The sequence below is a fragment of the Hibiscus syriacus genome, unplaced genomic scaffold, assembly GCF_006381635.1.
Source record: "Hibiscus syriacus cultivar Baekdansim isolate YM2019G1 unplaced genomic scaffold, ASM638163v2 tig00110318_pilon, whole genome shotgun sequence".
Classification (NCBI taxonomy): Eukaryota; Viridiplantae; Streptophyta; class Magnoliopsida; order Malvales; family Malvaceae; genus Hibiscus; species Hibiscus syriacus.
In genome coordinates, this window is record NW_024062677.1 from 716,493 (window position 1) to 860,671 (window position 144,179).

Below are 144,179 nucleotides of genomic sequence, written 5' to 3' on the forward strand. Positions count from 1 at the left end.
AATTTAGTGACCAAATTGGATAAATTGAAAGGTTTAATGAATTGGTTGAAATGTTTGGTGTAGGATCAATTAGCAAAAAATGGGGAATTAAAGGGGCAAATGAGTCTTTTGACATGGAAAATAATTAAATCTTATTTGATGATATTTATAACCACGTGGAAGCTAGGGAGAAAGACCAAAGTTTCCAGATTCCTCTTCTTCTTCATTCTTGTTCTTCCCCGTGAGACCAAGCTAAAGGTGATTTTTCTTGTTGAGCAAATTCTTGATGAATTTAAGGTTGCTTATTGATCATTAGATGATAACTAAGCTTAAGGAAAACTTAGATTATCTTAAAACAATAAGATGAGGAATACATGAAAGATTAAAGAAAGGAAGTAAAAATGAAATCTTGGAATAGAGTTCATAATAAGAATTTGAAGTAAGATTTGACTTGTTATCAAGCTAATTAAGGAATATGAAGTGTTGGAATTAAAATTGGAAAATGTTGGAATTTGAGTGAGATTCTTAAATTCCATATGGAAAATTGGATTTCTAAGATTTAGAAGTATTGAATGGATAATAATTAGTTTAAGTAAGTGTATGCAAGTTAGGGATATAAAAGGAGGTGAAATATAAAGTGTTGAGAGGTTTATAAAGAGATTTTTCGTGTTAAAATAACATTTTGGGCTATGTGCATCGATGCACATTCAATGTGCACTGATGCATCAAGGATAAATCCCAGAAATTGTTCAAGGTGTATCGATGAACCTGAAGTGCATCGATGCACTCTTTTAAAATACAAACATAGAATGCCATCAGTGCATCGATGCACAAGTAGTGCATCGATGCACCCCCTTAAATGTAAACATCGAATAGGATTTATGCATCGATGCAGGGTGTGGTGCATCGATGCATACCTTCATTAAAAGATGAAAATGGCTTTTCTTTTAGCCCAAGAAATGATAGTTTAGAATATATTAATTAGTATATTGATTTGTAGCAATTAATTACTATGTAGATACATAGCCTAAACAAGTTCTAGAACAATTGCCTAGTAAGATCGATCGAGAAAAAACAAGGAAATATAGGTGAGTGCATATGCATAATATGATTATAACAATATATATTTAGTTCTAGACTTGTGAGAAGTCTAGATTCAATACATTGATGCATGATTCATTTCATATTGTGAAGCATGATATGAATTCATACTATGTACATTGTGTAGCATGTTTTAAATGAATATGTATGCAAAGTCATATGAGCCATGTGATGAAGGTAAGGAAATGATATGTCTATGTGGTATACTACGTGAATTGAGAAAATCCCATGTTATGTAGATGAGAACTATAAGTATAGTTGGCATGCCAAGAGTAGAGGGTCTACGCGGTCCTTCGGGACATATATGTATTCTTTGGAACATGTGTGAGGTATTTTAAGACACATACTTGATCCTTGGCATATGTATATGATTCTTAAGGAATTATCTACGTGGTCCTTAGGGACAATCTTATATGGCACTTCGGTGCAATTCTACGTGGCACTTCAGTGCATTTATACGAGCTGTGGTGACAACATAGTGCACAACCTCACAGTACTTACATACCTTAGGTTCTCAGTATGGTATCATGGCCAATAATCTTATTAATATGAATTCATGAATGTTAATACATTATGCTTACTGGTAAAGAACATGGTGATATAAACTGCATGGTTAAGCATTTGATTTCATCTCATTCCATTTCATTATGGCATTCCATTACAGTTCTTTGTTGTTATTATTATTATATTGCCTCACTAAGTCGGTGACTTAGCATGTGAGTGTTTCACACATAGGATTCAAGAAAGTAGACGAGACATGTTAAGCAGTTGGACAACATTACTCCTGCAACTGTCAGATCAGAGGCAACTTGATCAGTAGGTCCTTTTGTTATGTAAATGAATGTTGGCATGTAATCAAAGGGTCAAGTCGTGTATGCTCTGAGTATTTTGATAAACTTGTATCAACAAATGTATATTATTGTATTTTAATAATATAAGTTCAAATATTTTTATCGTTTTTTATATTGTTTTGTATAGTCAATGTGACATCCTGGACTCGTATCCGGGTCGGATATGGGTTGAGGGCATTACATTTAATCCTTCCCCACGCGTAATCAACTCTCGAACCCTTTTCAAAATGAGTTTCTGGTTAAACATGGATCACTTTTTATCTTTTAAAATTATTTTTCTTAAAATTATTTTAAAAGATATTTTAACATATTCGACATACCTAACCCAAAGATCGATGGCGACTCCAATTTTTTTTATTTATGCATTTATTTTAAAACCCACCTTTGCCAAATTTAAGTTGGATCGCTCTCGCTATAAGCGCCAAAAAGCTAAAGAACCATTCTGACAGGTTGATGACTCTACTGGAGAAATTAGAGAGTCAGGTCGTAATCGATTATACGTCATATTTTTAGTTGAAAATGGAAAATACAAATGATATTTAAATTTTGACCCTTATGTTTTGTTTGTATCACATTTTTTATTAGTCGTACTAATGTGATTGGTTAAAATTTCTGAGTTTTTTAGTTTGATTGTTATTGGATCGAGGCAAAGGATTGTGAGTTTCCCCTCACGCACGCTATAACCATTTGATATTTAGAGCCTTCTAACTGTGCTCTGTCTCATTAGGTAGGGGTGAATGCTACGCTTACGTGAGAAAAATTATTTTTCTCCACATGGGATTTAGCAAGTAACCTTGAGGTACATATGCCTCATTTTTACAAGTGAAACATTAAATTTTCTCGCATGGACATGGGGAATCCGTTTAAGCCTATAATGGGTGAGGATCGAGGGTCTGGCAGGCTCAAGGGGGTACCAACAAAGGATAATTTGAGGACCCTGTTAGTAGTACCAAATTTATATCTATTTTATACTTAATCTCTGTTCGTGGTTCTTCACAAAGGGGAAACTCATTCTAACCTTTACCTCGAATCTATTTATTTATTTTGCAAGAAGCATGGGAACTAGAAAAGTATGCGGTTAGGTTTTATATTTCCATACAAAGCCTGTGAACTAGAAAAATGTGATTAGGATTTAGTTGCCAAATAAAAGCATGAGGGTAAGTATCACGTGGGTGTATTACATATAGGTAAGGTTTGTGATCTATTTTCTTGATTATTCGATTATTTATTGTATATACTAACACAATTTTATTTTTGTTTATGTTTTTTATTATTCCATTGCATGATCATTCATCAAGAAAGGTGTTGGTTCACGAAGTGGTCATCAGAATAGAAGGTGGTCATAAAATGGACAAGAGTTTTCATAACAAGGAAATAAAGAATACAGAAGTGAGGTCATGGTCTGAAGGAACTTAGAGGAAGAAGGGGGATAATCTGACTAAAGACTACATATCAGTGCTACAAGAGGTCGCTCCAGTCAGTCTGAAGCAAAATGATATGCAAGGGCTACGTGAAAATCTGGGAGAGTTGGAAATTTGATACAAGACATGCATTCTGGAAAAACTATGGTGACATAGCTCTTTTTTTGTATGTGAAAGTAAATGAACCCTTGATTAAAGATCTGATCTAGTTTTGGAATCCAACATATAGTTGTTTCACTTTCAATAAGGAAGACATGACTCTCACGTTGGAAGAGTACACCTCCCTGTTTCATTTCAAATGATACACTTGGATAGAATCCACTCAAAGGCGATAAGAGTGCAACCCTTCAAAAGCTAGCTCGCAAAAATTACCAGAATGGGGGAGAAATGGGTAGCTGATCGAATCCAAAAGAAAGGAGAGTCTGACTATTTTCCTTAGCCATGCCTTAAAGAACTGATTGTCAAACACAGTGATATTGAGAAGAAAATAGAAATGTTTGCTTTGGGAATTTACGGCTTAGTGATTTTCCCAAAAGTTCTTTGCCATGTAGAATCCGTTGTGTTGATTTATTTGAGCATTTGGAAAGGAAAGTTAATCTTGTTCCTGCAGTCTTAGCGAAGACATTCAGGTCGCTTAACAGTTGCAAAAGATCATAGAGTAGTCGTTTCACTGGGTGTGTCCAGTTGCTTACTGTATGGATATGTAGCCACTTCTGGAATATTGATCGAGAATACAGTTGTCAATTCTCACATGCCTATTCACCTTTGAAAGATTTCCTCACCAAAGAATGGTCTGAGCATCTCATAAGAAAAGATTGGGTTTCACTTTTCAGGAATTTACAAGATCACGATATAGAGTGGCGTGTCCCCTGGTTAGCCTTTGTCAATATATTGTGCAAATGTGGGAATTCTGATTGGGTAACTCTATTAGGGTTATGGGGTAGAGTATGTTATGTTCCACTAATGGTGTTAAGGGAATATGGGGCACGCCAATTCGTCTAGCCACCTCAGGCCTAATTAAGTCCAAATTTGTGTACCACAGAGATCACTACAAGAAAATCGCTCGTTTAATATTAGATGCATGTAAGTTAACCTTTCAAACCGATGTGGCAGCAGTCGAGGTCATGTTAACACCAGATTATGTGGCTCGGAGAGTTGTAAGGAAGAATGACATCATTCCCTTAGCTGACCGTGATCGAGTTATTCCTTTAGAAAAGTAGTTCAAATATGTGCGTCTGAGTTGGAAATACTAAGGAATGAATGTGAAGACAAAATTTACAGGAAGAAAAAGAGTGTGAAGGTCTTAGGCAATAGAATTTTATGTTAGACCTCGATATTGGGTTTTATAGTAAACAATTTAAGCTCATGTGAAAGAGGAAAGATGAGGTTGAGGCTAATTTGGCAGACTTAAAAGAAAAATTACCTAAATATGAAACGGGTATGGGAAATTGCTAGACTAGGAAAATCTTTAGAGCAGTGGAAGTTGGAACTCAAGGCTAAAAAGGATCGTCGAGTTAAGGATGTCAGAGATGAAAGAGAATGCCGAGTTAGAGAACTAGAGGAAGAGAAGAAGAAAAGATATTAAGAGCTTGAGATAGAGAAGAAGTCCTGGGCTCATGCATTGAGTGGTGAAAGAAAATAAGCTAAAGAACTGAGACAAATGCACACCCTGAGCAAGAAGCGAGAAGAGGAACTCACTTTTGAAGTGCAAGGGTTGCAAGCTAATATTGAGAAGCTCAAAGTTGACAATCAGAGCAGATTAAGTGAGATAGATGAGGAGAAACGAAGAGTATAACAATTAGAAGTTGAGAAAAATAATATGTTTAAAGGGTTCAGAATGGAGGTGAATATTATGCTAAGTGAACTTGAGATTAGAGGACGAAGAATAGATGAGCTTGAAGCTAAAAAGAGACGAAGCAGTGAAGAGTTGAAATTAGAAAGACAACATCGAGATCATGTGCTCCAAGGCAAGCAAGATGAAGTTTTCCTTTGGATACAACGATGTGGGACAAAGAACGAGAAAAAAGAGGTTCTCAATCAAGAGATGTAAGAGATTGAAGCAAGGCATAAGGAAAAGTTTTTTCAGGATCAGGCTAAGAATGAAGAGTATAATTCTTACATTATGCAGCTCAAAAATTCCTTATTACAGAGAATGGTCAGCGCGAGCCGATAGAACTAAAGGTTAGCCTCGAAGAGAATACCACTTTGCGAAGAAAGGTTCATGATTTAGAGGATGCCTTGTGAAGTTGTAAAGTACATAGCACTACTATTGAACGCACTATTCGAAGCACCAGGCGACAGTGGCAGAACGCGAGTGATCACTTTGAGGAGTGAAAAACAAATGTGAATCATGTAATCATTAAAACTACGAGTCAATTAAGTTGTGTTGCAAGAAAGTTAGGAGAGATGGATATCCAAGCAAGAGCCATTCAGAGCTATACAAATCCAACATCAGATTTGGGAAAAAAGATCACTTGGCTTGTCAATAAGATAATGTAATTGAATACTAGAGCTAGGCCTTTTCTGTAATGGATTCATCTTATAATGATGATGTTTTTGTCCTAAATGAAAGTTGTTCTAAGACTGATCACGTTTTATGAATCAATGCCTTTCTACATACATTTGCACTTTATTTACCGTTCAAGTTTTTGTGTTCTGCATTTTATTTGCACTCTTAAAGTTATTTGTTTAGCATTTTACTTCCATATAATTTATATTCATCATCAAAACATCAAAATTAACTATAAAGAGTACATTACAAAATACTGGAAACTTCTAAGCACCCGTATAATACCCAAAAAAAGGTAATGGATGAGAGAATCACCCAAATCGAAAAGACTTAACTTAAAATACAAGAGACTTCAAGAAAGCTCAAGAGGATATGTGCGAACAAATGTTGAAATCCTATAACGATCTGATGGAGAAACTTGCAAGCATGTTACAAGGAAGAAGTATAGGTCGAGAAGATACCTCAACTGTCAGTGCTACTACTAAAGAACCTTTGAAGCCCCAGGTTTCACACCATGAGAAAATTGTGGAAAAATCCAACTATTGGTGTTACCACTGAAGAACCCCTATACCACCAGGCTTTACACCACCTTATGTTAAAGCATAACAAGGAACAGTTGCACAACCAGAAACAGTGCACATAAATTTACTTGGCACTTCCATAAACCAACAACAAGCTGAAGATGTCCCATATTTTGACCAGGAAGACATGGAAAGATCCAAGTAATCAATTTGAAGAAAAATGGAAATAATTAGAAGAAGAAATTAGGGCTATGAAGGAGGACACTAGCATGTATGGAATTGATACTAAAGAATTGAGTTTGGTTCCTGATTTGGTGTTACCACCCAAGTTTAAAGTTCCAGAGTTTGAAAAATCCGACGGCGCAAGATGCCCCTCTACTCACATCACTATGTTATGTAAAACAATGACTGGCTATGTAGGAGATGATCGAATGTTGATGCATTGCTTCCAAGAGAGCTTAGCAGGTTCCTTCATTCAATGGTGCAACCAATTGAGCAAGGTTCATATCAAGTCATGGAATGATTTGGCAAAAGCTTTTCTTGAACAATACAAGCATGTGAAAGATGTGAGGCCCAATTGTTATACTGCAGAGCATAGAAAAGAGATCTAATGAGATATTCAGACACTATGTTCAGAGATGGAGAGATGTGACTGTACAAGTGCATATGTCCCTTGAAGAAGAAAAACAATAATACTCTTCGTAAACACTTTAAGAGCTCCTTTCATTACCCACCTCATAGGGAATTCTTAAGAGTTTTGCTGATATTGTCACGCTGATGAGATGATTGAGATGAAAATTAAGAGTAAAAGACTCGATGGAGGCAAATCTAGCAAGAAACCATCAATGAGAAAAAAGAAGAATGAGGTCAACAATATGAGAAAATACGAATATAATAACATCACTGTGTCTCGACCTCAGCCACGAGATCTACACAAAACCCTACCAGGCAAAGGGTAAGGAGCTGAGGCATGAGAAAGAGAGAAGCCCCAGTTCGACCTGATTCCTATGTCCTAAAATGAGTTGTTCCATATATTATATGACAGACATGTAGTGTCACCCTATCATGTACCACCTCTACAACCTCCCTACCCCAAGTGGTACGATGCCAACCGTTCGATGTGAGTATCATGTAGGGGTTCATGGATATTTTATTGAAAACTGCACTGCATTCAAGAAAATCATCCAGAGCCTGAGAACAAAGAACGTCATCAACTTTGGTGACAGTTAGCAGCCAAATGTAGCCCAAAACCCACTGCCTAACCACGTAGGTACATGGATCAGTGCAGTCACTGAGGGAAAGGGAAAGAAAAATACAACGAAATTAACGAGGTAAAAATCACCTATGTATTAGATTTGGGGTCAAATGATCGAGGCAAACCTATTGATGCCCAATCTATCAGTTGAACAACTCAACCATGGAGATGTATGCCATTGCCACAACTGCGAAGGACACACTATACAACATTGTCCTGACTTCCAAGCTCTAGTACAAAAGATGATGGATGACAAAGAGTTGTAGTTCTTCAAAGAAACCGCAAAAGAAGAAGAAACAAAAATATGTGCTTCTAAGGGTTCATCTAGAGGTGTTTACAAAGCTAAATGTCCTCTAATCATCATACCAAGAACTCACATAGCAGAGAAAATATATCCGAAAGTGGTTATCACACCCCATCCCCATTCCCGTATAAAAACAACAAGCAGATACCATAGAAGTATGACTGTAAGATGGATGAGATGGTGAAAGAAAATGAAGAAGTAGACGAAGTTGTACATTTCAGTAGAAGTGAAAAATGTTACTCTTTCAATCAACCTAAAGAACCTGAGAAGAATACTACCGTTGATAAATGAAATAAGGTTGACATGTATTTAAGAGAAGATAAACCTATCATCAACGAGCCAGTGACTGAGAGTGAAGCTGTGGAATTCCTAAAATTTCTTAAACACAACAAATACAATATTGTTGAGCAGTTGCACAAGTTTCCCACCCGTACCTCGGTCTTGGCACTTCTATTGTGCTCCGATGCACATCGACACGCCTTACTGAAAGTTATAAACTAGACTTTTGTGCCGAAGGATTTACCCGTAAACAAGCTGGATAAGTTGGTTGAAAATATACAGGCTGACAACTTCCTCTCTTTTTTCGAGGATGAGATCCCCTCTGGGATGATCGGTAGCCATAAAGCCCTACACATCATTGTTAGGTGCAAATGACATATTCTGTCGAGTTTTAGTTGATAATGGTTCTTCTTTAAACATAGTGACATAGGTGACCTTGAAGAAACTGCCAGTTGACAGTACACTCATGAGAAACTGATAGAGCATTGTCCGAGCTTTTAATGGAACCAAAAGAGAGGTGCTAGGAAAGATCGACATTCCTTTAACTATTGGTCCATCTACGTATGAGGTGGAGATCCTTGTGATGGATATCGTACCCACTTACAACTGATTACTGGGGAGGCCTTGGATTTACCATGTAGGGGCAGTTCCATCCACACTGTACCAAAAGTTAAAATTTGTAATCGAGGGGAAGCTGATATGTGTTAATGCTGATAAATGTATCATCGCTTCTGTCTCCACCACTGCTCTGTATGTTGAAGTGGATGAGAAAGTTATTGAGTGCTCTTTTAGATCATTGGAGTTTGTTAATGTCACATTCGTGGCCGAAGGCAAGAAGATACCCAAGCCTAGACTGTCAAATTGCACTAGAATAGAGCTCAAGCTGGCCTTAGGGAGAGGAGCAAAGGCCAGAAGAGAGTTAGGAAGTCACTTACAGGGACCGGTTAATCCATTTTTCCCCACCACTAAGAGAGATCGCTTTAGCTTGGGATATCAGCTGACTCTAAGGGAGAAACTGAGAGGAATCAAGAAGAACCAAGAAATGAGGAAAGCAAGGCTAGCTGGAGAAGATCTCAGCTGGATGCAAATGACTTTCCCACCGTTGCGTAATACTTTTGTGTCTAGAGGACATATGTTCCAAGGAAGTCATCGAGACAAGGAGTTGATTGTTAAGAATGCCTTGAGAGAGTTGGGCATCAATGTCATATTGAACGATGAATATGAAAAAGTGAGAGCTATGAGCATCTACCCCGCAGTACCGGGCTTTATGTTGAATAATTGGACTGCAAAGGAATTACCTGTAGTTTTCAAGTCTTTTTTAGAGTAATACGCGTGAACTTTCCCTATTGGTTATGCCCTGGGGCAATAGGTGACTTATGTAAAGGGTTAAGCTATATGTTTTTTCTTACTTTTAATGAAAGATGCATTCATATTAATTCAAAAATGGAAAACATTCTCCCATGCATTTTTTCATTCTTTGTTATATGTATGTATTATTCTTTCTATTTATCTTGATATGGATAAGATTCTTATGTATGACTATATGTATATATACTCTTGTTCGCTATTATTTCATGACCTTATATATCAATAACATGAATGCTGATGACACTGACCCAAAAATTGATTTCGAGCTGCCTATATGTCAAAGGGAAGTCGAGGATTGTGATGATGGTGAGGGATGTGATTTACTTTCTGAGTTGCTAAAAATGGTGAAAAGAGAGGATAAGAAGATTCTGCCTCATGATGAACTTACTGAGATCTTGAACTTGGGGTCAAATGAGGATAAGAAAGAAGTAAAGATTGACACTACTCTATCTGCTAAAGGGCTACAGAATTTGATTGAATTACTTCAAGAATACAAAGACATACTTTCTTGGTCATATGAAGACATGTCATGTTTGGATACATATTTAGTGGTACACAGATTGCCAATAAAGCCTGAATGTAAGCTTGTGTTGTCGGAACGGTCCTCGTAACTTTTTTAAGGCTTTTTTGGGGATCGATCTAACTTAATTTTGGAAAATATTGGGTTTTGAAATAAATACATAAATAGACCAATTTGGAGTCACCATCGACCTTTGGATTAGGTAGGTCGAATACCTAAAAATACCTTATAAAATAATTTTAAGAAAAACAATTTTAAAAGATAAAAAATAATATCATTTTGACTAGAGATTCATTTTGAAAATGGTTTGGGTGTAGATTTCGTGTGGGGAGGAATTAACACCCCACAACGTCTGAAATCGGTACCTAAATTATTATACGTCATCTAAATATTGAAATTGGAAAATTCGAATAACATTAAATTATGATCCTTTCTAAGAAAAATAAAGGGGTATTATATTGCATGAACAATTCTCTAAAGTACCTCCTTGTCAGTTAAGGGGGCATTTCCATGGATTCCCCATACAAAAGAATATTGCCCAAATACATATATTAATTATATAAAAAACAAATCCATTCAAATATATAAAAGGTTTTATTTTATTCGAATAATTCTTGGAAACACACTCCTTGTCAGTTAAGACATGTTTCTATAAATTCCTCGAGTAAAATAATATTTAAAAATATTATTTAGCAAGAAATTAACAAATATGTAAATGATGAATCAAAATAATAAAAACAATAACTCTAGGGATTAAACTATACAATCAACAAAAAATAAAGACAACCATTGCAAAGGAAAAAATAATAATAAATATTAAAATTTGAGGACTAAAATGTAAACCAAGAAAAAGTTATGGCCATAAACAAAAATATCACACAAGAAAGGTATTGGAATCTTAATTTGGTCATCTTCAATATCTAGGATTAAAATAAAAATCATTAAAATCTAAGGACTAAATAAGATATTTACCCAAAACACGTGTAAACATGGATAATGTCTAAAATAAAAATGGATTAAAGCTTGAGATCCAAATTAAAATAAATGAATCTTCAATTCAATGACCAAATTAAAATTTTAAAATTATAGCATCATATTCATAAATAAAATAACAACATAAATAATTAATCACTAAAAGGAAATAAAATAGAAATTAGCATGCAAAAATCGAAAATAAAAAATAAAGAAATGATATATGTGACCAACTAAAAAAAGTCCTAAAATAGAAGGGCTTATAGGTGATTAACCCATGAAATAGTGACTTAAATGTAAAAACAAGCTAAAGGTACAAGGACCTTAGCGTGATTTACCCCCAAATAATACATTAAATCCACCAGTGACCAAAACGCAAAAACGAGGCAAACATTAGGGGACTTAGAGCGATTTAACCCTAAAACTAGTGTTTAAAATATAAAAATGTGCTAAATGTTTAGGGGAATGAGAGAGATTTTTCCAAAATTAAAATATATCCTAATATTTATCAAAAAATCTAAACCTTATTTTCCCTGCTCATTTCTTCTTTCTTTTCCTCACTCTCTACATTCGGCGCCGCTCAAATCACACAGTCCAGCAATGGTAGCCACTAATTTGGTGGCCTTCACGCTCCGACCAGCGACCCTAGTGATCGAGGAAGGTCAAGCAAGGGCCTAAGAGACCGAAAGCTTATTCCTAATCTTTTTATTTTTCTCGACCAAGAACACCCACCCCCACAAACACCACGAGTCGGCCACAAGCACTTCCCGACCACCATTATTGGTGGTCAGACTACCAATACGAACCCCTATAACCCTCAAATTTTACCTCATTCAACTCTAAACTAAAAACGATACCTATTTCGATGAAAAACAAACACTTGGGCTAAGTTAAAAGTTTTCTTCTCTTTTTTGTTTGTTTTATTATTATTTAATTAACATGCTGTCGAGAAAAAAATATAATAATATGCAAAGCTAAAAAATACACGAAAAAATGAAGTATAACCTTAGTTGTGTTTTTATTTCCAATCATTTGTGTATATTGTTGCTCGATCGGGGCTCCTTCTTACATACTGTTATGGGTTTTTATAACCCTAGTTTACATGTAAAAATAACAAATTTATATTCTTTTGTTTTGTGATGATGGGATGAATCGAGACGTGGGTCATTGGTGGCCACAGGTGGAGCTGTTGGCGATGTGGAACATTTGGGACTACGGGTGTCGCAACTTAGCTAGAACGAGAAAGGGCAGTTGACTCCTACTGGAAGTTGTTGGAAGCCACAAGTAGAGGGATAGTTGGTGAGAAAGTTGTTGAAACGTGGAGCAAGGGAGTCCACGACTTGGTTGGACAGTTGGTGTGAGCGAAGAACCAACTGTCGTTGCTGGAAGCTGCTGGAACGTGGAGCTGCTGGCGGATGCTAATTGGATCAGGGAATCAGCTGGAGTGAGGTAAAAATGGTGATTATATGTGCAACAAAAGATGAGAAGGATGAGACCCGAGATACTGCTAAAAGTTAAAGATGAAGTGAATAACCAATTCGATGTCGAGTTTCTTAAAGTTGCCAACTACCCTGAGTGGGTGGCAAATATTGTCCAGTACCAAAGAATGATGGGAAAGTCCGTATGTGTATTGACTACAGAGATCTCAATAGAGCCGTTCCGAAGGATAATTTTCCTTTGCCACACATAGACACCTTGGTGGATAACACTGCTGGAAATTCCTTGTTCTCATTCATGGATGGTTTCTCCGGCTACAATCAAATTAAAATGCACCCTAAAGATATGGAGAAAACAACATTTTTCACTATGTGGGGACGTTTTGATGTAAAGTGATGTTGTTTGGGCTGAAGAACGCAGGAGCGACATATTAAAGGGTCATGGTAACGTTGCTTCACAACATGATGCATAAAGAAATAGAAGTTTTTATCAATGATATGATTATCAAAGCTAAGACAGAGGAAGAACACGTCGAGAATTTAAGAAAGCTTTTCCGAATGCTAAGGAAATACTAGCTGAAACTTAACCCAAGTAAGTGTACCTTTAGGGTGACATCTAGAAAACTCTTGGGGTTTATAGTGAGCAAAAAAGGAATTGAAATATATCCAGATAAAGTCAAATCCATTCAAGATTTACCACCCCTACGAACGCCAAAAGAGGTTTGAGGATTCTCGGAGACTAAATTATTTAGCTCTATTTATCTAGTAGTTGACTGAGAAATGTGATCCCATTTTCTGTCTTTTCTTCAAGAATAACTCAGGGGCATGGAGTGATGATTTCCAAGAAGCTTTTGAAGAAGTTAAGCTATTTTTGACAAGTACCCCAATCTTAGTACCACCTATCTCGTGCAAACCCTTAATTTTTTACTTGTCAGTTTGTGAAAACTCAATGGAGTGTGTATTAGGACAACATGACCAAACTGAGAAGAAAGAGAGGTTATTTACTATCTCAGTAAGAAGTTCACAGAATCCGAGGCCAGATACTCGCCAATCGAAAAATTGTGTTGTGCTTTAGTATAGGCTACCCGAAGGCTCAGGCAGTATATGTTATATCACACCACTTGGCTTATATCCAAACTAAATCCTTTGAAGTATCTGATGGGTGTACCTACACTATCTGTAAGATTAGCTTGTTAGCAGATCCTATTGTCAGAGTTTGATATCCAGTATGTACGCCAGAAAACGATTAAAGGGAGCGACATAGTAGAATTTATTGCAAGTAGGGCTTCTGAAGAATATGAGCTGCTGAGATTTGATTTCTCAGACGAATATCTAATGGATATTTTAGTGGAAAAGTAGTTACGTCCACCAGTAAACATTAGAAGATGAACTTTGATGGTGCTTCAAATTCCTTGGGGCATGGAATTGGGGCAATCTTAGTTTCACCAAATGAAGAGCATTATCCTTTCACCAGTCGGCTCAATTTTGATTGGTCAAACAACATGGCTGAGTATGAGGCTTGTGTTATGGGTCTTAGATCTTTCGTTGAATGTAAGGTAAAAATGATCAAGGTATATGGGGATTGTAACATCCTAAAACTAGAGCAAGTGACTAAAATGGAAGTTTTGAAAATTTGAAGTCTAATTTCGAAAGATATGAAAGTTTAGACTTAATAAGGAATATTTTGAGGACTATTTGGTAAATATATAATAAGTAAGGGTAAATTGGTCTTTGCAAAGAAAGATTTTTATTATCTCTTTATAAAAGAGACAAGATTTTTATTATCTCTTTATAAAAGAAATAACCACGTGTAAATGGGAAAAAAATTCTGGAGATATGGGGTTTAGTTTCTTCTTCTTTCCGTGTCTTCATGTATAAGGTGAGTTGTATTTAATTTGCTTGTTTCTTCAATCTTATGGTTTCTTTTGATTCTTCAGTGATAAGAAAGTGTAAGGGAAGAGTTATGGTGACCTAAAACTCCAAAATGAACAAGTTATAAGAGATTTAGAAAAAGGAATTCTTAAGTGAATTATTGAAATAGGAGTTAACAGAATTTGAAGTTAAATTTGACTTGTCAAAGGGTTAATTAAGAAGTTAGAGGTGATAGAATTGAATTAAGAACACATGGAAAATTTGATAAAATTCTTTGATTCAAGTATTGTGGTGAATTATGAGGGATAGTTAAGTGTTATAGTATTATAAGAAGGTTTAAATATGTATAGATGAGTTTTAAGGCATAAGGAGGGGTTAATAAGTAGAATTTGAGGTCAAAGTAAGAATTTTTCAGGCTCAAATGGAATTTCTGGGTTGTGTGCATCGATGTACTCTCAAATAAATGAACATCGAATGCAATTAGTTCATCGATGCATAAGGAGTGCATCGATGCACCCCCTTAAAAGGAAAACATCGAAGGTGATTTGTGTATCGATGCATGAGTAGTGCATCGATGCACATGTTAAGGGATGCATCGATACACTGTAGATTGTATCGATGCACTTCAATAGGAAATGGAATAAATCTTTCTTTTGGTTTAAGAAATGATAGATTAGAATACATCAATTGGATACTGATATGGATCCGTGTATGATTATGTAGATACCGAACTCGAAGAAGTTCCGGAATGATCATCAAATTAAGATTCGATCGAAATAAATGAAATCATAAAAGTGGATTGGAACTTAGTGAGGCCAAAGTGAGTGCATCTTATTGCATAGGATTATATGTAAATTGACTTGCGACAAGTCTATTCCGATAATATAGTACATGAAGTATGTGATTAATATGAAATATATGTATGCTTGATAGTATGATTGTATATGTGCTATGTGAATATAGGGTTATGGAATAAAGTATGTAATAATAAATGTTATTTGAGTTACTTAACAATAAGTCATAAGATTATATGCATAGGTAACATAAGTTATAAGATAAGAAAATATGTGTTTACATGTGTTTGCGGATATATATATATGAATAAGATATGATATATGCTTATGTAAAACCATGCAAAATGATATGAGAAGTGAACTACATGATTATATGATCATATGAGAATAAGATAAAGAGCCCTGTGATATATGACATTAGATATATGAAAGAGAAAGTATATGTGACAAGTGAAAGTGAATCATATGATTATATGAAGATGGGAAATGATATAAAGATATTGCCTATGTTATGTGTTATGAGATCTAGAGATATAGTTGGCATGCCAAGAGTCGAGGGTTTACGCAGTCCTTCGGGACACAATGGTCTTTCAGGACGTAATGGTCCTTCGGGACATTTCATAGTGGTCCTTCGGGACAAATTTCATAGCCCATAGTGGGACTCCATACGAGCTGTGGTGACAACATAGTGCACAACCTCAATAGACTTACATATCTATAGTTTTCAAAAGTGTACATGGGCTAAACAAGGATATAACAATAAATATATTACATGTGATGTATATGCTTTTGTGAGATGAATTGTATCATATGATTTAAATGATGATATGTGTATTGCATGGTTAAATGAGTCATGTTGGTTAAAATGTTAAGTACGAAATGATATGATTACAAGATATAAATAATAATTATATTGATAGTAAAGTAAGGTTAATGATGGAAAGAATGAATGATGTGTACATTTGATTACATGAAATGCTATATTGTTTTGTGTGATAGCATGATATGATATGTTCATGCATGATTAAGTAGTTAGAGTTACTTTTATGTGTTTAATGTCTCACTAAGTCATAGACTTAGTGTGTGAGTGTTTCACACGTAGGTTCCGGATAGTAATAAGAGAAGTTTAGAGGAGCAAGACATGCCAGATTCTCCTTTCCATAATTCAGATCAGAAATATGTTTAAATTATATATATTTTGTCATATGAAATATAGTTGGCATGTAAGATAAAATATTTGTACTGGATACGCTCTGACCAATTTGTAAAACCATACGTTTTATACAATAGAAATTATTTTGATTTTATTGGAAATGTCTAACTGAATTTCATTAGATTTTGTCAAAGTAAACGTTTTGAACGGGCAATGTGACACCTCAGACTCGTATTCGGGTCGGGTACGCGTTGGGGGTGTTACAGGGATTCAGCTCTGGTAATCTACAAACTCAGAGGAGAATGAGAGACAAAAGATACCAAGCTTGTAGAATATATAAATTTTTCATGGAACTTATCAAAGATTTTGAAGAAGTAACCTTCAATTACCTCCCCAGAGAAGAGAATCAAATTACAGATGTCTTGGCCACTTTGGCAGCAACATTCAAGGTAGACAAGCACTCGAATATGATGCCTATCTAAATGCAGGCTTATGAGTATCCAACCCATTACTTTAACATTGAAGAAGAAGATGGAAACCTCTGGTATTATGATATCTTACAATACATCAGATATCAGAGTTATCCCGAATAGGCGACCGAGAATGACAAGAGAACTATTAGAAGAATGGCATCAGGGTATGTGCTCGATGGTGAGATCCTATACAAGAAAAGCCCGGATCATGTCCTATTGAGGTGCGTGGACACCAAAGAAGCTAAAACAATTCTTGAAGAAGTGCATGAAGGAGTATGTGGTACCCATGCTAATGGACATGCAATGGCTAGACAAATTATGAGATATGTGTATTATTGGTCAACCATGGAAACTGACCAATTCAATTATGCCAAAAAATGTCACAAGTGTCAGATTTATGGAGACAGGCCCCTCCTTATCTGTTGCACGTGATGACAACTCCGTGACTATTCTCTATGTGGGGCATGGAAGGTATTGGACAAATTTCACCCAAGGCTTCAAATGGTTATCTCTTCATTTTGGTAGCAATAGACTACTTTACCAAATGGGTTGAAGTGGCTTCTTATGCAAACGTCATTCAGTCAAGAGTCTATAAATTCTTAAAAAAGGAAATCATCTGTCAATGTGGCTTACCAGAGAGGATTATATTCGACAATGCATTAAATCTAAACAGTAAGATTATGGACTCAGTCTGTGAGCACTTCAAAATAAAGCATTATAATTCCACCATTTATCGTTTGAAGATGAATGGGGCAGTAGAGACAGCTAATAAGAACATCAAGAGGCTTATAGAGAAGATGACTGAGACTTATAAGGACTGACATGAGAAATTGCCATTTGCTCTGTTAGCTTATCAAACTTCAGTGCAGACGTAGACTGGGGCAACTCCGTTTTCTTTAGCCTATAAGATGTAAGTTGTCCTACCTATTGAGGTAGAAATTCCATCACTTCGAGCTAAATGAGACAGAATGGGTACATCCAAATATGACTAATTAAATTTGATTGAAGAAAAGAGATTGAAAGCTATTTGTCATGGTCAGATGTACCAAAAGCGCATGATACGAGTACACGATAAGAAAATTCACCTCCGAGAGTTCCACGAATAAGATCTGGTGCTCAGAAGGATCGTACCTATTCAAAAAGACTTTTGAGGAAAATGGATGACAAATTGGGAAGTACCTTATGTTGTGAAGAAAGCCTTTTTCTGGAGGAGCCATGGTCTTTAATAAGATAGATGGGTCGGAATTACCCAACCCAATGAACTCTGATGCGGTTAAAAGATATTTTACCTGAGGAAAAAAGGGAAGAAGAGAAAAATAGAAAAGAAAAAAGAGAAAAAAATGAATAAAAGGAGGGTTCAAGATGAAAATCTGAAAAGGTCGTCTTGAAACTAAAGGAGGTCTCAAGTTAAAAACCAACAAAGGGTGGCTTGAGTGTCATTCAAATTCAAGATTCGTGCCTGGTGGAGGTCATAGATTCATTGTAAAGATTAAAAGGTATCTGGGTTGGGTAACAACATCAAGTGATGATCAGTGTTAAGACTTAAGATTAAAGAGTCTAGATTATAGCAACCAGGAAATAAATTGAGTGCATATAAGATTCAATATTGGTTGATGGCATCCAACATTGTGAAATTTAATAGTCTAGAAGGAACTTCACACCCTTACGCATTATCACGACTCTCGAGATCTGTTTAACAGAAGCTACACTTGAGTCACTCTGTGGCGTGCCAGTTCAAAAGCATTTGTACTATTGGTATTTGAGGATGCATACTTCATTTTCTTTTACTTTTTTCCAATTAAAAGTTTTCTATGTAGTTACTCAAAAACTCTTTACATTTATATAAATAAAAAGAGGTATTTTCTTGTTAATTCTCCTTTTGCAAGCATCTTACTTTCAAAATTAAAAAAATGTAGTTTAACTTGAAGTAAATGAGATCATTGCGTATTATTGTGCAAAAGGTTCTGGAAAAAAGAAAGTGTTCTGAAGCTAAAAATGGTTTTCACCTGTAAGCTTACATGATGGCGTGATACAAGAAACTAAAACCTTGGAGTACATAGAAAGTTTCAGCCATTTGAGGATGACTCAAAATATTTGTCATTAATCGAGTAGTTGGTCATGGGTACTAGCGGGTTTCAAAAAGGAAGAAAACAAAGATCATGTCTAACCAAAGAATATGGGATCAAGATCATCAGCTGGGGTGAATCGGTCGTGTTTCTGTGCCCAAGATGAAACCGAGTCACAAGACGGATAACGAGAGAGGGTTCTCATTCGAAAAAGAAAATACACTAAAATTGCGTCATTGTACACATTTTAGGCATAAATAGGATCATGACATTCATAAATGCATGATGAAAATTGTAATTAAGTATCTACATGTTTCCCAAAAGAAAGCCGAAGGTTGAAGATATTGAAACTTCAAGATAGGAGTAACCAATTCAAAATCTCGAAAAGATGGATGTTCAAATGACACTCGAATCAAGGCAGATTCTCATATTTGATGGCTGCAAGAGAAATTTATTTTCAAAGATTCTCTAAGATTCTTCTTCTTTCAGATTTGGTCTTCCTGAAGAGCAGCGAAGCAAATCAAGTTTGATTCAATCTTCCCTGAAGAACAGCGAAGTAGATCAAATTTTTTCTTGAGTCTGATCTCCCCTAAAGAGTAGCGGGGCAGATTCTTCTTTTTTTCAGATTTGGTCTTCCTGAAAAGCAACGAAGCAAATCAAGTTCGATTAATCTTCCCTGAAGAGCATCGAAGTGGATCAAAATTTTTCTTGAGCCCGATCTCCCCTAAAGAGTAGCGGAGCAAATTCTTATTCTTTAAGATTTGGTCTTCCTGAAGAGTAGCGAAGCAAATCAAGTTTGATTCAATATTCCTTGAAGAGCAGCGAAGTGGATCAAAATTGTTCTCGAGTCAGGTCTCTCCTATAGAGTAGCAGAGCATATTCTTATTCTTTCAGATTTGGTCTTCCTGAAGAGCAGCGAAGCAAATCAAGTTTGATTCAATCTTCCTTGAAGAGCAGCGAAGTAGATCAAAATTTTTCTCGAGTCTGATCTCCCGTAAAGAGTATCGGAGCAGATTATTCTTCTCTCAGATTTGGTCTACATGAGTAGTAACGAAGCAAATTAAGTTCGATTCAATCTTCCCTGAAGAACAATGAAGTGGATCAAAACTTTTCTTGAGTCTGATCTCCCCTAAAGAGTAGCGGAGCAGATTCTTCTTCTTTTAGATTTGGTCTTCCTGAAGAGCAGCGAAGCAAATTAAGTTCGATTCAATCTTCCCTGAAGAGTAGCAAAGTGGATCAAAATTTTTCTCGAGTCTGATCTCCTCTAAAGAGTAGCGGAGCAGAGTCTTCTTCTTTTAGATTTGGTCTTCCTGAATAGCAGCGAAACAAATCAACCTCAATTTAATTTCCCTATAGAACAGTGGAATGAGTCAATGTTTCTTGATCTGATCTACCCTGGATAAACAGTGGAGCAGATCTCTCATCAGATTTCAAAGCATGAACTCGACTCGACGAAAACTCTCTGTGTCTTCGTCTTTGTCCTATCCTTGTTAATACAAGAATGAGCCAAGAGGAGCAACTGTAGACAGTCGTTTTTATCCAAATCGAAATATTATAATTAATTTTTATTTTTATTTTTAGTTTCATTTTACTTTTACTTTTATTTATTTTTTTATTTTTATTTTTATTTTTATTTTATTTACATTGCAGGCCAATTACACAAGCCTGATTACAAAGGGTCATATGACATAAACCCGAAGTCCAAATGACCCATTGGCCCAGCAGAATTCGGCCCAAAACTCTAGCCCAACATAAAGATAATTAGGATTTGTTGAAACCCTAATTACTCACTGTTATCGCAGTCAATCCACTTCTCCCACCATCGTCACTGTTCCGACCGCTCGATCCCGTCATCCGACAACTACCATTCAACCATCCGGAAATCATCATCTTACATCAACATCAACAAAAAAATCAATCAAAAATCAGAAAACCCATTAGAAAATTCAAAAATATCTAAAAAAATCGGGGTAAATTAATATAGATGTAGGGGAAATCATTCCCCTCAGTTCTAGCTTCGGCCAAACACGTCAAGCATAAAACCAAAGACCAAAAGAGAGAAAGGGCATTCGGTTTTAAAAAATAGAGAGAGAAAGCTAGAAAAAAAGAACAAAAAAAATAGAGAAAAAAGAAAGAAAAAAAAGAAAAGCCTCACAATCGGAATCAACCCTCCTTGCCTCGCCGGAGTCGTAAGATTTTCAAGTGAAAAGAAATGTAGCTTTCCTTTTCTCCTTCGGGTTTGGGTTATTTGAAGGGGTTTTGGGTTTGGTTTATGTAGATGTGAGTTGTGGGGTTTTAGTTTAAAGCATTTAGGAGCCACCAGCTTCTAGTCGGGGCTAGTAGAAATGGTGGCCAGAGAAGAGGTTTATTTTCTCTCTCGGTTGAAAGGAAAAGATAGGAAAATGAATATGAGAGAAAGGGGAAGGGGGTCGAGCGGCTAAATAAAATAAAAGGGGTTTAGGTTTCCTCCAAAATCTATAATGGGGTTGATAACTCCGTAAAAAGACTATATTCTAGGTATTTTTACTTAAGTTATTGATTGTCTAAAAGCCATTGACATAGCATTTTAGCTGCATATAGTTGCATTTAGGACTTATTTTCATGTGGTGGATAAGTTTTATCGAGGAAAAGTTTATTTGATTAAACTGATGCTGCTGATGAGAAAGGTTGTTTCTTGATTGTGATGATGCAGGAAATGACTGAGGAAAAATTTATTTGCCAAGACAAATTAATTTACTAGGGCCATGGAACACATAAGACGAAGACAGTGAGGAACAAATTTTCCTTGCTAAGGCAAGATTTATCTTGCAAGTCTGACGCGGATCTGACGAACTGCTGACGTCACCTGCCAGCTGTCTAATTGACCTCACGTGCAAGCAAGCCCAAGATTCTGACAATATCCAACTGTCTTTCCATTTATAGCATGGAAAAGTCAACACGGGTATTTAAGGAACATTCAATAACACAAAACCCTAGGAATTCCCATTATAAATACTCAGCCACAGCCGCTAAAAAGAAGAAGCATAGGGGAGAATCATACAGAGAAAATACCCTAGGTTTGGAAAAAGGCGATCGCGGCGTCCTTTTTTCCACCGTCCCCACTTGTCCGTCCTTGGTGCCCTCCATAGCTAGGCTTCGAGAGAGGCTAGTGCGCTGGATCAGTCATGGTGGTGGTCTGATATCACGACAAAGCTCTGTTCTGGGAGTTTTTCTTCCTCTTGTTCTTCATGTTTTATTTTTCTAAGAGCTTGTACTTAATGAATATTTTTGGGATGATGTTAACCACACCATAAACTGTTTTATTTGACGTTGGGAATGCTTGGATGATATTTTATTTTACCGTTAATGAATGATTAAGTATGTTTTGTTAAGTGTTATTTTGTTCACTGTTTTAACCTTTTTCCTTGACACTGTAAGAGCTTCGAAAGATAGCCTGGTGCCTAGGCGAAACATTTATAGACCTTGTAAGAGCTTTCGAGAGATTGTCGTTTTTCTAGAAATAGATTCTTAGATTCGAGAGAATTAAGATAGATCTACGTGAGCAATGGAATAGATCCGGGATGGTGATGTTCTAACATGCTTGCCTTATAGATAAGGAGAGGGTTTCAATCGACTAAAAGGGATAAACGCTTGAGTAGGATACACAACGACTATAGTTCACGCTGAGGGGTATTATCGCAACAACAGTCTGACAAACCAAGGGTTGTAACTCACGCCGAGTAGTATTGCCATAGCAACTGTCTAAGAATACTCAGTAATCCTGTTGGGCAGCCTAAGCATATCATTCCAAATCATTCTTAGCATGAAATAACTTCTCGCCATAGAAAAACCAACCTAAGTGCCCCGTTAGAAGTCTGATTATGTGAGGTTTCCAGTTTATTTATAGAGTTTTGATAACTTTCACCTTGACAACTTTTATTTGTTTACCTTTGCATATTTTTCTTGTCTCGACAAAACTTTTCTGCTCACTTCACTTTACAATTTTTCTTGCTTCGGCCATACTTTTTTCCATCTGTTCATACCATTTGCCATTGCATATTTTCCTTGTTTATATCATTAGACTTATATACTTAGGATTAGTTAGTGACACTTATTCCTAGCTGTAGCAATCTTTTAAAAGTCCTCCAATCCCTATGGAGACGATAACTCACTCACTACTATATTACTTGCATCGATTGTGTATACTTGCACAGATTTGTTTGCCTTAGCATATGCATTTACAAGCGATCATGGGTATTTAAAGGGTTATGAAATGCTGCCGTTTTGGGTGGGTTAGGGTTTTACCAGTTTCACGCATGGGTAAACCACGTAGGGATCATCTCGGGTCTTAGAAAGTTTAATTTAGTCACTGAACAAGAGTTTTCAATTTTGTGTTTTAAGCTTTTTTATTGTGTTGTATTTATGTTATAGTCACTGTATGTATATTTGATGTTATTTGGATAAATTATTTGTATGAGTCTTCGAATCTATGAAGTTGTAATTTTAATCCATTGTAATATGTTATGAAAGTTTTTGATTTTGACCCTATGTTCAGTGCGTGTTACATTTTGGTACCATAAGCTATGCACTTTTGATCGCTTTAATTTTTGGCATGTAATATTGAATTATTTCATTTTGGTCCCAAACGTATGGGTTTATTACACTGTCAGTGCTTGTAATATTTGATTCTTGTATTATCTGCTTTGTTATTTAGTTAATTTGCAATAGTTGCCTTAAGCTCTTGTTAGTTTTATAGTTTAATCCCTAAAGTTATCATATTTATTATTTTAATCCTTCATTTACATGTTTATAAATTTCTTGCTAATTGAAATATTTTCAAATATTATTTTATACGAGGAATTTATGGAAACACCCCTTAACTGACAAGGAGTGTGTTTCTAAGAATTGCTCGAATAAAATAATATCTTTTATTTTTAAATGAATTTGTTTTTTTATCTATTTTATATATTTGTTGTATCTAAAAAATTTAGGGTAATATAATTTTGTACGAGGAATCCATAAAAACACCCCCTTAACTGACTATGATGATATTTTCGAGGATTGTTCGTACAAAATAATATCCCTTTTAATTTTTCTAAAAAGGATCACAATTTAAATGTATATTCAAGTTTTTCAATTTCAACATTTAGATGACGTATAATCGCTTTGGTACCGATTTAGGGCGTTGTGGGGGTGTTAATCCTTCCCCATGCGTAATTGACTCCCGAACCCTTTTCAAAATGAGTTTCTGGTTAAACGTGGATCACTTTTTATCTTTTAAAATTATTTTTCTTAAAAATATTTTGAAAGATATTTTATTGTATTCTACCTACCTAACCCAAAGGTCGATGGTGACTCCAAATTTGTTTATTTATGCATTTATTTTAAAACCCAACCTTTCCCAAATTTAAGTTGGATACTCCTCGTCATAAGCGCCAAAAAACTTAAGAACCGTTCCGACACTAATCTATATTATTTATATATTTTTTTAATTCAATTTTTAAGACTTATTCGTTTTGTATTCACACACTTAATGTAATATTAAAATAATATATTTATTTCAAATTAGTTATAAATTACATTATTATAATATAAAACATTTTAAAATCTTTTACAGATTAAATTGGATTATATACTTCCTGTGAACAAGTGGAGTGTTGGATAAAGGTTTTATTAACTCCAACAAAGATAAATTATTATTTTATAGTAAAAATGTTATAATCTAAAGGTTTAATGTAAAAATAGGAGCTCGAAGTATTTCCAAAGTTAATTATTAAAAATAATAATTTTTCCGCCTACACTTTTATTAAAAATGAGTTGTGTAACGTTTTTCCGCCTACACTTTGCCTAACGTTTCCAACTTTAGTTTTAAGTGTCTGTAACAGTCGTAAAATTCATCTGTTAAATAATATGTGTCGATTTTTATAGAATTTTAATTTTTTTAAAAAATCACTTTTAAAATTTATTTTAAAACAACTCATTTTTCTGAAATTATTAGGAAAAAAAAACCAAACTTCTTTAAAATCTTAATTTCAATCCCTTTATCACCGCCAATTTTCGCCAACCGATCAAAATTTCAACGGTGTGAGACGGGTCAAACACCCTACTATCAAAACCATTGCTTCAACCCTCTAATTGCAGCTACCAATCGACAATTGCATCGTGGAAAATCACTTTAGCCGATCGCGAAATCTTGTTTTTACACAACCATTGGGTGTTTGGTCGGTCATGAAAATAAGGGGTTTTGGTCATTGGGTAGTTGGTCGGTTGAACAACGTTGTGTATTTGGGTGATTGACGATGTTGGTGGCGGCTGACGGTGCTAAGGGATTGAAATTATGATTTTTTTTGAGATTTTGGGTTTTTTATTATTTTAGAAAATATTGGAGTTTTTTTAAAATAAAAATTATTTTTAAGTGTTTTTTAAATAAAATTTCATAAGTGTGACATGTATCATTTAACGGTCAAATTAAAGGTCGTTACAGTTTAGACACCTAAAAATATAATATTAGAAATTTAGACACTTAAAAATGTATCCAAGAAAACTTTAAAGTACCTATTTTTTATAAAAAAATTAAATACATAAAATTAACTTTAATTATAATTTATATATTTATTTTTGCAAGTCTAATCTCAATGACATCTGCTTCTCCGGCCATCATGTTACATATCCGAAATATCGAAAGGAGAGGTTGGACTATTCAATATCGACATGTCCCCCGTAAAGGTAACCAAGTAGCAGACACCCTAGCCAAGACAACATCCAACAAGGATATCACAGTACATCTTCTCCACGAACCACTGCACACGGTGGTTAATATGATTCAGGTAGTTAGCTGATAAGCTTTCATTTTCTTACCCAAAAAATGACATCTACTTATATCATATTAAATAAAGATACGCCATGTTAATTTTACGATTTACTCTACGTAATCGATAAAATCTATTTTTGCTACGTTCAATTAATAAATTTAAAATTTTAATTTATAAATATAAAAAGCTTATTAACACATCTACACGTTTAAACGTCAAATAAAATTAAAAATATCAAATGTATATTATTAACATTCCAATGAAAGTAGTTGTAAAAAAATAAAAATAAAAATTAATAGAGAAAGCATTGAAAGAAAATAAGAAAAGTGTTTTGAGAACCAACAACATTTTTTAGATCTATTCATTTATTTTATATTTATATTTAAAATTTATAAATATATATTACTTTTAATGAACATATTTATAAAATAATATATGGGTCTAATATTATATTAAATTTAATTAAATTCATACATATCTATAAATAACATTTTATAATTTTTATTTATAAATAAATAATTTTAGACTGGGAGTCTTGATTTGTTTATAAAAAATCAAATGGATATATTAAAAATGTCTCTTATACTGATAATTTGTCATCCATCAACTTAATTATCAATAATTAAAATATGTGAAAGAGATTGAGAAGAAGAGAACTCGGATTCTGAATGAATATTTGGCGTTTCATTTTTTCTTGTTGAATGTATCACAACCCTTGGTTCATTATCATAATTGTATTTTAGAAACCAGATCACCAATTAATCTGAGTGCCAGACGTGATGTATTTGATTAATACTATTTGAATCGATTAATCATAAAATGATGTTAAATTAAAAAATATTTTTCGGTTATAAATATTCCTTGTAATTTAGTTTTTTTTTAAAATAAAACTGATGGTTTCTATTAAAAAAAAGTTTAATATAGAAAATGTTTAAAATTTGGATAAAGTACACAAATGGTCCCCTAACTATAACACATTACTTTGTTGAGTCTCTTGATTATAAGATGTTGCTTTGTTGAGTCTATCAATTATTAAAAGTTACAACATCATCAACCGACTATTCATATCTTTCAAACTTGTCTTTTTCTATTAAAAAATTGATGACCGTCTAAGTTGGACATTAACCTGTCGATTGAGATATGATAAAATATGATCTTAGAACCGTTTGAGCAGTATTTTTTGAATATTTTTTCCATTCATATTATACCGTCGAGTCAGTGCTTAAAACATTATACTGCCGAGCAAGTACTTGAAAGCAATGACAATACTATTAGACATCATTAAAATATAATTTCACCATATCCAAGTCAACATGTTAATGTTTAGTTCAGACAATTGTCAAATTTTTAACGAAAAAATATAAGTTTTGAATATATGAATAGTCGAATGATAATTTCATAACTCTTAACAGTCGAAGGACTCAATAAAATATCATCTTATAATCAAGAGACCATTTTATAACTTTTAATAGTTAATTTTGACATATAAATTGGAAAAAAATAAGGGTGCGTTTGGTTCACGGAATGTAAGATTACTTTGGAAATAACATTATTGGAATGCAACGTTCCTATGAGAATGATGTATTACATTGTTTAGTAGGAATGTAAAATTAAAGTGTTTGGGAGGAGGAATATAATATTACTTGGATGGATATTTTACCAAATTATCTTTGTGATATACATATATATATATATATATATATATATTTAAAGTTAAATTTTAATATTAAATTATAAATATTTGGATGAAAATTCATAAAAGTATTTTAATCGTAATACTATCTAACTTTGAGAAAAATACATTTAATATAATTAGTATATTAAATTTATATTTTTAAATAATTTTCATAAGTATGATATTTATTTATATAAAATATAATATAATATGAGAAATAATATTATGATATTGAGATGATAAACATATTATTTTTTAATATATAAGATCCATTTTTTTACTAATTAAAGTTAAATATTACTTTAAATAAGTATATTTTTACAATAATATTATTTTTTATCCCATAAAATTATAAATAATTAATATATTGAATATTAACAATGTTTATATTTTTAAATTCTCAAATTTATTAACATTTTAGTAAATTAAACTCTTTGTATATTATTATAATATTTATAATTTTAAATAAAACACAAAAAATAGACATCGAGAAGGATAATTATAAAAAGAATTTATTAATCCAATGATATTATTATTTAAAGGTGTGAAAAGTAATGACATTCTCATTATTATAGACAAAAAAAAATTATACTTTGAAAAAAAGAGTATTCCGTGATAATAATTTTTTTTGAACCAATCATAAAAATATAATTTCAGAAAAAATATTCTCTTTGATAATTTTTTTTTCGCGAACCAAACTCTATGTAAAAGTAAAGCTTCAACTGACAACGAAATTATAGAGTGATTGGCCTATATTGTAGGCTCACGAAGACTATTCTAGAGGTGAATCCAGAGGAGAGCATGCTAAGTTTTGTACTTTGTAAAGAGACTGTGGAGGGTGAGATCTCGATTCTGTTCGTCCGGAGAGAGAAGGAAGTAAAAGAGTCGTGGATTGTGGAGTAGAGCCCCACAAAAAGGCAAAAGCTAAGCCAATTAGCCGAAGCCTTTATAAGTAGCCGTCAGCGAAAACAGTATAGAATTTAAGAAATCTCTATATATAGGAAGAGTTGCATTACCATACTATTATATTCTGCATACCAAGACGAAACTAAGAGGGAAACAGCTCTGGGTTTCTGCTTTTTTCATTCTGCTCCTTCGATTTTATGCTCATTTTCCCCTGGGCTCAGGTTTGTGTTCTTATTTTCCTTTCTATTTTCATGTGCCTGTCAGGAAGGAAAAAATTTCTCTTCTTTTTTCCTTTTAATTCTATCTCAATCTTGCCCATTTCTTGATTTCCCTTTGACAGACGAACCATCACACACACACACACACACACACACACACACATATATATATATATATATTATTATATGTAGTTTTCATTTCTCTTTTTGGATTTATTGATATGCAAAGGAAATCGAGTTTTTTTTCTGTAATATTTTTCCAGTTCTAACGTTGTTGTTTTCTTTGCTCGACATTTTAAGATTCCTTCTCAAAGCTGCGTTCTTTTTCTTTGTCTACCGTCATTTGTTTTCAAGCCTTTGGTATTTCGCCATCACACGGGAATTCAAAACTCTTCTTCTTCTTTTTCATTTTGCAAGTATTTGGTTTCTACTCTGAGTTTGTGCCTGATTCAAATTTAATGCTCATTTTTCATTCAATTTACTGATTGTATTTTTTTTCTTTTGCCTCTTAAGCTGATTCAAATAGGCTAGAGAGGAAAAAGAAAGTAGGATGGGTTCTAATTCTGGGCAACCCCAGTTCATTGCTAGTACCGGGAACCGCAGTTTCTCAAATACCCCGCTGATTCAGAATGCAGATACTAATCAAATAGTGGTGCCTGACGTGAGTTTGATTTTTCATTCATGATATAATCTTTTATTCTATCCATTTTTTTTTCCTTGAATTGAAGGTTTCCTACATTTGTTGAAACTTATTTCATCTTTTTAATAAGGAACGTAAAATGTTGAAACGGTTTCTTAGTGTTGACATGGCTGGATTAAGTTGATGGGTGGCCTTGTTGTAACCCTGACTCAGATTGAGAGAGAGATTAAGTTGATGTGAGATTCTGAGTGTGAATTATTTGGTGGTTTAGTTGAAAAATGACCTATAGGTGTTTTTTTGGAAAGAATTTCGATATATGAAACGGTCCGATATGTAGGAAGGACAGTTAGTGTCATCTTAGGTGGGCAATTTAAGAATTAACTGATGACTTTTTCGATTGTTTTACTCCATAGAAGGATTTGGTAAGAGATTGTGTTTGAATAGTCTCTGATGAGGTGAGTCGATTATGGATTCCAAAACTTGCATGACATACTGTGATTTGTTTAAAGTCGTGTGAAGTCTGCTTTGCTGCTGCTGGAATGAATATGTCAATATCTTTGATAATATTAGCTGGGGTTCTTTATCTTTTTTGGGTAATCAATCACTATAATTGTATTATCATTAAGACATAGTTAGAAAATTAAAGATTTATTTTAACAAAGCGTTTAATCCATGTTTCTTCTTCTATTTTCCAGTGGACTCGCTATTCATATTTACTTATTGCTATTTCTTCCTATTTATTTGATCATCACATAGTGGTTAATTAAAATTTGGAAGTATTTTTTCTGGATTCTATACTGGACCATGATATATGAATTTTACAGTTTTTTTTCCTGAACAAGTTCCTGTTATTACTAAAAAACAAGATTTCATATTGTTTTTTAATTGAGAATTTACTATGGCTTTTTGTATGATTATTTAATTTTTTTCTGGAGCTATGAATTTTTTATTGCTGGCATTTTTATTTATGCAGAGAAAAAGCTGGAAAAACTTATTTGCATACATGGGTCCTGGATTCCTTGTTTCAATTGCATATATTGATCCTGGAAATTGTAAGACTGATCTCTTACGAAATCTTTTGTATTCAGAAAAGTTACATAATTATATTATTGTAACTCTACTCTTTTGTCTTATAGTTGAAACTGATCTCCAAGCCGGAGCGCAGTACAAGTATGGAGTGAGTACTTTCTACTGTAGTTATTTGGTTTGCAAACGATTATCATTTTTCTCAACAGAATTTGACAATTTGGTAGCGCCTCCCATTTGCAAAGGAGAGTCGGGATATAGAGTGAAAATACTTGGGAAGTCATCCCATGGGTTGTAAAACTTGCCAATTTCTATATTTTGTTATCATCGTCATTATTATTATTGTTACTTTGCAAGTGTCCCATAGTAATGGTATTATTTATATAAAAAATCATTTTCCGGAACTACTTTAAATGGGAAAAGGGTCTCCTATTGTAGTCTGTTTGAGCTGCAATAGACATCGCTAACATTGAGTACATGTGAGGAAGCTACTATTAGCTTCTCTTTATTTAATCTTTCGTTTCTTTTCCTTCGTTTTTTTTTCTCTTTTTGGAAAAAAATTCCAAAAATTTACTTCCTCGGTTCCTCTTAAGATAATTTTATCTTTCTTGCAGTTACTTTGGATCATATTAGTGGCTTCATGTGCTGCTCTTGTTATTCAGTCCCTGGCTGCCAATTTGGGTGTTGTCACAGGTGTATATTACTATATATTTATATATATTTTGCTATTGATATTTGTTTTCATTTCATTGTTGCTTTCATTGTTGCAGGGAAGCGTATATTACTACATATTTATATATATTTTGCAACTGATATTTGCTTTCATTTCATTGTTGCAGGGAAGCATTTAGCAGAACACTGCAGAGCTGAATATCCTAGAGGTCCAAATTTCGTCTTATGGGTTCTTGCTGAAATAGCTATTGTTGCATGCGATATTCCTGAAGGTGACTATAGATCGTTTTTGCTTAAAAAGCTGAGGTCTTTATCACCACATGATGAATGTCTTAATTTAACTGGAAATTTCCCTAAAGGGAAATAACATAAGAAATTATATTTTATATTAAAGAAAATGAAGGTTTGTTGACATTTCATTCATTTTAATGTTGGTTAAATATTTGTTTATGATTCATTAAGCTTCCATTTCCTACTTTCGACTTTTAGCCTTCTAAAGCTATTGATAACAGTTGGTTGGGAAATAGTGGATGCTAGCCTGGGGCTTATTATCTATTATTCATTTCCTTCAGCACTCATTTGCTCTTTCCCTGCTTATGACTTATGATCCGTTCCTTGTCCAGTAATTGGCACAGCCTTTGCGTTGAACATGCTCTTCAACATCCCAGTTTGGATTGGTGTCCTTTTGACAGGGCTCAGTACATTGGTTCTTCTAGCATTGCAGCAATATGGGGTATGTCGATCTGCAGATTTCGAGTTCATTCTTCTGTGTTATTGGACCAAGAAAACATATTTATTGACATGTTTACTTAGCACGGATTTTGATTACTTGGAATAAGCTCAAGCATTTGCCCCTGTTCTTCAGGTTAGGAAGCTTGAGTTTTTTATCGCTTTTCTTGTGCTTACAATTGCTGGGTGCTTTTTTGCGGAGCTTAACTATGCAAAGCCTGTGGCTAGTGAAGTTCTTAATGGCCTTTTTGTTCCTCAACTCAGAGGAAATGGTGCCACTGGTCTAGCCATTTCACTCCTTGGAGCTATGGTTATGCCGTAGGTGTCGTTATTCTTCCTAGTTTCTAGTGATTTCTTCCATATGAGCCATTGTAAATCTATTCAGTTCTGTGACCTTTTACAGGCACAATCTCTTTCTCCACTCTGCACTGGTGCTTTCCAGGAAAATCCCACGATCCGTTCGGGGTATTAAGGTAATTTTTTGGGCAAATTTAAGTTCTTTAACCGGACTACTTTTGCACTCGCTTTTCCTTGTGCAACTAGAAATGTGATCTGAGTGTGCTTGCATGCCAACCATAATTGAAAATCTTACGACATCAGCCTCCTTTGAAGCTTGAATTGTATAGTTTACGAAAACAAATGAAGTGAGTTAAAGTTGTCATTGGTCAATTGATTGCTCTAGGAATATGATCTCCGCAAGGCTTGTTTAAAAGTTAAATTTACACTAAAAAAATAGTCAAAAGTGATATCATTCGCTACAATATGAAGTGCTATATGTTAGCGATGATTTCTTTTTAATGTACCAATGAGCAACATCTGAAGCATTACCATTTTTCTGCAGGAGGCTTGCAGATTTTATATGATAGAAAGTGGCTTTGCTTTGATGGTGGCGTTTCTCATTAACATATCTGTCATCTCTGTAAGTGGTGCAGTTTGCAATTCCACGAATTTGAATCAAGAAGATAAACATAGCTGTGAGGATTTAGATCTGAACAAAGCCTCATTCTTACTAAGAGTATGTGGTTCTGAGCCATTTTAAGATTTCTTTAGTTCCCTTACTTCCCTGCCTCTTGGGTTTTAATTGATAATTCTCGTGTTTCTTTATCTTAAAATAATCTTTGTGCTCTCCTGAGCATGCTCGATTCAGAAAATGAATATTGTTTATATTGTTGTTTACAGAATGTCTTAGGCAGTTGGAGTTCAAAACTTTTTGCAGTTGCTTTGCTTGCATCAGGTCAGAGTTCTACCATAACAGGAACATATGCCGGACAATATGTAATGCAGGTACTCTTTTACTCTATTCGGCATCTTTTTGCAGGTCATTTTCCTTGAGTTTTCGGAATTAAACAACATATGCAATTCTATTTTGAAATTTTGAATCTAAATGTATGTCACTTGGAGATAAAAATTACTTCGTTCTATCTCTTTCATTTCCTTCTATATTTCAATTAGAAAAGATTGGTTGATGTCTTTTTTTCCTTTTAAGTAACTTGATAGTTGCAATTTATATAGAAGCCTCTTGTGTATCTCAATTGCTCCCTGCTCGAGATATGTGCTTATTGCATTATTTTTTGATTTCTTTCAACCATTCCCTTCGTTTCTGTAGGGCTTTCTTGATTTACGGCTAACACCATGGATTCGGAACATGCTTACTCGATGCTTGGCCATTGTACCTAGTTTAATTGTTGCTGTAATTGGCGGCTCAGCTGGGGCTGGACAGCTAATTATCATTGCTTCGGTATGAAATACTTGCTTATAACGCTTTCTGTTTCCCTTTTTCCTTTTTCTCCTGGGTTGTCTAATTGGAATAAACTGTTGGAATATAAAGAGATGAACTTTCAATAGTATGGAGGAAAGGGATCACGATTTAAGTTTGCATCATCAGCAAGTTATTTATACCTTAATTTTGTGTTAGCAGATGATTTTATCCTTTGAGCTACCTTTTGCTCTAATTCCACTTCTCAAGTTCACCAGCAGTAAGACGAAGATGGAGGCACACGTAAACTCAATAGCGGTAATGACTGTTCCTTTCTTTCCCAATTTAAGGCTAAGGCGTTATCTAGTTACAAGTTTGATAGAAGTATTATTACCAACTTTGTTCTAGGGAGTTGCTTGACTAACCAGTTATTGGAATTATATAGCTGAGAACCTTAAAACATAAAACCATTAATCAAATGAATGGAATATATCCTCCGTCGACGTTTGGATATTGGTAATAATTTCACATTAACTATATATAGCTAGAAGAAAGTATATGTACATTTCATGGTATCTGTAACTGACCATTTCTGATTTCTGTCATCCAACAGCCTACTTATTCGATAAGTTCTATGCAGGTTTCCGCAATCACATGGATCATCGGTTCTCTGATCATGGGTATAAACATATACTATCTTATGACGAGCTTCATCCACTTGCTTCTTCACAATCACTGGGAGCTTGTTGCAGTCGTGTTTTTGGGGATATTTGGATTTTCAGGGGTGGCGATTTATTTGGCTGCAATTGCTTACCTGGTCTTCCGACCAAACAAAGAGGCAACACACCTTCTGGCATTAACTACGCCCGAAAATCAACAGATGGTTAACGACTCTGGTAACTCATCCATGTACTGTCTCCCTCGAGAAGATATAGTAAGCATGCAGTTACCTCAGAGGCGGGAGACGGAGGACATATGAATAACAGACAATACCTCACATTAGGGAGGCAGGTTTCGACGTAGTTTTATTGTTTTCCTTAAATAGTACAGTATCAGATTTACTCGGTAGGAAGGAAAGAGAAAGGAGTGTGAATCGAAAAACCTTGCCAATTCGAGTATGGCGATATATTTGATAATAGATGTTGTGATTTCCATACCATCTTTTAACATTTCCCTCATAGAAAATAGTGGTTTCAACACCAGTAAAATGGTGGCATTGGCCTACAAAAGGTGATGAACTGCAAACTAAGGTTAGGACTGTGCTCTGATGGACTAGAAGAATTAACAAATTTTTTGAAGGTAAGAAACCAATAATTTAATGGTCATTTGTTTGAACTTCGAAGAGGTGGTGCGCTGGTCTGTCAACTGAGTTTTTGGCCCTTGGGCCTCAGCTTTTTACCAATATCCTTGGGCCATATTGTGTTGACTCGAGCCTGATGTTGAACAAACGGTGCTCGGATGAGCTTTCTTGTCCAGAGCGGTGTAGGAAGCTGGATATTGGTGCAGATATGTCCAGGACGTAGGGATTTTGAGGCTTGTGGATTGGAGGTTTAGCAAGCTTTGTGGACCATACTTCTATGTTTCAATCCAATGAAGCAACCAAAATAAGAAGAAAAAAACCCGAGATTCCTACCCACAATGATGAAAGCGAGAAAAAGACAAAAAAGAAAAAAGAAACCTTGATTAAAGATTTTAAAAAATCATGTTGGTAGAATGAATCGGCTGAATTAGTATTCAGTTTTTTAATCTTAATTTTATTTAATTATTATTGAATCGATTAAATAAAAAAACTAATAATTTAAATAATTCGATCATCAATCTAATTGTTAGAGGAGTACAAAAAATACAGATAAGTTGTTCGGCCAATGTTTTTTCCTCTCGTGTTTTTATCCTTAGACTAATACGTAGGAATATTATTGGTATTATTATAACCTCAGAAATCAAATCTCAATAACTGATAAAGAGAGGAGAAAGCAAAATTTATAAGCAAATGAAACATAATATTTTATAATTTTACACATATTTCATTTAGTTGCTCAATTACAAGACAGAAATGTTGAACAGATTATTAAGTCCCAATAACCTATTTTGCTAAATAATAAGCACCCATCTTAAGATTAAACGGATACAAAGGGCTTGTTAACACTTTTGCCATCCATCCAGGCCCAGTAATGGTAGCCATCCATAGTGCACGTCTCCACTTCCCTTAATAAACAGTAGGTAGTTTAGCACAAGCATTGATTGTCTGATATTTTATGATTGAATACGAATCACTGAATCTTCCTGGTGTTGAGATGGTATAGGCAGATGACCTTTCTCCTGTAAGCTCTTCACTGTTTCGTATAGGCACTGCTTCACCGGGGTGAACTCCAATCCCAACTCCCTCAGCTTCTGGTTCGAGAATTTGTACGGTTTTTTCCTCGGATTATTTTCGTCCGAGCACCTATATAATCGAGATATTATTATAAAAAAGATGTAAATCAAACTAAAAAATTGTAGTGACATTGGATATTCAAAATAGAGACCAAAACCAAAGCTTCACTTATAAGAATAAATCAATTTCCCTTGAATGATTGAAGTTGATTGGGTGGGTAGAATAAAATATCCACTTCACCCAATTTTCTTCAGATAATCTGACAGGGACATTTGTAGTAGGTGAAGATCCTTCTAAACCACAATTTATAGTTACCTACCCTGTTTTTTTTTTTTAAAAAAAAAACAGAAACCCTTCACTTTTTTTTTTCTAGGAGTATCAGGCAAGATTTACGTCATTTAGTCAAAGCTGGAGCACCGGTTACCGCACACCACCCCCAGCCCCTTTCACTTGAGAATGAAACATGGTTTACCCCACACCATTCCCCAGTCCATGCCTATATTTATTTTTTTAGAAGTCGAAAAATTAAACATATAGACTTATACCAAACACATATACATATCTAACTGGAAATTACCAACTAGCTAAGACTGCATGCAGGTATTCGTTATCTTTATCAATTATTTCACTGAACTAAAATATTTCATATTCTTCCACTAATAGCATTTTATGCCATTAAATAAACTAAAATATCACATGGTGAGCCCTATAAATTATGTCCTTTTTATTAAAAAAACAACTAATACTTGACGATTCTTGATATGCCTCGTGTCTATTATTATTATTTTAAACCCAATTTGCTAATTTTCAAGCAGCGCAGATGGGTTGCCCCACTTCCTAAATTTTAAAGTTGTCGTTTTTTGACTAAGTTTCTCGACCACCAATTTTGTCAACGTTCATATGGGGAGGGGGGGGGGGGAACACAATTTGGGTGAGTAATTATCAGTAAAAAGACATACTTGGTAGGGATGGGATACTCGGGGAACAACTTGGCCAGAATCTCCACCACCTCTCCACGATGGAGGACGTTCTCGGCACAGAGGTATCGGCCGGAGGCAGCAGGATTCTCGAAGACAAGAATGTGTGCTAAGGCAACATCTCTCTGACGTGAACATAGGCTTGAACTGAATTGGCGTAGGTCTTTGTGGAGCCGGTTAAGTACTTGAGGATGTGAACAGTGCTGGCGTTCACCGTTGGTTGCAGCAATGGACCCAACACCAAAACTGGGGCTACCACCACAAGGTCCTCCCCTTTCTCCTTGGCTGTTTCCCAGGCTGCCTGCTCTGCCACTGCCTTCCCATAACAATACCAATTCTGCAATTTGTATACCCATCATTCATTCATTTTTTATAATTGTAATGTTCTCAGTGTATCAATTGCAAAAAAGGTAAAAAAATGCACAGAAAAGTTCCCAGTCAAAGACCAGGTCTGTCCAAATTGTCTATTCCCGATCATTTGTGTTACAGTTTACGACCATTTAACCTAACTCATTTATTGAACAAATCCAGAATGTTGAAGTAGTCTCGAATGCAAAAATTATCAAACAATAATCCCCCCAAAAAAGTAATCCAAATCAATCCCACATTAGATAAAAATAACCCAATTTGAATGTCGTTTCCTTTTGTAATCTATAGCACCAAGAATTTAAATCCACCATTAGTCAGGTTGTGTTATATATGGGGGAATTTAAACGTTTGCCTCAAGTAGGAGTTCAAAACGTAAGACGATGAATTCATTAGCATTGGGATAAAACGCCTTGAGTTGATATCGAGTCTTGAATTAAAATTACCTTAGTTTTTGCAGAACTCGAGATCACTCCAGCAAGACTCGTCGACAACTACATCAGGGCTCCTGTTGGGGTCCATGTACACTGCGCCGATTGAAGACGTGAACACCACACGCTGAACCTTGGCATCCGCCGCTGCCATTATCACATTCTTCGTACCATTCACAGCCGGCTCCACCATTTGTTCCTTTAAATTAATAAGAAAAATGGAAAAAGTATTATTCTGAAAAGGCTCAAAACCATGAAAAACAACAAGGTAAATGATTAGCTTCGTATGTCAGATTTATTTTTATGCTTAATTAATAATTATAAATTATATTAAATTCTCAAGTTCAGCTTTCAAGTTTCAAAACTCTCTTTAAATAATCTGACAGGAAATTTAAGGACAAAAGAATCTGAGAAAAAAAAATAAAAAAGGTAGAAAATCAGAAATATATTCAAGTAAAAGGAATTTCCCGGAGAAGAATTTAAGTAATTTTAGCTATTGGGATGGTGGCCCACTACATTCGCGGATAAGGTCGACGAAGTAAGAAAGCAATATCAAGTACATTTTCAATGTCACGCCTTAGTTGAGCTGTGTCTTTCAGCTTTTTTTTATAAACAGAAGTAGAGTTGATTCACCTCTATATTTTCTCATCAAAATTTCCCTGGAACCAAACACGAAATTAAACATATAGTAGAACAAAAAAAAGGCGGAATAAGGAAAAACCAACTTACAGGATCATCAGTCACAGGTGAAGCAGTATGGAAAACTACATCACAACCATTAATGGCTTCCTTAAGAGACTGGTAATCAAGAAGATCAGCTTTGTGAAGAGATAGCTCTTGTTCGCTCCTTCAAGCTCTCTCAAATGAGAATTCTTGGGATCATCTAAACAGAAAAGCCAACGTCCAAAGAGAAATTAGAGCCCGTCTAACTTAGACAAATATTAATGACAAATGTCGTTCTTCGGTCTTTAAACTACAACCAACCTGGGTTCCTTACAGTGCCTTTGACGGTGTAACCTCTTTCAAGAAGAAGCTTGACAATCCAAGAAGCGATGAAGCCAACGGCACCGGTGACACAGACGGTGGTGCCATTACGGGAAGAGCTATCAATTGGCATATTTAGTACTTAGAAGTTGGCCTTTGTGTTGTGGGATTTTGGTGCTTTACTTTGTTGGGATGACAATTGGTAATGGGGTCGTTATTTATAACCCAACCTCTCCGGTTACCTTCTCACCTACTAAAGGTAACTTCAAAATTAATATAAATTAGATGAAAAAAAGGTACACAGGAATTTGGTAAGTTATTATATTGGTGTATTATTTTTTTAAAGTGATGTATTTGGTAAGCTTATTATTATTATTATTTATTATAGTAATGGTATATACATCTTCCGTTTTGCTTGTTGTATATCCTTAAATTAGATGAAAAAAAGGTACACAGGAATTTGGTAAGTTATTATATTGGTGTATTATTTTTTTAAAGTGATGTATTTGGTAAGCTATTATTATTATTATTATTTTATTATAGTGTAATGGTTATATTACATCTTCCGTTTTTGCTTGTTGTATATCCTTAGGCAAATTAGATGGATTAGGTTTGATTACAAACCGATAACTATACACAACTGTATAAAGACAGAGATAAATACGACGGATGGATGATTGTCACGCTTGATGATTACGGATGAATATCGTTAATGATGAATATCATTAAATTGATTTATAAAACGTTAAATTATAAAATACTAAACGTATAATTATAAATTAGTTAAAAATCTAAATTTAATTTAATTAAAATATAATATTTATAAAACATTAAAATCCGATTGGTTCCGACACGACCCGATCAGGTCGGGTTTTTTTAAAAAAATCAGGGTCGGGTCAGGTTTTTTTAAGTGTGATGATAGGGTCGGGTTAGGTTTGGGTTTAGGGTAAAAAATATATGACCGACCCGAAAAAATATATAATTTTATCTTATATTTGGGAATAATTACAATAATACCCCTTTATATATAACTTTTTTAAATTAAGTCACTGTTTTTATTGAATAAAAAATATTTTTTTATTATTTCGGGTCGAGTCAGGTTTCTAAGTTATATATCGGGTCGGGTGAAATTTTGTTTTAGTCGGGTCGGATCGGGTCTCAGGTGGAGGATTCTTTGTTCTCGGGTCGGGTCGGGTGGACCAAAAACCCGACCCATGCCCATCCATACTTTTACTTTAACCATTGATTTTTCAATTTTGTCAATCGGATGACCTAACTATTTAAATATTGTCAATCAAATCACATGCCGTCAAATATTAACGGAGGAGAAGATGTGGCAGTTAATAAAGTTTATATAATTACACATTTAATCCTCATTACTTACACATGCTATTAATTTGGTCCTAACTTTTGTTTACATAAATTTAATCCTCAATCCGATGGTGACATGTGTCATTGTGTAATTGGATTTTTTTAATATTTTTTAATAATTTTTCATCCAAAAAAATAGCATCACGTGTCACCAATTGAATGAATGAAAAATAAATTAACTCAATAACTGGTACTGGTAAAGTTTAAACATGAAACGCAAGATAAAAAACTTAGCATCTTAACCACTAAACTAGACCTGTAAATTTGTCTAGTATAAAGAACATAATCTATATAATTTATAATATAGTTAATGGTAATGAATGATCTTATAAGGACTCAAACATGAAATAATTGAATAGTATGAAAATATAAAATACATATAAACAAATATTATAATTGATTAACAAATGAATATGTTTTATTTATATTTTAAATCACATTTGATGTAAATATTAAAATAAAAAGTGAATTTAATATGTTATAATTGAAATGTATCATTTTACATATTTTAATTTAATAAATTGTCTTCATTATTCTAATTTTATTGAATTGAAGTGTATCGTATCTTATATTTTAAAATATTATAATGTCGATCGAATTCTAATCTTATTTAACAAGTCTATATTAAAATAGACTAATTCAATAAAATCAACTTTCCCCTAAAATTTTCTTCAAATATAATAATGAATAAATAATAAAATATAAAATTCTTATTCTAACTGTGATATAAACAAATCAATACATAAGTTAAAATGTTTACTACGATAAGCCCTCAACTATCAGGAAAATTCGAATTCAACGAAGATCTTCTTTATATTTTAATTATAATAAATTAATTTTTTTTATTTTTTCATTAAAATGATTTAAAATATAAATAAAATACATTCATATATTAATCAGTTATAATATTTGTGTATATATATATATATCATATTATCGTATTATTCAATGATTCTATGTTGGAGTTCTTATTAGGTCATTTTTCTTTTTTTATTGTCATTAATTATGTATATTATGTTGTGATAGGTTTGTCATTTAAATGGTGCAACCCAGTGGTTAGGGTGTTTACTTCCTCTCGTCACGTCTTGGGTTTAAACCCCACCAGCAGCGGTTATTGGTTCAATGTATTTTCTATTCATTCAATTGATGACAAGTGGCAACATATGATTGGATGAAAATTTATTAAATTAAATAAAAAATATTAAGAAAAAAATCCAATCATATAGTGACACATGTCACCATATGATTGAGGATTAAATTTATTGAATTAATTAAAAGTTTGGACCAAATTAATAGAATGTGTAAGTAATGAGGATCAAATGTATAATTAAACAAATTTTATTAACTGTCACGTCATCTCCTCTGTTAATATTTAACGATAGGTGGCTTGATTGACAAGATTTAAATAGTTAGATGCTTCGATTGACAAAATTAAAAAGTCAATGATTAAAGTAAAAGATGTAAATAGTTAGGTGGTCAATGATATAGTTTACCCTAAAACTAATGGTTTATATTTTAATTAAATTACATTTAGATTTTTAACTTGTCGAAACGATTTTCGATCTTAAAAAATAAATTTAATTTTTAATTAAAAATTTTAATTTAAAAATCTCGTATCGAATAATTTGAGATTCTCTTTTAAAAGTAAAGTGAAAACGGTTCGAGGAGTCGTCACCAATAATTGATTAGGGTGTGATTGAACACCCAAAATGTTTTGTCATTTAATAAGAATTATTATTTTTAAATTATTAAAACAACATTTTAAGGTATGTGCACCAAAAATTGAGTTCGAGAGTCGATTACTCGTGGGGAATGATTAGCACCCCCACGACGCCATAAATTGGTACCAAATCGATTAATTAATTGTCTTTGCAATGAAATCTACAAGTTCGAATTTAATTTAGTTTAAGATCCCTTTAAATAATACTATTTGAATTTTAGAACTTGAATTTTAGAACGAAACATAATAATACTTGATTATTTCCCATAAAAAAATCGACATCTCATACCTCGAGGCAGTCAATTCCTAGTCTAATAAAAATAAAATAATACTATCATTCTATTCTAAGATTCATTATTAACTTAAATGCATGAATGATAATAAAATTAAACAAATTAAATTAAAAATTATCAATCCTTTTAAAAAGAAAAAGAATATTTGATTATTTAAAGACATCGATATCAGATCTTTTATAAGTTCTAACGATCTTTTATCGAAGAAATTAATAGACGAAAATTTTTCATTCTCTCGTTCCCAAATTTTAAGTGAAATAATTTATTGAAGTTTCACTCGTGAGATACGCTTTCATTTTAAAATTATCGGAAATAACTTTCTCATACGTTAAAAAAATCATTCCTCGATGACTTTAAAATGAAGGAGTATTACTCTTAATCTAATTATTTGGGTTGGGTCAAGTTGCTCATGAGGATAAATGGCGGGGGACACCTGTACATTATAAGGCACAATTATACATAGATATGTCTATTTGCTGTGCACCACATAACTTGGAAAGCAAAGAACTTAAAATGCACGTGAAATACATAGCCATATATTTACAGGACATATGAGTATGCACCATTACAATTAAGTAAAAAGAGGTAAAATAATAATAACAGCTAATTAAAAGAGGAAATTAGGGACATGGATGAATTTGGGCATCGAACAAGAAGAGCATCAGAAAAATAAAAATAACAATAGCATATCAAAGAGGACTAAAATGGAATTTAACAAAACTACAAGCACTAGAATTAGCATAAACCCCAAACATGCTTAGGACTAAAATAAAAATTAGATAAAATCATATTCCAAATGTAAAACACCATTAGATTAAGAACAATGTAATATAGGATGAAAAAGTAATGCAAGTGGAATATGAAGACAAAATTAAAAAAAAATTGGAAAGCTAGATACGAGGACTAAAACACAACAGCTTTAAACTAGAAGGGGCTCTCACAAAAATAACCCCTGACTACCTAGCCTCCTAAAAATGTTGCCGTTTTGGTAGTGATATATGTAGGATATTTTGGGTGAATGTTTACCCTAGCCACCATTCTGTTTTTCCTTTCTATTTCCCTAAATATTTCCTCTGCACCGTTTCTCTCATCTTTTCCTTCCCTCCTTTCTGTTTCTTCTCCCAAACTAACAAACGACTGCATCCAGGGCTCATCAACGACACCAGCCACCGTTTATAGCGATCAGCTTGCCTCTGACCCCTCTCAAAACCTAGAAACACGCCAAATATCCTAAAGCCATCAACTTCTCATACTAAACTCCCCAAATAAAGACCCGAATATGTTAAACAAGCCCCTTAAATCGATATGCAAGACACTAGTCAACCTAAGGACGCGATCCTCAACTCTCCGACAGCCATAACGTCGACAATGGCCCTCTTCATTAAGGTAAACAGACCACTTTCCCTATTTGCTCTCTGCTTTTAGCCTTGCTTTTCCAAACCCACACGCACAAAACAAAAAACGGAAATGGAAAAAATGGTGGAAATACCTTTGATGTTCTCTAAAAGATTTTTACTTTTTTTATTGTGGTTTTTATTCTCTGTAAAAAATGCTTTCTTCTCTCATTACCTTCGAAATCAGGAGGATTTACATTTTTTGTTGTTTTTTTCCTTCACCGAGGAAAAAGAAAACCTCTATAACAATGATTTTTCAATGGGGAGAACCGAACTGTTACACTAAAATCCCATGGCTCCTTTTCTTTACGATAATATTGTGTTGTTATCACTGATGAGGAAGGATTTTTTTTTATTATGTTGCTATCCTCTTTTTTTTTTGCTCATACCTCCTCCAGTTGTTGCTTGTTTTATCCCCCTTTTACGAGGATGATGCCAAAAGAAAACGATAAAGACCATATCCTTTGGAGGACACTCTACTACTCTGATTTTTACAAGGGCATTCATTCCCCTGTTATATTGTCCTGGCATAAATAGGGGACCATCAGTGACCTGGCGATGGCGTAGGGGTCTGATTACGAGGGGACCACCGATGCGTTTTTGATGTGAATGTATCCGCGTGAAGGCTACGCGCGACATCTGGAGCTAAACTCCTTAGGGGGAGTTTGGATGGGGGAATGTGGGATTCCCATGGGAATGGAATCCACATTCCCTGTTTGGTTAGTCGGGAATTTCATTCCTGATAATGTAAGATTACCAATAGTGTATTTTTTGGGTTATATTACCAGGAATGTCATTACCTTCATTTCCTTAAGTATTGTTGGATTATCGGCGTTTTGGACTAAAATACCCTTAAAAGTTTTTTGTTTTCAAAAATATCATTATTTTGCCATTGAATAATAAAAATTCTACGAAGGTTAAATTACAAATTTATCCTTAAACTATTTTAGATTTACAAAAAAATCTATAATTAAAATTTTATATGAAGTTCAGGGGTTAAAATAAAATTTTACCATTTCATTACACCTTCTTATATTTTCAATTTTATAAAACAATTATATAAATTTTATGAATTTAAATTTTTAAAGAAAATATATAAATATTTTCCAACTTGTTAAAAAAATAAATATATAATAAGGACAATTTGGTCAAATATACATTCCAATAATCTTTTATTCCTTTAACCAAATACGGTAATGTTACATTCCTGCTAAACCAACAAAACACAAAATACAACATTTCTAGTAATTCTATTCCATGGTAATCTTACATTCCTACTGATAATCTTACATTCCTACTGGTAATCTTACATTCCGTGAACCAAATGTACCATTAGAGCATCCTTGGTGGTGGCAGTATATGATCTTAGGGTTACAAACGTTAAACCATGCATAATCTGGATCGTTGATCTCACAAGAGATCCAAAGATATACGTTGGGCAGTGCTCGGAATGACTGGAAACCTTATCTGTATTGGGCTATTGCTTAGGCCTTTCTACTGCTTCAATTCGAGCCTTGGATACTAATTGGGTTGTTTGTAATTACTATGGGCCTGTACAAAAAAATAAAATAAAATTTAGTGCATTTTAAATTAATGTTATATATCGATTATTTAATTACTTATTATATATGGTTATACGTGTATATATATATATATATATATATAATAATGGTTACATATTCCCATAATGATAATATATATGGCCACACTCTTAAATAATATCATATAATTAATAATAATATAATATAAACCCAAACAAAGTTCAAATGAAACCCTGAACAAAATGAGCATCTACAACTACCATTATTTGCTCATTGTCGTGCAACGAGAATAGAACAAAGATCATAGGAGGGTCATATTTGTCCGGCTACGAGGACTTCAAAAGGTTAATCCGCTCCACTAGAACTTCAGGTAAGTTGATCTACTCTCTTTCTTCAGGTAATCAGATCTGAAAAATTTGATTCACTTCGCTGCTCTTCAGGGAAGATTGAATCAAACATGATTTGATTCACTGTTCTTTAGGAAGACCAAATCTGAAAGAAGGGGAGTCTGCTCCACTACTCTTTAGGGGAGACCAAACTCGTAATTTTGACCCACTTCGCTGCTCTTCAAAGAAGATTGAATCAGAATTGATTTGCTTCACTATTTGTCAGTAAGACCAAATTTGAAAGAAAGAAGAATCTGCTCCATTGCTCTTTAAGGGATATCAAACTCTAGAATTTTGATTCACTCCACCGCCCTTCAGAGAAGGTTGAATCGAAGTCAATTTACTTCTTTTGCCTTCAAGAATATCGAATCTGAAAAACAAACATTACCAATCATTAGTGCATGTTTGAGAATTTGAAAACATCATACCTGAAGGTTAAGAATTTGAGAGAATATTTGAAAATTCATTTCTCTTGTGGGAACTTGTCGCACAACCACCCGATATGGGAATATGCCTTGACTCGAGTGTCATTTGAACATTTCCCTTTTTGGGATTTTGAATTGGTTACTCCTATCTCGAGGTTTTCGTATCTTCAACCTTCAACTTTCTTTTGGGAAACCTGTAGATACTTGATTACATTTGTCATCATGTATTTATGAATGTCATGATCCTGTTTCTACCTAAAATATGTGCATTAATGCAATTTTAGTATATTTTATCTTTCATAGGAGAATCCTATTTCGTTGGCCATCTTGTGACTCGGCCCAATCTGCAAGTATTATTCCTTTCAATCGATTGATCAACTCATTTGTATTCGAAATCTTTTCTATTGACTTGTCTCGATCTCTCATGTGTTGATCTTGCGAAAGACACATATGCCAGTAATTAGCATATATTAAGGTTTATTTTTGTATTCTTTCTATTTCTTATTTTATTATTTATTTATTTTTCTTTATATTTTTTTTTCGTTCATTTTTTTCTATAAAAATATTTTAAATGAGAAACTTTGTAAATTGTCATCTCATTTTCTTACAAATACCATATGAAAGCATATTGCCCGAATGTCTTATAGATGGCCCGAAGGACTTATTCTCTTGTTCGAAAGATTGATAGATGACCCGAAGGATCTAATCATCATGCTCGAAAGACTTACTGATGGCCAGAATGACTTATCAATTTTGGAAATAGTCTACTAGGTAAGAAACTTTGGAAATCGCTTTCTTAATTTTTAAATATTTCATTTTCTGAAAATATTAAGTGATAACTTTGGAAATCGCTTTCTTAATTTTTAAAGATTTCATTTTCTGAAAAATATTAAGTGATAACTTTGGAAATCGTTTTCTCATTTTTTTCGAAAATCATGTGAAAACATCTTGCCCGAAGGTCTTATAGATGGTCCGAAGGACTTATCATCTTGCTCGAAAGACTGATAGATGACCTGAAAGACTTAATCATCATGCTCGAAAGGCTTACTGATGGCCCGAAAGACTTACCAATTTTGGAAATAGTCTACTGAGTAAGAAACTTTGGAAATTATTTTCTTACTTTTCAAAAATTTCATTTTCTGAAAACACTAAATTAGAAAGTTTGAAAATCACTTTCTCATTTTTTTAAAATCATGTGAAAACATCTTGCCCGAAGTCTTATAGATGACATGAAGGACTTATTATCTTGCTCGAAAGACTGACAGATGACCCGAATGATTTAATTATCATGCTCAAAAGGCTTACTGATGGCCTGAAGGACTTACCAATTCTGGGAACAGACTACTGAGTAAGAAACTTTGGAAATCGTTTTCTTACTTTTCAAAAATTTCATTTTCTAAAAATACTAAATGAGAAACTTTGAAAATCACTTTCTCAATTTTTTTAAAAATCATATGAAAACATCCTGCCCTAAGGTCTTGTAGATGGCACAAAGGGCTTATCATCTTGCTCGAATGACTGACAGATGACTCGAAGGATTTAATCATCATGCTCGAAAAGCTTACCGATAGCCCAAAAGACTTACCAATTTTGAAAATTAGTTTACTAAGTATGAAACTTTGGAAATCATTTTCTTAATTTTCAAAAATTTCATTTTCTGAAAATACTAAATGAGATACTTTGGAAATCACTTGCTAATTTTTTAAAACAACTTAATGGTCGGGTAAAATGCCCCACTTCACAGTAATGTTTCTTCTATGGATTGGGCCTCTCTGTTCTTCAGGTTATGCCTCTCTAAACATGAATCCCTATATTTGAGGTTTGAATTCTACCTTTCATTTGTCGAGATTTTGACATCATGAATTTTCTCTTTTCACTAGAAGATCTATAAAAACCATGTGTTTATATGTGAAACGTGAATGCAATTATATGTATCAATGTAATGCATTTTCTTTTATGCAAATGATGTTCTCATAAATGCATAAATGATGATTCAATCTTCAATTGAGTCCAAAGTAGAGAACTTAGTCTTCTTCCACTTGATCACCTTTTTTTAGGGCTTACTCAAATATCATTGTAGCAACATATAATTTCAAGATTGCATTTTTGAAGAGCTATCTAATCATCTTATGTCTTTACGTATTCTTTTGCCTATTATATACATTAATGTCTCAGAAGAGATGTTTCATTTCTTAAATTCTTGTTGTGATCATAAATATGACCTTGGTGCCCCTTTTCTGTCCTTGACTCAATTGCGCTATCAGAGGTATTTTTTCTAGGACTCTACCATTAATTGATGCTCGACTAGTTTGCTTTACATGGTAAGCTATGTTCAAATTTTTGGTCTGCCCCTGACACTCCAAGTTGTGAGACTCATTCTTAATGTATTCTCAGTCTAAATTTTGTTATCTCAACGTGATATGGGTTTTTGGTCATATCCAAAGTGGGTATTATTATAGCTCATCCTTATTTGGGTGTCAATATTTCATCCTTGGCTGGTCCCACTCTTACATTTTTGCTGCGAGCTGGGATGTGTTCCCCCTTTTCAAATAAGATGATCATTTGCTTCTCGATGGGTTACTGATAACATCACAAGGAAGTGTTACAAGTTCTATCCTTCAGCTCTTCTGATCTCTCTGACTATTTGCTTTCAAGATTGTGGAATTCTTCATTATTCTGGCATCACTTATTATTTTTCTCTCATAGAGGCAGAATGAGCCTCACCCGTTTCAAGGACCTTTTGCATTTAAGATTGTCCCATTTGAAAATATTTTTCTCTTTTCTTTTATTTTATAAATCAATGAATGAATGAATTTTGTAAAGTGTTGCCCTTAATTCAGGCTCGCAATTAAAGCAAATCATAAACACGAGTTCATAGAATATCAAAAGAATCAACAATTCTTTTAATATTTTCAAAGTTATAACTCTTTGACAAGTTTCAAAAATGATGGGTTGACTTCTTATTTTCTAAGGTTTCAATCATTAAAAATGTCATTTCTTTCTCGATCCTTGTGAACATTATAATATGCCCCTCTTCCTTGGCATGATATTTTAATCGGATACGGACAAAAATGACCAAGTAGCATAATCAATTACTAGAATTTCTAGAACACTTCTATTTCGACTCTCTGCAATCTTCCATTTGTTCAAGCTTTATAGACTTCCTTAGCATAGGCAGTACAGTGACATCAATCTAAGTATAAAATTCCTGAGTGCTTATGTGAGGTCAACTATAACAGGTGTTCCTCAACACCCTTAGTATACTTTATTGAAACTCATTATTAGATAGATTTTATTTTATTTGTCATTGTTTGGCTAACTGAATTCAACTTTATTGTATATATATTATAATCGTCTTTATCGGGTTAGCTGAAGGGTTCATCTCATCACAAAGTCTTCGACTTGACAATTACAGTGGAGCAAACACCAAACTGCCAAATACCTTAGCAATATCATGGTTTGAGCAATCTATTCATAAAGTCAGGACTTTTGAGTTCTCTATAACCAATTGCTTTAGTAGAATAACTCAGCTTTATTGTATAATCTATAATAATAGTAATTTATTAACCTTTGAAGTATTCAGATTTAGAATTTCTTAAGCTCAATGTGTTCTTGATGGTCAGAAAATCCCATATTTAGAGTTTAGTTCCCAAAAAACTGACATATACTAAATTCATCCACTCCACCATTCAATTTGTGAAAATTACGATCATCACTGGACGTCTTCAATAGAAGTGTAATCTAGTCATTTTTGCAATGACATACATAAGAGATGAATCATGTTGTCTGCTCCTATGCATAATGAATACCAAACTTATTGATCATTTCTTCATTAGAGGAGAAGGTTATATTGGTCCCTACAAGAGAAGAGTATGGTGTTCGAGTGTATCTTCTGGGGTAAGGTCAAGGGCCCCTTGTTTTATCAGTTTTCAATCTTGTCACTTTGTCAAAGATCCATAATTTTAATCATTTAAAGAGTTTTTAATTCAGTTGATACTCAAAGAACTTCAAGAATGCAAATTTGATTCAATGCTCAGCGTCTTTAAAGTAACACAAGTTTATTTAAATACCCTTACAAAAAGCTTAGAAAAGACAAAAATAAATTAGAACAAGATGTTGCAAAATGGAATAAAGCTTCATGATGGATGAAATGATTTCTTCCTAATTAATATGCCCCATTACTCATCTAATGCAGTGGCACTTGACTCAAACGGATGCTACATATTATGCTTTGATGCCCCACTCGAGTTTGTCATCAACTGTTCCACCAATTATTGTGTCAATGTTCCATTTTCAACAAGCATTTCTATCTCTTTTAACAACGACCTATATTTTCCCTTAGAATGCCCAGATTCCCCCAAGTGGAAATTACATGCACTATTTTGATAATAACTACGCAAAAAGGTTTGGTGGCAATTTCCTTGGCCTTGGTGTGAGGTATTGACCTTTAATCAAATTGGGTACATATCTAAGATAGAAGTTTGGAACACCTTCAAAGTATTTCTTGACCGCAAGACTTTCTTTGGTCGGTTCGAATGACTAGCTGCCTCTTTTCTTTTACGGCTATAGGAGCTCTGGACATGACATTCATTCACCTCATCAGCTTTCGCTTTTTGATCGATTAGGCTTTTGAAAGTGACTTTCAATTTTTCTTTGTTGATTGTATTTTCAATTAATTCACCAGCTGTCACAAGATCCTTGAAGTCCTTTGTTGAATTTGTCAGCATAAACTTGAAGAAAGGAGCAGAAAGAGAATCATGAAACATATATGATATTTCTTCTTCTAACAAGGGAGGTTGAACTTGTGCTGTCACCCCTCTCCACCTTAGAGCATACTCTTTAAAGCTTTCAGTAGTTTTCATCCTTATTTTTTAGAGATCTTGACGTTTTAGGGCTAAGCCTTTAACATATAGATATTTCCCCAGAAAGGCATTATCTAGATTGACCCATGTCTTGATATGCTCTCTGTTCAAATGGTTATACCATACCACAGCTGGCCCAACAAGACTATCATGGAAGTAATGAATCAGTAGATTATCATCATTTAAGTACCCTTCCATATTTCTACAAAATATTTTCAAATGAATTAGGGGACAGCTGGTGACATCATATTTCTTAAAATTATATACCCTAAATTCATATAGGATGACCAAATCAGGGACCAATCTGAGTTCTCTCGCTTCTAGTTCTTTGTGTGAGGCATTAATAACTTTCATAGCTCCAATTGTTTCATTCAACTGCTTGAATTTATCTTCAAATTGCTCATGATTAATGAGGCTCTTCCCTAGGTTTAAGTGGGATGCTCTGGGGTAGGCTATCATTCTCGATGTATTAGTCTACTAACACTGATATCCTTTATCAGCTAGTTTCTCTCTATCAGCAGCATTGGTTACCAGTACTTGAATCATTTGGTTTGATACATCTTGTAGAGAACTCGATGCCTGATTCCTCATTTCTTATTTTAACCCGGTCAACTGCTCTTGCAATCGATCTTATGATTCCTTATGAGATTGGTCCATTGTTTCCATTTGTTTGTTCATGATAATGAGGAAGTGGTATGAATGAATGATCTTGGTATTACTGTCACATAACCCTCCATAAGTTATTTTCATGTTTTTATAACTAATGTGTATAAAATGTTTAAATAAACAAATATGATACAAATGCATGTATGCAAAAGGTGTCATTCTAGAGTGACCATCTTAAAACAACTTTCATTGAACACAAAGGTTTTGATACATCAAACAAACTTTACGTATAAGGGATAACTTTCACTCCTAACTTCTCTATCTCTCTCAAAAGTCAAGTTAACTTCCACTCATGCTCAGGTGTTGAGTTGTCAATCTGCTTCAATCTCTTGCAAAGCCAGTTAAATCAACCAATTTGTGGGCTACATTGCTTGCTTGGGTAATAGCTTCTTTCATGACTTCATCTTTTTCCTCTGTATTATATGTTAATTCTCGGAGCTGTAGACAATGTTGTTCGTTCTTCTTTATAAGAAAGTCTTTTTGGTTACGAAGTTCTCGTACAAGATCTCCGTAATCATCTACAATCTTCATCAATGTCCTATTCTTGGATCTAGTGGTTTCTAGCTCGACGTCATTATCATGCTTGTGGCGCTGATATGAAGCTTCCATATTGGCAATTGAAAATTCAACATCTGATTTTTGGCTTAATATATTACCAAATCATTAACAGTTGTATTGCGTCGTTTTACTGCAATATGTAAATCATAAGAGAACTTCTTGGCTTGACCTTTGTGCACCTTGCAATTATTTTTTCATTGTCCAATGTCGTTTTTCAGTTTAGTGACCTCTGTTTCCTACTCCTCTAATGTATTTCCTATACCAACAATTTTAAAAGCTTGGTAGATTCTTTGAAAACCATCACACATGGCTTCTACCTCTCTACTCAATTTATCATTTTCACTCCTCAAATGAAGAACCTAAGCTTCATACTTTAGCAAACAATCTTCCTCCTGGATGTCCCCACTAATACTCGTACCTTTGAACACTTTTGGCTCGAACTTAACAGGATAATCCATAACCAAACTAATTCGACCTTTCATTTTGAACTCCAATATTCCATGATCCAAAAGATGTTTGGCTCGATGTTTGAAGACAGTTCAATTACCATTGGAATATCCTTGGGCTCCAGCATGATATTCACAATGAACATTGACGTCATACCAATATGATATAGAGGTTGCCAAGGTTTTACATAATGCGGGGCCACGTCTCAGGCTTCTAAAAGCTTATCATATAACTCCTTATATGATATAGGGACATAATCAAAATAAGAGCCACCTATCGACTTGGGTTGAACTAGAGTTTTTAGGTTTACTTCCCCTGATGTTGGAAGTATACTCTCAAATGCCCATGAGTTCAAACTACATGGCTTCTTTTCATCTTAGTGAACTTCTGCAGTTGTCACCATTTTATTGGGGTCTATAGATAACTTGTTGATACGAATGGTGATTGTGTATGATTTTTTAGATTGGTTAGGATCAACTTGTTCTAAAGTAGTCCCTTGTGTATTTGACATCGAGGGATTATTTTCCTCGAGTTCTTTCTTTTCTTTTGAAGAAGTCTCTTTTCCTTTGACCAAAGCAACTATTCTATCTATCATCTTGGACATTTTCTCTCTCATCTCTCTTATCTCCTTTTGCTCTTCGTCGGACATACGATCTTTGAGTGATAGCTCTCCACTATATTCGGAGTTTCCTCAAGATGCCATTTCATACCTGTGTTATAGTCTACCTGATCATGAAGTCCTCTGTCCATTATGAAAACATTTTACTCTGACAACGCGGGGTTTTAGCTCATGTTATGCAAATACAATTGTGCAGTGTGTGAGGAAAAGCGAAAACAATACACAATCACATAACACAAAACTCAATCCTCAAATTCCTTTAAAACACACAATTAATCAAATGACAAACAAAAATTTATTTAAAATCAAACAAGGGATCAAAAACCAAATTATAACAAACTTGTAATTTTTATTTGCAAAGACAATTAATTAATTGACTATCAGTCTTACTCTAAAAAAAAGTCTCCAGCGAAGTCGTCAAGTTGTCGAAACGATTTTCGATTTTAAAAAACAAATTTAATTTTTCAATTTTTAATTAAAAAAATATGATTTAAAAATCTTGTCTCGAATAATTTGGGATTCCCTTTTAAAAGAAAATTAAAAAACGATTCTAGGAGTCACCATCAATCTATGATTAGGGTGTGATTGAGTACCCAAAATGTTTTGTCATTTTAATAAGATTTAATTTTTTTTAAATTATTAAAACAACATTTTAAAGTCTGTGCACCAAAAATTGAGTTCGTGAGTCGATTACGCATGAGGAAGGATTAACACCCCCACAATGCCCTAAATTGGTATTTAATCGATTAATCAATTGACTTTGTAATGAAATCTACAAGTTCAAATTTAATTTAGTTTAAGATCCCTTTAAATAACACTCTTTGAATTTTGGAACAAAACATAATAATATTTGATTATTTCTCATCAAGAATAATCGACCTCTCATACCTCCAGACAGTCGGATCCTACTCCAATTGAAATAAAATAATATTATCATTCTATTCTAAGATTCATTATTAACTTAAATGCATGAATGATAATAAAACAAAACAAATTTAATTAAAAATTATCAATCCTTTTAAAAAGAAAAAGAAATTTGATTATTTAAAGACGTTGAGATTAGACCTTTTATAAGTTCTAACAATCTTTTCTCTAAGAATTTAAATAGATGAACATTTCTCATTCTCTCATTCCCAACTTTTTAAGTTGAATCATTTAATGAGGTTGTACTCGTCGGATACACTTTTATTTTAAAATTGTTGGAAATGACTTTCTCATACGTTAAAATAGTCATTCATCAATGACTTTAAAGTGAATGGGCATTACCTTAATCCAATTATTTGGGTTGGGTCTAGTTGCTCATGAGGATGTTTTATATAACAAATACAAAGAGCAGTGCCTATATGCATTTGTGTCATATGGAAAACGATGACAATAAATGGCGGGGGACACCTGTACATTATAAGGCACAATTATACATAGATATGTCTATTTGATGTGCACCACACATAACTTGGAAATCAAAGAACTTAAAATGCACGTGAAATACATAACCGTATATTTAGAGGACATATGAGTATGCACCATTACAATTAAGTAAAAAAAGGTAAAATAATAATAATAGCTAATTAAAAGAGGAAATTAGGAACATGGATGAATTTGGGCATCAAACATGAAGAACATCATAAAAATAAAAATAACAATCGCATATCAAAGAGGACTAAAATGGAATTTAACAAAACTAGAAGCACTAGAATTAGAGTAAAGTGCTTCAGAAAAATAAAAATAACAATTGCATATAAAAGAGGACTAAAATGGAATTTAACAAAACTACAAGCACTAAAATTAGCGTAATCCCCAAACATATGCAGGAATAAAATAAAAATTAGATGAAATCACATTCCAAATGTAAAACACCATGAGATTAAGAACATTGTAACATAGGACGAAAAAGTAATGCGTATGGAATATGAAGACAAAATTAAAAAAATTGGAAAGCTAGATTCGTGGACTAAAACATGACAGCTTTAAACTAGAAGGGGCTCTCACGAAAATAACCCCTGACTACCTAGCCTCCCAAAACGTTGTCGTTTTGGAAGTGATATATGTAGGATATTTTGGGTGAATGTTTACCCTAGCCACCATTATGCTTTTCCTTTTTATTTCCCTAAATGTTTCCTCTATGTCGTTTCTCTCATCTCTTCCTTCCCCCTTTCTGTTTCTTATCCCAAACTAGCAAGCGGTCGCATACATTTAGGGCTCACCAACACAACCGACCACTGTTTACAGCGGTTAACTTGCCTTTAAACCCTTTTGAAACCTAGAAACACGCTAAATATCCTAAAGCCATCACCTTTTCATCCTAAATTCCCCAAATAAAGTTCTGAAGATGTTAAACTAGCCCCCTAAACCAACATAGCTCTAGTTGACCTAAGGACGCGTCCCTCAACTCTCCGACGACCATAACGCCGACAATGGCTCTCGTCTTTAAGGTATACAAACCACTTTCCCTATTTGTTCTCTGCTTTTAGTCTTGGTTTTCGAAACCCACATGCAAAAAACAGAAAACGAAAATGGAAAAAAGGTAGAAATACCTTTGATGTTCTCTAAAGTTTTATACTTCTTTTGATTGTGGTTTTTTATTCTTTTTAAAAAAATGTTATCTTCTTTCATTACCTTCGAAATAATGAGGATTTACATTTTTTGTTGTCATTTTTCCTTTATAGGGGAAAAGGGAAACCTCTAAAACAATTTTTTTAACGGGAAAAACAGAACTACTACACCAAAAATCCCTCGCCTCCCTTTCTTTTTGATGCTATTGTGTTGTTATCACTGGTGAAGAAGGATTTTTTTATTATGTTGCTATTATCTCTTTTTTTGCTCATACATTCTCTGTTTGTTGCTTGCTTTATCCACTTTTTACGAGGATGATGCCAAAAGAAAACGATAAAGACTGTATCCTTTGGAGGACACTTTGTTGCTCTGATTTTTACAAGGGCGTTTATTCCCCTGTTGTATTGTTCTGGGTAGAATGGGGGACCATCGGTGACCTGACGATGGCGTGGGGGTTTGATGGCGAGGGGGACAATCGACGTGGGGGACAACCGACACATATTTTGGTGTGAAGGCTACACACGACATCTGGAGCTAAACTCTTTAGGGTGCATTTGGTTCACAGAATGTAAGATTACCAGTGGGAATAAAAGATTACCAGGGAATAGTTACTGGAATGTTACATTACTGTGTTTGGTTGGTTTGGCAGGAATGTAAGATTACAGTGTTTGGTTGAAGGAATAAAATATTATTGGAATGTATATTTTACCAAATTGTCCTTGTTTTATATTTTTTTAACAAGTGAAATTCTAAATATTTAAATAAAAATTATTTATATACAAATTTTATTTGTTGATAATATATTACTTGAGTATTTAAATATATCATATATTATTTTTATTTTAATTAATATTAAATTTTACATAAATTATGTAAAAATATATTAAAATTTTACATCAACATTTAACTAAAATATTCATAATAATAAAAAGATGTAAATAAAAATGTTAATAATTCAAGATATTTTAATTAATATTAAATTTTACATAATTTATGTAAAAATGTTTACATTGTAAAAATTCTTCATAGATATTCATAATAATAAAAAAATGTAAATTATTTTTGTTATCTAAGATATAATATTTATTATATTATAAAAATATATTCTCATATTATAAGATTTCGTATGAATAATAAATCGATTTAGATGTTGACATGAATAACAAATAATAACGGTCAAGTAAGCAACAATAGAATTGACCCAAAACTCTGTCAAGAAAACAAAATCCATAAATGAAGTCAGCCTCTCGTTCCATAGCTGCATTACAAAGAAATTTGCATCTCATTTGCTTGCTATTTCAACTACAAAATAATGACATAAAGCATGTTGGTTCATAAATAAAACAGAAATGTATGTTGCAGATGCAGTTGTGCTACCAAGCATCGTACAACGACTGCACATATATAAACTTCGGTTTCAACTTTTCCTCTTACTCGTATGATTAATTAGCAAGGAAAAGATTGTCAGTTCTCTTAAGTATGGCCTACTCTATGTTGTTGAAGCTTGGGAGGAGAGATGTGATGAAGCCGAAAACAATCATCTGGATTTCCTTTATGATCCCCCACCATTGATTACCAGCATTTCCTAACCGGGGTCGGCTTCATTCTCATTTTCAACTGCCTGGTTGCAATCATCTGTTGGTCGCTGCTCCTTCTCCGCTTCTGCTAGTCGGTTAGCATATGATGTTAAATAAATAAAATATGAATGAAAGGATGACAATAACAAATAAAGAAATCATTTCTAGGTTGAGAAAAATGCAACGTTTGTTAACAAAATGTAATGCATCAAAAGTTTGTACGTTCTTAGCCCTGTCAATGGCTTGATCAGTCTCATCTATCATATGGTTTCCTCTATCCATTAGCTATTGATTTGTCATAGTTGCAAAACATACAGGTTGTCTCAGAAGAAGTTCAAAATTGAAGAAAAATACGATACCTACAAATCATTTCCAGTACATTCCAACAACATCCCAAGAATCAATGTAAAGGACTTAGAATTGGATCAGGCAGAACGGCAGAACAAAGCTTCATAGTAAGATCATTTCTGGAAATTCATGCTGCCATACTAACAGAATATATTAGCCACTAGATAAAGCTCTGATCAACGTTCGAATAGTTCTTCATAGCAAAGTTCACACTGAGAATTACTGGCACATCTTACAGCCACTACCATTAGACAATCACTCTAAAATAAACGAAAAACTGAGAATTGTTATGGCATGCGTAAAAGTAAAAAAGGGAAATAAAAGAGGCAAACAATGTTTGGTGTGAATTGATGCATATGTGTATATTGTCAATTTCATAAAGAAACACTGATTGGTGAAGAGTAATGTCTATCTATGTAACTATTATACGCACATTTTAATTTTCAACTTGTACTTCCACAACCTCTCTTCTTGTTACACAATGCAAAACAGTAACAACACCACTATACCAGAAACAGAGCCTCCATAATTTCCTCTAATGCAAAATTTTAATGTCTATCTTTGTGTTCATATGAATCAAATGCAAAATTTCCTCTAATTTTTACAACAAAAAAGAACCTCCCAATCCAATACCAGAAACAAAACAACCACAACTCTACGTGCCATGGACGCAGAAAACAAAAAACTCCATAATTAGAATGAAAGAGTCTATATAATCCAGTTATAAAGCGTTCACCTTAGATTTCAAAGGCTTTCAATAGCAATTAGGATGATGACACCAGTTATTTTCAAAGCCTCATATAAAAGGAAATTAATGGATGCAGAATTGAGCTTGTAAAACATAACATCTGACAGAGATCAAAAATTACAAAAGAAATTCTCATGATAGTTACTTCAAGGTGCAAAAGAATATGCCGCATGAAATAAAGGGTAGCATCTATTTCCTTTTTGAATTAAAAGAAAATACAGCACTAAATATCATACGAAAGTTTTATACTTCATTCAACTTACACTTTCAGGTCTATTCTATCTAAAAGAAACCTGAGATTATCTCATGGGATTTCCCCCTCAAGATCCATCATATAGCAAGCAACAGTAGAGAAAAAGGAACAAAAGCAGGGATTTACAAAACCAGAATACATCACAGCCTGAAAACTAGAAACATAAAAACACTATTGATGTTACTAACCCTGCAATTTGAACAATAGCATTTCAACAATTAGCAACAGGATTATCCGCAACCAAGAATGAAAAGGCAGAAACTTTATCAGCAGTCGTCCCTAACATCTGACTAGCCAAAACCATCTTCATATCCCCAGACATTCCTTTCGATGATTCATAATCTTTAGCGTATTGGCACATCAATCTTTCCCCAAGTTACATCTTCTTCTCGGCTAATTTCTTCAGCTCCTCCACGTTTCTAACATCTACAGCCTTTCCCCCTTCCCCTCTTCTCCAAACACTTTCTTTTCCAACTTCGATTCATCCTCGTACCACTCACTCTGGGGCATTTTAGTTTGATATTTTTGCTTTTGCATTAGGCTTCAAAGAGCTCAAAGTTCCTTCGCAGAAGCAAGCTTACGGGGAAAGGGTATTTTAGCCAACAGAGGACGGGAATAACCAAATACCTAATGGAGGCGGGGATAGATATTCCCGGGAAAGCTGACTAAAAATTCATTGTTGGTATTATTTCATTCCTGACACTTGGTAATATGATTGATCCAAACGTGGGTATATTCTCCCAGGAAAAAAATATTACTCCCAGGAATAAATTATACCCTGAACCAAACGGGGCCTTAGAGCATCCTTGGTGGTTGCATTAGATGATCTTAGGGTTAACAAACACTGAATCAGGCATAAATTGGATCGTTGATCTCATAAGAGATCCAACGGTGTAAGTTGGGCGGCTCTGGGAATGATTGAAAACCCTATCTGCATTGGGCTACTGCTTAGGGCTTTTCAATGATTGGACTGCTTCAGTTCGGGCCTTTGATACTCATTGGGTTGTTTGTAATTACTTTGGGCCTGTAACAAAAAAAATATATAATGCATTTTAAATGAATGTTACATATATATATATATATATATAATAATGGTTACATATTCCCATAATGATAATATATATGGCCACACCCATAAATAATATAATATAATTAATAATAATATAGTATAAACCCAAACAATACATTTAATACTTTATAATTTAACATTTTATAAATTAATTTAATGGCTCAACGAGTGTTGTGGAATTTTTATAATTATACACAATTCATGTCATTCATGTATTTCTTTCTTGGTTTTTCTCTCAATTCTTCAAAATTTTATTTTAATTAATTTGAATCGACTCATATTATATATTTAGTTTTAGTAGATGATTCTTTTAACGAAGATATTTGTAAATACAAGATTTTAAACTTAAAATCAATTTAAGTAATATTAGACTACTTGTTACTTGAATCAATTCATTGATTCATATTATTTTATTTTAATGAATTTTATATCGCGTTCAATATTACGATTATAAACGTGTTACCTTTTATGTTTTGTGACGTTAAAATTCAATCTGAAACAGAACGCGTGATGTAATCTAACAAAATGGGTTGGCTTTATTTATTTGATTTTAGTAACTCCATCTATTTCTATTTTGCCTCGATGATGTTTCTTCATTTAATATTATCTTTTAAAAACAAATTATAGAAAAGAAAAAGTGAAATGGAGTTTGTCGGTCATGCGTACTGGTATGACATGGGTTAGGTTTATGATCAATTTGACTCGATCTAACCTAAAAATTATATATCTTGCAGTTAATTTGATCAGATTTTAAAAATATATACCCTTTATTCGATTCAGATCCGACCCAACATCTTGTGATAAAATTTAAATTTGATCTGACCCGAAATAATATATTTATTAAAAAATATTATTTTTATTCAATAAAAATATAATATAATTAAATAATAATATTAAATAGAAGAGTATTATTGAAATTATCTTTAAATATATAATATAAAATTATAAAAAGAGAAGTATTATTGTAATTATCTCTAAATATAAAAAATAAAATTATATATTATTGTAATTATTCTACCCAAACATAACATCTAAAACAATTTGATCCGAGCTAATTTGATCTGAATTTATTTTAAAAAAAGTTTTGGAATCAGATCAAAATCTGTTTGATTCATGTCCCGTGCTCATCGTGCCTCCACTTTAGCCGACTTTTTTTGTTTTTGTTTTAGTTTTAGTTTTTGTAATGATTGGTTTACTTCACTCGTGTCACAATTTCAGTATGTCATGGTTAATGAGAACAAGGAATTTCACGGTAGAAGAACAAGATTAATTTTAGAGTGAACAAGGATATTTCATTTCATAAATTTTACGATGTATATTATTTTTATTAAAAGTTCTACTCTCTGAACAGATATATTAGTATAATATATATATATATATATATTATTAATTAGTTAAGAAATTTTAAATATATATTATTTTATAAATAATTAAGTATTGTTATTATCATGTTTTTTTTCATTCTTGATTCTTCGGCTCAGTTATACTTTTAATTACTTAGGTCATAACAACTGTAAAAAAAAGTCAAATAACACATATCATATTCATATTTTTTGAAATTTTTATTTTTCAAAATAAAAACACTATTTTAAAAAAAAATTCTAGAAAAATTAATCTCCATCCCCCGTGCAATTTTCCTCCCCCTCCATCTCACGCTCCATCCCCCTCCATTTTAATGAAGGATTTGAAGTATTGCTTTCTGAAGCTGTTTATTTTCCCAACAACTATTTGATTATTTATCTACCAAAAATTAATATTTTAGATTTCACTTAATTAAAAATATTATTTTTTTTTAATATTTTTTATTGTCTGTTATTAACCTTAAATTATACCGTCGTTCTTTAGACATTTTCGACTTGTAAGTCGTCCAAAAATGGTGAAAGAGTTTGCAGAGGGAGTTCTTGTTTTGAAGCTAAAGAACTGCTTAAAATAAATGAGCACTGGCCACATACTTTCTACTTTATTATTATTACAGGCATCTGATCATTACTTATTGTAAACTGCGTGTAATCTATATGTGGTTAAACAGTAGAGATAAATCTCATCACAGACAAGAAAAAGAGTTGCAGCACAAGCATAACAATGGCACCATCAGACCTAGCTGAACAGCGGGAACTCTTCCCCACAAACTCCCGGTACGGGTGCAATGGGCGCATTCACGTTCGGCAAAACAGCTGGAGAGGCTAAAATTACAGGCTTATCGGTGACAGTTTGAAAATTAGACAAGAAAATGACCAATGGCATAACAACAAACAATTTAGAGCTAGTAGTAGCCATGGATGTGGTCTGGAACTTTAGAAAGCAATAGCTCAAATCCTCCATTAAAATGGAGGGGGATGCAGCGTGAAAGGGAGAGGGAGCGGGAGGGAAATTACAGCGGGGACGTGGTTGATTGAAGGATTATTATTTTTTTTTAAATTTAAATAATGCTTTTATTTAAAAATAATTTTTTTAAATATGAACTGACATATGTTCTTTAATATTTTTTTAATGATCATTAAAACTTAAGTATCTAAAATTGTAATGAAAGAAACATTAAACATCTATTTTAACAAAAAAAAAATCTTTAAAACCTAATATTAAATTAACTAAGAGTATAATTTGAACACTAATTTTTATATTAAACTAGATTCTTCATGTAAGTTCCTAGCCCCTAAAACTTTGTTTTAGTTCACCAACTTTTAAGTCGGCCTTACCCAGTCTATTACCAGCTTCAGTCGGTGGCATCGAACCAAGCCTCGAATAAATTATTTTATTTGAGTATAGTTGAATTAACCGGTCGGATTATAAATTAATGATTTAATCGATTTGATTATTCATTCAAATTTTAAAATATTAACCGGTGTCCAGGCCTTTCCTCTCATATTCGGTTCGAAATGTTTTAAATTTCTGGTTTTTTATTATAATAATAATTAATAAATTATTATTTTGGTTTTTTAAAATTTTGATTTTTATTTATTTATCATGGCTCTAAAACATCAAGATATAAATGAGAAAAGCTTGTAATGAATTTATGGGAAATGAAATTAGGCATGAAATTGGCTAACACTAAATGATTCGAACACTTCAAATGACGAATTAGACTGAGATCTCAAGGAAGGCGTGTGGTTGAGAATTTCGGTGCCTGTTTTCACTGCCTAACTTCAATTGAAAATATAGGCGGAATGCATTGACCCAAGAGTATGATAATATAAAATTAATTTACAGTGATGCGAAGCCGATTTATTTATTGTGATGGAAACGCTTTCACTTGATTCATACGAAAGTCCAGTACTTGAAAAGCCTCAAAGGAAGAAAAAAAAAACAGATCTAGCTAGATTATGAGCGTCCATATTGTGGGTTCGTCTAATCCAACGAACCTTAACATCCTAATGATCAGGGACCAGGTTCTTGAACTCAATAACAATGCATCTAAATTCCGCCCACTCATCCTCCGTTGAAGAAACACCAGGCTAGGCTATGATTTCCTGTGCGTCTGGCGCCTCTCAGAGAGAAAAAGCCTGGATTATGTGCGACTCCAGCACCCACGAACTCACCATTCGGATCTCGCACTATAAAATGATCTAAAATTACTCTTCATTGCCAAACAGACTTTAGCTCAATGACGAAATTGATTGAAAATCATCTTGGACTTGCTGGGTGCTCGGTATTTGCCATGAGAACAAAATCAACTTAAAGTTGGGTAGTATCTCTCAAGTCTTCTTTTAACAGCCAACTCTGCTTGAAAGCAACATTAAATCATTTCTATTGTCATTTTCGATTGTTGAAAATACCATTTTTCCTTATGCGGACAATGCAATATTCCAGTGATCCCATTAAATTGTTCGGAAGGGTATATAAGTTAAAAAAACAGGAAGCCACCGGAGGCTAATGTTTTATGGACGCATTAGGAGATAATAACAGTGGTGGTTGGTGGCTTCGGTAATTGGTAGATAGTGTTTAAATAGCTAATTGGTAAATTTGTACGCAATACAATTGCAAAGCAACCCTACAAAGACCAAATGTCCAGCCACCAACTACAATTTAGAAGTGAAGATTCATACGTTGAGCTTTATACATGACTAGATTTTGAGAACAAAAAAGATATTATATTTCACCCAATAGATGTGACAATTCGTGTCACGCTCGAGTGTTTTGATGTGCTATAATAATGTTCAAGGTTGAGCTTTAAACACAGAAAAGTTTGAATACTATCTCCCTTCTCCCTAAAATGTGTTTTAGGAAATAATTTATTTCCTATTTCTTCCCAATTCCAAAAAGGGGGCCCTGAATGACTATTTAAGTAATATGCCGGTTTCTCCTAATAAGTAACTATTTGGTGAAACGAACAATGAAATAAGACCAGAATTAGCTGGCTCTTTTATAGCAATCCAAACACGTTTAAGGTAGTAAACCAGTGCCACAGATCTAGACTGTTTATACGTCCAACTAAAAAACGACAACCTCTGAAATTAAAGGATTAATCAAGCAGCTGAAACTATTTACAAACCAAGTGCTACCGAGCAGCTCCATATGCATATTGTCCCAGTAGATTTGGTTAGATTCCCAAACTCATCACCTTTCTTTCTGTCCTGCATCATCAAGCAATTATGTATCATCACTAAAGGGTTTCAAACATAATACACTAATTCAACAGCTAATAAATGCTATGTTTATATATATATATATATATATATAATTTATGAAATAACAAATCCCCACAATCACAAGGTGACAACAAAGGTCATATAAAAAAACAATCCCCAGAAACCATGACAGATGAATAAGGAAAACATTAATGATACAAACCTTTGCCTCAAGTTCGCTTGCGCTTAGCAGCTGCTGTTTTGATATTCTTAACAATATAGGCAATGACTTCCTTAAGGGTGGCTTTCCTGTTTTCCTTGAAGTTCCAGAGCTCGGAGACTATATATCTCCCACTAGGATTATACTCATTTAGTTCTTTCAAAGCTGTCACCACTGCCATGTAAACCTCTTCACTCCAATCCTGCTTTAGATCTTTTAGTTTCTCGTCTTCTTCGTTTAGGATTTCCTGCACAATGCACAAGATTAATGAGTTCAGTCATTCCTCTATTTTCTTTCTTAACAGCAACATCCCTCTCTCACAAGGGAGCTCCAACAAAAAAGGAAACTTTGAATATCAAAGACAAGCTTAAAATAGCTATTTCCCAAAAGATCCCATTAAAAACTTTTGCTGAAAATCAGGTAGTACAATCAATGAAAGAGGCCATCTATAAGTAATCACCAATTCCCTGCAGTTAGGATGAAATATAGCAAAGGCTCTAGGGCATTTATAATTTCTGATAACATTAAGTAGATCCATAGGAATATTATCTATTATTTTCCACTTCATTCTCCATCTGACACCAGAAATTAAACATACACGAAGAATACAATTCCATGAACAATTTGATACAGGGACCAAGACCAATTGAAATACAACCGAAGACCATTTGACTTATAGGTTGTTATATATACCTTATGATTCCCTCCCTCTGTTATAATTTTGAATGGATGCCACTCTGAATTCTTTAGATTCTCTTGCCACGACGAGCATAGAGTAGTGGCCTGAATTTCTGCTTCATCCGGAGGGAATCGAGACTTGCAGGCATCATGGAACGGCTTCAGGTCAAGCTCGCCCATTCTCTTCAATCCTATGTTTGTACGAGCACTCAACAGCTCGTGCATACTCTACAGACAAGAAAAAAATTGTTTAACAAGCAGTTGCATGAGTCTACGCAGTACTCCAAGGTTTGGGCAACTATAATTCAGTATTAAGCCGAGAAAACATAAGCAGTACCTGAATTAGCACTTTCCTTGCATCCTGTAGCTCATCATTACTTTGACGCTCTTTCGTTATAAGAACTTGGTTCGTCGATTCCAAATCTTTCATATCATCTTCCTTATCTCGCAACTCATTCTCCATCTCTTTCATCTTCTCTTGTACAGCTGCATCATCTTGTCCAAGATGCTTCATCACTTGCAGCTTGCCTCTCAAGTCTTCAATTTCCATTTCCAACTTCTGCTTCACATCTAGCTGTTTTTCCAACTGAAGTATCTTTTTCAGGGCCTCTTCTTTCTCCCTCTGGAAATTTAAAAATCCCATCATCAGAAATAGAAGACATGAAACAACTATAAAGTAAAAAAACCATATATACTAATAAATTACTAAGTGCACCACCTTCTGCTCTTCAACCAGCCTTAATACATTTTCATCAGCCTTTTTCTGCTCCATGGAAGCAAGCTGAAGTGAATCGTTTCTTTCATTATTCTGAAAAGATGAAAGCAAATGTCAGTGACAGGTGCATATCATATATAATGAAACTAATTATGCCCACAGCAGTTTAGACATTTGTCACCAATTTAACCTTAGTATTATTAAGTCAGCAGCAACTTTTGACACTAAAATTAAAAGCTATTCATATTACTTTCAATAAAAAATGTTGGATCTTAATTTTATTAGGTCGAAGCAACAGAATTCTTGGCCATGATAATCAATGGGTCTTTAGCCGTAAAAGAAAATTTTAATTGATGATGCTTGTGAAATACGAAAGATAGTCCCATACCTAGAGCTAACATTTAATAGCAGGAGATAAACAGAAGAAAAATTAATTTGGATAATAGGACACTTAAATGACCAAATAGTTGTTACCAAATGTGAAGACTAGCAAAATATTATAAACTAAATGTGAAGACTAGCTGCTTATAGCAAGGAAAGACAGATAACCTTTTTCTTCTCTTCATCGAGCTTTTGCTTTTCACGCTCGGTTAGTGTCTCACGCTTGTTCAGTTCTCTGGTCCAATTGTCAATTTTCCTTTTCTTTGTTTCCAGTTCAGAATTCAGCTTTTCCTGTTCTTCCAAGATCCTTCGAACATTGTCGCGAGCAAGCCGCTGCATCTTCCTTGTCTCTAATGAACAATATAACACGAAAATGGCTTAAACCATACAAAATTCTGGTTTTATAATCATGATGGATTACTAGAGTTCATGAATATCTTTCAGAAGGGGAAAAGAACTCAGATGTATTTTTTATCAGTACATTGGCCATTAGCTTGACAAAACATTGGAGATTCGAATACAATCTTAAATCCAGCATGTAAGAATAAAACATAAAAGACATGGTCCAGTTTATTACATCATGGAGACAAGGCATTTGAAAGTGATGCATGGCACGTTGTTTAGAAAAACATGGCAACGTTCTAACATTCTAAAGTATTAAAAAAAGAAGGCATATACAACCAACTAAATATATGACATACAAGCATGTATATTGAAAAAGAAAAACAGGACAACTGAAAGAAACTAGAACAGACCTTCAATAAAGGCAAGGTGCAGCCTGTCTTTCTCTTCAAGCATTCTGCTTAAGGACATAGTTGTCTCGTTGTATTTGTACTGTAATTCGTCTAGATTTTCATTTGTCAAATCAATTCTTGTTGTCAACTTGACCACAACACTATTCCTATCTTGAGCGGTTTCTTGGACAATGTCAGAAATGGTTCGTAATTTCCCTACCTTACGAAGATAATCACCTATTGGCCCATCAGAATTGTAGTCATCAGCACGTGCACACCAACCATAGATATTAGAACCAAGCTGTCCTTGTTGGCCATTCCAATGCTTCTTACTGTGCCGCTCAGATTCAAAAGCCTTCTCAAATTCAGTTGCATTCACATAGCCAGTCCAATCACTATTGAACATTAGTATGGCTTGTCCAGTCAGGTCAACCTCATTCCAGAAACATTGAACATCTAAAGGTTTGTATTTAACAAACCTCCTCAGCCAGTAGCCTTTATCATGATAGGCATCTATAGTCTTCAAGTCTGCAACTATGTTCATGATGATTCCCATCCAAGGGCAGACATAAACTTCAGTTTGCTCTGGAGTCTGGTTCAAAACTTGTTGTACAGTTGGAAGTGAAGTCTCATCAGCTTCACCAGCTAGGTCAACTTCCAAATACTTTGCCAAGGCCAGGTGGTTTGCCTTCTGTTTTGCACTTCTGTTGGCAGATCCTTTGCTCACACCAGAAGCATGTTGAAGCAGGTCCTTGAACTTGTAGTCTTGTTTCTTCTTCCCAGCACAAAAAGGGCATCTTAAGCTACCATTTAAGGCCTTTACTTTGTACTTCCCAGACCTTAGCTCCTCGTATGGCTTTTCCATGTACTCATTGATCTCAGAATCACTAAAATCTGATTCTTCTCCAGAGCTGCTGTCCATCTGATCAGTCTACATATTAAACAAGTGTTACTAATAACAATAAAACACAGCTGAAATCATTGCTAATTTAAACCATAGATGAATGGATCTCTCTCCAATTTGCTAGCTAGTTTTCAATCAAGGAGAGCAACATACAATTAAAAGCCAAAAAAACTCGTAAAAAATTGAAATTTTTTAAAGAAGCAGGGGATAAATCAACCATTAGTTGGAGAACATTGAAAGATTAAAGGAACTTACAACGTATTCCTAAGCTATACATCCAATATTGACTAAATTTTAAAACATGCAATGCTTCAGTCGATTAATACACTTCGATTACATAAAGTTAATAGCTCCATGCAATGAGTAATCGGAATACATACTTTTCCTTGACATAAATTTTTTTTGAAAAATACATTTTCATGCAATCTTCTCAGCTAATCTGTCGTAATAAAGGAAATGCATTACATAATATTAATCGGAACCAGGGTTCCAAGCCGTACGCCACCGCTAAAGACCTAAATAGCGCTGTGAACAAATTTCACATCAATAGCAGCGGATCGCGGTCTATTAACAGAAGTGTAACGGAAAATAGCGGAGATCGGGGTCCGCTATCTCCGCCTAACCAAAAGCTTAAAAATATTATCCTTCTAGACAATGTAGAGAGAGAGAGATGAAACAGAGTAACAAGCAGTAGGATCGAAAACAAAAATTCAAATATAGCAGTGATGCAAGTAGAAATCAGTGTTCAAGTTTAGGGTTTCAAAAATTACCAGAGTGGTGGTGAGAGCCGAGAGGCTTGCTTGGCAGCGGGGAGTGTGCTGAGAGATACTCTGAGAGTAGGTAGAAAGTTTAGAATAAATCTATTTTTGATGTCGTGTCTATACTTCTAAAACAAAATATACGTTAAACTAGTAGAGTTAATTTACATCAATTTAATAAAAAAAATAGATAATAATATTCTTTAAAGTCAACAAATATTATTAAATTTTACAATGTTCATTTTATATATGAAAAAGAAGAATCCACTTTCACTAATGATTTTTTTAGTGGATGATTAGTGTTAGTGATTGTTATTTTCTCTATTTAAAAGTCTTAAAACATCTAAATTACCTTTTATTGTTGTGATTTCGATTTCGTTTTTTGTAATCCCTTTAATTGAGTTGGTGTTTTTGACTTGAGAAACGAAAATTTTCTACGTAGTACATCTACAATGGTATATTATATACAAAGTTTTAATTGAAATTGTATTATAAATTAATTAAATATTAACTAGATGAATCCCAAAAAAAAAAAATATAAATTTAATTGATCAAAAGCCCTAACTCTAAAAAACCCAAATCCAAAAAGACCCTAACCCAACAAAAATGAGCCTAAATATTGACCCCTAATTAAACAATTCGGCTAATGGGCCAAACTTACTTCATCGCCATTAACCTCAATTTGATTACATTTCCTCTTCGTCATTATTTAATCTCGTCAATACTACAATCATGGATGCAAACATTAAGGATTGAGGGTGGTGTCATTTAAAAGGACAGCCAATACAATAAAAAAAGATGCAAAATCTCTTAGGCCAGCAGAGGGAACAAAGAACCGAGCTGAAATTAGAGGCCGAGCTAAGAAAGCCATTAACATCCACAAGGAGGAGGAATTTATGCCACCTATTATTATTCTCCCTTAAAATCTTTCTTATGGTTCCACCTATGATTTGATGTTTCACTTTCTCAAAGCTGTTACGGTATCAATCGGTGATAAAGAACAATAGTGGATTGTTCCTTTTCTTTTATAATTTGATCTAGTTTTGATGGGGATGTAAATAAAAGAAGAAAGTACTCCACCAATGGTTCAAACGGTGTTGAATATTTTAGTAGTCCATTTTCAAAGATTCCACTTATCAAGTTTCTGTCATTAACTTAATAACATCATAATACATTTCGCTATTATCGTTTTTAATGAATCAACCCCTCGTTTGTTCTTCAATGTTAAAAGTAGACAGAGAATTCATAATTCACGTCTCATGTTAAAAGCCTCTTTTTCAACTATTTCAGCTACTACAAGACTTCTTCAATGCCCCATCCCTCCATTATTTCATTTGTTTCAACCACTAGCTTTTCTTTTTCCCCTCTTATCTCTTGGGATTCTCCAAGTCAACTCTTTGTCTATACTATAAATACCACTCATTAAGCTCATCAGTAACATCCAAAACAACTGAGACAAACGAGTGCAGAAACTTAAGCCTTCTCTCCTCTTCTATTAGTGCATTTATTATTAGTTTAGATTTGTTTTCTTTAGTAGTTTGTCTTGAATATAAGTGATAGAAATGGAGAATAAGGATGTTCCATTGGCTCCTTCAACCCCTGCAACACCAGGGACTCCTGGTGCTCCACTCTTTGGTGGGGTTAGAGAAAATCAAAGAGTTGGGATTAATAGAAAATCCCTTCTCAAAAGCTGCAAATGCTTCAATGTTGAAGAATGGTCCATGGAAGAAGGGAGATTACCACCCGTATCTTGCTCATTGCCACCTCCTTCAGTCTCACTCACAAGAAAGGTAGACACCAATAATTTACGAGAGATGTTTATATGGTTTAGTATCAAACAGATTATTTGAGAATTCAACTAATACCGTTTGCCATTTTTGTTTGGAAAAAAAACCCTGCAGGTGGGTGCTGTGTTCATTGTAACTTTCATACTAATCTTTTCCGGTACTGCCACTGCTATTGTGAACAAAAAGACCCAAGGCTCTGAAACTCTGATTGGCGTCGCTGCATCCACCGGCCTTGCGGTCATGATCGTTATACTCTCCACCGTTCACATCTCGGGAGCACATCTCAACCCAGCCATCACCATTGCCTTTGCTGCTCTCAAGCACTTCCCTTGGAAACATGTACACAGTTAAACCTACAACTCTCCTTTTTTCTTTTCTTTTTTTAATATCTTTTAAACAACATATTTCTGGGCAGGTACCAGTGTACATTGGAGTACAAGTAATGGCGTTATTATGTGCTGCATTTGCACTGAAAGGTGTGTTTCATTTCATCCTATGATGGGAGGAGTGACTGTTCCTTCAGGGGGATTTGGTCAAGCTTTTGCTATGGAATTTATTATTAGCTTCAATATCATGTTTGTTGCCACCGACACCAGAGCTGTACGTCCCCTTCTCCATCTTCATGCATATATCCAACTTTTACAAATGCGTAAGACAAACTTTCTCAGGAATCCTCCAAGAGACGAGTCCCTCGAAGATTCAGTTATTTTGTTTTTATATTTTGTTTCATAAATTTTCAAGAAACAAGAGTCAATGAAGGTGGTTGGCAATGACAAGCTCAATCTCCAATGCATGAAAATAAAACTAAAAGATAATTATAAAATATAAAGGTTTTTCATATAGGTGAATATAGAGGAACGCTATTAATTAGGGATGTAAAATCGGGTAATCGTTCAGGTTTCAGTCGGATCCTGTCAGGTTGGGTAAAATCATATACATGTCAAGTCAGGTAAATTTGATGCTTCGATTCGGATCAGGTCGGGTCCAGGTCAAATCAGGTCGGGTCATTTTCAGGTTGATTTGACACACAGTTCGGGTTCAGGTCGGGTTACTTTCAGTTCGGATCGATGTCAGTTCAGGTCAAAACAGTTCAGGTCCGGAGCAGATAAAGACCAGGTTAATTTAGGTTCGGATGGACTTCAGGCGGATCTCATTCAGATCAGGTGACATCATTGGCAGATAAAATTGAGGTTGGATCTTTATCAGACACGGATTGAGTTCAAATCGGGTCAAATTTTATTTTTTGATTAATTATTTTCTTCTTTCACGAACGTTGAATTGCAATTTTAAATTGTATATAATTTAGAGTAAATTACTAAGAATATAAATAATCATGGATCCATTTTATGAAAAATATAAAATTAAGGACTAAATTAAACAAATATGAAATTACAAGTAAAAGTTCAAATAAATTAAAATACATGCATTTATGAGGGACCAAATCAAAATAATTTTAAAATGTGAGGTTGAAATTAATATAAAAAGTAATAAATTATACTCATTTAAAAAGTTATGGGCCAATTAAAAAATATAAATAAGTAATAAGTATGGGTCAATTTCAGATTCAAATATAATTTTAAAGACTAAATTGAACAAATATGAAATTACAAATAAAAATTTAAATAAATTAAACAACACAAAGAGATCAAATCGAAATAATTGTAAAATGTGAAGAAAATCTATAAAATGGGCTAAATTATATTCATTTCAAAAGTTGAGAAAAAAAATTGAAACAATTATAATATTGTCAACACATCTTTTCGTCCTACTAGGATTCAAACTCCTAAAAATATGATAGAATTTTGCTAGGATTCAAATTCCTAAAAATAGGATAGAGTTCTACTATTATTTAAACTCCTAAAGATAGGATCCATAAGCATTATAAATAGTCATTGTAACTCACTATTGTAACACATTCGGAGGAGGATATACGAAATACCAAGCAAAAAATTACAAGCAACTCGTAGCCATTTTTCGAAGCATTTATATTTTGAAATGTAAAGTTTATACCTTTGCATGTTATTTTTCCTTACCCTTGCTGTGTTTTGATTTCGAAAGAAAACTGAGAGAAGTGTTTTTGGCCGATGAACGAGGGCGTTTTCGAGATCTATTTTTATAGATCTAGTCCCCGAGGCTTGTGTTTTTGAAAAACTATTCGGATTTTTATAAATGGGTCGTGTGGATCCACGTGTTTTGTCGTTTTTTCTTCGATTGGCTTTTAATTTTGACCCCTAATTCATTTTTTATTTTAATTTAACCCTTATTATTTATATGTATATATGTATATATTTAATTATATTTTATTTATTTATTTATTATAATTTTTTCATTTTTCTTTACATTATATTATATTATTTTCCTATTATTATATATATATATTATATTACTATTTTTTTTATCTATGTTTACTTATTTACTATGTTTTTTTACTATATTTTCTTAAAGTTATATATATATATATTCTTACTTTATTTTATTTTATATTTCTATGATTATTATTTTTTTAGTTAATATTATATGTATATTTATTTTTCATTTATTTATTATTATTAATACTATTTAGTATTTTATTATATTATACATACATTTTTATATTTTTATATATATATTTTTTATTAATTTATTTATATTATTTATTTATTTTCATTATATTTTTAGTTTCTTTGCTCTTATTATTATTTTTATTTTTTTTTAAAAACACTTTACCTTTTTTATTCTTTTTGTATATATATATTATCTTCATTTATTTTATTTTATTCAATTTTATTTTTTTTCATCCAATTATTTTATGTTTATTATTATTGGTTTCATTTATTTCCTTGGTTTACTCTTTAGTTTTGTTACTTTCTTTTATTATTATTATTTTCTTTTAAAATCTTATTTTTTAAGGGTATTTCCGTAAACTCATTAAGGGTAAGTAATTCGGATCAAATTTTACCTTTTAATTTAACTTGCAATTTTCTTAATCAAAGACAACTGAAAATTACGTAGTACCGAAAGGACGGTTCAAGGGTGCTAATCCTTCCTTTATCGTAACCGACTCCCGAACCCGACACATCTTTGGAAAGACGCAGATCAGGTAAGAAATAGGGTATCCGATCAACCCATTTGTTTTAAATAAATGATCGGTGGCGACTCTAATTCACATTTTTCAAGTCGAAGCCCAATTTCAGGGCCCAACCGAAAGACGGTTGCGACAAATATGTATATTTATATTAATTATATATATTATGTATAAATTGTATAGTTTATATATATATAATATATATACTTTATATATAAACTATATAGTTTTTTTAAAACCCAAATAAAGAGTCTATTTACATTTAATAATCCATTACATAGTTATTTAGGCCCATACAATTAGCCTACATGTATTATAAATATATGCATTTAATAAATAAAAAATAAAATAAAAACCCTGAAACTACTCATAGCCGTCGATTTTTTAGGTGTAGGAGGGAAAAATTGACTTTAGATTTTGAAAGAAAACAAAGCACTAAATATTAGTTTAACTTTTTAGGTGATGTGATGTCACTGATCCATGACTAAAGTTACCAACAAATCCCAACACTTGGATCAAAAGTAGATCTAATGGCCAAGATGTTGTCTTCTCCAAGAAGATTCCAAACTTCACTAATGCCCATCAGTCAAAGAGAGTTCGTCGACGAATGTGGCTCACGCACCGGTTCAGTGTTCTTCCCCGATAAGCTACCACCGCCGGTCAAGTTTCGAAAATAATCACTATAGTTTATATTTATTTTATTATATACTATATATAAATTATATAGTTTATTAATATAAACTATAAATTATATATACTATGTATAAATTATATAGTTTATATAGTTTAAATATAAAATATATAAGTATATTATATATATATAAAAAGTATAATTATAAAGACTAAAGTATATAAGTATATAATATAAAGTATATATACATATAAAGTGTAAGTATGTATATATATATAAACTATAAAGTAAAAGTATATATATAGATAAAGTTTTAGTATAAAGTATATATACATATATAATAATATAAAGTATAAGTATATTATATATATATAATATATAATTATAAAGACTAAAGTATATACGCATATATAAGTATATAATATAAAATATATAAGTATTAAATATAAAGTATATAAGTATTAAATATAAAGTATAATTATAAAGACTAAAGTATATAAGTATATAATATAAAGTATATAAATATATATATATATATAAAGTATAAGTATGTATATATATATATAAACTATAAAGTAAAAGTGTAAGTATATATATAAAGTTTAAGTATAAAGTATATATACATATATAATAATATAAAATATAATTATATTATATATATATATATAAAGTATAATTATAAAGACTAAAGTATATAAGCATATAATATAAATATATAAGTATTAAATATATATATATATAATATATATGTATATAATAATATAAAGTATATAATTATATAATATAAAGAATCTAAGTATTAAATATAAGTATATAAGTATTAAATATAAAGTATATAAGTATATATAAACTATAAACTATAAAGTATATATATATATATATATATATATATATATATATATACTTTATATTATATATATTTTAGTCTTTATAATTATACTCTCTCTCTCTATATATAATATACTTATACTTTATATTATATATATATACTTTATACTAAAACTTTATATATATATACACATATATATGTTTTATAGTTTATATATATACTTATATACTTTATATTATTATATACATGTATATATATACTTATACTTTATATTATATACTTATATACTTTATATTATTATATACATATATACACTTTATACTAAAACTTTATATATATACACACACACTTTTTAGTTTATATACTTATATATATATATATATACTTTATATGTATATATATTTTATATACTTATATACTTTATATTATATACTTATATACTTTAGTCTTTATAATTATACTTTATATATATATATATACCTTATAGTTTATATATATATTAAATATACTTTATAGTTTACACTTTATATATATATATTTATACTTATACTTTTTTTATATATGTATATTTAAATAAGTGTATGTATAAATATATATATATACTTATATTTATATATAACTATATATATATATATATATATATATATATATTATAATTTTTTTAATTTCCCCCCAACTTTTGAAATTAATGCAATTCAATCCATTTTACAATTTTCCTCACATTTTACAATTTTTTTTGATTTAATCCTTTTATGTTGTTTATTGTGTTTAAATTTAAATTTGTAATTTTATATTTTTCCAATTTAGTCCAAATTATATTTGTATATGAAATTGACCCATACTTATTTATATTTTTATAATTTACTTAAAACCTTATAAAATGTAAAACACATAATAAATTTATTTTCAAATTATGTTCACCAACTTTTTAAATATATGCAATTTAGTCCATTTTTTATATTAATATCAGCTTCACATTTTATAATTAATTCAATTTCATCCCTCATCAATATGTGTTGTTTAATTTATTCAATTTTTTATTTCCAATTTCATGTTTATTCAATTTGGTACTTTATATACATATATAAACTATAAAGTATAAGTATATATGTATATGTATATGTATATGTATATGTATATGTATATGTATATGTATATGTATATGTATATGTATATGTATATGTATATGTATATGTATATGTATATGTATATGTATGTATATGTATATGTATATGTATATGTATGTATATGTATATGTATATGTATATGTATATGTATATGTATATGTATATGTATATGTATATGTATATGTATATGTATATGTATATGTATATGTATATGTATATGTATATGTATATGTATATGTATATGTATATGTATATGTATATGTATATGTATGTGTATATGTATATGTATGTGTATGTGTATGTGTATGTGTATGTGTATGTGTATGTGTATGTGTATGTGTATGTGTATGTGTATGTGTATGTGTATGTGTATGTGTATGTGTATGTGTATGTGTATGTGTATGTGTATGTGTATGTGTATGTGTATGTGTATGTGTATGTGTATGTGTATGTGTATGTGTATGTGTATGTGTATGTGTATGTGTATGTGTATGTGTGTGTATGTGTATGTGTATGTGTATGTGTATGTGTATGTGTACGTGTATGTACGTGTACGTGTACGTGTACGTGTGTATGTGTATGTGTATGTGTAGTGTATGTATGTGTATGTGTGTGTATGTGTATGTGTATGTGTATGTGTATGTGTATGTGTATGTGTATGTGTATGTGTATGTGTATGTGTATGTGTATGTGTATGTGTATGTGTATGTGTATGTGTATGTGTATGTGTATGTGTATGTGTATGTGTATGTGTATGTGTATGTGTATGTGTATGTGTATGTGTATGTGTATGTGTATGTGTATGTGTATGTGTGTATGTGTATGTGTATGTATGTGTATGTGTATGTGTATGTGTATGTGTATGTGTATGTGTATGTGTGTGTATGTGTATGTGTATGTGTATGTGTATGTGTATGTGTATGTGTATGTGTATGTGTATGTGTATATGTATATGTATATATATATATGTATATATATAAAATATAATGTACATTATATATACATGCATCATATTATCATAACATTCATTATACATATTATATATATATTATAATTGTTTTAATTTTCCCCCAATTTTGAAATTAATGCAATTCTGTCTATTTTACAATTTTTCTTTACATTTTACAATTTTTTTTATTTGATCCTTTTATGTTGTTTATTGTATTTAAATTTTAATTTGTAATTTCATTTTTGTTCAATTTAGTACTTCAAATTATATTTGTATCTGAAATTGACTCATACTTATTTATATTTTTGTAATTTACTTAAAACCTTATAAAATGTAAACCACGTAATAAATTTCTTTTCAAATTATGTTCACAAAATTTATTCAATTTCATCCCTCATAAATGCGTGTTGTTTAATTTATTCAATTTTTGATTTCCAATTTCATGTTTGTTCAATTTGATACTTTATATACATATATAAACTATAAAGTATAAGTATATATGTGTGTGTATATATAAAGTATATAATATAAAGTATTAAAGTATATAATATAAAGTAATAAAGTGTTTGGATATAAGTATTAAAGTATATAAATATCAGTATTAAATATAAAGTATATTAATTATCATAATTAATATATTAAGTATGTTTATAAATTTAATTATCATAATTAATATTTTATTGTAACATTTAAAAATTAATCATATTAATTAGTATAATTTATTATAAACTCAAAATCTCACAATTTTATTAAAATCTTAGATTTTATTGATGGTAATATATAAGTCAGGTAAATGTCAAGTCAGATAAATATCAGATCAGGTCAATAACAAGTCGGATCATTCACAGGTCAGGTTCATAACAGGTCAGGTTGAAAACAGGTCGGGTAATACCAGTTATTTTTCGGGTCAATCTCGGGTTCGGGTTCATATCAGTCAGATGCAGGTCGGGTTCGGGTATCATATTTTTGGTTCAATTCGGGTTCAAGTCGTTCTCAGGTCGGGTGCAGATCCATAATTTCCAGGTCTAACTCGGGTTCAAGTCAACACCAGTTCCGACTTGAGTAGGTTTCGGATCGCCACAGCGCATGTCAAAAACAATTTTAATTTAAATCGATTTCAGTCGGTTTTACAGGTCGCGTCATCTTTTTACACCCTACTATTAAGATAATGAAAAATGTGCAGGTGGGTGAGTTGGCGGGAATCGCGGTTGGATCCACTGTCATGCTCAATATACTCATAGCCGGGTATGTTAATAATGATTTTATTTTATTATTAGTCGACAAGATCACTTTATAAACAGAAAAAAAACAATTACTCAACATGGAGAGAACTTTACAACAAGCAAAATCATCAACAAAGTCGCAATTTAGAATTAGAAAAAAAAATGGACCCCTTTTTTCTCTTGAAATTTCGAAAATAGCTAGGAAATATTTCAATCAGATATAAGTATGACACATCTTCCTTATTTTTCAAAGATTCCAATGCCAAGCAACTGATGAAATTGAATGAGGATGATTCTTAAGAACCCCCTTGTTTTTTTTTTTTTTTGTGATGGGGGAACAGACCATTTACAGGGGCTTCGATGAATCCAGTAAGAACACTAGGACCAGCCATACCAGCAAATAACTACAAAGCTATATGGGTGTACCTCACTGCCCCCATCATGGGAGCCCTTTACGGTGCAGGAACTTATACTGCTGTCAAGCTGCCCGAGGAAGATGGTGAAAAGGAAGCGACTGGGAGGAGCTTCAGGAGATAATTAGAATCCATTAACGACCTTCATTATTATCAAGAGATATGGCAGATGACTGGAGGGGTCAACACTCAATTTCATAATTATACGACACATTGGCTACTGCCACTGGAACTCTATGTATGTATCAAATCATATATATTCACGACAGCATAGTCAAGGGTTTATTAGAGTGTGATTTGGGGGAATAGATGGGGAACAACTAAAATGAAGATGAAAAGTCGTATCTCTCATGGTGTATATTGTTTAGCTTCACAAAGTATTACAAGGAAAGGATATCGGTTTCAATTTGCATATAATGTTAACCAAAAAAGAAAATCGTACGAGAGATTTGGAGTCCAATAGACGAAGCAAACCCAAGCCCAAACATGCTCTCATTCCTTATTTTTAACATTGACACATTCTTCATTGACAATTTATTTACCAACTATTGTAGGATCCTTAAATGATGATTAAATTGTACTAATATAGGCATTATACCCATTCTATTAAAAGACTTGAAGGAATGAAAATATAGATACCGGTATAAAATTTAGGACATAAATATAAATATGAATAAAATAATGATCAGAATTTAATTATTAATTTATTAGTTTAAAATTAAAAATGGAAGAATTCATATTTAATTTTAAAATTGAAAAATAATAATTAAATTAATAAATACTTGAAAATAGATATAAAAAGTTAAAGAGACAATATTTAATTTATCTAGTTTTAAAATTAGAAATATTTTAAAAATACTTAAATATATTTTAGTTTATTTTTTGGACATCGCCCCTCCCACGTGTCCATATCCGGATGGAAAGGATTTAAATCAAAGTTTATACTCTTTTAAGGATCTCATGTGTGCATGTTTCTAAAATTTAGGTTGTTATTTTGTTTCTTCTATAGTAAGTTTATTTGATTTTAGGTTTGATATAAAAAATAAGTATTTAAATTATATATATATATATATATATATATATATATATATATATATATATATATATACTTTTATTTAGGTATTTAAATTTTTCGGTCAATATAAATGTTTAATGTTATAAACGATATTATTTTACTAACTATAATAATTATTAAAAAACTTCGATGAGTAACATGTGTCATATTTATATAATTTTAATTTTTATTTTATTTTATAGAAATATTTAAAAAAAATCTTGAGTCCCACTTCTACGCCCATCCTCGTACGCGTCTCCCCTTCTTTCCCCCTTCCCATCGCATGGCTGCATGACATCAGTTACTTAAAGAAAACCAAATGACTGATCGACATCCATTGCTCAAATGATCGGTCAAAGGGATTTAATTTTTTTTTTAGGATTTGAATATTTGAGATTTTAGAGATTTAAGTTTAGAAATTTAAGGTAGAGCGATGGTCGGTCACTGATGGATTCATTAGTGGTTTTTAGTTGGGTGGAGGCGTGACCAGAGGTATGTACGGACAACGGTAAAAGTCGATGGCTAAATGGATATAAGGATTAGAGTTAAAGTTTTCAAAATTTTTAGGTTATTTTTTAAATTTAAGAAAATTGAGTTTCCTTTTATTTTTTTTATAGTTTTAAGTTTTTTATTAAAAAAAATTCAAAATTACACAAATATAACATGTGTCATTTAATAGAGTTTTTTAACGACCATTACGATCAAAACACTTAAAATAATAATATTTATAATATTAAACATTCGAATTAACTGAAAAATAATTAAAATATTTAAATAAAAAATAGTATATTTTAAATAATTATTTTATATTAAGCCTTATTTTTACGGTAAGCAAATTTGCCCTAGCTAGTTAGGGTCTATCATTAATTTACTTGCAGTTTGTGTAGGCAGATGAGCCCTTGAGAAGAGAAAAGAGGTGTGCTCTCTATTTATTTACTTTTTTCAATTAATTGATTGATAGGGATGTAAAAAGTTGACCGATTTATAAAATTGATTGAAATCGACTTAAGTTAAAATTATTTTTGACATACGCTGTGGCGATCCGAAATCGACTCGAGTTGAAACTTGTGTTGACCTGAACCTGAGTTGGACCTGAAAATTGTGGATCTGAACTCGACCTGCATCCGACCTGAGAACGACTTGAACCCGAATTGAACCGAAAATATGATACCCGAAACCAAACTGCATCCGACTAATATGAACCCGAACCCGAGATTAACCTGGTAAATAACTGATATTACCCGACCTATTTTCAACCTGACATGTTATGAACCTGACCTGACCTGTAATTGACTCAACATGTATATAATCTGATATTTTAACTTATAAATAATGTTACAATTAGTATAATTATGTTATTTTAAATTTATAATAAACTTATGATAATTAAATTAATATGATTACTTTTTGAAATTTAGTTTTTATATTAATTATAATTTGTATATTATAAATTTGGTTTTTATGTTAATTCTAATTCTTTATATTCTTTATATTATAAATTTTATTTATAATCACTAAATTAAATTTAAATATTGTCTTATTGAACTTGATTTTATTAAATTATATTAATTGAGTTAAAATTTCATAAATCTAATTTACTTTTAATGTAAAAATTGATTAATAATTTAAGTAAACTTAACTTGAAATTTTAAAATCAAAATATATTAGTTGAAATGATCGACTTATTAAATATTTAAAACTTGAAAAACAATACAAATACTAAAACAAAAAATTATAAATGAAGTTAATTTTATTACACTTGAAAAACTAAAATTACAATAAAATCAACTAAACAAAATAAATTGGGAATTTAGAGGGACTAGACAAATTTGGGAAGTTGGCGCCAAGGATAGTGTACAACAAGATATTTTGTGTTAATTAGGCTTATGCTCCTCCAAAAATCATCATTTTTCTACTTGTATTTGATTTTTGATTTCTTTCATTTTAGTCATGGTTTAATTGTAAATATCTTCTTGAATTTTCAATTCGATGCAATTTAATCCTGTATACATTCTAATTACTTTTAATTTTCTATATATATATATATATACTATGTATAAACTATATAAAATATATAGTTTATAAATTATAATTTATATTAATATAGTATATATATATATGTATAAATAATATAAGTAATCTACATATTATATATATATATATATATATATATATATATATATAGAAACACTATGCATAAACTAAAAAAGTAAAAAAGTATACAGTTTATAGAAACCCTAAACCCTAAATCATGAACCCTAAACTATAACCCCTGAACTATATATATAACTTCTAGTACATGTATGTATAAACCATGTATAGTTTATATAAACTATATATACTACTAGAAAAAACCCCTTTAATGACGCGCATTGCACGTCATCTATGGGTGCGGATGACACACAAATGACTGTCGTTGAAGCCACCGACATGAATTTTTGATGACGCGCAATTGTGTGTCATAAATCTATGACACGCATTTATGACACACATTTATGCCTTACATTCGTATGACAGCATGTATGCCTTACATTCGTATGACACGCATGTATGACTTACATTCGTATGACACACATGTATGACTTTCATTGCGTGTCATTGAAGCCCCCGTCATAAATGAAGATGACACACATTTGTATGACTTACATTCGTGTGTCGTGATTGTATTTCGTAAATTATATATATATATATTATAGATTGACAAATAATCAAACTAAATTACATTTAATGCCTCATAATACTAAATATATATATATCATATTATATATTATAAGCAATCCATTTATATACAATATATTCACACTACAAACAGTTTACAATAAACGATTAGTCAAAGAAAACAAAGAAAATATGACATTGAGAAAGAACATATAACCATTATTATAAGTTAATAAACAAACACTAAAAGTTACAAATCTCCTTAAATGAATTCAACAATAGTCCTAGTTCACATAAAATTAGTTACTGCTCCCTGCTCGGATTAGCCATGAGCTGTACTATCTATGGTGCACAAAGAAGAATTGAAACCAAAGCCTATGACTCTCCACCAAGTGCATCTAATGTCTAGGTAAGTAGCACTGACTTTACCTTGCAGCAAATGCATCGCCATCACTCAATTGTCCCTACTGGTCGCCCTCATCTTCACCCCTCATAATTCGTTGCACAAATTGTTTGGCTTTGCGCCGTTGATTGTTGAAGAGGCCCCTAACGGAAGTAACAAATCCATCACCGGTGCCATCAGCTGAACGCTTAGGAAAGGCTCTTTTCTGATCAGAAGCTTGGTTATTGTCAAGGAGATGGAATTCACCATCAGGAGCAGCAATTGTAGTTGGCTGTTGATTGTGTCCCTTGTCTTTAAATTTCTTAACCTACCAAAATGTCAAATAATTAAAATGAATATAAGTTCGGCACGGGTATATTCAATTTTTTTTATAAGTTTCTTCATATAATCCCACACACATCTAATATGTGATGGTAGTGGATGCTTTAAGAAAATGAAGAAATCGAACAACTATTATCATAGTTTATTGTAAAATTAAGCATTAGAAATTTCCATGTCCTAATCCAACAAATAGAAGGGAGACAAGACTGTTACGTTCTAAGTAAGAGAAGATTCATAGTATGTAGATTTTAAGGTCGGTTTACAGGAGTATTATTAAGATCCCTTACAGACTTCAGGACTCCCTTACCTTCATCAGATTCCTTTAATGCTTGGCTGACTGCTGCAGTAACATCCATGCTTTTCTTTGCCCTTCTTGCACCAGCTATTGTTGAGACCTTCCAAACTTCCTGCATTTCCCAGGTTCCAACCATAAAGAACATCACCAATTGCAGTGTCTAGGTAAGTTAGTTGCATGTCAGTCATACCTTGAAAACATGGACAAGGAAAAAAGCAACGATTCCGGAGAATTCCATGTGAATCATTGTCAACGTCATAGGAAACGGGGAATTGAAGTACTTGGGAGACAACACCCACTGCAACCTCTTGAGAAGTGAATTAATAAAGCTTGATCAGTTATGGACTTTTGTTGCATGATATTGTAAAGGGAGAATCATCTATTGCAGGAATGTTGTCCTGAAGCTATTTGTTCATTTTGCACTGTATCAAGAAATCTTTATCAAGAGAGGGAGAGAGAAGGTTAATCTTTACCTGATTTCCCCCTTCTTGAAGAGCGGCAACCTCTTGAGAAGTGAATTTAGCCATAGATACTGATTTAACTTTGTGTGTGAACTCCCGACTGGAAACAATTAAAACCGGTAGCCAGTTTAGAAAATTATTGACGTCTAACTATCATCAAATGCAGTGTCATAGATATAAGCTAATCAGCAGTCGATATGTCAAGAAAACTCAACTTGCCAACCAAATTGAACACTTATTGTATTCCACTGCAAGTGGTGCAAACAAATGTCTAGAAACTTGTGCAAACATATTGAGGCCCCTGTTCAGTTGACAATTAGCAAATAGCAACAATATGACAAAGAAAGTATAAGCACTTCAAAATCTATGCATACAAATAAAAATCACATTCATTTTAGCATAAGGAAAATGCTGCAAAAACATATTTCAACAGCAAAATCACCAGAAGTAAAATTCAGGAGGATATTCAAATAAATATTTATGGAACAAATATAACTTCTCAAAAGGTTTAATAGTAAAGATTCCAAAAATATGAAAACTTTAATCAGGTTTTCTGTTTGTGAAAAACTAATTAAGTAGTCAAACACATACATCCTATCTCACTAGACATAATCTTAGCACCCCAGCTTATTTTCCATTTAAAAAAAAAAATTAAAGGTTATTCTTCCATTAATACATGGATATAAATATAGGAGTATCAATAATATACCATAAAAAATGGACCACAAGCATTATTGATTTCCCCAACATCACTGCCACAAATGAGCAATCAATTCAAAGTCTATGTATATCAGCAAGCACATCTATAACTAAAATTCAACCATTATTTGATGAACAATTCTCATAGTTATATTCCATCAACCTATACCAGGATACAACAGCACACTTATCAAGTCCACAATCATGAGATCAAAACATAAACAAGAAAACCATACCAAACTGTTGCAATTAATACATCTACGGTTCTCCGGTTGTTTTAGAAGACCCCGAATTATTCATTCATTCTTCTCATATTCCTTCACTCGACTCACCATCGCCGCTTACTATATGAAAATAAGCAAAAGGTAAAACCAGAAATCAACAAAAAAGAAAAAGAAAAAGTAGATATGAATTTTCTCCAAATCATCATTAATCACAAGCAGACACAAAAAAGATCCCAATCCAATTAAATCCAAATTTGCTTATTCGACACTATTATCATTTCAATAAAAATCGATTAAAAAATAGCTTCACTACACTGCAAAGCAAAATGAAGCAATCTAAACTACAAATCATCATTTTCTTATGATAATTAAGATCTAAACTAGAGTCCTCCATAACGATGAAGAAATATAAGATAACCTCACAAAGGGCATGCCATTATCACAGAGCACTCATCGAAATCTTGATGTGAACTAGTAAAACTCACAACCCAGATATGATTCTCTAATCCTCGAGCAGTTTTATAGTTAACGAATCAGATCAAATGGTTGTATTTCCTTCTTTCTAACAGTTCATCAACTTGTAGTTAGAAACCTTTGCAGTTAGAAACCTTTGCAGTGTACCATCATCGACCGCAGCTCTGAGATCTAAATAGTCAGAAAGAAATAAGAAAAATGAAATCAATATATATATATATATATATATATATATATATATATGTCTAATATTTACAAAAACAAATACTATGGAGACAAAGTAGCTAACCATCAGAGCCTCCAATATGCTTGCCATTCACAAACACTTGTGGAACAGTGCTTCGACCTATCAAATCCAAAATGACATACTGTATTTTATCTCCATCGTCTAAAACAAAAAACTCAACAAGTCAACACTTCATCTAAAATTACTCTTTTTTTACTCTCTCACACACACATACAATAAACGAATCAGAAGTAGATGAATAATATCCACACAGATACCTCGAAGATCAAGCTCTACAACATAAGGTTTCTCATTTAGCTCACTGAAAATCCGCTTGGCACGAAGGCAATACCTACGAACAAGACAAAAGCGAAAGAATTAGGAGCAACCCATCATATTATCTAATCACAAAACCCCCAAGAATTGAAGTTTCGATTATACTTTTGAAGAAATACCCATGAACTCAAACAGTCGAAACAAGATTGATTACGCTATTCTGATTCTAAATCATGAACATTAAAAGGTTGAAACGAAATTGTAAATGTAAAAGAAATGGAGAAAAATGGTATACGGGAAATAGGATTTAGAGAACATAACGATCTTGTTGGAGAAGATGGAGTTTTAGAGAAAGGGAAAATGGAAAAAGAGAAAAAGGGGAAGAAGCGGCGTGAACTGATAATTATCGAGGGGGAAGAAGCGGGAAAGGATGAAAATAATGGGGGGAAATTAGAATACGACTCCTAAAGATGACACACAATTAAAAGTGTACTCCGTGTTTTTGTAAATTTTTTGGATTATGACTATTAAATATGACACACATTATTGTAAGTCATAAATCGTTCAGATTTTAAAAAACATGACATTTTTTAAGACACACATGTTTTGCAATTCATAAATTAGCGTGTGTCATCGTTCGTGTGTCATTAAAGGTATATTTTCTTGTAGTGATATATATAACCTATATATATATATATATATATATATATATAGACTATATAAAGTAAATTATTTATATAGTTTATAGAAACACTATGCATAAACTATATAAAGTAATAAAATATATAGTTTATAGAAACCCTAAAATCTAAACCCTAAATCATAAACTATAAACACTAAACATTAAATCATAAACCATAAACCCTGATATAAATGGACTAGCACTAATGCATATATATTTGTAATAAAAGAGTGAGCTTATGTATTGGGCCTATGTAAACTAATGTAAATGGATTAGCACTAATGCAAATGGACTTATTTTTTTGGTTTTATTATTACTTATTCATAAGAACAAAATAAATGAGTTATTAATGTGAATTAACCTACCATACAACTAAAATACTAATTATGCAAATGAAATTAATATGACATGTACTACTATTTATGAACCATATAATATACAATGTGGCATACTAATTATTTAACACATAATTAATCATGTTTTATATAATTTACATTTAAATAATTTTATATAATATGTATGTATAAACTATGTATAATATATATAAACTATATATATATATAAACTATATAAAGTAAATTACTTATATAGTTATAGAAACACTGCATAAACTATATAAAGTAATAAAATATATAGTTTATAAAAACCCTAAACCTTAAACTTTAAACCATAAACACTAAATATTAAACCATAACCCTGATGTAAATGGACTAACACTAATGCAAATAGACTTATTTTTTGATTTTATTATCACTTATTTATAACAACAAAATAAATGGACTATTAATGTGAATTAACCTAACATGCAACTAAAATACCCAATTTCCCTCTAAATTCCCAATTAATCTTAAACTATATATACTATATATATATATACTATATAGTTTATATTAATAAACTATATAATTTATACAATATATATTATTTATAATTATACATAATATATAAATATAAATTGTATAGTTTATATATAATTCATATGTAATTTATATAAAAACTATGTAGTTTCTATATAGTTCAATAGTTCATATATAAACTATATAGTATTATAGTTTATACATTGTATATATAGCTTATACATAATATATATATATATATATATATATATATATATATATATATATTATAGTTGTTTTAATATTTTTTCTCAACTTTTGAAATGAATGCAATTTAGTCAATTTTACAGTATTTTTCATATTTGATCTCTTTGTGTTGTTTAATTTATTTAAATTTTTATTTGTAATTTTATATTTGTTTAATTTAGTCCTCCAAATTTTATTTGCATCTGAAATTGACCCATACTTATTACTTATTTCTATTTTTTAATTGGCCCATAACTTTTTAATGGGTATAATTTAGTACTTTTTTGTATTAATTTCAACCTCACAATTTAAAATTATTTCGATTTGATCCCTTTGTGTTGTGTAATTTATTTAAATTTTTATTTGTAATTTTATATTTGTTTAATTTAGTCCTCCAAATTTTATTTGCATCTGCAATTGACTCATACTTATTACTCATTTCTATTTTTTAATTGACCCATAACTTTTTAAATGGGGTATAATTTATTACTTTTTTGTATTAATTTCAACCTCACAATTTAAAATTATTTCGATTTGATCCCTTTGTGTTTTTTAATTTATTTAAAATTTTATTTTTAATTTCATATTTGTTCAATTTAGTCCTCCAAATTATATTTGCATATGAAATTGACCCATACTTATTACTTATTTATATTTTTTAATTGGCCCATAACTTTTTAAATGGGTATAATTTAGTACTTTTTTGTATTAGTTTCAACCTCACAATTTAAAATTATTTCAATTTGATCCCTCATCAATGTGTATTGTTTAATTTATTTAAATTTTGATTTGTAATTTCATATTTGTTCAATTTAATTCTTAAATTTTTTCATAAAATTAAACCATGATTATTTATATTCTTAGTAATTTACTCTAAATCATATACAATTACAAATTGTAATTCAACGTTCGCGAAAGATGAAAATAATTAATCCAAAAAAAAATTAACCTGATTTGAATTCAATCCTTATATGATAGAGATCCGACCTGAATTTTATCTGCCAATGATGTGACCCGATCTGAACGAGATCCACCTGAAGTCCATCCGAACCTGAATTAACCTACTTTTTAACTGCTCCAAACCTGAACTGTTTTGACCTGAACTAGCATCGATCCGAACTGAAAGTAACCCGACCTGAACTCGAACTGTACCTGGTGTCAAATCAACCTGAAAATGACCTGACCCGATTTGACCTGGACCCGACCTGATCCGAGTCAAAGCATCAAATTTACTTGACTTAACATGTATCCGATTTTACCCGACCTGACAGGATCCAACTGAAACCTGAACGATTATCCGATTTTACATTTCTATTTGATGGGGTTTGTTGATGGGTAACTTAGTGGTTCAAAACAAAATATCTGACCTTTACCTCGTGCCACCCCAAAACTCCAACTTTTTGTATTACTAAATAAAAGTAATTTTTTTCTGGATTTAAATTTATTGAATGTGAATTTTTAAAAATTATTGTATTATGAATTAATAAAGTAATTTCATTGATAAATAATATTTTTCTATCTATAAGTTATAGAGTTTGAATAGTTGTGTGTATATAATATATACATTATTAATCGATTAAGAGTTTTTTTAAATCAATACTATATTATAATCAATGAGGATGTAAAAGTTAACTAAATTCAGTACTCCCTTTTTTAAAAAAATGAATATGTAAATTTTCTTATTTTATTTTTTCCTACTGATATATTAAACTAAATTAAATAAATTTTTTAAAAATAACGGGTATAAAATTATTCTCTACCCCATCTATATACATATGCTCTACTTGTAATCACTTCATACAATTTAAAAGTTATATTATGAACGTTTGTATTTATTATTTTGTTGGTCATGTTCTTAATTTCAGATAATTTGAGTTTGTTTGGCAATTAATTCCCTTGGTGCCGACAGTAGTTATTCTTTTCCCGTCACTTTCCTCTCATGAACCGTAAAAGCAATAGGAAAAGTAAATAATGAAATGAAATAAAACTTGTAAAATATAGTTCTTACTCATCCATCACAAGTCAAATGATTAATCTCCAAGGAAAATTGTGACATATATGGGATATCTAACGAATAAAAAGAGCAGAATTAATCGGGAAAGATATGTAAGATCGGGTAATGATTGCTATTTGCTAGAAGTGAAGCAACATTTCATGGAGAAATATAAGAAAACAATAAAAACAGGCTTGTTTGGGTTTATTAATTGTACAAAATGAGAAGTTTTTTTTTTTGTATTATAAATAAAGATTTATTATTTATAATAAAAAGATAATAAAATAAATTAAATATATAACGATCGTTTAACTTATAGAATTAAAAAACTCTGCCTTGATTGAATCCATAAAATAGATTTGATGTGATTGCAGGAGAAACTTTCCCATCTTTTTCAAATGTTGCACTCTTACCTAACGTCGTGTGTGTTTTTTTAATTCCAAACATTCATCAGCTACGTACGTATAGTTGAAAACAACAGCTTTTTGTAACCATCAAGCAACACATATAAATGTATATATATGTTCAAGCTCGATTCAAACTATTACTTCTTTTATATGCATATATGTAATTTATATAATATAAAGTACTAAATATAAATATAAAATTATAATTATACTTATATAGTACTTATAAAACAGACCGAACAGAGATGGTAAATTGTAGACATGTTGAGGCACAAGTCTTGAAACAAATTGTCCGAGCCTTTTTGAAGGCTGTGATGTCACGTCAGATATTGAATCAAAGTTTACAATTTTGTCCTACTTCACTGTGGACATAAACACAAATAACCAATTATCCACCATCAAACAGGTTTTCCTTCTCAGGCATGTAACTTGAAATTAATACATATAAATACACTTTCTTTTACAATTGGCCCATCAAACACGGAAGATTTTGGATATTATTTTAGTGAATAATGTCAAGTCTTTATGATTTTCTGTTTTACTATGAAAATTTCACCCAACTCTTGTATTTAATTTATTACGAATTCAAATATTCTAATGGAAAATCCAAAGAAAATTTCAAAGGGCTGGTTTTAGTTTATTTTTCAAAATTAAGATTAAGGGATTGAGTTATTTCTCAATTATCGGCAGCGTAGATACGTAAATTAACATCTAGTGATTATAAAGTGGTTAATTAATGTAAGTCAGCAACACCAAAATAAAAATGATACTTTCTGCTTTGGGAATGAACCAAAGTAACAATTCTTCATAAAAAGAGCCAACGTGGTTTCAATTTCCTGTCAACTAATTAGATTCTTAATCACTTTAGGTCTCTCTGTTTGTTAGTAAACTATCAGAGAGTATTCATATTTTTATATCAATTATGAATTATCAGCTGCCCCAAATTATCATCCAAGTAGAGATTCCCAGGACCCAAGCATAATAATCACACTAACAATACTAATGTAGTTAGGTACTAAAACTTTTTATTATTAATAATAAGGCACGTATACCTTGTCGTTACTTATTATTAGTAATGTGATAATATTATCTAATTACATATTAGTATAATAATTTAAAATTTAGTCAATGGAATTAAGATTCAATTGATATTATTATTACAACGTATAAATGAATATGAATTTGAATGTGTTTAAATGTATAATATTTTTAAATTTATGAGTAAATTTTTTTAAAATTATTAAAAAAAATAAAGTTTCATGCAGTAGGTTTTTTTTATCATTATATACTTTAGTGGGATTAATGTAATATAATATAGAACTGTGAAATGGGACCTAATAGTAATAAGATAATAATATTATAAGAAAGCATTTATTAGTTAATAACAAAAAAGTGCCCATTTTTTTGGAACATTAGGTGTATCATTATTAAGCAACTGTAACTGTTTACCTTGTTGATATTAAACAAGATCGTAAATTACCCAAGTTTTGCTTATATATATTCCATCTCCTACAAGCATTATTTTACAGTTGCTGGGTATTCTTTTTCTTCAAGTTATTGTTCATACAATATCTATCAAATGTATTATTGGCCAAATTCAAAGGGTCGAGCTTTCTTTCTTTTGTTTTCTTAAAAGACAAGTTGAGTTTAGTGTGCTCCGTCTGGACCCACCTTTGGTTTGTATAGAAACATATATGATGCATTAAATCATGCATGTTTCTAATCCTAGACAAAGAGTTACCATTTAACCTCTCACTATTCTCATATTTAAATATATTAATTAATAAAATCAACAACAGATTGACTAGCAAAAGATTTGTAATAAATCTGTAATTGAAATATATTATTATAGATCTAATATTTATCCGGTCTAAATTAATTAATTTTTGTTAATACATTATAAATGATAATTAGATGCCGATTGTATATTTATAGATATTTATGATTTGAGATGAGTATTAAATGTTAACTTATAGTTTAATATCAACGTAGGTTTATCACTATTAATATCTAATGGACTATATATATACATATATTGATTAAAAAATTATAAAAAAAATATCTCAATATTAATTTCAATTAAAAAATTACATCAAATTTGAATTAAAAAGAAACATCAATCCAAGGTCGTTCCACGCCACATGACACAAGCTTTAAATGTTTGATAAAACACACCGTTTTAAATTTAATTAACTTCCCCCTTTCACTTCACTTTCTTTCTCTCTGTTACAATATTAAGACCTTGTAACTATAGTATAATAATCTTAAATATAATCGCACTTTAGATGTAAAACCTTAAATGTTTTCAGATTTGGACTGCTGGGTTGCATTACTACAAAAAAAAAGCAACAACAGTTCATCTATTTTTCTATTAAACCGCCTTCTTCCCTCGTCAACCCCATGACAAACACAAAAATGGAGCCTCAAAAACCATCAGAGCCTTCTCTCTCTGAAACTTCAACGATTATCTCAGCCTCAAATGGCTCACCATCCACCCTAGGAACCACAATGGATACTACCCACAAAGAAGAAAAGCAACCGCAAGACAAAGAAGAAGATGATCCCGTACTGGATCTGCGCTTCTCCAATCAAGAATCGAGCCAAGAACTGAATTTCATCGACTGTTTCAAGGTGGTGGACTCATCCTCTGATCATGATCAAGATCAAGGTAATGAAACTGGGCCTAAAGTATTTTCATGTAACTACTGCCAAAGAAAATTTTATAACGCACAGGCTCTGGGAGGCCACCAAAATGCACATAAACGAGAGAGAACACTGGCGAAACGAGGCCACCGGATTACTGTTGGTGGTGGTGTAGCGGCTTTAGGTTACCCTAATACACATCACGGGCGATATTATAGCATGGCGTCACTTCCTCTGTATAGCTCTAGTTTCTGTAAACCACTTGGAGTTCAAGAGCACTCCATGATCCACAAGCCATCTTTTGTTCCATGCCGTAATGGATGGTCTAGACGGCCCGTTGCTCGAACACGGCCAACCGAGCATCTTTCAATGGGGAGTTTGAATCTAGGGGGTAATGGCGCTGCTAGATTCGAAAGCGGTATGCGTACGTTTGGTCCAGCCATGGAAGGAACGGGAGGATTTTTGTGGGATACTGTTAAGCATTTCAATAGTAAAAATGATGAGTTGAAGCTTGACTTGTCTTTGAAGCTCTAAGCGACTAACTCTATAGTTTCATTCTTCCTTTGATTATTAGTTGGATATTTTGTAAATGCATTTTGGTTAAAGAAGAAAAGGGGGAAAAACTTTTCCAATTCTTCAACTTTAGGGCTTGGACTTTGTGAACTTTTCAATGTTGCTTGTTTCACCAATTCTTCAATTCCAATACATATGACTCTTAATTAGCAAGTAAACGTGTGTGTATATATATATTATCAATGTCTGTAACACTCATAGCTCATATATGTCTCGTAATACGAGTCACAAATATCAAACCAATTAGATAAATATTTACTATGCATAAAGATTTAAAATTTCGTTTCTTTTTAAAAATTTCACTATTTTAACTTTTAAGTTTTTATCTTATTCGTATAAAATCATAAAATAATATTCAATCACTGAAAAAAAAATCAAATTTTAGTTTATAAGTAGGCAATTTAGAGCTGATCATAACTATATATATATATCACTGCTTAAATACTGCTTAATTTTTAAAATATTTAAAATATAATATTTAGACTATTCATTCATAAATACGATTAATACTAAAAATTAGCCAAAATTAAACAAAATAATGCTAGTTACTAATACAAGCCCTTAAAAATAAATCTAACAAAGCAACCCTACAAATATAATGTACATGTCACTAATAAGTTAAAGTTAGGATGTATTACTGAAACTGTCGGTAGGTATGATTTCCATAAGATGCTGACAAACTCCTTACTTTACATCCTCTACTTTATTCAAACCTACGCATAAAATCGTCATACGCTAAGTAAAACTTAGTGAGGGAGAAATATAACTCAAGTGATATAAAACCATAAATTTCATAAAATATAATAAATAAACTGTAATTTAAATAAAAACATTAAACTTCAAACTCGACTAGTAAGTTAACATCGAGTATCATAAATAACTTTTTTTTTTCTTTTCATTCGAACATATTTCAAAACTTTCTTTTCAATTCAATGTTCATTCCTTTCATATTGTCATAACTTTCACATTTATTGCTATAGCCCAATATATATGTAAGAGAATATAAAGTAAGTGAGTTTAAGGTGCGCACTAGGCACAACACAGTGCTGAATCATAACTGAAACTGTGATATGATGCACTTCAGTGCAATCATAACCTGAGCACCAACAATGCTGAACATTGATACACGAATGTATCAAAGCTGAACTGATAACTGAAAAGTACTTACTAAATGACATGCCAAATGTACCTATGACTTTTAATGCAATATACAATGGCCTTATATGTATCATCATAGAATCATTTATTAATTTGCTTCTGGTAACTGTAAAACATCTGTTATCTTTAAATATTTGATAACTGTAATCGTCTGATATATGTAAATATCTGATAATTGTAATCATCTAATATATGTAAATATATGATAAATGAAAATCATATGATAACTGTAAACATTTAGAATTCATCATCATAAATATCATACTTGTGCAGTTCATACCCAAAATCATTCATAAAACTTGATGAAAAATATTATAGAAATATTACATACTGAAAATTTATAAATCATACTGGAAAATAAAATGAGGTTGACTTATCGCAATTCGACCTCGACTATAATAATCAAATAAATAAATTGCATTCACTTTAACACTTTATTATTATTTTAAATCAAAATATAAGCCTCACTAAGCTTTAGATTTAAATCATTTGCCTTCCGCTACTTTCAATACACAATTTATCAAATTTCCATATTATGGCATTTTGCACTACCTTCAAACAAATATTATTTTGTATTAATTTATATAATGAAAAATTATTATGTTTACACCAACAAAAACTAGACTTGAATACTAATATAACCATATAAGGCACTCCATCTAGTTCCACTTTTACAATTTATAGTGAATTTTCAAAGTTGATAGACAGAAGCTGTTTCGGGCAGAATCTGCTTCCCTGTTTTCTGACATATCATCGATTAAAAATTCATATCTTTTTGTATAGCCATCGAAATCAGTTTTCATTTGTTATAAACAAAACTAGACTGATATACAAATCCAATGATATAATATTCATTCTTCAATTTTTTTTATAATTTCTGGTGATTTTCTAAACTTTATGTTCAGAACATAATTTCTAGGCAGATTTCATCAACTTGCATCCTTAACTTATTCACTAAATCTATAAGCTTACCAATTGAACATATAGGCTTGAAGTGCACTTCTCATGCAACAGGAGTTACCTCTTAATGTAACTCCGACATTGGCTCATCGCAAGGTAATGTTTGTTTCGATAACATAAATACTAGTTAAATGCACTCACCTTTGCCTCATTATCAAACCTTCTCCACGATAGTCTTCTCAATCCCGCATCTATTTCTTCCCCTTTGAGTTACTTGGATCACTAGATTTATCATGGTCTGACGTCGTTATATAATAGCATAAAATATTCAAACTATATGTTAGTATTGAACTAACATAGTTTAAGCTTGAATTTTAATTCAATAGAAATAAAATCGATATTTAAATCGATATAAAACTAAATCATAGTTCAATCATAAATTAAAACTTCTCAAACATACTCTTTTAATTTCCATAAATATTTATTTTCATCATCATCCCTTCAACTTTTGTTAATTTACAAAATCAAGCCACAAATTATGAATTCTTTCTAGAAATCGCCTTAACTTTTTCATTAAATTCATAATAATCCTTCATCATTATGATCATTCCATATTAATTTTTTTTTTAAATTTCCAGCACCTTTTTAAAATAATCAAACCAACTCTTAAACATTCAAAAGCTTACAATTTCATCCTTAACTTTCTTAGACTTTTCAAATTCAACACTTTATTTTAATAAACTTGCAAATTGCTCCCAACTTGTAATCAAACTCCAAAAATCAGCATGATGTTAGGATCGATGAAGCTCAAAATGATCAACCAAATAATTTGCCAAGAGGGGGTGAATTGGATTTTTGAGTTTAGGGAGTAAGGAGTATAAAGATGAAACAATTTGCACAAGGATTTATAGTTGTTCGACTTCTCAACCAAGTCTACATCCACTACCTAAGCTCCTCACTTAGAATTTTCTAACAAATCCACTAATTTGTTCTTTCTTTTTCTAGGACAAAGAGAGAACCTTTACAACTCCCTAGCTTTTAAAAGGCTAAGCTAGAATCAATCCCCTTTATAAAAGGAATAAAAGATGTAAACAAGAAAACCTCTTAAAGGAAGGTGTTTATAAAAATTAAGCTCACTAAAACACTAATATTTACAAGAGAAAGGAAAATAAGAATGAAAAGTTATTCTCTTGTGTTTGATTGCTTGGATAGGTTTTGTAACCTTCTTCAAGTGTCTTCAACTTGTTTTTATATGTTGGAATGAGTTTGTGTGGTTGTTTCTAGCCGTTAGGGATGTTTTGGAGCTGTTTGGGGATTAATTTTTTGCAAAAAAGCTGCCCAAAATAGTGAGTATCGGTACTCTTTAATGAGTATCGATACTACATTTGTAATATTTAAATAAACTAGCCATTGAAGGCCATTGGGCTTGATCAGTATCGATACTATTCTTCATGGTATCGATACCACTGTGTAAAGAAGTATTGGTGCCCCTTGAGTATCGATATCTATTTTGCATTCTGGAATTTGAGCAATTTGGAAAACAACTGGTAGTATTGATATTACTTAGAGAGTATCAATACTTCTCTTACCTTTGGTATTGGTACCACATGAACATTATCGATACTGTTCATGTAGTATTGATATTGTAAGAACAGTATTAGTACTACATACTCAGAAAACTATTTTGTACTCAAATTCTAGTTTAATGGACTTTTAATTATTTTTGAAAACTTTGTACAAATTCAATCAAGTTCAAAAACAATTTTCCATAATTTTTTATATCAAAATATTATAAAACATGGTTCAACAATCTCCCCCTTTTTGATGTAACAAAACATTTGAAAAATTGTTTTGGCAAAACTCTCCCTTAATAAAATATTTTAGGAAAAAGAGCAATATTTGGAAAATATTAAAGCTCCCCCTTTTTCATTCTTGAAATTGAATTTTTCAAACTCATATTTCTCCTCCTTTTTGTTATATAAAAAATAATTCAAGTTTAAGGTTCAAAACAACAATGGAGAGTAAATAAGAATTTTAACATTAAAATCATTTGAAAAATCAAAAGATCCCCCTCACTAAAAGCATTCCAAAAAAATAGTTTAAAAGCTTGACACTAAAAGACATTGAATCTCAACAAAGATGAACAAACATGTTAGTAGCACATGAAATTCAATATATCCAAGTCTAATATACTTTATGCAATACTAATTGGTATATTTAAGTGCATGTGCATAAAGCTATCCAAAATTTTATGCATTTGAAAAATTTGATATCAATTTGTTAGGATTTGTGAAGCTCAAATTACAAACCGAAAATAATTTGCCAAGAGGGGGAAATTGGCTTTTTGAGAATTTTAGGGACTAAGGAGAACTAAAGGGGTAGAAAATTGTTGCACAAGGATTTATAGTAGTTCAACTCCCTCAATGAAGTTTACATCTACTACCTAAGCTCCTCACTTAGGATTTTCCAACAAATCCACTAATTTTTTCTTTCTGTTTCAAGGACAAAGAGATAACCTTTACAAACTCCCTAGCTTTTCAAAGGCTTAGCTAGAACCAAAACCCCTTTTTAAAGGATAAAAGAAGTAAACAATAAAACCTCTACAAGGTAGGGTGTTTACAAATTAAAGCTCACAAAAACACAATATTTACAAGAGAAAGAAAATAAAGAGTGAAAAACGTTTCTCTTGTGTTTGATTACTTGGATAGGTATTATAACCCTTCTTCAAGTGTCTTGAACTTGTATTTATATGTTGGAATGAGTTTGTGGTCGTTTCTAGCCGTTGGGTATGATTTCTAGCTGTTTGGGGATGTTTTCTCTGCAAAAATAAACTTCTCAGTACAAAGGGTATCAGTACTCCTATAGGGAGTATCAGTACTACATTTGTAATATTTAAATAAAACTAGCAGTTACTAGCCATTGGGCCTGACAGTATCGATACTATCCTTCATGGTATCGATACTACTATGTAAAGTAGTATCGGTACCGGTACCCTTTGGGTATCAGTACCTATTTTGCATTCTGGAATTTGAGCAAGCTGGTAGTATCGATACTACCTAGAGAGTATCGATACTTCTCTTACATAGGGTATCGGTACCACATGAACAATATCGGTATTGTTCATATAGTATCGATACTGTAAGAACAGTATTGGTACTACGTACGTTGAAAATCAGTTTTGTGCTCAAATTCACTTTTAATGGACTTTGAATTATTTTTGAAAACTTTGAATAAATTCAATTCAAGTCGAAAAAGATTTTTCCTTAATTTGTTATATCAAAATATTTATAAAACATGGTTCAACAATCTCCCCCTTTTTGATATAACAAAACATTTGAAAAATTGTTTTTGGAAAAACTCTCCATTAATAAAACATTTAATGAAAAAGATACATATTTTGAAAAAATGTTAAAAGTTTCATTGAGAAATTGAAATTTTCAAACCATCATACTTCTCCCCTTTTTGCTATATAAAAAATAATTTAACTTTAAGGTTCAAAAATAACAATAAAGAGTAAGTGATAAATTTTATCATAAAATCATTTGAAAAATAAAAAACTCTCCCTTAATAAATGCATTTCAAACAAAAAATTGACTTTTAAAGGTATAACACTTAAAAGACTTTAAATTTTAACAAAGATGAACAAACATGTTGTTGAAAACATTTTTGATATTTCGATATAACAAATTAAGTTAAATGAATTTTAAGATTTTACAAATGATTTTACAATTTTATATTCGATTCAATTAACCAAATATCAAATTATTACTCCAAGTTTTTCAAGATCAATTTTAAACCTTACTAAATGTGTAAAATTGTGATTTGTACTTAAACTATTTTTGAAACAATTTTCACAAAGTATTTTGAACCAAAAACAAGCCTTAAATCAATTATTCAAAGGCATGCACCGATGCATCAGTCCATGCATCGATGCATCGATGAATTAATTGAACATCAAATGCATTCCATGCACCGATGCACTCTCCATGCATCGATGCACTCTGAATATTTTCAAAACATCGAATGCATTTGATGCATCGATGCACAAGCCATGAATCGATGCACCAAGCTATTTTTCAAACATCGAATGCATTTCATGTATCGATGCACACTTGGTGCACCGATGCATCAAGTGTTCCAACGGTCAAAATATTTAAATTTTACACGAATGCACCGATGCATCCTTGATCATGCATCGATGCATGAGACGCTCCACCTAGAAAAATTAATTGTTTTCACACTTAAACGGCTCTATTGACTACACTAATTATCACCAACGTTCAGAATTGATTCAAGGGGTATTTAAACAAGTTCTGAAGCCATTGATCAATAACAAGAAACATCAAGCAACTAGAATCAAGAGAGAATCAAAGAGAAAGCATCAAACCTCAAGTTTGAGCATTTCAAGCCTATTTTTCATCCAATATTCATTTGCTTCAAGAACACTTTTACTCAATTGTATTTATCTTTGAGTTTTCTTTTCTTTGTTCTAGAATTGTGCAAACATCTTACCTTGTGAGGTTTTCTTGTAAGTTTACAAATTTGTAATCTTCTCTTTGGGAAAAAGAGTGTTCTCAAGAGTTGGGGTATACTCTTGAGGGATTTTGTAAGGTTATCTCTTTGGCCTCAAAAGAAAGAACAAATTAGTGAATTTGTTGGAAAATCCTTAGTGTGGATAGCTAAGGTAGTGGACGTAGACTTTGTTTGAGAAAGTCGAACCACTGTAAATCGATGTGCAATTACTTTCAATTTTCTGCAAAAGCTTCCACGAAATTTTTAATTGCCAATTCACCCCCCTCTTGGCCGATTCCGTCGATCGATTAACTCAACAATTGGTATCAGAGCCTCACTCATTTGAAGGTTTAATCGTCTCTTGAGTCGATTCGGGAAGAGTTACATCGATTACAAAGTCATCAATGGCCTTCACTTCAAATTACGACTCCGGTCTCGATTCGATGCCCGTCAACAAGCCTCCTTTCTTCAATGGGGCTAATTATGCCTATTGGAAGAATAGAATGATGTACTTCATTCAAGCAAGTGACATGGGAGCATGGAATGCCGTAGAAGAAGGATACATCAAGCCTCTCACTCATCCAAGGTTGTGGAGTGAAGGAGACACAAGAATGTTCCAGCTCAACTCCAAAGCCATCCATATTATTTTTTGTGCTCTTGGACCAGATGAATACGGAAGAGTTTCATCGTGTACAACCGTCAAAGAAATATGGGACAAGCTTCAAGTCACACATGAAGGTACAGATGAGGTAAAGAAATCAAAAATTAGTATTCTAATGCATAGCTATGAAAATTTCAAGATGAAACCAAATGAAGACATCAAAGCTATGATGGATAGATTTTCAACGATTGTCAATGGTCTTAAATCGTATGGAGAGATCATCTCAAATGAAAAGCTTGTGAGGAAGTTAGTCTACTCCCTCCCAAAATCATGGCAACGGCAATCATCGAGTCTAAGGACCTATCATCCTTAACTCTTGAAGAACTTATCGGTTCACTCCTCACTCATGAGATGATGCTTGAAGATGAGGTGAACCTTGATAAAGTTGAAGAGACACCAAAGGAGAAGGAGAAGAAGAAAAACATTGGAGTTGCTCTCAAATCCACAAAAGATGAGAGTGATTATAATAATGATGATGATGATGAGGAAATGGCATTATTTGCCAAACGGTTCAGAAAAATGATGAGACCTTATCGAGGAAGAAAATTCAAACAAAACGAAGGCCTCAAAAATGAACCAAAAGAGAAGGATCCAATCATTTGCTATGAATGCAAAAAGCCGGGGCATGTCAAATATGATTACCCACAATTGAAGAAAAATGGTCAATCAAAGAATAAGCACAAGGCTCATGTGGCTACATGGAGCGATGAAGAAAGTTTTGATGAAGAGGAACAAGAAGTAGCAAACTTGTGCTTGATGGCATTCGGGGAAGATTCTAAGGTAACCTCTAACTCATCCGATTTTGATGATTTATCTTATGATGAGTTATTTGAGGAATACAATGGGTTGGCTTCGGATTATGAGAAATTGTTTTTAAAATATAAAAATGATGTTTCAAAATTGAAAAATGAAAACAAACTCATATCCAAAACCAACAATGATCTTGAAAGTAAAATCAAAGATTTGCAAATCAAACTAGAAGAATTTGAAAAGAAAAATTTAGATTTGCAAAATTTACTTTCAAAGGTCAATGATGATCATCAAAAGAAAATTGATGATCTTAAAACTTCTTTTGATAAAGTTGGTACAAAGCATTTTGAAAAAGGAGAAAATTCAAAACCCAACTTTGTTAGAAAAAGTTTTAAAAACTACAATCATAGAGGTCCCCAAAGAACCTCAAATGGAAAAATCTTTAGAAGCATGTGGGTTCCTAAAGAACTCATTACTACTAAAGATAAAGATATCCTACACAAATGGATACCTAAGGGGACTAGGATTTTGGAAACTAATGAATATGGACCCAAAAGAATTTGGGTACCAAAAATAAAAAATTAATCTATGTTTGTAGGGAAAAGAGCATTGCTACAAGGCACGTGAAACAAATTCAAATTCATGGTACCTTGATAGTGGATGCTCAAGACATATGACCGGAGACAAAAGCCGGTTCATTGAGCTTAACGCCAAAAATGGAGGAGAAGTGACTTTTGGAGACAATTCAAAAGGTCATATTGAAGGTATTGGTACTATAGGTAATACCTCTTCCATACAAATTAAAAATGTTTTGTATGTGAATGGATTAAAGCATAATCTTTTGAGTATTAGTCAATTGTGTGATAAAGGATTCAATGTCTTATTTGAAATTAATGGTTGTAAAGTCATTGACATTGCATCTAATCGGATTATGCTTGTTGGTCATAGAATATGAAACATTTACATGGTGCATTTAGATTCTATTGATATGACTAATTTATGCCTAGTTGCTAAGGATGAGCATGATAGTTGGTTATGGCATAGGAGACTAGGTCATGCTAGTATGAGTGTTTTGCAACGGTTAATTCAAGGAGACTTAGTAAGAGGGTTGCCTAATCTTAAATTTGATAATGATAAAATCTGTGATGCTTGTGCTAAAGGAAAACAAAAGCGTGTTTCTTTTAAATCTATTAATGATGTATCAACTAGTAGAGTATTACAATTGATCCATTTAGATCTTTTTGGGCCAACTAGAACTACTAGCTTGGGTGGAAAACAATATGCATTTGTCTTGGTAGATGACTATTCTAGATACACTTGGGTTCTATTCTTAAGTACTAAAGATGAAGCATTAGAACATTTCATCACATTTTCAAAAATAATCCAAAATGAAAAAAGGTTACTCTATAACTAGTGTTAGGAGTGATCATGGAACTGAATTTGAAAATCTTGGATTTATTGAGTTTTGTAATTCTAATGGTATTAGCCATAATTTTTCAGCACCTAGAACCCCCTCAACAAAATGAAGTTGTTGAGAGGAAAAATCGAACTTTAGAAGAAATGGCTAGAACCATGCTTTGTGAAAATAATTTGCCAAAATATTTTTGGGCGGAAGCCACAAATACCACTTGTTATGTTGTAAATCGAGTAATGATTAGGCCAATTATAAAGAAAACTCCATATGAAATTTTCAAAAATAAAAAGCCTAACATTAGCTATTTTCATCCTTTTGGATGTAAATGTTTTGTTTTAAACAACGGTAAAGAAAACCTTGGTAAATTTGATGCTAAAAGTGATGAAGGAATTTTTCTGGGTTATTCCTTAAATTCTAAAGCCTATCGTGTATTTAATAAAAGAACTTTAGTTGTAGAAGAGTCTATACATGTTGTTTTCGATGATAATCCCCTTCCGAGGAAGGATTCTTGTGTGAATGATGATGTAGGTGTTATAAATACAAATGACGTTAGACATGACGTTAGAGAACCATCTTCAAAGGAAGAAACGAAAAATGAGGAAACTCATGATCCTCTTGAGAATCCAACCATTGAAGAAAGGGAAGTATATTTTCCAAGAGAGTACAACTATGTCAAGGATGGTGAAATTATAGGTGATCCATCAAAAGGGGTAACTACTCGATCTTCTCTTAGAAAATATCTGTAATTATGTTGCATTTATTTCATGCATAGAGCCTAAGAACATCAAAGAAGCATTAAAAGATGAACATTGGATTATGGCTATGCAAGAAGAATTAAATCAATTTGAGAGAAGTAAAGTATGAACATTAGTTGAAAGGCCTAGTAATAAATCTATTGTAGGTACTAGATGGGTTTTTAGGAATAAGCTTGATGAGAGTGGTAATATAGTGAGAAACAAGGCTAGACTTGTTGCTCAAGGGTATACTCAAGAAGAGGGCATAGACTATGATGAAACATACGCTCCCGTAGCTAGGATGGAAGCAATTAGAATGTTATTAGCATTTGCATGTTTTCATGAATTTAAATTATATCAAATGGATGTTAAAAGTGAATTTTTAAATGGTTTTATAAAAGAAGAAGTGTATGTGGAACAACCTCCAGGTTTTGAAGATTCAAAATTTCCAGATCATGTTCTTAAATTGACAAAAGCTCTTTATGGTTTAAAACAAGCTCCTAGAGCTTGGTATGAAAGATTGTCAAATTTTTTAATTGAAAAAGGTTTTTCAAAAGGAAAGGTTGACACTACATTGTTTTTAAAGCATAAAGGTAAAGATTTATTAGTAGTTCAAATTTATGTTGATGATATAATATTTGGTTCTACTAATGATGTTCTTTGCCAAGAATTTTCTAAGCTAATGCAAAGTAAGTTTGAGATGAGCATGATGGGGGAGCTCTCATTTTTCTTGGGACTCCAAATCAAGCAAAGAAAAGATGAAATCTTCATTAATCAAGCTAAGTACGTCAAAGATATGCTCAAGAAGTTTGGACTGGAAAATGGAAAACCTCATAACACTCCAATGAGCTCTTCAACAAAGCTTGACTTAGATGAAGGAGGTAAATGTGTAGATGTTAAATTATATAGGTCAATGATTGGCTCTTTGCTTTATCTAACTGCAAGTAGACCGGACATTATGTTTAGTGTTTGCTTATGTGCTAGATTTCAATCATGTCCTAAGGAATCACATTTACTAGCTGTTAAGAGAATCTTTAGATACCTTAAGGACACTCCTAGTTTAGGACTTTGGTATCCTAGAGACTCTAGCTTTAGCTTGCATGCCTTTTCTGATGCGGATTATGGAGGATGCAAATTAGATAGGAAAAGCACCTCCGGTACTTGTCAATTCCTTGGAAATATGCTGATTTCTTGGTTTTCAAAGAAGCAAAATTGTGTTGCATTATCTACCACTGAAGCGGAATACATTTCAGCCGGTAGTTGTTGTGCACAAGTTTTATGGATGAAACAACAACTTTTTGATTATGGAATTGAAGTAGGTACCATTCCTATCAAGTGTGACAATACTAGTTCTATTTGTCTCACTAAAAATCCCATCCAACACTCTAGAACTAAGCACATTGAAATAAGACATCATTTCATTAGAGACCATATCACTAAGGAAGATGTAGTTCTAGAATATGTTGATACTTTGCATCAATTAGCGGATATCTTTACAAAACCCTTAGACAAGGAAAGATTTTGGACACTTAGGAGAGAATTAGGTTTAACTGACCTATCTTCACTTAGTGTTTAAAATAATTTTAGCACTTTTAAGAATAAATGAAAAATGCTTATAAATAATAATTTTTGATTGCATTCTTGTTATTAGTTAGGGGGAGTTTGTGATTCTTAGTGAAAAATAATTTTATGTTCAAATAAAATTTGAAGATTAATTTGTTTGATTGAACATAATTAATTTTTGATATATGAGTTGCCATTACCATTAGAGCCAAATTATTTAGCATTTTAAGTGTTTAAAACGGATTTTTGACATTTTTGTGCTTCATGCACCGATGCATTTAACAATGCATTGATGCATCCTTGAATATGCATCGATGCATAAGACCATGCACCGATGCATCCGTCGGGTTTTAGGTTAAAATGCTTCATCTTCTTCATTTTTCTCAAAACCTAAAACACTAAACACACGGTCGTTCGTCCCCCTCTCCCTCAAATCTCTATTTTTGCTCAAAATCTTCGGGAAATCATCGGATTCTTCAAGATTTTTATCCTACAAACCTGCTACAATCATTAAATCGCTTAAAACATCTCCACATTCCACTCAATCCGAATTTTTCAAGGTAATTTTTCAAAAACTCTATTTTATTAATTTTTGAACTTAGGACTCGTTTAGATTAGTTCTAGTTTGAAATAATTATCGGGCATTGGTTATATGATGATTCTAAACTAGTTTCTACAACGAATTCCATCAAAAACACATAATTTTTCAAAAATTTAAATTTCGAATTAAAAAAAAATTAAATTAAGTGATAGTTTTGATTTAATTGTGTTGTTTTCATGAAAACTATACATATTATGATATTATTTTAAAATAGTTTTCAAAACTTTGCCCATTAGGATTATGTTAGAGAACCTTGAATTATTGAGGACTCATTTGAGTTTTGGGATTGATTTTTGTGCATACATGTGTTTTTAAATTGCAGGTGATATTTCTTTTCCGATTTCCCTAACCATGTCTAATCCCAAACGCCCTAGGTCATCCTCGAGTCGGTCTCACCAAAACCATCCTCCCTCTCCTAGATCTCAAAATCCATCCAATATTCCTTCATCCCTCATTAGTACTTGTTTTAACATGCCTGAAAACCGTAGGGATGAATTGTAATCTAGGTACATGAACTCTTTCCAATCCTATCATATTAGGGAAGAGCGTATTCCTTCTCTACAAGCTATGATGAAACTTGAATTTGAATACCTCTCAATTCTTCGCCGATGGAAGTTTGATAAACTCTTTTCTCTTCAACCCATCGTCTTTCACCAACTTGTCCGCATCTTTTATTCCAATGCGGTTTGTATTCAGAACAAATCAGTGCGGTACTATAGCGATTAGATCCTATCTTTTAGGACAATATCACTATTACTTCTGAATCTATCGCATCTCATTTTGGTTTAGATGACGAGAGTTTATTTAATGAGAAGGAAGATGTGGAATATCCATATCTCCCTAATGCTAGTGTTAGTACCTTTAGGTCTCACCACGATCGATTTCTTCACTTAATGATCTCTTGGTAGTTTAGACCATCCGCAGGTCGGTACTCCACACTACGTACTACAGACTTATGGTGGATGCACTGTATAAAGAACAAAAAGAAAATCAATTTTCCACATATTGTCTTTAGCGCACTTGTCGATATCATAAACATCATTCCCTCAAAGCATGTAGAAACCCTACCTTATGGTTGTCTACTAAGCAATTTGTTTATCAAACTCGGCCTAGATGTCTCCCTTGACAATCCTATCCCACTCCAAAACCCAATCAATATCACATCCTTAAAGAAATCGGATTGGAAATTGGATGAGAACACCGGACTATGGTCTTTTCGACCCGGTAAGCAAACCCCGGGAGCTAGTTCTTCACGAGCTGCTCCTAGTTCTTCTCGTGCTCCTCCTCCTCCTCCAGCTCCTGACGCTGATGATGATCCAGAGCTTCAAAGGCTTATGAGAGATATTGACGAGGAAGTACCAGCTCGGCAAGATGATCAAACGCCACCTTATTTCCGATCTTTCTAGAGTCGTTTGATCTACGTTTTGCCTCCATGAGTCTACGATTTCTGAGTTTCAGAGGGAGATGTGTGATCGTATGGATGCTCTGACTCTTGAAGTTCGAGCTCATTATCCTCCTCCTCCCGATCCTCCGATGGAGTAGACTTGCTTGTCATGTTTTCTTGTTTTTAAAACTTGGATTGATTTTGATTTTTGTGCTTTGTTTGGTACTTTGAACTTGATTAGTTGTTGGATGTTTGTTTGAGGATGCTTGAACTTATTATATATTTGGTTTGACATTTTAACGCTTTCTGTTTATTAATTTTTCATCATTAGAAATTTATGACCAAATTATGCCATTTCACATTTTATTGAATATTGTTTATGAAAACTAATGGCTAATCTCTCTTTGATTGTGATCTTAGCAGCTTATTATTAATAAATCAATTGGCTAATGTTTTTCAAAATTCTTGTTTAAAACGTTTTATAGAGTCTTTTGATTTAACAAAAAGGGGGAGAAAATTTAAGATGTGCTATAGTAAGGGGGAGTAAGTTTTTCAAAATCGATTTCAAAAATAATTTCTTAAACAAATCTTAAAATTATTCAAATGTTTTGTTATATCAAAAAGGGGGAGATTGTTGAAAACATTTTTGATATTTCGATATAACAAATTAAGTTAAATGAATTTTAAGATTTTACAAATGATTTTACAATTTTATATTCGATTCAATTAACCGAATATCAAATTATTACTCCAAGTTTTTCAAGATCAATTTTAAACCTTACTAAATGTGTAAAATTGTGATTTGTACTTAAACTATTTTTGAAACAATTTTCACAAAGTATTTTGAACCAAAAACAAGCCTTAAATCAATTATTCAAAGGCATGCACCGATGCATCAGTCCATGTATCGATGCATCGATGAATTAATTGAACATCGAATGCATTCCATGCACCGATGCACTCTCCATGCATCGATGCACTCTGAATATTTTCAAAACATCGAATGCATTTGATGCATCGATGCACAAGCCATGCATCGATGCACCAGGCTATTTTTCAAACATCGAATGCATTTCATGCATCGATGCACACTTGGTGCACCGATGCATCAAGTGTTCCAACGGTCAAAATATTTGAATTTTACACGAATGCACCGATGCATCCTTGATCATGCATCGATGCATGACGCTCCACCTAAAAAATTAATTGTTTTCACACTTAAACGGCTCTATTGACTCCACTAATTATCACCAACGTTCAGAATTGATTCAAGGGGTATTTAAACAAGTTCTGAAGCCATTGATCAATAACAAGAAACATCAAGCAACTAGAATCAAGAGAGAATCAAAGAGAAAGCATCAAACCTCAAGTTTGAGCATTTCAAGCCTATTTTTCATCCAATATTCATTTGCTTTCAAGAACACTTTTGTACTCAATTGTATTTATCTTTGAGTGTTCTTTTCTTTGTTCTAGAATTGTGCAAACATCTTACCTTGTGAGGTTTTCTTGTAAGTTTGCAAATTTGTAATCTTTTCTTTGGGAAAAAGAGTGTTCTCAAGAGTTGGGGTATACTCTTGAGGGATTTTGTAAGGTTATCTCTTTGGCCTCAAAAGAAAGAACAAATTAGTGAATTTGTTGGAAAATCCTTAGTGTGGATAGCTAAGGTAGTGGACGTAGACTTTGTTTGAGAAAGTCGAACCACTGTAAATCGATGTGCAATTACTTTCAATTTTCTGCAAAAGCTTCCACGAAATTTTTAATTCCCAATTCACCCCCCTCTTGGCCGATTCCGTCGATCGATTAACTCAACACATGTTAGTAGCATATGAAATTTAATATATCCAAGTCTAATGAACTTTATGCAATACCAATTGGTGAATTTAAGTGAATGTGCATAAAGATATCCAAAAAAGTTATGCGTTTGAAAATTTTGATATCAATTGTTAGAGAGATATCATTTGTATTTTAAACCATATGCATAAACATTTAAATTTATGTCAAAAATTAAAATTTGTAAAATCAATGCATTTTAAAAATTTATATCATTCATTAGAGAGATATCATTTGCATTTAAAACCAATTTTGACTAAAATTCATTATGATGAACTAAAAAATTATGAAAATCATTAAAACTTTAAAATGTTTATCATAATACACTTTTCAACATACATGAGATGAAAAACAATGCATAATCATTTAAGATAAAAAAACTCATGCATGCTTAAAACAATTAGGCAACCAAATAATAAAACAATAACATTAAGCTTAGAGGTTACCCATTCCTTTTCAAGTGTGGCTAGAGCATTTGAATATCTTCATTTTCATCACCATTGCTCCTACACACCTACAAGAAACATTTAAGTAGATTTTGGTATCCAAATTGCTTTGGATCCTTGAACATTAGTTTCAATGCCCATTGTTCCATTAGGAACCCATACTTGTCTAATTTTAAAAGATTTTCTTTTCTTTATAGGACAAGCATGTTCCATAAGACCATGAAAATAACAATTTGAGAAATTTTCCATTTTTATCATAGATGAATTGGTTTTAGAAATGATTTCTTTTTCTTTTGTTAAACATTCAAGCTTAACTTTCAAATTAATATTTTCTTTTTCCAAATCACTGATTTTGATTTTTTGAAACTTCAAAATCATTTTTCAAAGATTCATTTTTTTTCAAAATCAACTTTTTCTTTCAAAACCAAACCATTTTTAACTTCAAATTTTGAAATTAATTTATTATATTTGGAATTCATGGTCTCAAATTCCAAATACAACTCATTATAAGTATCTTGTAACTCATCAAAAGAATAAGAACCTAATTCACTAGAGTTAGAAGTTGCCATTGAATCTTCTCCGATGATCATGAGGCATAGGTTGGCTACTTCATCTTCATCATTGGAGTCATCTTCATCACTCCAAGTTGCTACAAATGCCTTCTTTTTACTTTATCTCTTCTTCTTTAGGAGGGGACAATCGTACTTGACATGCCCCGTTCTTTGACAATTGAAACACACCGAGGGACTCTTCTTTTTGATCGATTCATGCTTCATTTCCTTAGAAGTCGTGAATTTCTTGAATATTTTGAAGAAATTTGTCATATATTCTTCTTTATCATCGTCTTCATCCAACTCTTCATTTGTATCTTGATTGCTCTAATTGGTGGATTTGAAGACAATGCCTACCTCGTTCTTCTTGATCTTTTTTTCTGCATCTTCTTCTTCTTCTTCCTTTACCATCAACTCATGAGTGAGAAGAGAATCAATAAGCTCATCATGAGTGAGTGACTTGAGGTTCTTAGCTTCGATAATTGTCGTATTCTTTGATTGCCAAGACTTTGGAAGAGAGTAGATCATCTTCCTTACAAGCTTCTCATTATGGATCACTTCTCCAAATCCCTTGAGACTGTTGACAATCACGAAAAATCTATCTGTCATAGCTTTGATGTCCTCATCCAGTTTCATTTTGAAATTCTCATAGCTATGGTTGAGAAGACTAATCTTTATTTCCCACACTTTATTGGTTCCTTCATGAGTGATTTGGAGCTTGTCCCAAATCTCCTTGGCATTAGAACAAGAGGAGACTTTTTCATATTCATCTGAGACTAATGCATAAAAGAGGACGTGCATAGCCTTAGCATTGAGTTGAAACTTCTTATTTTCTTCATCACTCCAATCATCTACCTCACCGGTTGGAATAGAGTATCCTTTCATGATAGAGTTCCAAGCTCCTAGATCGTTGGCTTGAATGAAGAACATTATCATATTCTTCCAATAGGCATAGTTTGCTCTATTGAAATAGGGTGACTTGTTGACCGATTAAAAGTCTTCAATGTAGTAAGAGTTGGAGGTCGAAGCCATCTTCATTTCGGTTGTGCTAGAAATCGGTAGAGCTTCTTCAAGGATCGTCTCAAGGATGTGAAGCTTTCTAAAGAGTCAAGCTCTTGTATCAATTGTTAGGATTTGTGAAACTCAAATTACAACCGAAAATAATTTTTCAAGAGGGTAAATTGGATTTTTGAGAATTTTAGGGAGTAAGGAGAATTAAAGGGATAGAAAATTGTTGCACAAGAATTTATAGTGGTTCAACTCCCTCAATGAAGTTTACATCCACTACCTAATCTCCTCACTTAGGATTTTCTAACAAATCCACTAATTTTTTCTTTCTTTTTCAAGGACAAAGAGATAACCTTTACAAACTCCCTAGCTTTTCAAAGGCTTAACTAGAACCAAAACCCTTTTTCAAAGAATAAAATAAGTAAATAATAAAACCTCTACAAGGTAGGGTGTTTACAAATTAAAGCTCACAAAAACATAATATTTACAAGAGAAAGAAAATAAAGAGTGAAAAATGTTTATCTTGTGTTTGATTAATTGGATAGGTGTTATAACCCTTCTTCAAGTGTCTTGAACTTCTATTTGTATGTTGGAATGAGTTTGTGGTCGTTTCTAGCCACTGGGATAATTTCTAGCCGTTTGGGGATGTTTTCTCTGCAAAAATAAAATACGTTTATCTTGTATTTAAATAAAACTAGCAGTTACTAGCCATTGGGCCTGACAATATTGATATTATCCTTCATGGTATTGATATTACTATGTAAAGTAGTATCGATACCCCTTTGGGTATTGGTACCTATTTTACATTTTGGAATTTCAGCAAGCTGATAGTATCGATACTACCTAGGGAGTATCGATACTTCTCTTACCTACGGTATCAGTACCACATGAACAATATCAATACTATTCATATAGTATTGATATTGTAAGAACACTATCAGTACTACGTACGTTGAAAATCAGTTTTGCGCTCAAATTCACTTTTAATGGATTTTGAATTATTTTTTAAAACTTTGAATAAATTCAATTCAAGTCCAAAAACATTTTGCCTTAATTTGTTATATCAAAATATTATAAAACATGATTCAACACAATTATTAGAGAGATATCATTTGTAATGAATCACATGCATAAACATTTATATTAAGGCCAAAAATTAAAATTTGTAAAAACAAAGCATTAAAACCAATTTTGACCAAAATTCATTATGATAAACAAACATTTATGAAAAATCATTAAAAATTTAGAAAATATTTATCACACTTCTTTTTAACATACATGAGATAGAAAATATAAAATCATTTAAAATCAAAACTCATGCATGCTTAAACTAAATGAGTAACCAATTATGCAAGATAATCAAAATAAACTTAGAGGTTGCCCATTCCATATCAAGTGTGGCTAGAGCATTTGAGTATCTTCACTTTCATCACCATTGCTCTCACACACCTACAAGAGACATTTATATGGATTTTGATATCCAAATTGCTTTGGATCCTTGAACGTTAGTTTCAATGCCCCTTGTTCCCTCAGGAATCCATACTTGTTTAATTTTAAACTGTTTTACTTCTTTAAAGGACAAATATGTTTCTTGTGACCGTGATAATGACAATATGAGCATTTTGTCATTATGAAATTAGATGAATTATTTAAAATGATTTCCTTTTCTTTTATTAAGCATTCAAGCTTAACCTTTAAATCAAAACTTTCTTTTTCAAAATTTTTAATTTTCATTTTTGAAAGCCCTAAATCCTTTTTCAAAATTTCATTTTGTTTTTCAAAAATTAACTTTTGCTTTCAAAAGAAAATCGTTTTCAACTTTAAGTTTTGAAATTATTTTCTTGTATTTGGAGTTAATAGTCTCAAACTCCAAAAATAATTCATAATATGCATCTTGTAACTCATCAAAAGAATATGAATCAAATTCATTAGAGTTAGAAGATACATTGGGCTCTTCAAGAGTCATTAAGCACACCACATTTGTTGGTTATTGTTTCTTGTTTCCATGGATCTCTTCGAGCTTATTCCAAAGCTCCTTGACATTTGAACAAGAAGAAAATCCTTCATAAAAATCATGACCAAATGCATAAAACAACATGTGCATGGCCTTAGCATTTTGTTGAGTTTTCTTCCGTTCTTGGGCACTCCACTCCTTTGTCTTTTTTTTTGGAGAAGAGCAGTCATTCTCGATCATCTCCCATGCATCAAGATCATTGGATTGGATAAATAACTTAATTAATTTCTACCAATGACGATAGTTGTCTCTATTGAAGTATGGTGGCTTGTCGATCGGTTGGAAGTCTTTCATGTGGAATGAGCCGAAACTGGAAGTCATATTCTTTGTTGTGTCAAAAATGGATAGAGCTTCTTCAAGGATCATCTCAAGGTTGTTAGATCTTCTAATGAGTCAAGCTCTAATACCAATTGTTAGGATCGATGAAGCTCAAAATGATCAACCGAATAATTTGCCAAGAGGGGATGAATTGGCTTTTTGAGTTTAGGGAGTAAGGAGTATAAAGATAAAACAATTTGTATAAGGATTTATAGTGGTTCAACTTCTCAACCAACTCTACATCCACTACTTAAGCTCACTACTTAGTGTTTTCTAACAAATCCACTAATTTGTTCTTTTTTTCCAAGACAAAGAGATAACCTTTACAACTCCCTAGCTTTTCAAAGGCTAAGCTAGAACCAATCCCCTTTACAAAATGAATAAAAGATGCAAACAAGAAAACCTCTTAAAGGAAGGTGTTTACAAAAACTAAGCTCACTAAAACACTAATATTTACAAGAGAAAGGAAAATAAAAATGAAATGTTCTTCTCTTGTGTTTGATTGCTTGGATAGGTGTTGTAACATTCTTCAAGTGTCATCAACTTGTTTTTATATGTTGGAATGAGTTTGTGGTCGTTTCTAGCCGTTGGGAATGTTTTGGAGCCGTTTGAGGATTAATTTTCTGCAAAATAAAGCTGCCCAGAACATGGAGTATCGGTACTCCTTAATGAGTATCAGTACTACCTTTGTAATATTTAAAAAACTAGCCGTTGAAGACCGTTTGTCTTGACCAGTATCAATACTATGTTTCATGGTATCGATACCACTGTGTAAAGTAGTATCGATACCCCTTGAATATCGATACCTATTTTGCATTCTGGAATTTGAGCAATTTGGAAAACAACTGGTAGTATTAATACTACCTAGAGAGTATCGATACTTCTCTTAGCTTTGGGATCGGTACCACATGAACAATATTGGTATTGTTCATGTAGTATCGATACTGTAAGAACAATATCGGTACTACGTACTCAGAAAATTATTTTGTGCTCAAATTCTAGTTTAATGGACTTTGAATTATTTTTGAAAACTTTGAAAAAATTCAATCAAGTCCAAAAACATTTTGCCATAATTTATTATAGCAAAATATTATAAAACATGATTTAACAATCTCCCCATTTTTGATATAACAAAACATTTGAAAATTTATTTTGGCAAAACTTCCCCTTAATAAAATATTTTAGGAAAAAGAGTAATATTTGAAAAATATTAAAGATCCACATTTTTCATTCTTGAAATTGAATTTTTCAAACACATACTTCTCCCCTTTTTGTTATATAAAAAATAATTCAAGTTTAAGGTTAAAAAAGATAGAACTTTACCTTTTATGATTATGGAACCCATAACCGAGAAGAGTGAAAAAAACCCTGAGAAGGAAAAAAATACTTGTCTTTTTCGTTCGAAAGGGATCGTCGCCATCTCTCGGAATCAAAACTCCTAAGTTGAAGGTAATCCGCCTCTTGGGTTTCATTTAAGGAGTTAGATAATTATTTCGTTAGGTTTAGAGTTGGGGTTCGAAGTTTGAGCGTTTTAGGAGCCTTGTCTCCTCGTTGGAGTTGAAAAAAAAAATACTATTTCAGATTGTTTTTATGTGTAATATTACATATATAAATATTCTCCACTAAAGTGAGTAACAGATGACAATATTTTTTGACCCACTTGCAGTTGAAAAATTAGACTATCTCTATTTGGAGGGATTGGACTTTTGATCAAATATTTTAGTTACAAAGAAATAAAAATGTAAGATAGGTTAGCTTTCAGTTAAATACTTATATTAAAAATAATGAAAATATAGTAGAATATGTATAAAAAAATCGAGTGATGGGAGAAATCTTATTTACCCTGTTTTCTCACCTAAGTGACTATGCCATCATATCAATTTGATGGTTAATCAATTATTATTCTACAAAACATGATTTCCCCGGAATCAAGTTGTAGACTAACAGTAAAATCCCACCGTTAATGACAGTTTAAATGTCATGTGAAAACCTCAAACTCACACTAATTATGAATTTTGATAATCATTGCTATTAAAGTAAAAAATATTTTAAAAAAAATATTGTGAATTAATATTATTAAAAAGTATAGTATGGGTTTGGTATTGTAGTAAAATATATTGTAAAATTTTAAATTATTTATTTAAAATATAATATTTACATTAAAAAAAGTTGAAAAATTATTTTTTAAAAATATTTGTATATAACTTTTTATTTTAATTTTTTTTTATAAAATTTTCGTAGTTACGTGGCAGAAATCAGATGGACTGTCAAATCCTGGTGTCGGACTTTGTTGGTCTTTGAAGTTTGCCTCCCAATGAAGAAACACTTTAAAATTCTTTGGTTTGAAAAGGATGCATGAAAAACGCAGAGCAATAATTTCGGCAGAGATTGGGTGAAAATAGTTAAGAACAAGATCTTGCAATAATTAAAGACAAATCTTTTGTTTTTTTTCTCTCGTCGTTTAAATTAACGTTTATGTGATTTTCTTCTAATTTACTTGTTTGACATATATTGAGTTTTGTATTAAGAACAAGTTGGTTTAGTGGGATGGAGCACTAGATTTTTTAAGTAATATCGTGAGTTCAAATAATGACATTTGCGAATAGAATAATTTAAGTTGAGATATATAGTATCCGATCTGAATTAATCGATTAATAAATAAAAAATCGATCCTTTTACTATTAGTTCAGTATTACTGGTGTTTGGTAAAAAAATGTTAGATTCAAACGTGCTGATTTATTTTATCTAATTTTTAATATTTATTTTACCACCCTGAATACCCAGTTTTGTTTGTCCTTTAATCTATAAGGGGTTAGTAAGTCACAGCCCTTTAAAATATTAAAAATAAATAATTTTTTAATTTTAGACGATCTTTCAAAAATATATATTATTATTATTTTCATAAATTTAGATTTTTTAAATGATTTTCAATTAAATTAACATTTGCTTCGTCGCATATACTAATTTTTTTTCCGTTTTAATGTGATTTAGTAGATATAATATTATTGTCCAATTCAAAATGGTTTTATATAATTTTTATTATAAATTAGATTTTGTCATACACGATAAAATTGAAAGAATATATGTTTATATGGACTAACTAAATAAACGTTGAGTTCTACATATTGCACTTAATCGTATTAACAGATATCTGATCTAATGCCTTGACTCTCTTCTCTTTGTGTTGTATATGTATATAAAATTTATAACTAATGACGTACAAGTTTTAAGTTTTGGTTGACAAAATCACTATTTAAATGAAAAGATGATAACTATTGAGCATGGAAGAAAGTCAATACATATTCAAAATCATGCACGGTTTTTTTTTTTAAATAATCATGATACTTATAATTATCGGAATGAAAAGGATGATGACTATAAATTAGGTCTCGAGCCGTTTATCGACTTAGTGTAGGATTGTAAACGAGTTGAATCGAATTCGGGTATTGTGGAGCTCGATTCGACTTGAAAAGTTTAAAGTTGAGCTCGATTCGACTCGGAAGCTTGCGAGTTTAAAATTGTCAAACTCGATTTGAATTTAAAATTAAAAATTCCATCTCGAATCGAGTTGAAAAAACTTGAACTCGAAATATTATCAGACTTAGCTCTTTTAAAGCTTGAACTTGATCTCCATTCAAACTTAAATTCAAACTCGAACTTAAATATTAAATACATGAAAACCTTATATTTCATTTTTTAAAATATATCAAATCACTCGTTTTGACTTGAATCGAATTAAAACTTAAGTTAAATTCATTAATTTGAATATTAACCGGATTTTAATTGACTCAAATTTATATAATTTACGATGCAATGTTAATATTGACGGGCTTCAAAAAGTTGATGAGGGATTAGTGACATGCATCGGGGTTGCTCGAGATGCTGCTGGTCGTTGGATGTTGGGCTTCTCGAAAAGAATAGTATATTGCTCAACCCAATAATATGTAAATATTCCATTAGATTTTATATCTACAAAATTAATTTTTTTTTAAATTAGCTGACCTATTCCCATATGTAATGGGTAAGGGGAGGTAGGATAGTAGGTTACCCCTAACGCTAGGTTGAGAGCAGCTTTCGTGGGAGACCTCCGACAATCAGAATTATGAATTGTCTCTGTCACAAAGGGTTTTACACTTAGCATTAAATTAAACTAAAATTTTATTATTATTTTTCAGAATTAAATCAAAACCGATGTGAATGTATCTTTTTAATACTAAAATTAATAAGTATTGAATTTAATTTTAGAAGCTATTTAAATTCCACCACTCTCCAATTATATAATATGTTTTTCCTTATTTTTGTGTGATCAATTTAAATATAAAATTTATTAAAATATTAATATATTCTTAGGTTATTGTAGACACTCATTTTGTCCGGAGTTTTTGTCCAAGTTTCATTTGCGTGTGTATATTATATAGGTTCATATTAGTTATTATTACTAGTTATACATGCGTGTCTATATATATGTCAATATTATTAATTATCATTATTAGTTAGTTATATATTATTAGCTATGATTATATATGTATAGTGTTATTAATATGGAAAATTATTAGTTATTATTATACGAGTGTGTCCATATATATATATACATATATTATAGATATTATTATTATTATTATTATAAATTTATATATAAGTGGTTATGTAATTACATATATATAATATATTATATTACATATATGAGATGATGACTGAAATTTGAAACAAACATTCAACTCTCATTGGTTTTCGGTTACATACTTGAATGTACAACCCAAATCGAACCCAATATTACAAAGAGCCCAATCAGTGGCCCAATGGTGTGCAACCCAAGTATGAAAGCCCTAAACCCATTAGTGTTACATATCACACACTACTTCCATCTCTAACCTTATTTCACTATCAATATTTTTATCATTTATATCTATTCTTTTAATCAACATATGATTCATTTAACTAATCAATACACACATCAGACATAATAAACACTATCATCAAAAGCATATACATTACATGTGATATATTCATTGTTATCTCTTTGTTAGCCCATGTATATATGTGAGAACTATAGATATATGAGTCTATTGAGGTTGTGTACTATGCTGTCATCATAGCTCGTATGGGGTCCCACTAGGGGCATGTGAAATTTGTCCCGAAGGACCACTGTATATGTCCCGAATGACCACTATATATCCCTCGACTCTTGGCATGCCAACTATATCTCTAGATCTCTATACACATAACATGGGCATTAGCAATATATCAATTCACATATTCATATAAATAGTTCACTTTCACCTATTCTTATCTCTTGTGACCATATACTCACATAACTTTGTATCATATTCTATATATTCATATCACATAGCTCTTGCCACTTGCATGGTTTCACATAAATATATATATCATATCTTGTTCACATATATTTCTCGTATAATCCATATTATATGATCATATTTATTATATCATCATGTATATTATCTATGTTCATCACTTAATCTCTATATTCATATATCACATATGCTATTATTCATTATTTAAATAACTTTGTATCATATTCTATATATTCATATCACATAGCTCTTGCCACTTGCATGGTTTCACATAAATATATATATCATATCTTGTTCACATATATTTCTCGTATAATCCATATTATATGATTCATATTTTATTCTTATATCATCATGTATATTATCTATGTTCATTCACTTAATCTCTTATATTCATATATCACATATGCATATTATTCATTATGTAAACATATATTCATATAACTTATGTAAACATACAACAACATATAATTCATAACAAACACATGTTCATGTTCATGAATTTATGCATAACACTATAGGAAATAGACTTTTCGCAAGTCTTATTTCCATTTAATATCATATACGATCTAATATGCACTCACCTTGGCCTCACTTGCTATCAATTACTTCTATGGCTTACTTTCTCTTCTGGATCAATTCTAACCTTTCAATCATTCCAAAACTTGCTCTCGATTGGTATCTACATAATAATACATGAATCCATATCAATATTCTAATCGTTCATTTCTTAAACTAAAAGAAAGGCTACTTTCAATTTCCCTTTGAAGTGCATCGGTACACTCTGTAGTGCATCAGTACATTCCTTAGTATGTGTATCGATGCACTAACTATGCATCGATACACAAATTGCATTCGATGTTTCCATTTTTAAGGGGTGCATCGATGCACTTCCTGTGCATCGATGCACACTGAATAATTTCTGGAAATTTACCCTTGATGCATCGGTACATGTTGAATGTGTATCGATGCACACTAGTCTAGAATTCATATTTAAACCCGAAAATTCATTTTTTTCAACTTTAATTCTTCATGTTATATCCCCTTTTCATATACTAAACTCAAATACACATACTTAAGCCCATTTGAACTCATTTATCACCCCTTTAAATCTCAAAATCCTATCTTCCATATGTAATTCAAGAATTACAACAAATTTGCAACATGTTCTAAATCCAATTCTATCACTTCATATCTCTTAATTAGATTGATGACAAGTCAAATTTAACTTCCAATTCTAATTATGAACTTTATTCCAAGTTTTCATTCAAGAGCTCCTAATCTTTAATCTCTCATAACTCTATCATCCTTTATTTTTAAGATAATTTAAGCTTTCCTTAAGCTTAATTATCATCCAATAATCATAAACCAATTTTAATTTCAACAAATAATCAACTAACCACAAAACTCACCTTTGCTATGGTAACTCACGGCTGAAAAAGAAGAGAATTCTGGAAGCTTGTTTTACCTTCTTTTCTCTTCCACGTGGGCTTCCTTATCTTATAAAGGAAAATAAAAATCTTTCATGTCAAATGACCATTTTTCCCTTTACTTCATCTAATAATTACTAACAATGATGCATAAAATATCTTCAAGTAAGTCATTAAACTATTCAATTATCCTACTTTAATCACTAATTTCTGAAATTTTTCAATCTAGTCACTAACCCGTTATTGAGGATGTTACAAATCTCTCATCCTTTTAAGAAAATTCGTCCTCGAATTTTCACTGCACACATCAATAAGTATACTACCTGTACATATCTTCTCATGCTCTTCATCCATATTCGTTCCTTTATACATTCATCTACTGTCGCTTATCATATAAATAGTAACCAGAAATTTCAATCCATTTATGTCTTTTCTCTCCTTCTATTCTGCATTTTCCTTTGACCATTTCTAAAATTTCATGTATGTCACTCATCACGTAGACAATAACATCCATTTTCATCACTCAACCTCATAAATCCATCTCTAATTACCTATTTCTTATATCTTGTGACCATATACTCACATAACTTTGTATCATATTCCACATATTCATATCACATATCTCATGTCACTTGCATGGTTTCACGTAAACATATATATCATATCTTGTTCACCTATATTTCTCATATAACCCATATTATATGATTCATATATATCTTATTCTTATATCATCATGTATATCATCTATGTTCATTCACTTAATCTTTTATATTCATATATCACATATGCATATTATTCATTGTGTAAACATATATTCATATAACTTATGTAAACATACAACAACATATAATTCATAACAAACACATGTTCATGTTCATGTTCATGAATTTATACATAACACTATATGAAATAGACTTGTCGCAAGTCTCTAACCTTTCAATCATTCCAGAGCTTGTACTTGATTGGTACCTATATAATAATACATGAATCCATATCAATATTCTAATCGTTCATTTCTTAAACTAAAAGAAAGGCTACTTCCAATTTCCCTTTGAAGTGCATCGGTACACTCTGTAGTGCATCAATACATTCCTTAGTATGTGTATCGATGCACTAACTATGCATCGATAAACAAATTGCATTCGATGTTTCTATTTTAAGGGTTGCATCGATGCACTTCTTGTGCATCGATACACACTGAATAAAATTTACCCTTGATGCATCGGTACATGTTGAATGTGTATCGATGCACACTAGTCCAGAATTCATATTTAAACCCGAAAATTCATTCTTTTCAAATTTAATTCTTCATGTTCTATCCTCTTTTCATATACTAAACTCAAATACACATACTTAAGCCCATTTGAACTCATTTATCACCCTTTTAAATCTCAAAATCCTATCTTCCATATGTAATTCAAGAATTACACCAAATTTGCAACATGTTCTAAATCCAATTATATCACTTCATATCTCTTAATTAGATTGATGACAAGTCAAATTTAACTTCCAATTCTAATTATGAACTTTATTCCAAGTTTTCATTCAAGAGCTTCTAATATTTAATCTCTCATAACTCCATCATCCTTTATTTTTAAGATAATTTAAGTTTTTCTTAAGCTTAATTATCATCCAATAATCATAAACCAACTTTAATTTCAACAAATAATCAACTAACCACAAAGCTCACCTTTGCTATAGTGTCTCACGGCTGAAGAAGAAGAGAACTCTGGAAGTTTTTTTACCTTCTTTTCTCTTCCACGTGGGCTTCCTTATCTTATAAAGGAAAATAAAAATCTTTCATGTTAAATGACCATTTTACCCTTTACTTTATCTAATAATTACTAACAATGATGCATAAAATATTTTCAAGTAAGTCATTGAACTATTCAATTATCCTACTTTAATCACCAATTTCTGAAAATTTTCAATCTAGTCAGTAACCCGGTATTGAGGATGTTACAACATATATGTCCCGAAGGACCACATAGATGTCCCGAAGGACCACTCCTTAAGGATCACATATATATTCCAAAGGACCAAATATGTGTCCCGAAGAACCGTATAAATGTTCCAAAGGATTATATATATCCCGAAGGACCACATAGAACCCTTGACTCTTGGCATGTCAACTATACCCTTAGATCTCATATCACATATCATGGGCATTATCATTTTTGTTTATCACACATTCATATCACATAGGCATATAAACTCATGTATTCTTATCACATATATCATGTAATATTCTCATGGAGTCTCATATCTCATTATCATATATCTCATATTATATATTCTTGAATTCATATAAACATATAGTCACATAGATCACTTTCACATATCTCGTGTCATATGTCTTAACTCTTATGATCATATAATCATACAACTTATTATCACATGGCTCATGGTCGCATAATTTGTCACACATATATGCATTCACATAGATCACATATAGAGATGCACTTAACCTCTAGACATATACATATACTCATGTACACATAAACATCATATCACTACATGTTTGTATCCGTGTACTCATGTAATCTAATATCAAAATTAGACTCATCGCAAGTCTTAATTCCCTAATATAACTTATACTTAATATCATGTACTCACCTTAGTCTCACTTGCCAATACCAATCTCTTAACTCTCTCTCGTAAATCTTACTCTAACAGCATATCCGAACTTTGCTTTCGATCGATATCTACCAGAGTATACAATCCAATGAATATCAGGATTCGAATTACTTGAAAAGATTCTTACCAATGTAAACTAAATAAAACATTAATTTTAATTTTCCAACTCAAGGAGTATCGGTACTACAAGCACAGTATCGATACTTCTATACTTGTAGTATCGATACCCTACCACGGTATCGATACCAATTCTCGATTCTATAATTCTCTTGCAAGAATGGTACTGATACCTCCATATTGGTATCGATACCCCATGAAAATTAATCCCATTTCTGCCTTATGGTATTGATACTGTTTATGCAGTATCGATACCCTACACATAAATTTCACATAATTTGCCTTGTAGTATCGGTATTTACTCAACCAATACCGATACTACTAACCCAAAATATTTGTATTTAACCCAAAATTACCACCATTTAATCCAAACTCTACTTATTTAACCCTCTTCGTGCCTTTAAACTTAACTATACATACTTAAACCATCTTTTAGCACTATAATACCTCATTTTCTTCAATATCTCACTATAACTCTTGAATTTAAGAATTTTACTAAACTTTTCATGTGCTCTAAACTCATTTTTAATACTTTAGGTGTAACATCCTCAATACCGGGTTAGTGATCAAATTGAAATATTTCAGAATTTGTTGGTCAAAGTAAAATAGTTAAATAGTTCAATGATTTATTTAGAAATATTTCCTGAAAGTTGTTAGTAATTATCAAAGGAATTAAAGGGTATTATGGTCTTTTTATCTAAAAGATAATTATCTCTTTATTAAGAGATAAGAATGTGGAGAGAGAGTTATCTGGAAAACTCTTCTTCATTCTTCTTTCTCTTCCCTTGAAGGCTCCAAGGCAAAGGTGAGTTTTCTGGTTAATCAATTATTGTTGATTTTATGAGTGAGTTTTGATCATTAGATGATAACTAATCTTAAGGAAAGCTTAAGTTATCTTAAAATCAAAAAATGAAGAAGTTATGAAAGATTAAAGAGAAGGAGTTTCTAAATGAATTTTCGGAAAAGAGATTATAAGTTGAATTTGAAGATGAATTTGACTTCTCATCAGTTTAATTAAGAGATATGAAGTGATAGAATTGAAATTAGAACATAATGAAAATTGGGTATGATTCTTGAAGTTCATAAAGAGGAGAGGATTTTGAGGTTTAAGATGAGATAAATGGATATAAACGAGTTTAAGCATTTATATGTAAGTTAAGAATATGAAAAACGGATGAAATATGAAGTATTCAAGTTAAATTGATTGAATTTTCATACTTAAAATGTGATTTTTGGGCACAGGGTACCAATACCCTCTTGAACAAAAAATTCCAGATTATGCAGGGGGTACAGATACCCTATGGGGGGGTATCGATACCCCCTAAAGAAAAAAATGGAATGTTGATTCATTAAACTAGCTTAAGTTATTAACATCAAGTTATAAGGTTTATGCTTCTGATAATCATCTCGGAAATTATGTTTATGCTGATATTGAGCCTAAACAAGTTCCGGAACAATCAAAGAATTAGAATCGAATCAAAGCAAATCTAAGGTGAGTGTAAATTTAATTTGTACTTATATTATCGAATAAACATTGGCTTGCAATGAGCCAGTGACAAAGTTACTATGGTAAAAAGTAACTCCTAAAATGATATTTGATTTACAATACATGCATAAGTTATATATGTTTACATGATTCGATAGATGATACATGATTTATATGTATGAATGAGTATATGTGTTAACATGTTATTATGTATGTTATGTGATTTGTATAAATATATGTTAGTGTGATAAGTTATATGAAACAATACAAAAGATTTATGTGATGATAAAAGAATATGAAATAAGTTATGTGATAAAGGCATAAGGAATGAAATGAACATGTGAATATAAGTTGACTCAGTATAATTTATACTATATAGTATAAGTGAGTACACGAGAAAGGTTATGAAATTCTATGAGAACAATATTTAAGTTAGGAGACATAGACATAAGTGATTATATGAATATGTAAGATAAGTTATATGGGAAAAATATGTGAATGAGATATGATATATATGTTTATGTGAAACCATGCAAAGTGATACGAGCTCTGTGACATATGAATATGAAATCATATGAAAGTGACATGAAAGTAAACTACGTGATTATATGCATATGTGATATATGTCATATGATATGAACCTATGTGATATAGGTTATATGACAAGAATGATGTTGAGTTAATCAATTGATGAAAATGGCCAAGAGGGGGGTGAATTGGCAATTAAAATTTTTTGTGGAAGCTTTTGCAGAAAATTGAAAATATTTTCACAACGATTTAGAGTGGTTCGACTTTCTCAACCAAAGTCTACGTCCACTACCTTAGCTATCCACACTAAGGATTTTCCAACAAATTCACTAATTTGTTCTTTCTTTTGAGGACAAAGAGTAACCTTACAACTCCCTCAAGAATTATACCCCAAATTCTTGAGCACACTCTTTTTCAAAGAGAAATACACAAATTTGCAAACTTAAAAGGAAAACCTCACAAGGTAAGATGTTTGCACAATTCTAGAACAAGAAAAGAACACTAAAACATAATTACAAATGAGCACAAATGGTGTTCTTCAAAGCAAAATGAATATTGAAAGGAAAATTGGCTTGATTTGCACAAACTTGGTGTTTGATGATTTCTCTCTTGTTTCTCTATGATTTCTTGTTGATCAAAGGCTTCAGAACTTGTTTAAATACTACCTCAATTGATTCTGAACGTTGGGGATGATTAGTGGAGTTAATGGAGCCGTTTAAGTGTGAAAACCATTAATAAAATAGCTTGGAGCGTGGGGGGAATCGATACCTCCTCATGGGGAATCGGTTCCCTAAGTGTAAAATTTAAATATTTTGACCGTTAAATAGGGGGAATCGATACCCCCTTGGGGGGGAATCGGTTCCCTCCGAGCATTCTATTTTTCTCGGAACCAAACAATTCAAGGGGGAATCGGTTCCCTCTGGACATTCTAGAATTTTTGGCTTTGAAACGGTTCGAAATACTTTGTAAAATTATTTTGAAATAATTTTAAGATTAAAACTTAATTTTACACTTGAGTAAGGATTAAAAATGACTTTTGAAAGATTTGGAGTAATATTTTGATATTCGAATATACTTAGAAAATCTTAAAATTCATTTATCTTAATTTGTTATATCGAAATATCAAAATGTTTTCAACAAAATCTCCCTTTTTGATATAACAAAACATTTTAGTAATTTTAAGATTTTGAAATCAAGTTTTGAAATTACTCCCCCTTACTCTAACACTTCAACCCTTTAAAAACACTTTAATATTTCTTCCCCTTTTTGTTAAATCAAAAAGACCTTTAAAAGATTTTAAACAAGTTTTTGAAAAACAATTAGCCAATTGATAACTAAATATAGCGTAAGCTGCTAAGATCATAATCAAGAGAAAGATTAGCCATTAGTTCCATAATTCAATATTCATAAACAATGTGAATTGGCAAAAATTGGTCATAATGCAACTAATATGTAAATGATGCAAAAATAAACATTAAGCTCAAAATGAAAGTGAAAATCAAACCAAATATATAAGCATGTAAGTTCAAATATCCAATTATCCAACAAATTCAAACACCCAAAATAAAACAATCCATGAACATCAAAATGTTTCACAAATAAAAGTTCTGAGTTCGGGACAATAAACCCATTGACCCTAAGACCGAGTTTGATAAACAAATTACTAAGGAAACAACCATAAACCAAGGTTTCTATATTCGTGGAAGGAACAGTGTTTATGGAAACTCACTAAAGATGATATGTGGCAAATTAATCTTCTTTTTATGTTGGATACAATATATCCACCATATATCTATGTTCCTAAGGGTGAAGTACCTACCTCCGGATGGTCTAAACCACCAAGAGATCAAATAATGAAGGAATCTATCACGATGAGTTCTTAGGGTACTCTCATTATCCTTAGACTTATAGGGTGAATCCATAATCTCTTTTTCATTAAACCTGAGTTATCTAGTCCAAAATAGGTAGCGATTGTGTCGGAGTCAATAAAAATGAATTGTCCTAAAAGATAGGATCGAATTCCTATAGTTTCAGATCGGCGCTCGTTTTGGACACATACCACATTGGAATAGAAAAATGTGGACTAATTGATGATAAACCAAAGGTTTGAGTTTAAAGAGTTTATCAAACTTCTAGGATTTAAGAGTATGAAGATATTGGAAGTCCATATCTTCTATAGCTTGGATCGAAGGGATATGCTCTTCCCAGATTTTGTATGACTCAAAAAAAGTATGGTACATATGGTATAGATCTTGTCCACAACCATGTACGTTGAAACAAGAGTTCATAATGGTCATATTAGGGTTATTTGGATTGGGTGGAGGAATAAGAGGTCGATTTTGACTTGAGCTACTAGACACTGTCCTATGTCATTTAGGATTTGACATGGTTTAAGAATCAGAATAGAATATGTAACCTGCAAATTTAAACACATGTATGCAATATAATCAAACCCAAAACTCAAATGAGTCCTCAATATTTCAAGGTTCTCTAAACCTAATCCTAAAGGGAAATGTTTTGAAAAACTATTTGGAAAATAATGTTTGAAAATCATAATACGTATAGTTTTTATGAAAACATAATTGAATCAAAAACATCAATTAAAACAACAAATTTTGATTTTTTTATTTCGAAACTTTAAAAATAGTTTTGAAAAATTGAGTGTTTTTGACGAAATTGGTTGTAAAATCATCATATAGCCAATGCCCGATGTAATGTTAATCTTAGAACTAATCAAAGCTAGTCTTAAGTTCAAAAATCAACGAAATAGAGGATTTTGAAATATTACCTTGAAAATTTGGATTTTATGAGAATGTGATATCGTTTGCAAGGATTAGAAGTTGAAGAACGATCTAATTTCGACTTGTATTTGATGATTTTGGCAAAAATGGAGATTTAGAGAGAAAGAGAGGATGAACGACGTTTAAGAAAGAAGAGAGGTTTTGAGAGAATGGGTTTTCTGGTCGTGATATATCCAGAACTTGTGGGGGGTATCGATTCCCTCAAGGAGGGAATCGGTTCCCATTAAAAGGGGGAATCGGTTCCTCTTCAAGGAGGGTATTGATTCCCTCTGCACCAAAACTGATAAAATCTGATTTTAAACACTCAAAATGCTAAATTAATTTTCTCTAGTGGTATTGGCCACTCATTTATTGAAAATTAATCATGTTCAATCAATCAAATTTATCATTAAAATTTATTTGAACATAAAGTTAATTTTCACCAAGAATCATAAACCCCCAACTAAAAGTAATGAATGCAATAAAAAATACTATTATATGTATTTTTCATTTATTCTTAAAAGTGCTAAAATTATTTTAAACACTAAGTGAAGATAGGTCAGTTAAACCTAATTCTCTCATAAGTGTCCAAAAACGTTCCTTGTCTAAAGGTTTTGTAAAGATATCCACTAATTGATGCAAAGTATCAATAAATTATAGAACTACATCTTCCTTAGTGACATGGTCTCTAATGAAGTGATGTCTTATTTCAATGTGCTTAGTTCTAGAGTGTTGGATGGGATTTTTAGTGAGACAAATAGCACTAGTATTGTCACACTTGATAGGAATGGTACTTACTTCAATTCCATAATCAAAAAGTTGTTGTTTCATCCATACAACTTGTGCACAACAACTACCAGCTGAAATGTATTCGGCTTCAGTGGTAGATAATGAAACACAATTTTGTTTCTTTGAAAACCAAGAAATCAACATATTTCCAAGGAACTGGCAAGTACCAGAGGTGCTTTTCCTATCTAATTTGCATCCTCCATAACCGCATCAGAAAAGGCATGCAAGCTAAAGCTAGAGTCTCTGGGATACCAAAGTCCTAAACTAGGAGTGTCCTTAAGGTATCTAAAGATTCTCTTAACAGCTAGTAAATGTGATTCCTTAGGGCATGATTGAAATCTATCACATAAGCAAACACTAAACATAATGCACGATCTACTTGCAGTTAGATAAAGCAAAGAACCAATCATTGACCTATATAATTTAACATCCACACATTTACCTTCTTCATCTAAGTCAAGCTTTGTTGATGTTGGAGTGTCATAAGGTTTCCCATTTTCCAGCCCAAACTTATTGAGCATATCTTTGATGTACTTAGCTAGATTGATGAAGATGCCATCTTTTCTTTGCTTGATTTGGAGTCCCAAGAAAAATGAGAGCTCCCCCATCATGCTCATTTCGAATTTGCTTTGCATTAGCTTAGAAAATTCTTGGCAAAGAACATCATTAGTAGAACCAAATATTATATCATCAACATAAATTTGAACTCCTAATAAATCTTTACCTTTATGCTTTAAAAACAATGAGGTGTCAACCTTCCCTTTTGAAAAACCTTTTTCAATTAAAAAGTTTGACAATCTTTCATACCAAGCTCTAGGAGTTTGTTTTAAACCTTAAAGTGCTTTTTGTCAATTTAAAACATGATCCGGAAATTTTGAATCTTCAAAACCTGGAGGTTGTTTCACATACACTTCTTCTTTAATAAAACCATTTAAAAATGCACTTTTAACATCCATTTGATATAATTTAAATTCATGAAAACATGCAAATTCTAATAACATTCTAATTGCTTCCATCCTAGCTACGGGAGCGTATGTTTCATCATAGTCTATGCCCTCTTCTTTAGTATACCCTTGAGAAACAAGTCTAGCCTTGTTTCTCACTATATTACCACTCTCATCAAGCTTATTCCTAAATACCCATCTAGTACCTACAGTAGATTTATTACTAGGCCTTTCAACTAATGTCCATACTTTACTTCTCTCAAATTGATTTAACTCTTCTTGCATAGCCATAATCCAATGTTCATCATTTAATGCTTCTTTAATATTCTCAGGCTCTATGCATGAGATAAATGCAACATAATTACAAATATTTCTAAGAGAAGATCGAGTTGTTACCCTTTTGGATGAATCACCTATGATTTCACCATCCTTGACATAGTTGTACTCTCTTGGGTAAGATACTTCCCTTTCTTCAATGGTTGGATTCTCGAGAGGATCATGAGTTTCCTCATCTTTCGTTTCTTCCTTTGATGATGGTTCTCCAACTTCATGTCTAACGTCATTTGTATTTATAATACCTACATCATCATTCAAGCAAGAATCCTTCCTTGGAAGGACATTATCATCGAAAACAACATGTATAGACTCTTCTACAACTAAAGTTCTTTTATTAAATACTCGATAAGCTTTAGAACTTAAGGAATAACCCAGAAAAATTCCTTCATAACTTTTAGCATCAAATTTGCCAAGATTGTCTTAACCGTTGTTTAAAACAAAACATTTACATCCAAAAGGATGAAAATAGCTAGTGTTAGGCTTTTTATTTTTAAAAAGTTCATATGGAGTTTTCTTCAAAATAGGCATAATCATTACTCGATTAATAACATAACAATCAGTATTTGTGGCTTCTGTCCAAAAATATTTTGGCAAATTGTTTTCACAAAGCATGGTTCTAGCCATTTCTTCTAAAGTACGATTTTTCCTTTCAACAACTCCATTTTGTTGAGGTGTTTTAGGTACTGAAAAATTATGACTAATACCATTAGAATTACAAAATTCAGTAAATCCAAGATTTTCAAATTCAGTTCCATGATCACTCCTAACGCTAGTTATAGAGTAACCTTTTTTGTTTTGGATTAATTTTGAAAATGTGATGAATTTTTCTAATGCTTCATCTTTAGTACTTAAGAATAGAACCCAAGTATATCTAGAATAGTCATCTACCAAGACAAATGCATATTGTTTTCCACCCAAGTTAGTAGTTCTAGATGGCCCAAAAAGATCTAAATGGATCAATTGCAATACTCTACTAGTTGATACATCATTAATGGATTTAAAAGAAACTCGCTTTTGTTTTCCTTTAGCACAAGCATCACATATTTTATCATTATTAAATTTTAGTTTAGGCAGTCCTCGAACCAAATCTCCTTGAATTAACCGTTGCAAAACACTCATACTAGCATGACCTAGTCTCCTATGCCATAACCAACTATCATGCTCATCCTTAGCAACTAGGTATAAATTAGTCATATCTATAGAGTCTAAATGCACCATGTAAATGTTTTCTATTCTATGACCAACAAGCATAATCAAAATAGATGCAATGTCAATCAATTTTGCAAACACTTAATTTAAAAATAAGACATTGTATCTTTTGTCAAATTTATCTAATTGAATTATGCTTTAATCCATTCACATACAAAACATTATGCAATGTTGATTATCGAGATTAAAAACACATGCATAAAGTTTTTGAAAATGTTATGCATTAAAACTTTATAATATTTAAAAAAAATCTATGCATAAACATTAAGAAAAATTTAAGGTTAAAATTTTGTAAAACCAAAGTTCTTGAAAAATCGATATCAATTGTTAAAGAGATTTCTATTACATTTTAAAAACCAATTTTGACCAAAAAAAATTAATATGATGAACTAGAGTTTATAAAACATTACCAAAAATTACTATGTTCATCATACAATATTTTTCAACATACATGAGATAAAACATAATCATTTAGAATTATTCAACATTTAAAACCTCATGCATGCATAAACTAAATGAGCAACCAAATAAAATAAAAACATTAAGTTTAAAGGTTACCCATTCATTTTTCATGTGTGGCTAGAGCATCTTGAATATCATCATCTTCATCACCATTGCTCTCACACATCTACAAGAGACATTTAAGTAGATTTTGGTATCCAAATATTGAACATTAGTTTCAATACCTCTTGTTCCTTTTGGAACCCATACTTGTCTAATTTTAAATCGTTTTTCTTTCTTTAAAGGACAAGTATGTTCCTTATGACCATGATAATGACAATGTGAACATATTGTCATTATTGAACTAGATGAATTATTTAAAATGATCTCTTTTTCTTTTGTTAAACATTCAAGCTTAACTTTCAAATCAAACTTTTCTTTTTCAATACTTTCAAATTTCATTTTTGAAAGCTCTAAATCATTTTTCAAGAATTCATTTTGATTTTCAAAATTCATTTTCGTTTCTAGAAGAAGTTTGTTTAATTTGAAAATTTCTTTTTCAGATTTTTCAGATTTTAGTTTTGAAAGCTCTAACTCCTTTTCCAACATTTCATTTTGTTTTTCCAAGTTTGTTTTAGCTTTCAAAAGAAGATCATTTTTAGCTAAACAAGCTTTCCTTAAGTTTGTATAACACCCAAACCTTCCATACAACCCCAAACTTTGAAAAAAAATAACAAAAATCTAGAATCTCACCTTTGAAATAGAGCTTACGGGAAGAAGAAGAAAGCAAGAAGATATGGCTTCCAGATAACTCCCCATATCCATGTGTTTATCTCTTAATAAAAGAGAGAAAATATCTTTTAAACTGAAAAGACCATAATACCCTTTATTCTTTCCATCATTGCTATTTAATCAAATACCAGAATATTCCTATTTAAGTCCTTGAACGTTTCAAATTTTTCTTAAATTGATCACCAAATTTCAAAAACTTTTATTTCAGTCACTAGCCAAGTTTTTGGGATGTTACAACCCTAGCATCACCAACACCAGATCACCAGTCATCGTCTCATCAACTTCCAGAAACATCCATCATCCTACGGAGCATCTACATCGATAGACACCTCAGCAAGTTTCCATCCGGGCTCTCGACACGTGCATCCCCTTCCACGTCAGCTAGTAAAACAACAATGGTCCCCCTTTCTTGTTGTCCTCTGCTAAGACATTGTGGAAGGGTGACAGGGACGCCAATAACCCTGGCTTAGTAGACGTTTTGGTAGGAGGCTCCCTGCGTTCGTGTCTGCATAAAAAGATCAACGACATAGCAGAAAAAGGGAAAGAAGAAAAAAACATGAGGGAGATCAGCATAAGAGACAAGAAAACCATCATTCATTAATTTTCCATATAACCAACCAAAACCGAAAAAGTGAGAGCTTTACCTTTTATGATCGAGGAACCCAAAATCGAGAAGAGAGAAAAAAACCCCAAGAAGAAAAAAACTTACCTTTTTCGTTCAAAAGGGATTGTCGCCATCTCCCGGAATCAAAACCCTTCTAAGTCGAAGGTAACCGCCTCTTGGGTTCCATTTGGGGAGTTTAGAGATTTGTTTCGCTAGGTTTAGAGTTGGGGTTCAAAGTTTGAGCATTTTAAGAACATTGGCTCCTCGTTTGAGCGTTTTAGGGTGGTAGCCACAACGGTTGCCAAGTTAGGGAGTAAGAAATCTGGGAAAAAAAGGAGTGAGGGTTGAGAGAAAAGAGAGACGACTAGGGAGGCTAGTTAGAGAGAAAAGTGCTGAAAGAAAAAAAAATGAGGGATGCACAAATGGGCTAGGGTTTCCCTTTACCCAAAATATCCAATATATGTTGCAGCCAAAACGGTGTCGTTTCACTCTTATTCTCGGGGAAGAGGGGTAATTACGTGAGGGATCCTTTAGCTTCGAAGTGTTACATTTTGGTCCTCAAATTGAATTTCTTCAAAATTTCTGTTTGCAGTCTCTAGGTTTACGCGCCTTTCTTTTTAGTCCTGAGCTAGGCTATTTTCAATTTCATATTATTTTTACATTTAACCTGTAATTTTGTTGATTTTCATTTAGTCCGGTAGTAAGTTATTTCAATTTGTATGAATTTTTGCATTTAATGTGTAGTTTTGTCATTTTTATTTTAATCCATTGAGCATATTCATGTCCCTTTTCCGTGTTTCATATTCTGTTGCTCAATTTTATATATATTCATTCTGGTCCTAAATGTTCATGAGTTTATTGTAGTTGTGGTACCAATACTATTTAATCATTTATTTTAGGCCATAATGTTTTGCTTTATTTTATGCTGGTGTCCTCAAACTTTATGTTATATTTATTTTATCCATTACATTGTTTCTTTGGTTCATATATGCGTGAAGGCCTTTAATTGTATGAATATAAATGCATGCGTGATATATATATTTTTCAAGGCTTCTTGACTGCCAAATCTCATTATGTACTAATGTTATATAGCATGATTTTGTTTTATGCCAAAATTATCTAATATGTGCGCATATGTATATATTTATTTTAAGTATGCTTTAGTCTCAATCTTAATTTTGTTGTTTTTTTAATGTGATAAATTAAGTATTTTTTAATCACCCCATAGATTAACACTAATGGTATTTAGTATCTGTTATTTTAAAACCTATGATATACATTTTCTTAGCCAAACTCAAATGTTGTTAACCTTTAATATGTTCATAAATCGTATATATGATTGTAATTGTTTGTGCATATAAATTTAAGCATGCGACATCCTTTATTCAACATGTATGATATGCTCATGAGCATAACTTCACTCGATCAAATAATTGGATTAAGGGTAATGCCCATTCATTTTAGCGTTGTTGTGAAGTGATTGTCTTAACGTATAAGAAAGTTACTTCCGATAATTTTAAAATGAAAGTGTATCCCGTCAAGTAAAACCCTAAAATTTGACCACACCTAAAATTTGGGAACGAGAGAAAAAGAAATGTTCATCTATTTAAATTCTTCGAGAGAAGATCGTTAGAGCTTATAAGAGATTCGATATTGACATCTTTAAATGATTGAATATCCTTCTTCTTTCTAAATAGATTGGTAATTTTTAATTTAATTTGTTTTACTTTATTATATCATCATTCATGCATTTGAATTAATAATGAATTTTAAAATGAAATTGTAATTTTTTTTTATTTCGATTGGAGTAGGAATTGACTGCCTCAAGGTATGAGAGGTTGTTTCTTATCGAAAGGAAATAATTAAATATTATTATGTTTCGTTCTAAAATTCAAAAAAAATTATTTGAAGGGATCTTAAATTAAATTTAAACTCGTAAATTTCATTGCAAAGACAACTAATTAATTGACTAAGTACTGATTTAGGGCACTACGGAATACTAATCATTCCCTACGCGTAATCGACTCTCGAACTCAGTTTTTTGTGCATAGACGTAAGACTTTGTTTTATTAAAATTAAAATTATTTTTTATTAAAATGACAACCGTTTTGGGTATCCAATCACACCCTAATCAAATATTGGTGGCGACTTCTCGAACCGTTTTTTAACTTAAAAAAAAAAACACCAAATTAATCGAGACTAGATTTTTTAAAATCACACTTATTTAAAAATAAATTTATTTTTTTAAAAATAATCGTTTCTGACAGTTATATCAATGATGAAGTGTAGGATTCATTGCATACCCCTTTATAATAAATTGATGATTAAGAAACAAGTAAATAGTATTTTGGAGTTCGTTTATTAATTGACGTTTAAACTGAACTAATATAATCTAATCTGACTGATACCATCTTCCATGTCTGCACCTAAAACGAAGATCACCAAATATCATCAGTGGCAGACACATTGAGGGTTGAGGGTGATCACGTCCACCTAGAAATATAAAATTTTTTAGATTAGTTAATTATTTTACTGATGATATCTATCTTAAATTGTTGAAAATATTTTGATATTTCGATATAACAAACTAAGTTTAAATGAATTTTAAGATTTTACAAATGATTTTCTAAAGTATATTCGATTCAATTAATCGAATATCAAATTATTACTCCAAGTCTTTCAAGATCATTTCAAACCTTACTAAATGTGTAAAATTGTGTTTTATACTTAAACTATTTTTGAAACAATTTTCACAGTATTTTGAATCAAAATCAAGCCTACAATCAAATTTTCAAAGTGATGCACCGATGCACCAATCTATGCACCGATGCACCAATCCATGCATCGATGCACCATGGAATTAATTGAACATCGAATGCATTTTATGCATCGATGCACATACCATGCATCGATGCACTTAGTGCATTTGATGCATCGATGCACAAGACCATGCATCGATGCACTCAGGCTATTTCAAAACATCGAATGCATTTCATGAATCGATGCACTCTTAGTGCACCGATGCACTGAGAGTCCAACGGTCAAAATATTTGAATTTCACACTGATGCACCGATGCACCTAGGGTATGCATCGATGCACTGACACTCCCAACTACTTTAATTAATTGTTTTCACACTTAAACGGCTCTATTGACTCCACTAATAATTCCCAACGTTCAGAATCAATTGAAGGTGTATTTAAACAAGCTTAGAAGCCATTGATCAATAACAAGAAACATCAAGCAACTAGAATCAAGAGAGAATCAAAGAGAAAGCATCAAACCTCAAGTTTGAGCATTTCAAGCCTATTTTTTCATTCAATATTCATTTTGCTTTCAAGAACACTACTTGTACTCAATTGTATTCATTTTTAGTGTTCTTTTCTTTGTTCTAGAATTGTGCAAACATTCTACCTTGTGAGGATTTCCTTGTAAGTTTGCAAATTTGTAATCTTCTCTTTGAGAAAGAATGTTCTCAAGAATTGGGGTATATTCTTGAGGGAGTTGTAAGGTTATCTCTTTAGCCTCAAAAGAAAGAACAAATTAGTGAATTTGTTGGAAAATCCTTAGTGTGGATAGCTAAGGTAGTGGACGTAGATTTTGATTGAGAAAGTCGAACCACTCTAAATCGCTATGCAATTACTTTCAATTTTCTGCAAAAGCTTCCACCAAAATTTAATTGCCAATTCACCTCCTTCTTGGCCGATTCCGACGATCGATTAACTCAACAATTAGTATCATAGCCTCACTCATTTGAAGGTTTAACCGCCTCTTAAGTCGATTCAGGAAGAGTTAAATCGATAAAGATGGCGTCCACTTCCGGTTCATTCTCTATGGAAGAATCCAGACCAATTGACATGCCTCCACACTTCAACGGGACAAATTATCGTCGTTGGAAGAGGTTTATGATGATATTTATCCAAGCATTTGATATGGAAGCTTGGATGATAATAGAGAAAGGATATTCCTCTCCTACAAAGAAGGCAAAGAACTGGAGTGATCAAGAACGAAAGAAAGCTCAACAAAACACAAAGGCCATGCACATATTGTGTTGTGCAATTGATCTTAATGTATATAAAGGAGTTTCTTCTTGTTCAAATGCCAAGGAAATGTGGGATAAGCTTGAAGAGATCTATGGAGACAAGGAAGAAGAAGAACCAATAAAGGTGATGTCTCTATTAGCTCTCACAGAGCCAAATGTATCTTCTAACTCAAATAAATTAAATTTAAAATCTTTTAATGAGTTACAAGATGCTTATGATGAATTATTTTCAGAGTTTGAGACCATGAACTCCAAATATAGGGATTTTATTTCTAAATTTATAGCTAAAAATGATCTTCTTTTGAAAGCTAAAACAAACTAGGAAAAACAAAATGAAATGTTGGAAAAGGAGTTAGAGCTTTCAAAACTAAAATCTGAAAAATCTGAAAAAGAAATTTTCAAATTAAACAAACTTCTTCTAGAAACGAAAATGAATTTTGAAAATCAAAATGAATTCTTGAAAAATGATTTAGAGCTTTCAAAAATGAAATTTGAAAGTATTGAAAAAGAAAAGTTTGATTTGAAAGTTAAGCTTGAATGTTTAACAAAAGAAAAAGAGATCATTTTAAATAATTCATCTAGTTCAATAATGACAATATGTTCACATTGTCATTATCATGGTCATAAGGAACATACTTGTCCTTTAAAGAAAGGAAAAAGATTTAAAATTAGACAAGTATGGGTTCCAAAAGGAACAAGGGGCATTGAAACTAACATTCACGGATCCAAAGCAATTTGGATACCAAAATCTACTTAAATGTCTCTTGTAGTTGTGTGTGAGCAATGGTGATAAAGATGATATTCAAGATGCTCTAGACACACATGAAAAAGGAATGGGTAACCTCTAAACTTAATGTAATTATTTTATTTGGTTGCTCATTTAGTTTATGCATGCATGAGATTTTAAATGTTCTAAATTATTATGTTTTATCTCATGTATGTTTAAAGATATTGTATGATGAACATAACAATTTTTGATAATGTTTTATAAACTCTAGTTCATCATATTAATTTTTGGTCAAATTTTTTTTTAAAATGCAATTGATATCGATTTTTCAAGAACTTTGGTTTTACAAATTTTTGACCTTAAACTTTTTAATGTTTATGCATAGATTTCAAATTTTCAATGATATCAACTTTTAATGCATAACATTTTCAAAAACTTTATGCATGTGCTCTTAATCTCGATAATCTACATTGCATAATGTTTTGTATGTGAATGTATTAAAGCATAATCCGATTAGATGAATTTGACAAAAGATACAATGTCTTATTTTTAAAATTAAGTACCTGCAAAATTGATTGACATTGCATCTACCTTGATTATGCTTGTTGGTAATAGAATAGAAAACATATACATTGTGCATTTAGACTCTATTAATATGATTAATTTATGCCTAGTTTCTAAGGATGAGCATGATAGTTGGTTATGGCATAGGAGACTAGGACATGCTAGTATGAGTGTTTTGCAACGACTAATTAAAGGAAATTTAGTTCGAGGGTTGCCTAAGCTTAAATTTGATAATGATAAAATCTGTGATGCTTGTGCTAAAGGAAAACAAAAGCGAATTTCTTTTAAATCCATTAATGATGTATCAACTAGTAGAGTATTACAATTGATCCATATAGATCTTTTTGGGCCAACTAGAACTACTAGCTTGGGTGGAAAACAATATGCATTTGCCTTGGTAGATGACTATTCTAGATATACTTGGGTTCTATTTTTAAGTACTAAAGATGAAGCATTAGAAAAATTCATCACGTTTTCAAAAGTAATCCAAAATGAAAAAGGTTTCTTTATAACTAGTGTTAGGAGTGATCATGGAACTGAATTTGAAAATCTTAGATTTACTGATTTTTGTAATTCTAATGATATTAGCCATAATTTTTCAGCACCTAGAACCCCTCAACAAAATGGAGTTGTTGAAAGGAAAAATCGAACTTTAGAAGAAATGGCTAGAACCATGCTTTGTGAAAACAATTTGCCAAAATATTTTTGGGCGGAAGCCACAAATACCGCTTGTTATGTTATTAATCGAGTAATGATTAGGCCTATTTTAAAGAAAACTCCATATGAACTTTTCAAAAATAAAAAGCCGAACATTAGCTATTTTCATCCTTTTGGATGTAAATGTTTTGTTTTAAACATTGGTAAAGACAATCTTGGCAAATTTGATGCTAAAAGTGATGAAGGAATTTTTCTGGGTTATTCCTTAAATTCTAAAGCTTATCAAGTATTTAATAAAATAACTTTAGTTGTAGAAGAGTCTATACATGTTGTTTTCGATGATAACCTCCTTCCGAGGAAGGATTCTTGTGTGAATGATGATGTAGGTGTTATAAATACAAATAACGTTAGACATGACGTTGGAGAACCATCATCAAAGGAAGAAACGAAAAATGAGGAAACTCATGATCCTCTCGAGAATCCAACCATTAAAGAAAGAGAAGTATCTTATCCAAGAGAGTATAACTATGTCAAGGATGGTGAAATCATAGGTGATCCATCCAAAGGGGTAACAATTCGATCTTCTCTTAGAAATATATGTAATTATGTTGCATTTATCTCATGCATTGAGCATGAGAATATTAAAGAAGCATTAAATGATGAACATTGGATTATGGTACAAGAGTTAAATCAATTTGAGAGAAGTAAAGTATGGACATTAGTTGAAAGGCCTAGTAATAAATCTACTGTAGGTACTAGATGGGTGTTTAGGAATAAGCTTGATGAAAGTGGTAATATAGTGAGAAACAAGGCTAGACTTGTTGCTCAAGGCTATACTCAAGAAGAGGGCATAGATTATGATGAAACATACGCTCCCGTAGCTAGGATGGAAGTAATTAGAATGTTATTAGCATTTACATGTTTTCATGAATTTAAATTATATCAAATGGATGTTAAAAGTGCATTTTTAAATGGTTTTATAAAGCAAGAAGTGTATGTGGAACAACCTCCAGGTTTTGAAGATTTAAAATTTACAAATCATGTTCTTAAATTGACAAAAGCACTTTATGGTTTAAAACAAGCTCCTAGAGCTTGGTATGAAAGATTGTCAAATTTTTTAATTGAAAAAGGTTTTTCAAAAGGGAAGGTTGACACTACATTTTTGTTAAAGCATAAAGGTAAAGATTTATTAGTAGTTCAAATTTATGTTGATGATATAATATTTGGTTCTACTAATGATGTTCTTTGCCAAGAATTTTCTAAGCTAATGCAAAGTGAATTCGAGATGAGCATTATGGGAGAGCTCTCATTTTTCTTGGGACTCCAAATTAAGCAAAGAAAAGATGGCCTCTTCATCAATCAAGCTAAGTACGTTAAAGATATGCTCAATAAGTTTGGACTGGAAAATGGGAAGCCACATAACACTCCAATGAGCTCATCAACAAAGCTTGACTTAGATGAATGAGGTAAATGTGTGGATGTTAAATTATATAGGTCAATGATTGGTTCTTTGCTTTATCTAACTGCAAGTAGACTAGACATTATGTTTAGTGTTTGCTTATGTGCTAGATTTCAATCATTCCCTAAGGAATCACATTTACTAGTTGTTAAGAGGATCTTTAGATACCTAAAGGACACTCCTAGTTTAGGACTTTGGTATCCTATAGACTCTAGCTTTAGCTTGCATGCCTTCTCTGGTGCGGATTATGGAGGATGCAAATTAGATAGGAAAAGCACTTCCGGTACTTGCCAATTCCTTGGAAATATGCTGATTTCTTGGTTTTCAAAGAAACAAAATTGTGTCGCATTATCTACCACTGAAGCGGAATATATTTCAGCCGGTAGTTGTTGTGCACAAGTCTTATGGATGAAACCACAACTTTTTGATTATGAAATTGAAGTAGGTACCATTCCTATCAAGTGCGACAATACTAGTTCTATTTGTCTCACTAAAAATCCCATCCAACACTCTAGAACTAAGCATATTGAAATTAGACATCACTTCATTAGAGACCATGTCGCTAAGGAAGATGTAGTTCCAGAATTTGTTGATACTTTGCACCAATTAGGGGATATCTTTACAAAACCTTTAGACAAAGAAATATTTTGGACACTTAGGAGAGAATTAGGTTTAACTGACCTATCTTCACTTAGTGTTTAAAATAATTTTATTACTTTTAAGTATAAATGAAAAATGCGTATAATAATATTTTTTGATTGCATTATTTGCTATTAGTTAGGGGGAGTTTATGTTGCTTGATGAAAATTAATTTTAAGTTCAAAAGTTGTTTAAGGATTAATTTGATTGATTGAACATGATTAATTTTCAATATATGAGTTACCAATACCACTAGAGCCAATTAATTTAGCATTTTGAGTGTTTAAAACGGATTTTTGACATTTTTGTTCTTAATGTATCGATTCACTTAACAGTGCATCGATGCATCCCTTTGAATGTGCATCGATTCATCTTGTTGATGCACGCCTTGAATGTGCATCGATGCACAGGGTCATGCATCGATGCATCCGTCGGGTTTTAGGTTAAAAAGGCTTATTTTCTCATTTGTTTCAAAACCTAAAACTAAACTCTCTTAGCCGTTCGCCTCCTCTCTCTTTCCTACTCTCAAAATTGCTCCAAATCCTTGGTTTTTAATCGGAATCTTCGAGCTTTTCAACTCCTAATCCTGCTTCAATCATTAATTCGTGCAAAACATCAATACATCCTTCTCAATCCGAAAATTCAAGGTAAACTTTTCTAAAAACTCATTTTATCAATTTTCGATCTTAAGGCTAGTCTTGATTAGTTCTAGGATGAACATTATATCGGGCATTGGTTATATGATGATTCTAAACTAGATTTTACAACAAATTTCATCAAAAACACACAATTTTTCAAATTTTTCTTTGAAATTCGAAATTAAAAAAAAATATTTTCGAAAATCATTGATGTTTTTGACTTCATTATATTGTTTTTATGAAAACTATATGTATTGCAATATTTCCAATGATATTTTCAAATAGTTTTCAAAACTTTGCTTGTGAGGATTGTTTTAGAGAACCTTGATTATTGCGGACTCAATTGAGTTTTGGGATTGATTATTGTGCATACATGTTTTTCAATTTGTAGGTTATCTATTTCTTTCCTTTTTTCGATCTCTAAACCATGTCTAATCCCAAACGCCCTAGGACTTCGTCGAGTCGTTGTCGTTCAAACCAACCTCCTAATCCTGTTCCTCCTCCACCTACATCTCTATTAGGATCTTGTTTTAACATACCTGAGCGTCGTAGAGACGAATTGTACTCTAGGTACATAAATTCTTTTCAAACTTATAGAATCCAGGAAGAGCGTATTCCTTCTCTTAAAGCTATGATAGATATTAACTTTGAATACCTTCCGATTCTTAAAGCTTGGAAGTTTGATAAATTGTTTCAGCTTAAACCTATCGTCTATCAACAATTAGTCTGCATTTTCTATTCCAATGCGGTATGTATTCAAAACGAAACTCAATGTGGAACTATAGCCATTAGATCTTATCTTTTAGGCCAATATATTAATATTGACCCCAAGACTATAGCTTTTCATTTTGGGTTAGATGATGATGGGATATATAATGAGAATAAAACTGTAGATTATCCCTATGTTCCAAATGCTAGTGTTAGTACTCTACGATCTCATTATGATCGTTTTCTTCATCTGATGATCTCTTGGTGGTTTAGACCATCTGGAGGTAGGTACTCCACTCTTTGTATTAGGGATTTGTGGTGGATGCACTGTCTCAAGAATAAAATCAAAATCAATCTACCCCACTTTATCTTCAGTCAACTAGTTGATGTCATAAACATTGTTCCTTCAAAACATGTCGAAACATTAGTTTATGGATGTCTTCTTAGTAACCTCTTTATCAAACTTGGTCTAGACGTCTCTCTCGACAATCCTATCCCACTCCAAAACCAAATCAATCTTACATCCTTGAAGAAAGCAGATTGAAAACAAGACGAGGTAACCAATCAATGGGTTTTTAGACCCAGTAAGCAAACTCCGGGAGCTAGTTCCTCACGAGTTGCTCCTAGCTTCAGTCGTGCTCCTCCTCCTCCTCCGGCTCCGGATACTGACGATGATCCTGAATTTCAACAGCTTATGCAAGACATCGATGATCACATACCCGATGAGGAGCCTGCACCGGAACCAGCTCCACAAGAGGATCAAATGCCTCCATATTTTCGTTCGTTTTTTGAGACATTTGATCTAAGGTATGCTTCCATCGAATCCCACTTGACTGCTACTCACGAAGCAGTAAATCAACGCTTAGACACTTTGGAAGCTCGTCAGATGGAGTTTCAAAGGGAGATGCTTGCACGCATGAATGCTCTCTCTCTCTTGATATGCAAGCCCGATTTCCTCCTCCGCCTCCCGATCCTTCTATGGATGACTAGACTTATTTTATTTTGATTGTATTTGGGATTAAAACTTAAAACTTGGATTGTTAAAACATTTTGCTGTTTTTGAATTGTTTAATTGTTGTTGGATGTTTGAACTTTTTATTTATTTGGTTTGATCTTTATGAGCTTCATGTTTATTAATTTTTGCATTATTGACATCTTAGTTGCATTATGACCAATTTATCATTTCACATTTGATTTGAATATTGATTATGAACACTAATGGCTAACCTGTCTTTTGATCTTTGATCTTAGCAGCTTAAGCTATATTCAATTAAAATGTTTAATCAATTGGCTATGTTTTTCAAAGCCTTCTTTCACTCAGTTTTTGAATCTTTTTGATTTAACAAAAAGGGGGAGAAGTGTTAAGTGTTAAAAATTTTAAAGGGGAGAAATGTTATAGTAAGGGGGAGTAATTTCAAAATTGATTTCAAAACTTATTTTCAAAGAAAATTTTAAAATTACTCAAGAGTTTTGTTATATCAAAAAAGGGGAGATTGTTGAAAACATTTTGATATTTCGATATAACAAACTAAGTTTAAATGAATTTTAAGATTTTACAAATGATTTTCTAAAGTATATTCGATTCAATTAATCGAATATCAAATTATTACTCCAAGTCTTTCAAGATCATTTCAAACCTTACTAAATGTATAAAATTGTGTTTTATACTTAAACTATTTTTGAAACAACTTTCACAAAGTATTTTGAACCAAAATCAAGCCTAAAATCAAATTTTCAAAGTGATGCACCGATGCACCAATCCATGCATCGATGCACCATGAAATTAATTGAACATCGAATGCATTTTATGCATCGATGCACATACCATGCATCGATGCACTTAGTGCATTTGATGCATCGATGCACTCAGGCTATTTCAAAACATCGAATACATTTCATGCATCGATGCACTCTTAGTGCACCGATGCACTGAGAGTCCAACGGTCAAAATATTTGAATTTTACACTGATGCACCGATGCACCTAGGGTATGCATCGATGCACTGACGCTCCCAACTACTTTTGTTTTCACACTTAAACGACTCTATTGACTCCACTAATCATCCCCAACGTTCAGAATCAATTGAAGGTGTATTTAAACAAGCTTAGAAGCCATTGATCAATAACAAGAAACATCAAGCAACTAGAATCAAGAGAGAATCAAAGAGAAAGCATCAAACCTCAAGTTTGAGCATTTTAAGCCTATTTTTTCATTCAATATTCATTTTGCTTTCAAGAACACTACTTGTACTCAATTGTATTCATTTTTTTAGTGTTCTTTTCTTTGTTCTAGAATTGTGCAAACATTATACCTTGTGAGGATTTCCTTGTAAGTTTGTAAATTTGTAATATTCTCTTTGAGAAAGAGTGTTCTCAAGAATTGGGGTATATTCTTGAGGGAGTTGTAAGGTTATCTCTTTGGCCTCAAAAGAAAGAACAAATTAGTGAATTTGTTGAAAAATCCTTAGTATGGATAGCTAAGGTAGTAGACGTAGACTTTGATTGAGAAAGTCGAACCACTCTAAATCGCTGTGCAATTACTTTCAATTTTCTGCAAAAGCTTCCACCAAAATTTTAATTGCCAATTCACCCCCTCTTGGTCGATTCCGTCGATCGATTAACTCAACATAAATTTTATTTGTGTCCACCTAAAATCTAAATTATCTTTAGTTAATTATCTATTTTACAGATGTTCATTCTAAAATTTAGTTGTGCTCATCTCATTAAAAGATTTTATGCTATATATATATATTCACCCTTAAAAATATTTTTAGATCGGATATTGAATATTTATTCTAAAAAAAAGTAAAGAACAATAGAATTATATACAACACAGATCTATTAACATTAAATATAA

The 144,179-nt window shown here is 32.0% G+C and overlaps 3 protein-coding genes and 2 pseudogenes across 5 annotated transcripts; 3 read left to right on the plus strand and 2 right to left on the minus strand.

The window, feature by feature from the left end:
* The first annotated feature begins 28,377 nt into the window (after positions 1–28,377).
* LOC120117069 (metal transporter Nramp6-like) lies at positions 28,378–34,207 on the plus strand. Of its 2 annotated transcripts, none has more exons than XM_039137405.1 (14): positions 28,378–28,467; positions 28,978–29,125; positions 30,078–30,156; positions 30,241–30,281; positions 30,745–30,823; positions 30,970–31,074; positions 31,426–31,535; positions 31,668–31,849; positions 31,935–32,004; positions 32,373–32,546; positions 32,711–32,815; positions 33,138–33,269; positions 33,450–33,545; positions 33,868–34,207. In XM_039137405.1, exons 2-14 carry the CDS (start codon positions 29,015–29,017, stop codon positions 34,204–34,206), a joined length of 1,623 nt encoding a protein of 540 aa, XP_038993336.1. In that variant the 5' UTR covers positions 28,378–28,467; positions 28,978–29,014; the 3' UTR covers position 34,207. The 2 variants fall into 2 exon arrangements, with proteins under 2 accessions (XP_038993336.1, XP_038993335.1); XM_039137404.1 differs by having other exon boundaries at positions 28,404–28,467; positions 28,991–29,125.
* A 999-nt stretch (positions 34,208–35,206) lies between these two features.
* On the minus strand, positions 35,207–38,538 carry LOC120117070 (annotated as a pseudogene).
* Positions 38,539–63,518: 24,980 nt separating this feature from the next.
* On the minus strand, positions 63,519–68,243 carry LOC120117071 (factor of DNA methylation 1-like). Of its 2 annotated transcripts, none has more exons than XM_039137407.1 (8): positions 68,157–68,243; positions 66,504–67,413; positions 65,917–66,098; positions 65,371–65,460; positions 64,990–65,274; positions 64,668–64,880; positions 63,978–64,221; positions 63,519–63,760 (listed from the first exon to the last, which is right to left on the minus strand). In XM_039137407.1, exons 2-7 carry the CDS (start codon positions 67,402–67,404, stop codon positions 63,985–63,987), a joined length of 1,908 nt encoding a protein of 635 aa, XP_038993338.1. In that variant the 5' UTR covers positions 67,405–67,413; positions 68,157–68,243; the 3' UTR covers positions 63,519–63,760; positions 63,978–63,984. The 2 variants fall into 2 exon arrangements, with proteins under 2 accessions (XP_038993338.1, XP_038993337.1); XM_039137406.1 differs by having other exon boundaries at positions 66,504–67,416; positions 68,157–68,237.
* A 1,160-nt stretch (positions 68,244–69,403) lies between these two features.
* Positions 69,404–78,347, plus strand: LOC120117030 (annotated as a pseudogene).
* Positions 78,348–91,837: 13,490 nt separating this feature from the next.
* Positions 91,838–92,599, plus strand: LOC120117099 (zinc finger protein 3-like). Its single transcript, XM_039137436.1, has one exon. The coding sequence runs from the start codon at positions 91,838–91,840 to the stop codon at positions 92,597–92,599; it is 762 nt and encodes a 253-aa protein (XP_038993367.1).
* Positions 92,600–144,179: the final 51,580 nt, after the last annotated feature.

Excerpts from the sequence above, each read along its gene's own strand:
- LOC120117069 (XM_039137404.1), top strand. The coding sequence starts at position 28,444 with ATGCTCATTTTCCCCTGGGCTCAG. Across the intron at positions 31,075-31,425 it reads TGCATGCGATATTCCTGAAG|TAATTGGCACAGCCTTTGCG; the intron begins GTGACTATAGAT and ends TTCCTTGTCCAG. Across the intron at positions 31,536-31,667 it reads TAGCATTGCAGCAATATGGG|GTTAGGAAGCTTGAGTTTTT; the intron begins GTATGTCGATCT and ends CCTGTTCTTCAG.
- LOC120117071 (XM_039137407.1), bottom strand. The coding sequence starts at position 67,404 with ATGGACAGCAGCTCTGGAGAAGAATCAGATTTTAGTGATTCTGAGATC. Across the intron at positions 64,881-64,989 it reads CAAGGAAAGTGCTAATTCAG|AGTATGCACGAGCTGTTGAG; the intron begins GTACTGCTTATG and ends TCTTGTCTGTAG. Across the intron at positions 64,222-64,667 it reads CAGAGGGAGGGAATCATAAG|GAAATCCTAAACGAAGAAGA; the intron begins GTATATATAACA and ends TGCATTGTGCAG.
- LOC120117099 (XM_039137436.1), top strand. The coding sequence starts at position 91,838 with ATGGAGCCTCAAAAACCATCAGAGCCTTCTCTCTCTGAAACTTCAACG.